A 113,031-nucleotide genomic window follows, 5' to 3' on the forward strand; every position below is an offset into this window, starting at 1 on the left:
GGCCTGCAAGACCGTATATTATCTGGTCAACCTCATTATCTCTCTCCAATCTCCTTTCCTTCCAGTCCCTTTCATTGTGCCACAGACAGAGAAGCCCTCTCTATGTTCTCTAAACATCCCCTGCTCATTCTCTTAGGATTTTAGCACTTGCTGTTTCCTGTGGCTAGAATTTATTCCCCCATCTTCCCATGACTATCTTATTTCTTTTTTAGGTCCTCTCTAATATTACTTCCTGACATTATGTGTACATTCCAGACCATGTAGACTCACTTTTCTTCTTTATGGGTTTGCTGAAAGCAAGAGTAATAATCACAAATGTAACTCTAGAAAACATATTATGTTTTTCAATTTATTTTGTTTTAGAGGGGGAGAGAGCAAGCAAGCACATGCCAGAGAGGATAGAGGGAGGGACAGAGGGAAAGAGAGAATCTTCTGACTCAGGTCTAGATCTCATGACTCTGAGATCATGACCTGAGCCAAAATAAAGAATTGGACGCTTAGCTGACTGAACCACTCAGGCACCCCTAGAAGATACGTTATTTTCATAGAACCATTGTTATTAATAGGAATTTTAGATGCCTCAAGCAAAAATGGGTTCCAGCTGCAGAGCTCTCTTGGAAGACTGCCAGGACCTTGCTGGGAATCCCTCATTGTGATATGCAAAGCTACAGTATTCAGAGACTGTTACTCAGACAATAAAGTGACACAAAGATCATAATTGCTTACTCAAGTGAGTCCTACTACTTTTAGTGTTTAGATCAGTTTCCTGGCTTCTATAGAAATGTAGAGTTGCTCTCAAAATCACTCCATGAACTTCATTTATTGATCAACCCTTACTTGTGCTATGTGTGCCCCTTCCATTTGGTAGTATCCCATCATTTGTTAATAGACTGGGAAGGGAGAGTGAAATTGGATTGGCTGTCCTTCAGCCTGCAGAGAAGTTTGGGATCGGTTTCTACATTTGCAGGACTGGTGAATATAACAGCTAGAGACAAACATCAAGGCATCACACAGACCAGTAGGAATACAAAGCAGTACCTCCTTGTACTATTTTCACTTTTGCGCCCTTTCCACATAATATACAATCTTTTTAATTCTCTGCTGTAGCAGAGAGTTGGTCTCCCTCTTTGACCTCCATGACTTTTCTCCTTTTTCTGGTGACACTTTTAGGCTCAGCACAGTGTAGAGTGTGCAACTTAGATGGGAATAACCACAACAGGTTCTCATCTGATTTCTTCTAAGTCCCAATTCTGAACTGAAAAAACTTACAGGGTCTTTCACGTTGTTTTGCTTAAACGAGACATTTCTTTCTTTTTTAAAAAAAGATTTTATTTATTTATTCATGAGAGACACACAGAGAGGCAGAAGGAGGCCCCATGCAGGAAGCCTGATGTGGGGACTCGGTCTCAGGACTCTAGGATCATGCCCTGAGCCAAAGGCAGATGCTCAACCACTGAACCACCCAGGCGTTCCTAAACGGGATAATTCCAAGAGTTATTTTATTCATTCAATCAAAAAATATAGAAGTCAAAACCTACTGGTCGTGTTTTTAAAACCTGAAAAGTCCAGAACAGCTTAGAGAATCTTCAATCAGGAAACACTTATCTAAAGGAACAAAATATCCCAGCTCAGAATTTCTTACTGATATATCACCTCATGTCTTTTTTTGCAGTTTTTTTACTTAAAGAGACCAACTTATTAGGGCAAGGGCAGGGTGGGCAAGTCATTCTAGAAGTTTAAAATACTAGATGTTATTAAAGCAGAATTTATGGATTTCTATAGCAACCCAAAATATATTGATATCCAGAGCTTGTCATGGGCTTTAAAGAAAGAGTGAATGATACTTCATTTAAAATGTCAGGTAGCAACTGCATGTATGTCCAAGTTGCCACCAAAACCAACATTTACTTCCATTTTCCTAACGTCATGTATGGCCACAAGAGGACATTCACATGGGCCTTTTGATTTATTTACCCCAATGCCTTCACTGAAGCCCAGCCAGGCCAGTGTTATCCTATCCTTCCCTTTGGCAGCTCCCATCCCTGCCCACTCTTGGCCTTGGGATTCCTTCTCCCACAGGGCTACTCCTAAAATCGATCTGCAGGTACTCTGAATTTTGAATAATTTTGCTCCTAACTAAAGTTAGGAAAACGAGACAAACAGGTAGTAACCATAAATAACAAAATGTGTAAATTTGAAAGGTTATAGATTCTCACAAAGTTCTCAGAATAGTCCTGTGGGCTAGAGGTCCCAATTTCTTTAAAGAAAGTACATTTCTCCTTATACCCAACTCACACACAAACACACATTTCCAACCCTACCTTTTCACCCAATAAAGCAGAGCTCCTGGAATAAATGCCTCCTTTGTTCAAAGGGACAATTTACATTTCTGGTGACTCCCAGACTGGATTTTGCCTGGCTTACTCAGTTTCTCTCTTATTCAAGACTGGCCCTTTCTGGAATTTCCTTATATGGAATGACTCCTAGCTTGAAAGAATTGGTAGAAAAACAAATAAATAAAGAAAAAAGAAAAAAAAAAAGAAAGAATTGGTAGCATCCTCTACTGAGCTAGGTCAACTGAAATTGTATGAAAACTGTTTCCTAAATAATCACAGAGCTCTCAGATTCAAACATGGTAAGTACATATTCCCTTTTTCCCACACTGGCAGACATATATAAATGTGTTATACCTAGTATAAATATATCTATTTCATGAGTTAACATTATTTTTCTATGAACTATGAATTAACAGAATTTTCTATGAACTATTTGTATTAGTTTTTCAGGAAGATATACCTGTTAAACACATAAACTTACAATTACTGGCTTTGTACTGCTTTTGTCACAAGAGTCTAATTCTATACCTTTTCAGAAAGAGTTATGCTAGGCAATAATTTTATGGTAAAAACTAGGTTGTTGACAAAATATTTTAAGTGACCATTTTCTTATTTCTGGGCCAGACAAGTCCTAGTCAAGGTAAAATATAAACAGGATAAATGATTTTTTTTAATCCCATTATACAAAATCATTAGAGACTTTCCATTTGTTACATATTTCTTAACCCAAACAGACACTTCACACTAAAACAGTGGCTCACAAAGGTGACCACACATCAGATATGCCTAGGGGGCTTGTTAAGACACTTTGCTGTGCCTCCACTTTCCAATTTAGGAAGTCTACAGTAGAATCAAAGAAACTGCATTTCCAACAAATGCCTAGGCAATTTAATGCTACTGATCTCCAGACCAAACTTTGAGAACCATTCAGGAAACTATTTGGCTTCATGAATCTGAATCTTATTACAACCAAAAATTATTTACAGTGGTTCTAAGTTTCCATATGTATAATGTATTGCCAATCACAATACCGATCATTTTGACATTAAAATAAATCAATCCAGGCACCTGGGTGGCTTAGTGATTGAGCATCTGCCTTCAGCTCAGGTCGTGATCCCCCGGGTTCTGGGATCAAGTCCCACATCAGGCTACCCACAGGGAGCCTGCTTCTCCCTCTGCCTGTGTCTCTGCCTCTCTGTGTCTCTCATGAATAAATAAATAAAATTTTTAAAAAAATAGGAGCACCCGATAATTCTTTGCTACTACTACATACAAGCCAAGGTGCTGAGTGAAGTGAGTAAGTGTGAAACACAGATTTCTCCTTAGCTGGGGACATAAGGTACGTACTCAGCTGAAGCCAAAGGGAAATCCCATATAATGGCGCTTCAGAATTCCTTCCTGGTGGAGTTATGTTGGGAAAACCACCTCTTCACTCAGGTTCAGACTAAGGGAATTTGGACCTGTTCTATAATATTAATGATATATTTAACAGAGGAAACTTCTTCCCCCTCCTTTCCTTCTTTCTTTCTTTCTTTCTTTCTTTCTTTCTTTCTTTCTTTCTTTTCTTTCTTTTCTTTCTCCCCCCTTTCCCCTCTTTTTAATAAATACTTATTGGGATAAGACAGATGGCAAAGCCCTGAGTAAAGTCAGGGCAAACAGCCTGAAACAAAGCCAAACAGCTGAACAAGTTACTTTTTTAAAAAAATTTTTATTTATTTATGATAGTCACACAGAGAGAGAGAGAGAGAGAGAGGCAGAGACACAGGCAGAGGGAGAAGCAGGCTCCATGCACCAGGAGCCCGACGTGGGATTCGATTCCGGGTCTCCAGGATCACGCCCTGGGCCAAAGGCAGGTGCTAAACCGCTGCGCCACCCAGGGATCCCTGAACAAGTTACTTTTACCTAATCAACCCAATTTCTTCAACTGCAGCACTGTTATTGTAAGCCTCATATAAGATAACACACATAAGTTTTAGTGAAGGGCCTGTCACATGGTGAGAAAGTGTTATATCCTTGTATCTCCCCAGAGTACACAGTGTTATGTAGTGCTAGAAATTTGAGTAATTTGGGATCCCTGGGTGGCACAGTGGTTTAGTGCCTGCCTTTGGCCCAGGGCGCGATCCTGGAGACCCGGGATCGAATCCCACATTGGGCTCCCGGTGCATGGAGCCTGCTTCTCCCTCTGCCTGTATCTCTGCCTCTCTCTCTCTCTCTCTCTCTCTCTCTCTCTGTGTGACTATCATAAATAAAAAATTTAAAAAAAAAGAAATTTGAGTAATTTGAAAATGAACAATGGCCAGAAATATGGGCCTTGGAGATTAGAGTAGAGAATGAAGGAGAGATGAAAATGGTTGTGAACACTAATGGAGGGAACATAGACCAAGTAGGGAAAAAAGGAAAACGATTCACTATTCGTGGATTAGGAAGTAGAATAGCATGGAGATTAAGAGTTTGTGCTCTTGCAGACAGACTATCTGGATTTGAACCCTGGCTTTACAATTTACTATTGTCTTGTGTGATCCTGGACAAATTACTTAACTATTCTGACTCAGTTTCCTCATGTATTAAATGGAAATAATGATAGCTCTAGCCTTTTATTCTCAAGATTAAATGAACTAGGGATGCCTAGGTGCCTCAGTGATTGAGTGTCTGCCTTCTGCTCAGGGTGTGATCCCAGAGTCTGGGGATCCAGTACCCCATCCGGCTCCCTGCAAGAAGACTGCTTTTCCCTATGCCTATGTCTCTGCTCCCCTCTCTCTCTCTGTCTCTCATGAATAAATAAAATCTTTAAAAAAAGATTAAATGAACTAAAACCTATTAAGGGTAAGACATGCTTGGCACATTATAAAAGCTTCATAAGTGAAAGCCGCTATTACTATTAATTTTCAACCTAATTCCCTGGATCACCCCAGGAAAGCTCTTGTTCTTGGGAATACTAAATAGCACAGAGAAGCTGGCAGTGTTTCTAGTCGGAGCTGCATCAAGTGGATCTCTGAAATTGCTTCCTTGAGGACTCCTGCTTTTCTCCTATAAAGTTGATAACATACTGAGATCAGGTTCACATTCCTTTCTTAAAACTGAGCAGGAGATTTAAGGCTGCGGTTCCCAAATTTCACCACACATTAGAATCCCCACACTACATCCCTTATCAGTGAAATTAGAATGTTAGGAGACAGGGCCTATGAGTCTGTATTTTTTAGGGATTCCAATTTGAAACAAAGTTGGGAACCTCTGGCTTAACGGACTGGTTTTACTTCTGAGTTTAGGGTGCTAAATAAATTGATGCTTTTATCTGGGACCTTGTTTCATTGTTCTAAGCAAGGTGTGTGAAAACTATGACAACCATAACAGGGCTGTTCATGTGGTAAACGAAATTGCTCATCAGACAGTCAATAATGCCCTCTGGTGGTGCGTTTAGAGCCTAACATAATCTACTTTTCTTGGGATAAGAGTGCTTTTAACACAGGGAAAGGCGGGCAGTGAAGACTATTCCACCATACCTCTGTGCCCCTCTACCACATACACGTATATCTAGAAAGGCAAATGTAGGGATCCCTGGGTGGCGCAGCGGTTTGGCGCCTGCCTTTGGCCCAGGGCGCGATCCTGGAGACCCGGGATCGAATCCCACATCAGGCTCCCGGTGCATGGAGCCTGCTTCTCCCTCTGCCTATGTCTCTGCCTCTCTCTCTCTCTCTGTGACTATCATAAATAAAAATAAAAAATAAAAAAAAAAAAAAAATAGAAAGGCAAATGTAGATCTAGAGAATAAGCTAACCAAGAGCACGCAAGAATCATTAATAGCTGTGGAATTGAAATGTAATTGGTTCTCCAAGTTTCCCTTCCTCTCAAGGGCATCCTCCCCAAGTGGCCTCATCTTCATAGCTTCCCAGCGTGAACACCACCAGTATGCATCAATAGCTTCTGGATCCTATTTCTAGCTCCTAAGCATGATCTTGATCCCTTCAACTGCCAACCACAGTCACATAACTGATCGGAGCCAGAAGTACCTGGAGAGGAGTAATTATCTCTTTCCTCCATGGCTTAGGGTTTTATTTCTTCTGTAGGGTAGAAGGCAAAGATTGCACTGCTGACTAGGAAAGTCTGACTTACTGGGCCTTCTGATTAAGGGTAATAACTGTCACCACTTTACAAATGAGAATAAGGCCTAAAGAAAGGTATTGCCATCATCAGTAGGAAATGAGTCATTTTTTTAAAAGGTTTTATTTATGCATTTGACACAGAGAGAGTGAACACAAGCAGGGGGAGTGGCAGGCAGAGGCAGAGGGAGAAGCAGACTCCCTTAGGAGCAGGGAGCCCAATGTAGAGCTGGATCCCAGAACCCTAAGATAATGACCTGAGCCAAAAGCAGACGCTTAGCCGACGGAGCCACCCAGGCACCCCAGAGATGATTCATCTTAATATGCCTCTTCTCTCTGTTCTGAATCCAAGGGGCTTCATATATCAAGTGGGGAAACTGAAGCCCAAGTACAGAATTGTTCTCTCTAGGCACACATCCGAAAGCCCTTGGCTAACCTAGAGCCTCAGCCTAATGGAGCACTAGAGATGTGATATGCTCAATAGGAGATAGCAATGAAGGATGCCACAATATCAGCAAAAAGAATATGGGACTGTAGGGTCTGAAAGAAAATAGGATATCAGTGTTAGAGAGTAGAGGCTGAAAATTTAGGGACTGGGGGGGGGCGGCGGAGAGAAGGGGTAGGGGGATCCTTGAGCACAGAATGACAGAGTTGAGTCTCTGAAGCAGAAATGGAGTGGAACTGAGGATCAGGAGCAAGGATGGAGGGAGGTCTGGGGTCTCGGTTAGGCAGTTTCCCTGGAGACTGAGGCTGAGAACAGCCAGCGGCTCCTGCCCCCAGCAAGCCTTCTGCAGCAGACGCCTGGTGCACCGCAGCGTGACTCCCAGGACGCGGGGTTTCTGGGAACCAAGACACCATCCTGGCCAGCGTGACGGGATAAGACCCATGGGGGCCTCAGCCACCTGCAGTTGCTCGATACAACGCGGGCTCCGGCGCAGCGGTCTCCCCGCCCCTTCCACTCCTTCCAAAATCTCGATTTCTTGGAACTTCTGGCCTAACAAACTGTGACAAGTCTCAAGGAGGCTTCGCTGACGCCATCCCGGGGAAGCTAGGGATTGCCTAGGCTCCCGCGGCAGCAGGAAACGTGCCGGTTAATCTCGCCTTTTGCATTCTGATGCAAGCAAAGCTTCCAGCACTGACGGAAACCTTGCAGGAGGTCTCCAGGACCTTGAGCCCTGGATAACGAGGATGCATTTCCAGGAGGATTCTGGGATTCGTAGTTTTTTGAGGGGGTCTCCAACCGCGCAGGCCCAACTCCGCATGCGCCTCGCGCCCCGGAGCCCGGCGCTTGTTCTCGCGCGAGGTTGGCACGTGCAGGTGGCACCTGGGGCTTAGATTGGAGCAGCTCGAAGGCGGGCAGGTGCGGCTGCCGCACGTGCCTCTGCTTCTTCATCGAGCTTCTAGCTCACCTTTCTACTGGGTAGGATTTATTCATCGCGGAGCTCTCAATCTGGAAGGGGCTAACAAGCAAACTGACGAGTGGCAGGAGTAGAAGGGCAGGTGTTTTCATTGCCGTGCGGAGCAGAAAGAAGCGAGTAGGGGAGAAAGGTTTCCCAGAGCGACTAAAGTTGGAGCTGAAACGCGAGGGACTGAGTCCCAGGAGGAGCTGGCCGAGAGGTATGGTCAGGGCCAAGGCTTCCAGTAGAGTCCCAGGTGACTGGGGAGCCTGGGTGGCTCAGTCGGTTAAGCATCAGCCTTGGGCTCAGGTTATGACCCCAGGACCCTCCCTCACTGGGCTTCCTGCTCCCTGGAGCGCCTTCTCCCTCTCCTCCCTACCTGTACTCTTTTGCTCTCTCTGTCTCTCTCTCTCTCAAATAAATAAAGGAAATCTTAAACAAAACAAAACAAAAAAACAAGTATAACGTGGTTTTAGTTTTCTGCTCCCACCTGAAATTTTTACTTTTTAAAATAAACTTAATTTCTCAAGTACTTCCTAAAATGCCCAGTTTTAGTAAAACAAGTAAACTTTTGTGTTTTTACCCAAGTTTAGGCTGTTAGTGTGATGCCACCTATAGCTGTTTTGTGCACTTTTTTTTTTACCATTTATTTTTGTGTGACTTTTATTGTTTTGGTGTATGTTAGCTTAAGTTGTTGCTAGCTTAAGTTGTTAGCTTAAGTTGTATGATATGAGGGAGAACATGACACTAATCTTGGAATCAGGAAATGAGCATTTAGACTACAAGCCTTTGGGATAATTAATCCTCAATAATGAAGAACGATATGTTATTTATTGTGCTTCTTTTGGGACTTTGAACTATCTCAAGGATAGAAATCTAAAGCAATAATATTTGTAATGATTCCCTAGCTCTATAAATAAGAATATTTTATAGTGATGCCTGGGTGGCTCAGCGGTTGAGCGTCTGCCTTTGGCTCAGGGAATGATCCCTGGTCTGGGGGGATAAATAAATAAAATCTTTTAAAAAAAGAGAATATTTTATAAATATGTTGAAGGAGGAAATGGATAACAACATCTGGTTTTACACTAATAGTACGGTAGGATTTTTAGGTTGATGTGGGCTTTTACTGTTTGGGTAGTGGTTTTTTTTGGGGGGGTAGTGTTTAATGTGGATGGGGTAAGAATAAATCTTTTGGGGTACAGATCAATTATGAAGGGTTAAAGAGACCTGTGATGGTCTCTTAGTTTTGTTTTTTGAAAGATTTTATTTATTTACTTATTCATGACACACACACACACACACACAGAGGCAGAGACATGGGCAGAGGGAGAAGAAGGCTCCATGCAGGGAGCCTGACACGGGACTCGATTCCAGGACTCCTGGGCCGAAGGCAGGAGCCAAACCACTGAGCCACCCAGGGATCTCCTGGTCTCTTAGTTTTGTTTTGGATTTGTGTTTGTTTTGCTTTCTATTGTTTTCATTTTACAGACAATCCCTGACTTAACAATAGTTTGACTTAATTTTTTCTCTTTACTGTGGTGCAAACGCAGTATACATTCAGTAGAAACTGCCCTCAAATTTTGGATTTGGATCTTTTTCTGGGCTACTGATAGGCAGTATGATACTCTTTCATGATACTGGGCAGCAGCAGAGTGGCAGTGAGCTGCAGCTCCCAATCAGCCAGGAGGCCACAACGATAATCAACTGATAAATTTACAACCATTGTGTTTTTCACTTTCAGTACAGTATTCAATAAGTTACACGAGATGATCCACACTTCAGGGTAAAATAGGCTTTGTGTTAGATGATCCTGTCCCCCTGTAGGTTAACAAATCTGAGCATGTTTAAGGTAGACTAGGCTAAGTGATGACATTCTGTGGATTAAGTGTATTTTATTTTTAAGATTTTATTTATTCATTCATAAGAGACACAGAGAGAGAAGCAGAGACACAGGCAGAGGGAGAAGCAGGCTCCATCCCTGGGACTCCGGGATCAATGCCCTGAGCCAAAGGCAGACACTCAACCGCTGAGCCACCCAGGCATTCCAGATTAAGTGTATTAAATGCATTTTCAATTTAAGATACTTTCAACGTAGGATGAGTTTATCAGGACATAATTCCATAATAAGTTAAGGAAGATCTGTAGTTTGTTTTGGGCAGAGACAACATCCACTAAGGAAGATTCTTGCAAAGTGTGGCATTGATGGCAAGAAACTCCTGAGGTGGGTGGTGGATAGCAGGACAATCTCTTGACTAATTAACACCAACAAAAACCATGTCAAATCTTAGTGTTTAGGAAGATATTTACTACCTTAGTATTTTGGTAGTCCACCTCAAATTCTATGTTAAATTGGTATTGAGAAATACAGAACTGCATTCTTTTGGGATTTACTTGGATAAGATTTTCATTTCTCTGTTTTATACAATCTCATTAGACATTCTTTTTTTTTTTAAGATTTTATTTATTTATTCATGAGAGACACACACAGAGAGAGAGAGAGAGAGGCAGAGACACAGCAGAGGGAGAAGCAGGCTCCATGCAGGGAGCCCGATGTGGGACTCCATCCCGGGTCTCCAGGATCATGCCCTGGGCTGAAGGTGGCGCTAAACCACTGAGCCACCCAGGGATCCCCTCATTAGACATTCTTTTACCCAAAACAAGCACTTCATCATATTTTAAATGGGCTGCTTCTCTGACTTGGTAGGTTTTTTTTCTCCAGCTATAAAGACTCCTCTGCAACACACTCATTGAGATTGTCATTCCCCAGGGCACCTGGATGGCTCTGTTGGTTAAACATCTAGCTCAAGTCATGATCTGAGGGTCCTGGGGTTGAGCCCTGTGTTGGGCTCTGTGGGCTCAGTGGTTGGCCTGAGGATTCTCTCTCTCTCCCTCTGCTCCTCCCCCCACCCTTACTCTTGTGCATGTGCTCTCATTAAAATAAATCTTTTTTAAAAATTACCATTTTTGTTATTTTTCTCTAGCTTAGCTTCTTCCTAGTTCATGAAGCCTATGAACACCCTTTCCTAGTTCCCAATATTTTTTATCACTATTATCCACTTTGTTAATCTCCCTTGTAGTTTAGTGATTTGTATCTCATTTTGTGTACTTTGCTGCTTTATAAACTCATGCAAGACATGCAGTATTTTTTGCGTTTATTTAGAGACCATATATTATCTTTTATTTTATTTTATTTTTTTTAAGTAGATTGCACACCCAGTGTGGAGCCCAATGCAGGGCTTGAACTCATGACCCTGAGATCAAGACCTGTGCTGAGATCAAGTCAGATGCTTAACCAATTTGAGCCATCCCTGTCTTTTATTCCTTTTTTTTTTTTAATATATATTTATTTAAGAGAGAGAGAGAGAGAGAGAGCACAAGCGGGGGTGGGGGGTGGGGGGGGGAGCAGCAGAGGGAGAGGAAGAAGGAAGCTCCCAGACAAGCAGGGAGCCTAAAGGGGGGCTAGATCCCAGGACTCCAGGATCATGACCTGAGACAAAGGCAGATGGTTAAGTGACTGAGCCACTCTGGCGCCCTTCCCTCCCCCGCCACCGTCTTTTATTTTTAATAGTCATGTACTATTCATTTTTATATGTGTATATACAAATGTCTAACGCATAAGTCTCTGTAATTCCCAGCCTGAGGCCAGGAACCGCTGGCAAATTATCCACCTATTTTTGATATTAAAAAAAAAGTGTAAACATATCTCCTCAAATAAAAAAGTGTAGATTTGAAAAAGCTTTTAAAAATTATTTTTACTCAAAATATATAATTTCAAGTTTGTTAAAAGCTAATTATAAACTCTTGATTAAAAACCTGAATAAAGTTTAAGCCATTCTTTCAATAACAAAGGGATTCTTGGGAATCCCTTGATTAAAAACCTGAATAAGGTTTTAGGCAATCTTTCAATAACAAAAGGATTCTTGGGAAAAGCTTGAGAACTATTCTACTTAGTACTTAGTTAAAAAAAAAAAAAAAAAAAAATTTAAGAGGAACCCAAAAGGGATTTTGGGAGAAAGCCTCTTTCCAATCTGGTAGCAGCCATTTAGCTCAAAGGTCAGCCAAAGAGGGTGCTTACAAGTACGTCCTGGGGCTGTGGAGGAAGAAGCAGTCTGATGTAATGGGGTTTATTCTCAGAGTACACTGCTGGCCTGTCTGCTCCCCAGGATACCCTGCCCAATCTAGCCTGATAAAGTGCACAGATTGGGTTAGAAGGCCAGGCAAATTTATGTCATATATCAGATTCATGTGCACTGCGGCAACTGCAAATGCCCAATTCCTAAGGATATTATATATGGCAAGATTGTTCATCATGGTGTTAACCAGCTAAAGTTGACCCCAAGCCTTCAGTCTTGCCTAGGAGGGAGCTGGATTCTACTGTGGGCCTCTGAAAGTCCTGAATTCTTACTGGGTTAGTGAAGATTCCACATACAAATTCTTTGAGGTTATCCTCATTGATCCATTACACAAGGCTATCAGAAAAAAATCCTGATACCCAGTGGATCACCAAACCAGCCCATAAGCACAGGAAGATTTGAGAACTGAAATCTACAGGCCCCAAGAGGCTTGGCCCTGGAAAAGGTCGTTAAGTTCCACACCAAGCAGCTTGGAGAAGACGCAGTACTCTCCAGCTCCATGTTACTGCTAATATAAGTAATGTTTGCAAAATTCTTGCTAATAGACAATTTACAACAGTCAAAAAAAATTTTTTTTAGTATATGTGTGAGTTTGCCCCTTCTTTCCAAAATTCAAATATTCTCTTAGGAGGGAAACTGAATGGGGAAAAATTAGAGAGGAAGACAAATCATGAGACTCTGGACTCTGGGAAACAAAGGGTTGCAGAAGGGGAGGTGGTAGGATGGGGTAACTGGGTGACGGGCATTAAGGAAGGCACATGATGAGAAGAGCACTGGGTATTGTACTCTATGTTGGCAAATTGAATTTAAATAAAATATATTTTAAAAAACAAATTTAAAAAATTTCTTTTAAGTAAATAATTTTAAACAAGGTTTTAGTGATTTATCTCTTACCAAAAGTATCTTGAAAAAGCATACCTTAGAACACCAGGCTAGCTTTGTTTCTCTTCCTTTTAAAAATTCTATATTCATGTTATGGGTTAAAATGTGTGTATGGTCCTTTTAATTATCTTTTTCAAAAATTTATGTAGACAACTATTGATGCTTATTGATAAGTTCAATTTTCTGAATATTAACTGCCATCTGTGTTGACTTCAGTGTGCTAACCTAGGTCATCAATGCTTTAATGTTCACCTGGGGGTGCATCAGACTTTATTCTTTTTTGACCCCAACACGTTATCTAAAAGTATTTGAGAAATGGAAATTTTATTTATAAATACTACAAAATTAGCAATTCAAACAGGATGTTAATATATTATGACCCTAAAATTTCATCTGTTTATGAACTTGAGTCTTCTGAATTTCTATTAGGTCAGGAGATTAAATTCCTCTAAAAATCTATTCAAATACTCTTTTTTTCTTTAAATTTGAGAAATGTGTTTGACATTTTGCAGGTTTTTTTTTTTTTTTTTAACTTTCCAAAGGACTTAATTCTTAAATCTATAATTCTTAAATCTTAATTCTTGGTTAGCAAAGCATAATCCCATAGGCCGTAAGATGCAATGGTTAGGCTGTAAGATGCAATGGTTTGGTGAATTATGATGATGACTGATGATATGAACTGATTTGCTAATGCAATATAGTTTCCCACATTAAAGAAATGTTTTCAATAATGTCTAAAGTGTATTTAGAGTTGAAGTTTTAGTTTTCTTCTTTAGCCATAAAGGAGACAGAAAAACGCTCATCAATCCTTGCAGTATTCATTAAATTAAGAGCTTCACCACGGCCATAACAAGAAACCTAAATAATTCCATGGCTCAGAGCTGTGCTTTCCTGAAGTTAGGAAAAGGATCCTGTGCAGGACACAAAGGAAGGGACAGATCCGAGGCAGGCCTGATTCTTCAGCAATTCTGGTCTTCTGCCAAGTAAGAGAACTTAATGAGTCAAGGCCTGAAGGAGGAGGAAACTCCTATCTCCTGGGAAAGGCCTCTGTAATCTGGAACACCACAGATTTCTCCGAATGGGAGTTCGGATCAGAGTGTCTCCTGATTCTTGATGGAAACAATTCAGTGTGATCAAGGCCACACACCTGGTAAAATGACTGGCTTCTGGAAACAGTGTTATTCTGGTATTTAGGAATAACCCAGATGCTGAGCACCAGGAAATAAGCTTTAATCAACTATATTTCTTGTTAAGCGCTAGAGGACTCATTAGATAATAATTCTGTTAAAATAACAGTAATGACAATAAGCATTTATTGTTTACTTCAAGGCAGGCACTTGATATTCATTATATTTTTAAGGCTTGGCATTCTTTTTATATTACTTCCTTTGCCCTACCAGCTGTTATACCCAGAAATCTGCCCCAGAAACTGTTGGGGTCCTGATTAAGTCTGAGAAAATTCTGTTGTAAATAAGTCACAAAACATTTTATCTTTTATCATTTCCTGTCTTCTCTATTAAAAAAAGAGTTCAGAAATAGTTTTGTATCATTGTTAATTTCTTGACTTAGATAATTGTACTATGATTATGTATGTTAAAATAAATGGGGTAAGAGATATGAGGGAACTTTTTGTGGTAATTTTGCAACTTTTCTGTAAATCTAACATTAATTAAAAGTGAAGTTGAAAAACTTCATAATTTCTTTACTACAATTTAGTTTATATTTTTTATTATTTTTCTTGTGGCAGAACAGCAATACATATTCAATACAGGGAACACTTTACATGCTTGTAAGAAAAAAGGTGAAAATGAAAATCCCCTAATTCAACCAGTTAGAGGTATCTGCCATAAATACCAGTTGTAAATTCACTAAGAGGTCTGTGTATATGGATGTATAGTATGAATGTGTTAATTTTGCAATGACTGACTCCATTTGCAAAGGTAAAACTTTGATTTTTTTTTTTTTTTTTATTGAACTTAATTTATCTTATACCTTCAGTTTGCCTAGTGGGAGGTAACTTACTTTAGTCACTTCCAGATAGTTCAGGCATTTTAAGATTTAAAGTCAACTAAATATAGGTTTCATCAGATTCAGTCTCCTTTCTCTTACCCTGTAGGCTGTTTGGGCTCCATTCACCTCCAGCAGGCACCAACTACTGAGCCTTCACAGCGTTGGAGGCTCCCTGGGGACTATGATTAAGATTTTGAAAGGCTGCCCTTGAGCTCCTTAACAGAGCCACCTTATTAGCTTTTACTCGTTTATTGCCCTGGCACATTTCTGATCTCTTAAGATCTACAGAACCTTGAGGCTACACTCTGGAAAATGAAGCATAGCTTCCTTTTTTAATGGGATCTCCAGAAATTATTGGGCTATTATCCCTCCCTTTGTGGTGCTTGGCCTAGGGTGATGGCATTTGGGGGGCCCTTTCCCTGAGATCTACTTAAGAGATTTACTCTGGGAACTCTCATATGTAATTCCTGAAAATTCTCTTTCATTGAACTTTGTCTCTATCCCCTTATGGGTGAATAAAGCAAGCAAACACAAACATCATACATTCTTTGAGCCTATTTGTTATGATTTAAACTTGAAAGTTTTTCCAGAGTTTTGGGAATTCAGATTCTTAAAGTTATTTTCTTTGCCAAGGGCTTCAAAATTCTATTTTGTTGACAAACTTTAAAAGACCAGTTTTTTTTTTGAGACAATAGTGAAAATATGATTATGTTATTACAAGTTATTAGAAGACACCAACAATTGATTTATTACTAATTTTGCTGGGCGTTGAGAATGGCCTTGTGATTCTGTATGAAAATATTCATGATTTTTAGAGTAGTTAGTGAAAGCCATTATAGGCAGACTGGGTTGGGAAGTGATAGGAGTGGGAGGCACAGAACAGAGCCATACCTGCTATTCTTTGATTTCGTGCTCACAGCATCAAACGGGAGAGTGATATGATTAATTTGCATAAAGGAGGGTGAGAAAGTGTGTTTGTGACTGGGAGGTATTTTTTATTCCTGGAAGAATTTTTTATTCCTTTTCCTTGCTCAGCATCCATACCCAAATCCATCAGCACACCCTGTTCGTTCTCGCAGCTTCAGCATCTCTTAGCTGGACACAATTGTTTCCTAGTTATCAACTAAACAGTCTACTTCTGTTCTTTTCCCCTACAATCTCCACAGAGTTGACAGAATGAATTTTTTAAAGCCTAACTCACATTGTTATTTTCTTGCTTAAACAATTAGGAGTCTACCGCATTTAAAATAAAATACAAACTCTGCCATAGACTATAAATTTCTATCTGGTTCTCATCTTCCTCACCATCCTCTTTGTGTCATGACTAAGTGAAAGAGTATTCAAGTTCAACTGCTAGATCTGAGATGTTAAATAGTGACAAAATGGGCAAAAATGTTGACTTTAGCCAATTTTTTTTTTTTTTACCTTAATCTGCCTTCTTTAACAATGGGGCAGTCATTACTCACAGATCTTACGGAGTCAGGTTTACCTGTATATTCATATTTGCAATTTTACCTTTCAGTCTAATGAGCACACATCAGTGTAAGAAGCCGGTGGTGGCTTTGAACCTCACTTAGGGCCCCGTGTGACTGTGTGACTGTCAAAGATCAAAGAGTAGATGTACTTGTGAAGAGGTCAGTATTGACCCTTGCCCTTCGTAGAGTGGTCCATTTTACACTTCCTTCGGCACAGTATGAAGAGTAGTCAATAAGACAGCTTTTCAAGAGGCATTTGTTCATTGCCTTAAGCTATCCTCTGTGAGCATGAACCAGTAATGGAAAGAGAGATCGAATTTGCAGGGATTTATTTCATTTCAGTAAACAGAAGGAAGATGATGAGGAAGACGAAAATGGTAGCTTTTTTTTTTTTTTTTTTTAAGATTTTATGTATTTATTCATGAGAGACACAGAGAAAGAGAGAAGCAGAGACACAGGCAGGAGGAGAAGCAGGCCCCATGCGGGGAGCCTGACGTGGGACTCGATCCCAGGTCTCTAGGTCACACCCTGGGCCAAAGGCAGGCGCCTAACAGCTGAGGCACCCGGGGACCCCCAACAGTGGCGTTTCTGATGAATTTATTTGCACCCAAAGTCCGGTTCTCCTCGGGCTCTCCTTAGGCTCCCGAGCCATCGGTGGAGCTCAGGGACTTCCTCTCACCTGCCCACCTGGGCCGCCAGGTGCTGCAGGCGAAGCTGGTTCCGCCCACCACGCCCGGGGGTCACCGGTCGCCGCCAGCCAGTCCCCCCGCCACCCATTTTAGGTCTGTCCTCTAACTCAGGAAATGAACATATTTCCCTTAGAAGAAGAAGATGAAGAGGCAACTCCGGGGGGGGGGGGGGGAAGGGGGGGGAGTGTCAAAATTCATTTTAAAACAATATATTTTTACTTAACCTAAGGGGTCAACATTCCAGCCTCGAGTTCTCACAATTCGCTGCCGTGTCCCCTCAGATTTCGCTACCGACGCTCAAAACGAGTGGCTCGAGGGCAAGCGCCCGAGGTTCACCGCGGGAAACCGAGGGAAGTAACCCGGGAGCTCCGGGGCTCGGGAACCCGGGCGGCACGGGCCGCGTCAGATGAGAACGTAAGAGGTCGGCCGAGGTGACGCCTCAAGCCCGGGGCCGAGGCTTGGGCCCGGGGCAAAGCGCGGGCAGCGGGGCCGCCTCCCAGGGCTTGAGGCTGGGTATCGGGCAGGAGGCGCGGGCGCCCCGGGCACGCCTCTCCGACTCCCGGGGCCGCGTGGCTTTCCCGCGCGCCCGCCTCGGGGGCGGGGAAGAACCCGGATGGAACCGCCCCTGCGGCCGGGACCCCCTACTGCCTTTGAATCCCTGCGTGGGGCGGAGTTGCCCTCCCTCCCGCGCTCTGATTGGTTCGTCTCCTTAGGCCCCTCCTCGCGATTGGGCGATCCCAGTGTCAGTCAGCGGGCGTCGCTGGTCTCTCAGCTTGTTGCTAGAAGGCGACGGCGTCGACGTCTGACTAGACTCGGCGGCGTCTCACTCCCGCCGGAGCGCTTCTCCTCCGGCGCTCGGCATCCGCCCGGTGCTCCTTGGCGGTGGGGCCTGCAGGGAGGAGTACTGAGGCGGCTCGAGGGCTCGCTGGGGCGCCCAAGCCTTCGGTCCGTCAGCGGCTCAGCGCCATGTCCTGGATGTTCAAGAGGTGAAGGGGGCGGGGGCGGGGCGCAGGGGGTAACGGCCTGTCGGCGTCCCCAGATGAACCTGACCTTCCCCGCGCTCCCGCCGCAGCTCGTGGGCGTCCTGCCGGCGGCTCCCCTCGCCGCGGGAGAAGTGAATGCCCAGTGCTGGCTGGCGAGGGGGGCTCCCCGGGCGGGCCGCAAGCCAGGGCCTGGGGGGGGGGGTCTCTCGCCCGAGGGCCGTGGAGGGGGGGGCGGGGCTCGGGGCGCCGCTCCTCGGCCGAGATGCTGCCTGAGCTTCACTCAGGAAACACCCGTTAGATGCTCCCCGTGCGCTGTCGGCGGTTGCGCGGAATAAAGGGCCGATCCCGCCCGGCCGCATCCCCCGGCGGCTCCCAGGCCCGGTGCCTGCGCCGACATGGAGACGCCGTGTGTGCGGTGCGGCCGGAGCGGGGTGCGCGGCGCACGGGGAAAACGCGGGGAAACAGCTCCCCGGCGACCTCGGGAGCCCGGAAACTCGGAGGGAGCCCCTCAGCGCACTTCCCCTTATTTTTCATTCTCCACAGCGGTTTTCGGGCCTGTTGCAGAAAGTTACCCGTGAGGGGAGGGAGGAGGGTACCCTTGAGGCAAAGGGGAGCGAGCGACAGGCCCGAGGGAGGGTCACTCCCCCCACCCCCACCCCACGACCTGCCTGAAACCACGGGTTCTGTTTGGAGACAATTATTATTATTTATTTTTATTTATTTTTTTTTTTGTTTGGAGATAATTGAAATAGCGGATGCTGGATGCAGTCTCTGTCACCGTGTAAATGGCGTCACATGTAATAACAGCCCCACATTTGCAAGTTGTTTCTGGTTCGTTGGTTTTTTTTTTTTTTTTCCTTTTTTCTTTTTTTTAACCGGCGTTTGGTGTGTGGTTAAGAGTCAGACACCTCGTATATATTTCGGTTTCAATAGAAGATCATCACGAGGAAGTAGATCTGTTGAACCCTTGTTGGGAGTTTTCGTTTTGAAATACTGGGTGGGTAGAAGAGGCATCGCTGAACAGGTAGGGTTCCTGGCGGCCTTCCCTGCTCGCTCCAGTCCCTGCTTTACGCATAGTAACGCTCTCAATCTTTTTTTTTTTTTTTTTTTTTTAAGGATTTTATTTATTCATAAGAGGGAGAAGCAGGCTCCACGCAGAGAGCCCGATGTGGGACTCGATCCCGGGACCCCGGGTGACGCCTTGGGCCAAAGGCTGACGCTCCACCGCTGAGCCACCCCGGCGTCCCACACACTCAATCTTTTTTTTTTTTTTTCCACACTCAATCTTTATACAGCAGTTCCGACTAAAAATTTAACATGAGATAAAATGAGAAAAACAAGTGGCCTGCGACTATAATATGATCTTTGGTTAAATATTGAATCATTTTTCTATGCTTTCTCTTTCTTTCTTCTTTTTTTTTTTTTAATAGAGATCCTGTTTGGAAGTACTTGCAGACTGTCCAATATGGAGCCCATGGAAATTTTCCACGCCTCTCGTATCCAACTTTCTTTCCCCGTTTTGAGTTCCAAGATATTATACCTCCAGACGATTTCCTAACAAGTGATGAAGAGCTAGATTCAATTTTATTTGGAACTTTGAGAGGCCATGTAGTTGGACTACGCTATTACACAGGAGTAGTGAGTATGACTTAGATAATCAATTGAAATATATTTATAGTATTAACCCAGAAGATAAGAATGAGAAAGTGATGTGTACAATTAATACTTATTTTAAGGAATTAGAATGTATCTGGGTGGGAGGTAAATATTTATTAACTAGTGGGTTTGTGTGTGTGTGTGTGTGTATTCTGCTTGTAATGTAAAAAGCAATTTTTCCTGTATGGTTTCATTTGATAGCTATAATGACTCTAAAGTAGACAAGGACATCTATTATCCCTTTTCTATAACTGAAGAATTGAAGCTTGATAAGGTTAGATGATTGGCTCAAAAAGCAGATACTAGGGGTACATTTATAGAATGTTCTTTGCTTTTTCCTCTTCTGTCCCATAGCACATTTCTGTGTTTTAATATTTTTAATTGAGGAGGATTGATTCCTACCAGATAAGGGAATTGTCTATTTTTTAGTCTTTTTCCCCCTTTCTGTAGTAAGACTGTCTCCCAGTTTTTCTCCCTTTCTGTATCTTTATTTGCATTGTGTGTATGTGTGAGAAACGGAGACAGTATATGACTTTATATCTGATGAGAAGTTGTCTTTGTTACAGTTATGTAGTATGTTTCTATGTTATTTGGATCACATATCACTAGTTTTATTCTTTAACTTATGAAATATTTTATTCTTTTTAAGATTTTATTTATCTATTAATGAGAGACAGAGAGAGAGAGAGGCTGAGACATAGGCAGAAGGAGAAGCAGGCTCCGAGCTTGATGCAGGACTCGATCCCGGGTCTCCAGGATCAGGCAGGCCCTGGGCCGAAGGCAGTGCTAAACCACTGAGCCACCCGGGCTGCCCTATTAGGAAATATTTTAATACTGGGTGTTATTCTGTATGTTGGCAAATTGAACACCAATAAAAAATAAATTTATTGTTAAAAAAAAGGAAATATTTTAAGCATGCAAAAAAGTAGAATAATATAATAAACTCCCATATACCTATGATTCAGCATTTAAGAAATTTTTCATACATTTGTCCTTTAGTACAAAAGAATCTCTACTATATCAGTTTACATCCATAAAATTCAGTATGTATTTCTAAAAAAATTCAGACTTTGTCATACTTATCAAAATTAGTGATTCCTTATTATACCTAATAACTATCCATAATCATTTTTCTTGATTGTTTAAAAATGTGTTTTTATGGGATCCCTGGGTGGCTCAGTGGTTTAGCACCTGCCTTCTGCCCAGGGCATGATCCTGGAGTCCCAGGATCGAGTCCCACATTAGGCTCCCTGCATGGAGCCTGCTTCTCCCTCTGTCTGTGTCTCTGCCTCTCTCTTTCTCAGTGTCTTTCATGAATAAATAAATAAATAAATAAAATCTTTAAAAAAAAGTCACCTTAAAAAAAAGTGTTTTTATGATTTTTTTTTTTTTTTTTTTGAGAGCAAACCAGAGCATGAGGGGGGAGGGGCAGAAGGAGAGGAAGAGAGAATCTTAAGAAGGCTCCACTGTGGAGCCTAAACAAGGATCTGTATCTCAGGACCCTGAGATCATGACCTGAGCCTATATCAAGAGTTGAACACTTAACTGACTGAGCCACCCCACCCAGGCACCCCTCCTATATTTTCTTTTTTTTTTTCTATATTTTCTTAATATTATTTTGTATTTGTCTAGGAGATTTTTTAGGAAAGAACAAGATTTCCTGAGTTTCTTCATGCTTCTAATTGTGATATTTATATTAAAGGACAGTTGACCTGAATATAAAGTCCTTGACCCATATTTTCTCTTCATGATATTTATTTATTTATTTATTTTTTAAAAATTTTTATTTATTTATGATAGTCACACAGAGAGAGAGAGAGAGGCAGAGACACAGGCAGAGGGAGAAGCAGGCTCCATGCACCGGGAGCCCGATGTGGGATTCGATCCTGGGTCTCCAGGATCGCGCCCTGGGCCAAAGGCAGGCGCCAAACCGCTGCGCCACCCAGGGATCCCTCTTCATGATATTTAGATGTTGTATAAAATATTGGGGAAAATTCTGATGACAATATGATTTTCCTCCCGTATAAGTGAATTGGGAATTTTTGCCAACTAAATTTTTGCTAACTAAAGGGTAGTTTTTCTTATCTTGAAAGTCTAGTAGTTTATTAGTGTATGTCTTATGATTGCCCTGTAACTTCGTTTTCATCTATAGCATAAAATTTTTTTGTTAATGGTTTTGAATGCTTGTTTTATTTTTCAGGGACTTCATTCTACCATCAATGGTATTAGATCTTCTCTGCATAAATATATGCCTGTGTATATGCCTATTACTTTGTCTAAAATCCTTTTTATCATATTTTTTCACTTTTAATTTTTCATCATTTATTTCCTTTACCGTGTTTTCCACAAGGCCTGTGCACTCTTGTGTTCTTTCTACTTTAGTTTTTAATTCTGAAATAGTTTCTCATTTCTAATTTTTTCCTGAAATCTGTCAGTTCTTATCTCATATCCATTTCTTCTTTAGTTCTCTATCTCTGAGCTTTCCTATTTCTGATTTGTGCTATTTCTTCAAAACTTAGATTGTTTTATAAATTATTTTACACCAGTGTGAAATACTAAATCATGGTGTCTGATCTTAGAACATTACTATTTGTTGAGCTTAGAATAATTTCTATGACACTGGTAAGCTAATAATAAAAATATAGTGAACTGGTTAAAAGTAATCACTGCTTAATTTTCTTATATTTCAAAATATGTGTTATTTATTTTATAAGTAATACATATTCATTATTTTTAAATGGCTAAAAGAAAAAACATTAAATTTCCCTGCAGTTTACCACCTTTCACCCTTAGTCATTTTATTTTTTCACACTTTACGCTATGAACATATGCATGTAAATTGAAGTCATATTATGTATTAAAAAAATGAGATCATGTTATATCTGTTAATAGTGACCACCCTTTCTTTCTCCTAGTAAATTATTAGGAATATTTTTTCATGTCCATACAAATCTATATTGTACTTTTAGTTCCCATACTGATGAACATTTTGGGGTTGATCACTATTATGAAGGTATAAGAAAAATTGAAGTATTTATCTTTGCACACTTTTTTTTCTGTTTGACTGAGAAAGAAAGCACAAGCAGGGGGAGGGGTAGGAAGAGGGAGAAGCAGACTCCCCATGGTGCAGGGAGCCCCATATGGGGCTTGGTCTCAGGACCCTGGGATCATGACTCAAGCTGACTTGAGCCATCCAGGTGCCCCAGGCATTGCTAATTTTTAAGTTTTTTTTTTTTTTTTTTTAATTCATGAGAGACACACACAGAGAGGCAGAGACACAGGCAGAGGGAGAAGCAGGCTCCATGCAGAGAGCCCGATGTGGGACTCGATCCCAGATCCTGGGATCATGCCCTGAGCCAAAGGCTGATGCTCAACTGCTGAGCCACCCAGGCGTTCCTAATTTTTAAGTTTTTAATGTGTTTTTGATAAGCTTATGGTTAAATTTTTTATTTCTTGGCACAGTATTTTATAATAAAGTAGATTATTTCTTTCTTCTTCTAAAAATACAGTTATAATTAATTGTAATTCTTTCTTTGTTTTAATTTTTTTAAAAATCTGTCCTTTTTTGTCTTGATGCTTGGACCTTGTTTTCTTTGTCTTTTATGGTCTCCAGCATTTTCGCCTATATTCTATTTTAAATTCCACTATCATTAATTACTTTCTACTCTATCTATTATTTATAGTAATTAGCTATCAGTAGTGACAGTTATCTAATTTTAATAAATGATAATTTATTACAGTAAAGGAAAATTATCTAATTTTCTTGCTTAAGATGAAATGTTCAACAAATACCAGGTTTTTTTTTTTTTTTTTTTTGCCTTTTGAGGGGTTGTATATTTCCTGGGATTTGCATAATCTGGTTTAAAAAATCGTACTTATAGGCATTGACAGATTTGGGCTGGGAGAGAACAGGGCTAGAGAAGAATATCTGTCTGAATTTCTAATTGTTCAGACTATTGTCTCTTGAGAATCAGTAGATGGATGCTGGTCGTGGTTTGAAGCAGCATTCCTTTGTCGTTATCAGGCAATTAAAAAAGTGATAATTCACTGCCATAAAATTCACCATTTTAAAAGTGTACATACAATTGAGTGGTTTTTATTCACAAGGTTGTACAACCATCCCCACTGTCTAGTTCTGGAAAGAACCCTGTATGCATTAGAAATCACTCCCCATTCCACTCTCTCCTCAGTCCCTGCTATCTACTCACTTATTTGCTGTTGCTGTGGATCATACTTACTCTACACATTGCATATGAATGGATCTATGCAATACATGGCCCTTGGGTCTAGCCTTCATTATTGCCATCTTTTATGTTAATATATTTAGTGCATCATTTTAATTTCCTCGTTTCTTATTCTATATATTTTGAGTTGCTCTGGGGATTTACAATTAATATCTTTTTTTTTACAATTAATATCTTAATTCATAAGAATCTAGTTTGGATTCATGCCAACTTAATTTCAATAGTATACAAAAATTTTGCTTGTAGATAGCTCCATTTCCCTCTTCCATCCCTTTGTTAACATACAAATTAGATTTTTATGCACAATTTATGCTCATCAACACAGATATATAACTTTCATGCACTGTAAAATCAGGTAGGAGAAAAAAGTTAAACAACCAAAAAAAATTGTTTGTATTTACCTAATTACCTTTACCTGTAGTCTTTATTTCTTTGTGTAGATTCAAATTATTGTCTAGTCCTCTGATTTCAGCCTGTACGTCTTTCTTTAGTATTTCTTGTAGGACAGGTCTATTGGTGGTGATTTCTCAGTTTTTGTTTAACTAGAATGTCTTAATTTCTCCTATACTTTTGAAGAATAGTTTTATCAGATATAGAATTCTTGGCTTTAGTTTTTTTGAAGCACTTTGAAAAGTTATTCCACTATCTTCTGGCCTCTGCTTTCTAATGAGAAATCAGATGTTAATCTTCTTGAGGATCCTCCAATAAATAATGAATTGCTCCTCTTGCTGCTTTCAAGTTTTTTTTTCTACAGCTCGATTATAATGTGTCTGGGTTTAGATATCTTTAAGTTTAGTTTATTTAGAGTTTGTTGAGTTTCTAAGATAGGCAGATTAATGTTTTTCATCAAATTTGGGGAGTTTTCAGCAATTGAGACTGATGTATATGTTAGATATGGCTGCTGTTGTTCCATAGGCCTGTTCATGTTTCTTTATTTTTTTTCTTTCTATTCCTCAGACTCTAAAATTGTTCTCAGACTCATTTTCAACTTCATTGATTATTCTACCTCTACATATCTGCTCTTGAGCCTCTCTAGTGATTTTTTTTTTTTTTTTTTACTTTATTGTACTTCTTGACAGCAGACTTTGTGTGTGGTAAGACATAATTTTTGTGCTTTCCTTTAGTTTTTTAGATGTGGTTTGCTTTAGGTTTTTGAACATACTTAAAATTTAAATTTTTTCCTAGTAGGTAAAGCATCTGGGGACAGTTGATAGCTTTCCTGTGAGTGAACCATATCATACCTTCTCATTTCTTCACGTGTCTCTTTTTTGTTGTTGAAAAGTAGACTTTTTAAATAATGTGACAACTGTAAAAATTAGAGTCTTCTCTCTCTCCAGGGTTGGTTGTTGTTGCTGATTTTAGTATTTGTTGCTTATTTAGTGAGTTTTCTGAATTAACCCTGTAAAATCTACTGATGTCTATACTTGATTAGCTTCATGGTCAGCCTCTGGTATACCAGAACCGAACTCTATCGGTCTTTACTCAGGGGATCTGTATGCCCAAATGGGGCACTTCTTCAGTTGACAACTCTTCCTTAACCTTCATGTCCTGCTTATTCAGAGCCCTCAAGTTTAGCCAGAGGTGAGAGCTTAGAGTCTTCTTAGGTCTTTTCCTGATTGTATGCACATCCCAGGCATACGTACAGCCATCTGCTTGCATATGGCCTTCTGCATCCCCAGAAGTGCATTGGAACTTTTCAAAGTTCAGATGGACATTCTTAGTAGTGCCCAGCCTTTCTTTTAATCCTTTCGGTTATTGTATTGTTTGTTCTAGCTATTACCCACTCCCTATAAAATTGTTTCTGACAAACACCCAAGGGAGAAGGTTTTTTATGAGCTCAGAGATCAAATAGAAATCCTTTTGCAAGTGGGAATCTTCTGGAGAACCATCATACAGGTCAAATAATGACAATTCTTTGTAGTACCTACCAATAGAGTTGTGAATCTTTGAAAGATTATTATTATTCCATTCTCTTCCCTCTGGTGACTACTAGACTGCACCAAGAATTTTAACAGGTTACTTTTAAAGGCTATCATGCAGTTTGGGAGCTGGAGATGGCACTAGGGTACTACTTTGAGCTGTTTTTCTTGAATTAACACCTTCCAGGTTTCCGCAGTCCTTTGGTTAGTTTCCAGATGTCTGGAAAGGTTGATTCTGACAATTTCTGCCATTTTTTTTTTTGTATTGCCATTATGGAAGATGGAATTTTCAGAAGTCCTTTTCTGTTTTCAGTGATGTTGCCCAAAGGCAAATTTTAATCAGAATCAAAATGGCATGAGTGGAAGGCTGGATATATTTTCTCATCCAGTCCATTCTAACTTACATCTTTTTCTTCTTTTAGAGTCTGGAGAAATCGGACTTAGGAACCAGACTGCCTAGATTTAAATTCTAGCTCTGCTACTTACTAGCTTTATGACCTTGGGCAAGTTTCTTAACTTTTCTGTGGTCTAGTGTCTTCATCAGTAAAATGGGGGTAATAATAGTACCTACCAATAGAGTTGTGCGGATTTAAAAAGTCAAATCTATGTAATGTAGTTAGAACAATAGCATATAATAAGCACTCAATAAATATTACCTGTTTTCTGAAGTCATGATATTGAAAATTTTAGTGTGAATCTTTTATTTAGTTTTGATTGTATCTTTCAGATACCAAGGGTTTGTTAACTTCCCAGTGATTGTAAGTTAAAAATATTGTGAGAAATCATGATAAAATATATTTATTATATCACTACGCAAATATAAGTCTAAGAAAATATACATTTCCTGTATGGTGTTACTAAGTAAGCATTAAAAAATTAATGGAAAGCCCAGATAGAGTTTAATGAAGAAAGCTATTATTGTATGTTTATTATTTACATTATCTGTTTATTATTTTATTAGGTTAATAATAATGAAATGGTTGCATTACAACGAGAGCCTAATAACCCCTATGATAAGAACGCAATTAAAGTAAACAATGTGAATGGAAATCAGGTTGGCCATTTAAAGAAAGATCTTGCAGCTGCTTTGGCCTATATCATGGACAACAAATTGGCACAGATTGAAGGGTAATGTACTTTCACAGTTTAGTTTTAATAATTATAAGTTGTGATTTTTGAATTTGTTAAGAGGCTATATAGTTGCCCTGACAACTTTTATCACTATGCCTTTAATATGTGGTCAGTAAATGTGTTAATTCTTTTCCCATCTGCCTCTACTACCGCAGCCATGAAACAACTATTCTCTCACTTTCCTATTAAATTATTACCACGGAGAAAAAAGAGGCTTTTGTTCAAATATTAGGAAGTCCCCACCATCTGCCCAAGCCTTTTAGTGCATAGATTTGGGAGTTTGGACATGTTAATTTAAATCAGAGGTTGTATACTAGCAGCCTGTGATCATATGTAGGTGAGTTTCAATTTACCTATACAGTTTTTTATAATTTCTTGTTTATTTCCAATATTGAATTATGTGGATATTCTGCATTTTATACAGGTTAATTTTTTCCCTAATGTAAAATTTCTCTTGACAAATAGAAGATCTGACCTTCATGTTCACAGAACATCAGTTGATTGGAGCAGAATAGCAGCTGCTGTCTTAGGCAGGGTGTACACTCTCCCAGTTCTACCACCCCTTCCTTCTTTAAAACTCCCAGTCCTCCTTGGTTACCTTTTCTTGGTAACGTTTTAGGCATTTAGTCTGTGATCTCAATTTAGGTATGGAATGTTTGGGATACGAAAAGGTAAGTTGGATGATAAATGCTCGGTAATGTTTTCTTACTTGTTTTCTCCATTCTTAGTTCATTAAATTTTTTGAATATTGAGAAATTTTTAGTGAATCCTGGATCAAAAATACAATTAACCCTTGAACAACAGGGGTTTGACCTGCACAGGATCACTTAAATGCAGATTTTTAAAATAAATGTAGTACAGTACTGTGAATGTATTGTGTTCTTTATGATTTTGTTAATGTTTTCTTTAGCTTACTTTAAGAACACAGTCTTATCATGCATAGAACCTACAAAATATGTTAATTGACTATGTTAATGGTAAGGCTTCTGGTTAACAATAGGCTATTAGTAGTTAACTTTTTAGGGTGTCAGGAGTTATATGTGGATTTTTGATAGCACAGGAGGTCAGTGTCCCTAAACCCCATGTTCAAGGGTCAGATGTAGTTCTTGCAAGTCATTCTCTATCCTCCCAGAATGGGTTGCTACCCTCAGTCGTTCTGTTCGTGAAAGCTTTACCCTTTCAGTTAAACTTACTATAGTACCTATCTTATAATCTCAGTTATAAGCTATCCTGTTTTATTTCATTTTTTCAGTTTCTTCTGGCTTTCTATTTCAGAAACAGAGGAACAGAAACTTGGTAATCCTATTTCTTAAACTTTTTCTTTCTAGTTTGCCCTAATAGTTGCTTTTTATTTCACTTCCTTGCAGAATTTGAGTGAGATGCTTAAAATATTTAGTAGTCACATTCTTAATGGAAGTAAAAAATAAGTTCTAATTCTGTCTGTCTCTTCTTTTTTTCTCTTCTTAAATATAATAGAGTTGTTCCTTTTGGTGCAAACAATGCTTTTACCATGCCCCTCCATATGACTTTTTGGGGAAAAGAAGAAAATAGAAAAGCGGTTTTAGATCAGTTGAAGAAACATGGATTTAAATTGGGTCCTGCACCAAAAAGTAAGTTTAGGGTTTAAGCTCCTATTATTTTGATATTGTAAAACATTCCTTCTCTTGAGAAATAATTAGAGTTTGTTTGGCTAAACTAATTTGTGTTGAAGGCTATGAGTTGTGACTTTTCTTAGGAATCTTTTTAAGGAGATCCCTGAATTTTTTTTTCTCTATTTTGAAGTAATTATGGATTCATAGGAGGGAGGGGGTGTATGTGAGAGCATGCACATGCACACATATATACTAAGAGGTCCTATATTTTCCCCAATGATAATATTTGGAAATCCCAGATTTTAAACATCATCTTTGATAGATCATAGACAAAAAGAAACTCCCAATAGGAAATGAAGTATTTATTTGGCAAGAGTTTGTTCAAATAGTGTGGAATTATTTTAATGATTTTTAGTTTAAAAAAAAATCTTTTAAATATACTTAGAACACAAGTTTTAAAAGTTACTTACTAAAAGATAATTCACTTGGTGATTTTATTCTTTTCATTTTGTAAATTACAGCTTTAGGATTCAGTTTAGAAAGTAGTTGGGGCTCTGGAAGAGCTGGACCAAGCTATAGTATGCCACTTCATGCTGCAGTACAGATGACAACTGAACAGGTTGCTTCTTTTTTACTTTGTAATTTAAAAGTGAATTTTAAATGTTGAAGGTTGATGTTTAAAAAGAATACAGTAAATATGTATGTGCTAGTATTTGTGATCTTTAGATGTATTAATTATAAAACATGATATTGAATAAATAGAATACATATTAAAAACTTTTTTTTTTTTTGAGATTTTATTTGAAAGAGAGCAAGCGAGAAGAGCACGAGCAGGGAGCCGGGTCAGAGGGTGAGAGAGAAGCAGACTTTTCACTGAGCAGGAAACCTGACATAGGGCTCAATCCCAAAACCCTTGAGATCACGACCTGAGCGGAAGGCAGATGCTTAACTGACTGAGGCACCCAGGTGCCCTTATTTTAAAAACTTTTATGTGATAAGGAATACGTACACATTCATACATATATTAAAACACATGCATTGTTGTATGTGCATGGGAAGTTTTAGTATGTTATTGTATTATTTAAATTTTTTTAATGTCCAAATATTTTTAAAAAATTGAAACTTGAAACTCTTTGTTTCAGTAAAGTTGCAACTGGAATGCAAAAAAAAAAATTCCAAATTGTAGGTATTAGTGTAATTCTTACTTTGTCTTATTTATAATCTAAGATACTGTTAGGCTGAATTAATTTGGGAAAAAAAAGGATATAAAATAAATTAATGGAGATCAGTATATAAATTACATCAAAAATTTTTTTGTCTTTACCCATCTGTGTTAGCTTTTTTGTCTTCTAATGATAGTTAACCATATTTTACCTGCTTATTAGTACGGCTTGGGCCTAGTCTGGTGGGTAAACCCCAGGTTACCTCTATAACTTTTGATTTGGTCTGATTTCTTCTGGCTACTGCTTTGTATTTTTGTGCTGATTTATAAAAGTAATCATAATGCATAATACGTATTGTTATAAAATCACACTAAATCAGGTTTAAAGAACCAACTAAATTAATGTAAGATTAAAAGCATTTCTTGATATTTTGTATCACATAGCAGATTGCTTGCCATAAAAGAAGTGAAATGTCGTTGACATAATAAAAGTCCAGTGTACCTTGAGGGATCTGCCAGATTTTTTCTTTTTTAAAGATTTTATTTATTTGAGAAAGATTGAGCCAGAGAGAGAACACAAGCAGGGAGAACACAAGAGGGAGAGGGAGAGGCAGACTCCCTGCTGAGCAGGGAGCCCAACATGGGACTCAGTCTGGGGACTCCAGGATCATGACCTGAGCTGAAGGCAGACACTTAACCGAGACACCCAGGCACCCCGTGCAAAAATGTTTTGAATACAGCTAATAGAATCATAGAATTTCAGTGGCAGAAGGAACCTTAGAGCCACTCTAAATCTAAATTATTCCTTTTATTTTATAAAAATTAAGATATAGGTCTCTTGCCCAGTGTTTTATATAGGTTTATTTGTGACAGAGCTGTGACAAACCCCAGATTTATTTCTTCTGTATTCTTTTGATTGTAATACAGTTGCCTCTTAGAACTAAAGCGCTTATTCATTCTGCCTTCAATGAGCAGTGTAGCAACTCTCTAAGAATATGTTACGTACCTTTTGGTATTCAAATCTTTGAATTAAATGATTTGAAAACTCTGAATTAAGTGAAATTATTTTAATTGGTTTGTTTCATGATGTTTCTTATTGCAATTTGTTGTAGCTTAAAACAGAATTTGACAAATTGTTTGAAGATTTAAAAGAAGATGATAAAACTCATGAAATGGAACCAGCCGAGGTACTGAGCCAATATTTTCTATTTATTTAACTTTTAAAAAAAGAGCATGCACGTGTGTGAGTGGGGGGAAAGGACAGAGGGAGAGAGAGAATCTCAAGAAGACTGAGTGCTGAGCCTAATGCTGGGCTTGATCCCACAACTCTGAGATCATGACCTGAGCTGAAATCAAGAGTTAGACACTTAATTGGCTGAGCCAGCCAGGTGCCCCCAATATTTTCTATTTAAAACTATTTGGAATTTTAAAATATGCTGTTAATATGTATAGTTTTTAGCATAAGATCCAAGTGTTTTCCAGAATCTGCATGGAGAAAAAAGACTGGTTTTATTAAACTATTTAAGACATTTATTTTATTTTATAGGCTATTGAAACACCATTGCTTCCACATCAAAAACAAGCTCTAGCTTGGATGGTTTCACGGGAAAACAGTAAAGACCTTCCACCATTTTGGGAACAGCGAAATGATTTATACTATAACACGATAACAAATTTTTCTGAGAAGGACCGACCAGAAAATGTCCATGGAGGAATTTTAGCTGATGATATGGGTTTGGTAATTGTTTTTTTTTTTTTTCTTTTTTCTTGAGTTAATGAAATTTTATTTTGTAATTATGATTTTATAGAAAGTAATTTTGAAGTAGAGATAGAAATATATTGGTGCCAGTGTGGGACTAGATTTTACTTTAAGTATAGAACAGTTTTGTCTATGTCTTTCACTTAAAATGAGGCTTTGTTTTTTGTTCTGATTTGGTTAAGGTACCCTTAAATTAACTAGCAATAATGTATAAACAGGTGTTTCTCGATTTTCTTTTGAAATTCAAGGTGGTTTATCTTTCATGGATTTTCTTTTAAAAAAGAGGAAGATAACAGTGTTACATGAAATTGTTTATGTTCTATCACGGTATTGTGATATATAGTGTTAAAGACACATTTATGATTTTTACACCAGCAGTTTTTATTCTGTTTGTTCTCAGTAACCCTTATACTCTTAGAAATTTTTGATGATCCCAAAACATTTTTTGTGTTTGTGGGTTATATCAATATTTATGGTATTAGATGTTAAAAAATTTTAAGTCATTAATTTAAAAATAATAGTTAATAAACTCATTACTTGTTATACATGTTTTTAAATGAAAAGGGACTATTGAAAATAATTTTGATAAGAATGGCATTATTTTACATTCTTGCAAAGAATTTATTTTTTATTCATGAGAGAGAGATGAATAAATATTCATTTTATTTATTTATTTATTCATGAGAGAGAGAGGCAGAGACACAGGCAGAGGGAGAAGCAGGCTCCATGCAGGGAGCCCGATGTGGGACTCGATCCCGGGTCTCCAGGATCACGCCCTGGGCCGAAGGCAGGTTCTAAACTGCTGAGCCACCCAGGGATCCCCTGCAAATCTCTTTAATGTTTGGCCTCAGAGATGAATTCTGAGTTCTCATAACTGCTTTTTTTTTGAGTCTTGTGATATATGTACATAAAGATTAGACCTCACACAGGTATGTAGTTGGGAAATAGGAAGAATATTTTAATGGTCTTTTTAGATAACTATATTATAATTCTTTGATACAGCAACAGAATTAAGCATATATTAGTTTATTGAAGGCTAACAGTTATAATGTGGAGCTTAAAATGGTATCAGTGATCTTTCTGTACTCTTTTGGATTAAAACCCATTGGTATAACTTGCACATTGAGTGGATATTGTGCTAATGCACGATTTTATACAGACATTGCTTATTTGGAAAATATTGATTCATTGAGTTAATTACATAGATCTGCCAGATGTTGACACGTTTCACTATATAGTATCAAAAGTTCTTTTTTTTTTTTTTTGGTATTACTGTTGATCTTATTAGAAAGGCATTGACATTTTGGGAAACTGCTGTGCTCATGGTGTTAGATACAAGTTTTCCAGCATTTTAATTTTTGCTTGAAAGTTCAGATTTTATAATTTACAACCAATCTGTCAGTTATTTCTCCTTGAAGATAGCCATACTTTGTTCTGCCACTCAGTCATAAATAACTGATTGTTGGTCATTCTTTCAAGTAAAAATAGTGATGCATGAAACAATGATGATGCATGGTAATGTATGGTAGCTAGTTGAACTTGTAACCTCAGCCTCACAAGTACTTTTTCTCTAGATAATCCTCATATTTTGGTGTGCAATGAAAGTATGTGTGCTGCCCATCTTGTAGTACTGCTTCATCAAGAGTATTCTTTTAGAAAATTCTTAAAACTAGCTTTTTTTTTTTTTAAGCATGTGAGTATGTGGCAGCCAAAAAAATAATGAACACTAGTACCATGTAGTGCCAGATGCTTTGTTTCATGTTAAGGTACTGGCAGTTTTACCCACAATTCCCTTTTGTGGCATTACTACAGATAACAACACAAATAAGGTCTTAGCAGTATTGTGAAAATAAATTTGCATATACTCCTGAGAGGGTCCTGGGAAACTCTAGCACCTGTGGGCTACACTTAGAAACTGCTGCCTTGACTGTTTTAAAATTGCCAGAGAGTTATTCTGTGTTGCTGATTGTAAATTCAGCTATGGAAAGTAATGAAAAATTACGTTTCTATTTAAGAAAACTGCACAAGAAATATATCCTGTATGCTTTATTAAGTTATATCTAAGTCTTACAGTGATCTTTAAATGAAATTTAATAATAAGATGATTATCTCATGTGGATGCTGAATTACTAATCATTTTAAATTAGCTCTGATCTACATGGCAAGCAAATAGTTGTAGTTTCATAATGAAGTTATTAGTTCAGAGTTAAATCTTAATAACTGCGGTCTTTCAGGAGAATGACAATTCTCAGGGATGCTTATAGTATTTTATGGAGTAAATCATTTAATAATTTTTAGTAATAGTGTGGGAAAACATTAATATTTTTATTAATACATAGATTATTTAATAGTATGCTTCTGTGGCCTTGAATGCTCTATGATATTTGCTCACTTGATTTTAAAATTGGTTTTGAAATGTTCTCTGGTCAATTGGGTTTCAGAATCTGACCATTTGTCTTTTAAAATACTTTAAAGGGCAAAACTCTGACAGCCATTGCAGTAATTCTTACCAACTTCCATGATGGCAAACCTCTTCCTGTTGAAAGAATTAAAAAAAATCAAATGAAGAAGGTAAAGTATTAGTGTGTTTTCTCTGAAGTCTCTGGTTCATTATAAAACCTTTTAATTTTGTCATTAAAAAATAATTTGCCAAAATATTGATAGTATGCAATGTTTTCAGAGAATTGATGAATGGCCTCTCTTATGTGTTGCTAAGAGCAAAAGTGGGGTACTACATTATTGAGGGTAATAATTGGGTAATATATATCAAGAATCTTAAAAGCGTTTATAATCTGTGACTCAGTATTGCCATTTCAGAGAGACTGTCTAAAGAAGTTATGAGGGGGCACCTGGGTGGCTCAGTGGTTTAGCGTCTGACTCTTGATTTTAGCTTAGGTCTTGATCTCAGAGTTGTGAGTACAGGCCACCGCTGGGCTCCACACTGGGTAGGGAGCCTACTTGAAAAAAGATATTTGTTTAAAAAAACAAAAAGAAAAAAAAAGATACAGAGAGAAAACGAGACAGAAAGAAAGAGAGAAGTTATCAGAAATACGTTTTTTCCAGAGATAAAATTACAAACTTTTTCTCCACATTATTTAAAGGCAGAAAAGAAACTCCTCTCAATAAGGTAACAGTAATGAAGAAAAAAGGTAACAGTAATGTTATTATATAGCCTTAAAATTTAATATTTTGCAACTACAAAATCCTATTTTTGAAGAATATTTATTTTTATATTTTTTAGTTAAAAAAAAAAAAAGGCCAGGGATACATTTGTGAATGGAGTTGAGTCCTCATTTTGGAAAGGCATATTTATGTATGTCTGAGTCCGAATGTAGTCATACATGCATACATGGTGATAATTATGCCCTAGTAATGATGACATTATACCTAATTTGTATGTATTTTTACATATGGCATATAAACATAATATACTTGATTTCTAGGAATTAAAAGTGAATTCATTTTATGGGAAAAATAAATGGTATTAGAATGAAACAATTTTCATTTTCAGCTGAAAATTCAAAGAACTTAAAGTAGGAAATAACTGAACAAAAGGTATATGCAAAATACCTCTTTTTTTTGGACTTTTCTGTACTGCTGCTGTTCTCATTTTTTAGTTTTCAAAGACATTGCATATCAATTTACTGCCACTGCTTATTGAGAGTCTGTTTTATTAATTTTTGCATCTTAGTTGCATTTCCTTCTTTGTACTTTTTTTTAAGATTATTTATTTATTCATGAGACACACAGAAAGAGAGGCAAAGACCTAGGCAGAGGGAGAAGCAGGCTCCATGGGAGCCCGATGTGAGACCCGATCCCTGGACTCTGGAATCATGCCCTGAGCTGAAGGCAAATGCTCAACCACTGAGCCACCCAGGCATTCCTCCTTTGTACTTTTTATTGTGAGCTTAACTTATTAAATGTCTGAGATTCAGTTCCTAACCATGAGTAGTTTGATTCTTTTCATCCTGTTCTTCCTACATTTTTTTAAAAAGATTTTATTTATTTATTCATGGCAGAGAGAGAGGCAGAGACACAGGTAGAGGGAGAAGCAGGTTCCACGCAAAGAGCCCGATGTGGGACTCAGTCCTGGAACTCTGGGATCACACCCTGAGCCGAAGGCAGACCGCTCAACCACTGAGCCACTCCAGGCATCCCCTATATTTTGTTATTAAAATGGAAGAATATCACCTAAGACTACTTCTAGCTTCAGTAGCAACTATCAGTTTAAAGAATTATCTATTATCTGTAAGGCTTTCCCTCCCTCCCACCCCCCGCCCCAAAATCAGCAATGCTTTTAAGGTGTTACATAGTAGGAAGGTGCTAGTATATATCTAGTTTGTCACATTTTTGAAATTGAGGCTGAAAATGTGATTTCCAGCTAAGAACTTATTGCAACAAAAATATTACACTGTTTAGATTAGCTACTCTAAGCTTACAGAGTGAAATGTCATTGATTTAAGTTCCAGTAGCGTGTAATATGACTTGCTAGATTGGACTCTGTAGGTTTATTTTTGAACTCTGAAGAAAAAACTTGCTAAGCAAAGTTACTTAATACAAAAGAGTAATGTAATGGACATCCTTTATATGTGGATAAATAGATTTTATTTGCATGTTATTTAATATAAATGGTCGTACTAGGTATTGAAGAAGACTGGGTGGGTAGGACATTTGATGGAAAACATTTTGAATATCAGTTTCTTGTACTGAATATTGTGTATAAGTGATGAATCACTTAAATTCTATACCTGAAACTAATATTTATACTCTATGTTAATTAACTGAAAACTTGGGAAAAAAATAAAATCATTTGCCTAACTTGTAAAAAAAAAAAAAAAAAAAAAAAGGAAAGAAAGGTGTAATACTATGAAAAGATGGTAGCTTTGAACCATAATGTATCAAATATTTAATAATAGCTATGCAATCTTAATGTAAATACTTGTCAGTGACTAAAATAAAATATCCTGAGCTCTGAAAAAAAAATGCAAATAAAACTTAATTTTCTACAGTAACCCTTCTAGTTACATTTTCTAGATATGTTACATTTAAATTTTTCAACTTATTTAGACTCCTACCATTAGAAGGGGATGGATTGTTTCACCTATGTTTTTAGTAAAACTTAACTGGTAGGGTTTTGTAAGATGTTTCAAATTGTATTTTTTTAGTACTAAAATCAAATTGGCCTGTCCCAATCTCAGCAAAAATTGCTTTGTCCTCTTGTAGTATGACTAAATCACTTACCTTTCTTTTTTATTGGGAAGAATTAAATTCAACCCAATTGGCATTTGTTATTCCTATCTACAGAATCAAGTTAATTAAAGATTAGAGGAATCCTTCCCTATTAGACTCATTTAAAAATATTTTTACAAAAACGTAAAATTTTACTTTTATACAAATTTAGGTATTCATGTATACATTGATGCATTTTGAAACAAAGGGATATACATAAAGGGAAAAAAGAAAAAGTCAGGATTGGCAAGAAAATCCCCAATAGAGTATGATAAGTACCCTGGAACCTGTACTATTACCCTGAGAATTTTGGAGAACAAGGATGACAATGGCAGCCTCATTAAAGATAAGTTATTTACTGAAGTAGGGACTCTTGGTTTAAAAGTTTATGGTGAAGTAAATTCCATTTCATGTTCAGTGTTTCTTTCAGTAATGAATGTGCCATTTATAATTGAGTTTTGCTATTTGTATTCCTTTTGAACAGATAAAAGATCGACTAGTTTTCTCTTTTGAACTCCCTGTGAAAAAATTTTTTAATCTATTTTTTCCTCTTCACTTAATGCACCTTCCCCCATTGCTCCAGAATGGGGGTAGCAATCTAAGTAATCTTTTTTATGTAAAGTAAAGCAATATAAAGGATGCATTTTAAGTTTATTTAAAACTGACAACAGTGCTGTGTAAGAAATATGCCTTTTCATCCAGGAGTGTAATGTTAACGATCAATCTATGAAACTTGGAGGAAACAATGCCAGTGAAAAGGCAGATGGACTAATCAAAGGTAAAGTTTACTTTTCAACATGACCCCATATTTGATTTAAATTTTTCCAGTTTGATGATGTAATTCAAATTCTGGCTTTGTAATATATTTTAAGATCTCTCTTTTCTAAGGATCTCATAAGAACTGGTAGGAAAAATTTCATCAAGGAGGTCATGATGGAATTGGGTGGTTCTACACCAGTCAGAAAAGCTGAGGAAGAACATTTTTGGTTGAGAAAAAAAGTTTACAAAAGGAAAGTAAAAACAAAACAATAGCAACATAAAGGATATTTTGTTCTGGGACCTCAGAGTAGTTTATGGTAATTGTAATGTGCGTGGACAAAAGCAGATAAGGGTGGAAGGTAGGTTAGAGCCAAATTCTGAAGTTAGAGGAGAAATGAAAAGAGGTATCTGGATTTAGCGATTATATAGCTGATTTAGCAGTTAATGACCTTCACTAAATTAATTTTTGAGAATTAGAGCAGAGCAAAACTGAAAATATTTTAAGATAAGAATAGCAAGTCAAGAATTGGAAATAACAGTTGTGTGTTATTGTGTATTTTGCTAAGTGTGAGATAGAAATAGAAAAATAGGTGGAGATGAAGGCAGAGTTGAGGGGCTTTTTGCAGGGGGTGAGGAACATTAAGAAATCCATGGGTTGGAAGAGATTTTAGGTACAGTGGAGAGAACTTGTAGACCTTAGTGGGGGCAGTGAGATCAAGAGAAAAGATAGGTGAGTTAGCATCAGAAGCAAAGGAAGTAAGGTTAATGGAAAATATAAATAGTTGAAGGGTAAAAAAGGTAGGAAAAATGGGAGTTTATAGAAGATGCATTCAATTTTCTTTGTGAAGTGAAGTAGATCATCACCTGGGAGTCAGAGGAGTTAAGAATCTAGGCAAAGGATGAGTATAGTATAGACCTTTGTGGTAAGTGGGCAGAGGACCTGGCTAATTGAAAGAACAAGAATGAAGAGACTAAGAAAGTTGAACTATTAAGTTGGAAAACCAAGGTTTTAAGGAGGATATTACTAGTCAACATAATTTACTAATACTCTGTGTATTTGTCCTCTTTTTTTTTGAAATGAAAGGATCTAGATGTAGTGGAGAACCCAGTATTTCAGATGTCAAGGGAAAGAAAAAGTATACCAAATCAGAATTGTCTAGCTCCCGCCCCAAAAGGTAAACTCTGTTAAGATTGATTGTATGTAATGTTTGTTTAAACTCTCTCCATTTTCTCATATGTAGGAAAGAGATACGACCATTTTATTTCAGTTATAAAGTTCTTTCAAATTCTTTGTTATTTGAAACTGCCAAAGTCACTGAGTTAGGCAAGTAGATGTTCTTATTTTATAGTTGAAGAAAACTACCGTTAATCTATAAAAGAAGTGAATTAGTAGTGTTTAATAATCACTTACCTTTTTACCACTTTTTCTATTTCTCTCACATAGGAACTTATATCTAGCTCCCAAGTTTTTTGTTTTTGTTGATTTTTAGAAGAGTTTTCTTTATATTTTTGAGGAGATGAAAACTGACAACTGTTAAATGATTTGATAGAAGCACTCTTTGCCCATCTCAGTTCTTTTGTCATTTTACCTTTAGAAATAAGACGTGATGAAGTTATTTATGGAAAGTATTATATTGTATACTAGAGGGAGAATTTTTTTTTAATATTTATTTATTATTTATGATAGACAGAGAGAGAGAGGCAGAGACACAGGAGGAGGGAGAAGCAGGCTCCATGCCAGGAGCCTGACGTGGGACTCGATCCCCGGACTCCAGGATCACGCCCTGGGCCAAAGGCAGGCGCTAAACCACTGAGCCACCCAGGGATCCCCTAGAGGGAGAATTTGAATAAAATATATAATGCTCCTCTGATCTTAACTTGAATCTGTAACCTTATAAATTTCATTTACCTGCAGAAGAAGGTCTAAATACTTGATTTTTTTGTTGTATTGTCTACCATAATATATGCAGATGTGATCTCAAATCTGAGTCTCTGTTAGCTAGTCCAATAAAGATCTCAAAAGTAAGACTTTGCTAATTGTTCTCTATTATTAATACCTATCTAAACTGAGCATAAAACCAGGACTCTTCAGTTTCTCATCTAGATCTCCAATCTTACAACTGAAGTAACCATGAATTGAGAAATAGCACTGTTAGGTTGACCAGATAAGACTTAAAGGATGTGGAAAAAATAATGAGATGTGGGAAAAACTAATAACCAACACACATATGATAGTTAATTACATGTATGTTTACTGTGCAACAGGCATTATTTTAGGGGCTTTGAATGTAGTAACTTATTTTATCCTGTGAAGTGAATTATATTTTTATTTTTATTCCTGTTTTCCAAATGAGGAAACTGAAGCAGAGAAGAATATTAAATGAGTTGCCTGAAGCCACATAGCAAATAAGTAGTGGAATGGGAATTTGAATCTATGTAGCCTGACGAGGCAGTCCATTATTTTTAGGTGCTTCACCACTGAAATGTACTGTTCCTACACAAAATACATAAGATTTTTCATTGTGAGCGAATTATATTTTTTCTCTTAGCTGCTCATTTCATTATACTAAAAGTATTTTCTTTGATAAGAGTGGTTTCTTTTTAGTTCAGTTTTATATAGGTGTTTTGTTTGAATGGCCAAATATTAAACACCGTATTAAAATGATTATTAAGATGGCTAACTTTTTCAAATTTAATAAATAGTGGTACTGTATTTTGTATAGTAAATGCATCTGCTTATAAAGCAGAATTTATTTAGCTAATTTTACTTTCATTTGGCAAATTTTTCTTTAATTTTTTTTTTTCAAAAAACAGGCAACACAAACATTTGTGCTACATGTATTAAACCTATATTTTCATATCCCATTTTGTTTCATTTTGATAAAAAATTTTTGTATACTTTATTTTAGAAGAAAAACTGCTGTCCAGTACAATGAAAGCAGTGATTCAGAGGAAAATGAAACAAGTGAATTGCCACAGAAAATGAAAGGTAATGTGAAATGAATTTGATTTGATAATGTGTCTTATATTCATATTTCCTAGTGTGACCATGTTTGTACTTGGTTTTGTTGTAGGCAAACTAAAAAATGTACAGTCTGAGACTAAAAGAGTAAAAGGTATGTATATAAATCTAGTATCCATAATCTACACTTAAAGATTATTACAATAAAACCCCATAGTTTTTTTATATCTCTCTAGCTTAGAATTTTTAAGTAATAGGTCTTAAACTTGTCTGCTGTCTACATTTGAACTACATGTGGAGCTAATCAAGGGTCGTAAATGAATGAGGCAAATTGAAAGATTAGTTTCAAAAGAAATATTTAAACTAAACAAAGTAATTTTTACTACTTTATAAAATGACTTCAGTAAAACCTTATTCGCATATGTATAAATTAAAATTTTACAAAAGTTGGGTAGGAGTGCCTTCTTGGTAATATTGTTTGCATTACCATACAGATGTAAAAACAACCAGTGAGGATCATTACTTTTTCCTTTATCTTTAAATTATAACCCTTTATTTTTTTTCTTGTAAATTGGATCATATTGTATTTTTAATTATTTGAGAAATTGTATTCCATTTGAAAAATAACTCATTATCACCAGCTTACCTAAATATTTGTCAGACTCCTCATTAGAAGTCAAATACCTGTTTCCTCGAAAATATTCTTCTGTAGGAAAGCTGAGTCCCCTTGCATATATGGCTGCTCCTACTGTCACATCTCTTCCTCAAGAGAAGTAATACTTTATGACAAGTGACTACATTCCTTCTTTGAGCTGGAATATGCTTATTAGTGTCAGGCAGATATTGGTCACTAGATATTTTGTTTTTATTTAATAATCTAAGCTCTTTAAAATCTAGAGTATGGAAGTATTTTTATTTCCTATCTTCAGGTGGTACCTGCATTTAATAAGCACAAGAGAAAATTAGTTTTCAAAGATCTTAATGATTCTGTGGTTTTTACTTCAGCAGGATCTTCTAAAGTTAAAGAAGATTCAGAGTTTGCATGTGCACTTATTTCATCTACCCCTGCAACAAAAAGGAGAATGTTGAAAAAGGGTCAGTAAATCTTCATGGTTTTTTTTTTTTTTTTTTTTTTTAAGCTGTTGTTTTTCAATGTAAAAATGTAAAAAATTTTTAGTGACAAAAGTTACGAGAACATGGTACAAGAAGTTCAGAAGGTAGAAGAAAGAAAAAGATAAAACCCATTTTCCTTGGAAGTGTATGTTGATGTGTTCTTCTAGAACCTTTTCTTATTCTATTTATTTTAATTAGGTCAAAAATATGATGGAAAGAGGTCCTTTACTCATCCGAGTAGCAGAAATGTTTTTTTTCTAGTGAAGGCTTAGAATAATCGATGGCTCTTTAAAACCTAATTTCAATTTAGTTTATTTAAATTATAATAAAGATTCAGTTCTTGGTATGAGTAGAATTTGTTTTTCACTTATGAATGTTAGTGAGCTTTATTATAATTTTATATTTTGTAGTTAATAGGAAAACATTGCATGACAGTCTAAATATGTGAGAAGGGAAGAGGTTGAATTCTAGGGTTACGGAGGTCTGGGATAGGTTATTGTATCTTTGTACCTTAGTCTCCTATATTTTACATGTTGGGGATAATAACAGACAAAAGTTTGTTTTCATGGAGCTTATGTCTAATGATGGGGAAACCTAAACAAATGAACACATAATTTTAAACATTAAGCATTGTGAATAAAATAAAGGAGGATAATGAAATCAAAATTGTTGAAAGGGACCTGTTTAAGGAGGTGATATTTGACCCAACACAGAATGATGAAAAAGAGCCAACTTGTGGCCTAAGAATCAGACAATTAATAGAATTTTAGTATATGTGCTGCCGAAGCAAGCACTAGTAGAATTGAAAATATAGGCATTTTAAATAGAATACTCGACCCAAATTTTAGAAATTTTAAGAAATGTGGAATTTTCTGTTGAGATAGAATTAGAATTTGGATAGAATTAAGTTCACACACAGAAAGTTGTTCTTGCAGGCACATAGCCATTATAGAAGAAACTTTAAAAAAAATCATAGCTGTGAAAAAAAATAAGCACATTTCTGGAAGAAAAGAGAATAGAAACAAAAATCAGTGAATGGAGACAGAACTGATAGTGCTCTCTTAAGTAAGACAAAAGTCAGAAGGAAAAGATTGATGAAATTCTACTACATTTTAAATTACTGTGCATCAAAGTGTACTGTAAATAATGTGAAAAATGTTAAGACTGAAGAAGGTATTTCTGGTAAGTGTAACTTACAAAGGATCAGTGTTTAGAATGAGTAAAAGAAATCTCTACAAATCTATTGACAAAAGACAAACTAGTAGGAGAGTGGCCACTAAGAATACAAATGTGCATTCTAAAGAAAGAAAACAAATAACCAATAAACATAGGGAAAGATGTGCAGATTCAGTCATTGAGGAAATAAAGGAACAGAGAGATACCATTTTACCTGTTATATTTATAAACATTTAAAAATCTCATAGTGGGCAGCCCTGGGTGGCTCAGCGATTTAGTGCCTGCTTTCAGCCCAGGGCGTGATCTGGAGACCCGGGATTGAGTCCCACATCGGGCTCCCTGAATGGCGCCTGCTGCTTCTCCCTCTGCCTCTCTCTCTGTGTCTCTCATGAATAAATAAAATCTTTAAAAATAAAAATAAAAATCTCATAGTGCCACATATAGGCAAAGTCGTAAAATAACAGGAACTCTGATGTGGTATGGATGGGAATATAAATTACCGTAGTGAGTAACTGAGCCAAATATAATGAAGATAGATATATCATTGAGATATGTAGAAGGACCCATGAAAAAATAGTTTTCACTGCTGTGTTATTTTAGAAAAATATTGGAAATAACGTAAATACTGTCCAGCAGGGTAATGGAAAATAAAATTGTAGTGTGTCCTTTTACAGGCTACTTGAGTCTCCTTGTAGCATGGCAGTTGGCTTCCTTCAAAGGGAGTAATCAGAGATAGAGTAGGAGAGAGTACCTAAGACAGAAACTGCATCTTTTCTAACTTAATCTCTGGGGTGATATACCCCCACTTTAGCCATATACTATTTGTCACCCTGTTAGTGTGGGAGGAGACTGTATGAGGTTGTGACTCTCAGAAAGTGGGTATCATTGGGGGCCATCTTGGAGTCTGGTTACAACAGTAACTATAGTACAGATTCCAAAAACTGCATAAAACAAATGTTACCTTGATGAATAACTGAAGAACTTAAGTACATATCAGGAGATATTCCATACTTTTTCTCTCAGTCACAATTGTCTATCTCCCCCCATAAGTAATCACTGGATTTTTATTTGTTTAAAGTGACAAGGTAAAGTCTACTTCCTGTTAACTTCATCATGGCTGGAAACAAATTTGCTTCATTTTAATTCTTTCTAATTTCTCTTCATAGAGGCACATTTTGTCATCTCTTTATTGACTTCATATATATGAGAAGAAAACTTAAAGATGTTTCAACTGATTGTTTCTTTCAGGAGCATCTGCAGTGGAGGGTTCAAAGAAAACTGATATTGAAGACAGACCAAGGACAACACTGATCATCTGTCCACTTTCTGTGTTAAGCAACTGGATTGTAAGTCTTCACAGCCTTTTAAAAATGTTACATAATTTATGTTTTACTCTTGTATGATTAAAAAGTATTATGTTAGAGTCATTCATTGGGAAAGATGTGCTAGGTCAGCCCTTTATGTCTAAGTTAAAATAATTGTTAGGTGAATTGGGGTTTTATTTGCTGAATTGAAGTAATTCTTCTTTGGAGATTTATAGTAGAGAAAGAAACCTAATATAACCTTTATAACCTTAAATGTTATAAGATGAGGTTTGTACTTCTTCCTCTGTCATTTCTCTCCCACAAGGTAGGAGAGGTATATAATTTAAGACTATTTATGAACTATTGGAGACTCTTTTCTAGGAACTACCCTAACTTCTGTTTTATATAACAACTTGTAGCATTTAGTGAGCTCCTGTGTGTTCAGTTTTTCCCTAAGCTCTTTCCATAGATTTCTTCATTTAGCCCTCACAAATACTATTCTCACTTTTCTGATGATCAGTTTGAAACACACAGAAATTAAATAACTGAGTAGATTGTTCAGCTAATAAATGATGGAGCTAGGATACAGTCTCCCAACATTCTGATTCTTGAGCCTGTGCTTTTAATTTTAAGGCTACCCACCAGAAAATTTTGTCTTTTTTTTTCTTCCAGATTGCTTTTCTATTCTAAAACATTATACTGGAATGGAACCTCTTTATATGTTATTTGTAAGGAGCAGCTTTGGTTATGTTTCTTTGCCAGTTTGAGCTTCAGGCTGCATGTTATAATGAAATAATGACTCTATTGGAAGCATTGTGAACATAAAAGCCACTGGATGTGAACTCTATTCTTGCCATGTCCAAGGTTATTTGCATCTCTCCTGACCTTTCCTCCTCTAATCTGACCTTTCCTTCTCTAATCTCAGAGGTGGAAGAGGTCCTAGTTTTTGTAAGACCATTACCTTAGTCTGTACATTGGATTCCATTTCTTCCCATCTCTGCATTTTATCTGTTATTTTTCTCTTTGCCTGGTTATTTAGTCTCTTCCTACTGGCTTTTTCATGAAACATACTCAGACTTTTTTTTTTTTTTTTTTTTTTTTTAAGATTTTATTTATTTATTAGAGAAACAGAGAGATTGAGAGAGAGAGAGGCAGAAACACAGGCAGAGGGAGGAGCAGGCTCCATGCAGGGAGTCTGACATTGGACTCTATCCCAGGTCTCCAGGATCACACCCCGGGCCAAAGGCAGGCGCTAAACCACTGAGCCACCAGGGCTGCCCATACTCAGACCTTTTTTATTTTTTAAATACTTCCTCTTGATTTTGTCTTTAAGTTGTTATTCTTATCCTCTCCTTCACTGTTATACTCCTGGGGTTTAATTTCCACTGTGTGCTTTTATTTACTAATTCCTTAACTTGTAATCTGGCTTCTGCCACTTACTATCTAAATTACTTTGGAAAAGAGTAGTTATTGTGTAATTGTCAAATTCTGTGCCTCTTTACTTCTTGATTTTTATGTACTCTTGCCTTTATTGATTCTTCTCTTTTTAAGTTTTTGGTATATATGTTTTTTTAAAAATTAAACCCTCTTCTGATATTTTCTTCTTAGGACCAAAGGAGGTTTAGTTCTATATTAATGCTAAATATTAATGCTCTTTTTTTTATTCCAACAAAAGTATTCTGTTTTGAGATGCAGTGCATTTTGGGAAGGCCAATACATGGGTACTAGAAGGACTGTTTCGGAGTGAGGTTTACAAGTATTATCGGGGGTATAAATAGAACTGTGATTCTTTAAGAGTTTGGTTGGGGATATATATTTTAAAAATGGGTGATCAGCATTTCATTATAATTTTGTATTTGGAAAACAACAAAATTTTTGATAATAGAAACTTCGTTAGAGCAAGCCCTGGCAGTCTTGCCTAATGAGATTATGGGAAAAATTGATTTTTAAAGGAATGAGGGATGGTTGAGCATATATGGATTCCTGGTCAAGAATTAGAATTTTGTGGGGTGCCTCGTGGCTCAGTTGGTTAAGCTTCTGGGTTGAGGTCAGGTCATGATCCTGGAGTTCTGGATTGAGCCCAGTTAAGTCAGATACTTCTGACTGAGCCACCGACGCGCCCCATTTCTTTCTCATTTTATACCCACTTTTCCCTTCTTTTTTTAAAACTCCCCCCCCCCCTTTTTTTTTAAAACTTCCTTGTGTCTTTAACACAGTTCTTCTTAGGCACTCACTTTAAGTATCAGAAGCTTGTCTACTCCCTTTTTTTTCATATCCCATATTTAATTAGTCCTCAAGTCCCATCAGTCCCCTTTTCTTGGTATCTTTCTTTCATACCTGTCCTTCCCATTCTGATCTTCTGATACTTTAGGGCTTTATCATCTCTCACCTAAGAGATTCTCAGCTTTGTCTTTCTGGTATCCTTTGTTTTTATTTTATTTTTTTTAAAAGATTTTATTTATTTATTCATGAGACACAGAGAGAAGCAGAGACACAGGCAGAGGGAGAAGCAGGCTCCATGCAGGGAGTCCAATGTGGGACTCGATCCTGGGACTCCAGGACCACATCCTGGGCTGAAGGCAGGTGCTAAATCGCCGAGCCACCCAGGGAGCCCCTATCCTTTGTTTTTAAAATAAAGATTTTATTTATTTATTTGAGAGAGAGCAAGCGCAGAAGCAGGGTGTGTGGGGGAGAGGGCCAGAAAGGGACGGAGGGACAGAGGAAGAAGGAGAAGCAGACTCTGAGCAGGGAGCCAATGCAGGGCTTGATCCCAGGACCCCAGGATCATGAACTGAGCCTGAAGGCAGACACTTAACTCACTGAGCCACTCAGGTGCTCCTCTCTAGTATCTTTTTTTTTTTTTCCAATCTACTCATGATTTGTTTTTTCCTGTTCAATATCTCTCAGATCTGTTGTTTTCGTGATTAAAAAAAAAAACAAACCACAATGTCAAGTGTTTTAAACAGATTGTGTCTTCAGAGAGGACTGGGACCAGGGTTTTTTTGTTTGTTTGTTTGTTTTTTAGCTTTACTACTCTTCTGGTTGATAAAACCTGGCAAATAGTAGGCTTGTGATAAATGAATGAAAGTGGATACTATGCTTGAATCTCTGCCTACATTCTTGAAAATATTGGTTGCTCTTTTACAGTTTAATTTTTATATTATGAAGTTTATTAACTGGAAACATTATCCTGTTAAAATATTAACATTTTTAAAAATTAATTATAATTTTCAAGGAATTTGGTTGTTTTCCTCCTAAAAATGAAGTGGCTGCTCATTGATAGGGCCAGGGAAAATTTATATAATGTATTATTATTACATATTTGTCCATTTTCCTGACAATAAAATAATAATTAGTATTGTTACTGTTGTTATTTTAGTTTAGATTGTAGGAAACTTGATTTTCTGTAATTTTATTGGTTTGACAGTACTTTTTTATATCAAACGTGACACTAAATCCATTTATTATTTTAAATATTTCTAGTGTAGTTTTAGTAGTATGACAGTACTTTTTTAATATGAAACATGATACTAATCTGTTTATTTTTTTTAATATTTCTAATTTTCTTCCAGGACCAGTTTGGACAACATATAAAATCAGATGTACACTTGAATTTTTATGTTTATTATGGTCCTGATCGTATAAGAGACCCAGCTTTGCTTTCAAAACAGGATATTGTTTTGACTACATACAACATTTTAACTCATGACTATGGAGTAAGTATGCTGAGACTTATATTTCAGAAGTTGAATTTGAGAAATAGGTTTCAGATTTCTAATGTGTTCTAAAATTCAGACTTCATATTCTTTCTGTCTTCCTAAATATTTCTTTCATCACAGTGTTAATCTGAAGCAGAATTAGCTCAGTGTATTGAACCAAAGTCTGAGTAGAGAGCTAGACTATGTATGTTTAAAAGCTAGCCCTGTTTATTTCCTAGCTGTGGTACTTTGAACAACATACTTCACAGCCTTGATCCTTCAGTTTTCTCATCTGCAAAATAGGAGTAAATAATAATACTTTATAAATTTTCGATTATTCAACAACTTAATGTATATAATGATTAAAGCAGTATCTACCACGTAGTAAGTCTTGATATTAAAAATTAATAACTTATATTTACAAAATTACATGAAGTACTATTTTAATTCCCTGTGTTTTAATTCACATGAAACATTTATTTCAGACTAAAGGTGATAGTCCATTACATAGCATAAGGTGGCTCAGAGTGATCCTGGATGAAGGACATGCCATTCGAAATCCAAATGCTCAGCAGACAAAAGCTGTACTTGATTTAGAAGCAGAAAGAAGATGGGTATTAACAGGTAAAAGGGTTATACTTACTAAGTAAGTTTAGGTGAGGTAACTTTGTAAACTTCATGTGGGTATAAAGTTTGTTCCATATTTAATCATAGAAGTCATTGAATAAAATATTTCGATTTGTTTTTCATAGTTGCCCATGCTGTGGCAACATTTGAATTCTAGTCTGTTTATGGAACAATCACTAGACTTTTTTTTAAACTTTGGAGATTCATTAGACTTTTTTTTTTTTTTTTTAAAGATTTTAAAAATTTATTTGCTTGAAGGATAGAGTGCACAGAGGGAAAGGGAGAAGCAGTTCCCCACTGAGCAAGGAAACCTGATGCAAGGCTCAAAGCAGAGCCTGATCCCAGGACTCTTGGATCATAACCTGAGCAGAAGACAGACGCTTAACTAACTGAGCCACCTAGGTGTCCCTTGTTAGACACTTTAATTTTCCAACGAGAATCTTGATTTCTGTTTCTCGTCTTGAAGCCAAACCTGTTTCCTAATTGTGATACTTCTAGAATATGAGGAAAAGGATTTAATTTTTTCCTTTTCCTTCTTACTAATACTGCCGATTTATTTATAGATTTTATTTATTTGAGAGAGAGTGTGTGGGTGAGAAGGAGAGCATGAGCAGGGGCCAGAGGTCGATGGACAAGCAGACTCGGGGCTCGATCCCAGGACCCCAGAATCATGACCTGAGCCAAAGGCAGATGCTTAATTGAGCCACCCAGGCGCTTCATAATACTGCTGATTTAAAATCAAGCTAATGGGGTAGCCTCGGTGGCTCAGTGGTTTAGCGCCGCCTTTGGCCCAGGGTATGATCCTGGAGACCCAGGATTGAGTCCCACATCCGGCTCCCTGCATGGAACCTGCTTCTCCCTCTGCCTGTGTCTCTGCCTCGCTCTTTCTTTCCCATGAATAAATAAGTAAAACCTTTAAAAAATAAAATAAAAGCAAGCTAATGTTCTTGGATAAGGAAAAGGTTGAATTTACTGGACCTGTGGTCTTTTGCTTTGTTAGTATGGCAAGTGACAGCTAAAAATTAGAGCAAAACTGTATTTTGAGATTGCACATGTGTTTAACAAAGGACTGTAGTTACACCTTGATAAATAGTGGGTGTGCCTAGTTCAGAATGCCCATTTTCAACTGTTGTTTCCTCTGATGGGGTCAGATGGATTTTCTGAATGAATACACTATAGGGTTACAACAGTGTTCTGTTATTTTTAGGTACTCCGATTCAGAATTCTTTAAAGGACTTGTGGTCTCTTCTTTCCTTTTTAAAACTTAAACCATTTCTTGATAGAGAATGGTGGCATAGAACAATACAGCGTCCTGTCACAATGGGAGATGAAGGAGGACTTAGGTAAGCAATTTCGTGAAAACTGATTAATATTAGCAACTAATAACTATAAACAGCTTGAACCAGTTGCCCACTTCAGTTACTATATTTTAACTTCAATGTTGGCTTTCTTCTCCCAAAAGTGTTTATAGCTTTAATGCTTTTGACTCTCAAATTCTAGTGATTCTTGTTTGGGGAGACAAGGATTTCTAACTACCACTAAAACATAATAAGCCTTCCCTTTCTTTGATTTTAGTCAAACTGAAAGGAAAGGGAGAGCTTTATGGTCTCTGTTGCTCTTGCCCCTGAAATCACCATTAATTGATGAAACAATGACAGAAAAAAAACTGTATGCTCTGAGGATACAAATATGCATTAAATTTTCACAACTTACCTTATATCACTTTATATAGTGGTAATTGAATAGTATGACATACACTGCTATCAGCAAGAGTTAAAGAAAATGGTTTCTCATGAAGACCGATAAAATTCATCTTGGTCATAGCCATTTCACAAGGTACTAGGCTAATATGTGATTTAACGTTTTTGCCTAGAACAGTGGTTTTTGGAGTTTGGTACCCATTAGCAGGTTGTGAAATCATAATAAAGATGGTAGGTAGCATTACAAAAGGAAATGAAATAGTAGATTTGAGAAAATAGAGTGCATCACACATAGTATTGTTTTGTGAAAGGTTTCTGTTACACGTCTATGTGTTTACGTGTATATGTATATTTTATATATATATATATATATATATATATATTTATTTGTTGGATGGAGTAAAATGTGTTTCTTACTGTGGTTATAGTGGAGGAGGTTCAACAGCCACCAGCCTCATCTGCAAAACTGCTTGATTCTCAGAACCAATTATGTAACTTCTAATTTAAGAAATTGTATTTATATTTCAGTGTTGGGATAAACCTTAATTGATGTGCCTTGCCTTTTTTTTTTAATACTGAGAAGGGAGTGTAAAGGTTGTAGAACCTAGAAGGTATTTCTCCCTCTTTTGAGTTGTTACATCATGTTTTAATCTTTTTGCCATTGTTACTTTGTAAAAATTAACTGATTTTTGTACCTTGATTTTCATATTACTGAAAAACCTTTTCGAAGGTAAAATCTTTCCTCATAGTTTTATGATTTTTAGTATAATGCCTTCTACTTTGTGTTGGTACTTAAGAGTGTGAATGTTGAATATTGGATGATGTCGTTGACAGAATTAAGAAGTAAAGGTAGTGACTAGAAGAACAAAAATGGGGAGAAGTAAGAAAAATAAAGACAGGATAAAAGAAGATTAAACTGTGACAGGTATTGAATTGAAGTCAAGGAATTCATTATTGTAACTATTGGTAGAATTTATGTCTGATTATCAGTTTGGGTAAGACTCAAAAGATTTTTTTTAAAAAAACCTTTACTTAGGTTCTTAAATAGTAATATATTAAAATATTCTTTTTTGTCTTTGTTGAATCAACTTCTATAGAAGTAAAAAGTTACGTAATTATTTGTTTTATTTTGACTTAGGCGTTTGCAATCCCTGATTAAAAATATTACTCTTAGAAGAACAAAGACAAGCAAAATTAAAGGCAAACCTGTTTTGGAGTTACCAGAACGTAAAGTATTTATTCAGCACATTACACTTTCAGATGAAGAGAGAAAAATTTATCAGTCTGTGAAAAATGAAGGCAGAGCTACTATTGGAAGGTATGGAAAAAAGAAAGCCATTTTAGAAAATAATTTTTATTTTCTTTCCTATTTAACTGAATAATATTTCTTAGAAATGTTAGTAAAGTCTGAAGTATAAAGTTAATTTGCTTCTTTATTTAAATTCCTTTTTTACAAATTCGTAGTTGAAGTAAATGAAATAGTATTATAATTTACCAAGTAAGTCCTTAAGTTAGGAAGAAAATGAAAAGTATATGTGAAATGTCAAGTTCTGAGTACTAGTCAGAAGACTTTGCTCACTTCTATTCCTGGCTCTCTGTCATGGAAATTGATAAAAACATTGAGAGAAGTATACATATAAAGAGATAATAAACCTATTTAAGGACCAAAACCTTGGGAATGTTCACATTTAAGAAATAGGAAAGAGAAATTATTGTAGAAGATTCTGTCAAGGGCAGAATTACGAAAAAAAGTAAAAAAAAACTGTTGGAGAATCCCATGGAAGACCGCATAATCAAGAAAGAGGGTAATGGTCAGTAGTGTCATATAATGCAGACTTAGAAAAGCTGTTTAATTTGGTGATTCAGAAGTTACCGGTGTAAACTCTTAACATAGTTTCACCAGGATAGTGAAGCATGTACCAAATTGTAGGAATAAGGGAATTATAAGGAAGTAGTAGCAGTAGGTAGGGTTAGGCCATTTTTCATGAAGTTTGTAAGAGGAAGATGGAAGTAAGACTGGTACATAGGATTGATAGTTGGTTGCTCTGTCAAATTTTTGCATTTTATTTGGGTTAACTGCCTTGAGAAGAGAACATGGAGGAGACTATAGGTAGAGAAGAAAATAAAGCAAATTGATGAAGAAAAATGAAGCCTAGTAAGGGATAAAGAGTATAATCAGTGAAATAAGAGACAAGAGTATCTGCAGAGAAAGGTGGTGGGAAGTTGAGGAAGATAGCAGGATTTACAGCCATTATAATAAGTTGTAAGTTCTTAGAGTGGTAGATAGGCTTCACGTAGTATTGGATATATATAGAAGTCAATATGACTTACCAAACAACATGTATAATCTGGGAATAGGAACTGATAAAGTAGGGTTATAAAGGGAGCGGGGTTGGTAGAAAGTGAGAAATTCTAGTTCAGCAAGGACATGTTTGATGTGAGTGCCCATGGAACCAGAATGAGTAGGAAACAAGTGAAAGCAGAAGAGGGTTGAGAAAATAAATTCAAGTTCAAATTTAAGAACTTCCATTGAATTTCAAAGCAGGTTTAACAGCAATTAGAGAGATTGAAAAAGATTTTTCTAACTAAGCAAGTTATTTCAGAGTTCAGAATCTTACAGTGGTGATTGAAAGTTCCTTTATTTATTCTTTCAACCAAAATTTAGTATGTGCCTGTGTAACACATACTGAGATACAGTATAATAGACAAAAATCTCCACCCTCTAGGAGTTTACACTTTAAGGCAGGGAAGAGACAATTTTTAAAAATTAAATTTTATGGAAAAATTTAAAGCAGAGAAAGGGGATAGGGAGTGCTGACACAATTTTTAATAGGGTATTCACTGAAGACCTTTCTGAGAAGGTTTCTGTGGGAAAAGATCTAAAAGGTAAAAGACATTGGAGTTGGGAGACATTTCAGGCAGAGGGAACAGCAAGCATAAAGGCTCGGAGTTGAGAGTATATTTGGTGAGTTTGAAGAGCAACAAAGAGGTAAGTGTGTCTGGATAATATGAGCAAGATGTCATGATGATGTCAGAGATTGGAGTGGGAGTACACAATGGTTTCATAAGACAGTCCACATATTTCAAGGACTTTTGGGCTTTTACATTCTATTAGATTAGAAAACCTTGAAGGGTTTTGACCTAGGAAAGTGATGTAATCTTAATGTTTTAAAAGGATCACTGGCTGCTGTGTTAATAAGATTTAGAGTCTAGGAGTAAGGGCATAAATAAAGAGAACAGTGGGCAGTGATCAAACTAAGAGATGATGGTGGTTTTACTACTGTAGTAGTAGTGATGAAGGATGTAAAAAATGGCTGGATTCTGTTATAGTTTGAAGGCAAAGCCAGAAGAGCTTGCTAATTGATATGGTATATGAGGAGTGATAGGAGTCAAAGATAACACCAGGTTTTTCTTTATTATTTTTCTTAAGATTTTATTTATTTATTCATGAGAGACACGGAGAGAGGCAGAGACCCAGGCAGAGGGAGAAGCAGGCTCTGTGCAGGGAGCCCGATGCATGACTCAGTTCTGGGACTCTGGGATCATGCTCTGAGCTGAAGGCGGCTCTAAACCGCTGAGCCACCCAGGGCTCCCCAGCACCAGGTTTTTCACATGAGTATGACTAGAAGGTTGGAATTACCATTTGTAGAAATAGGACTAAGAAAGGAACAGTTTTTTCAGTGAAGAACAGAAGCTCGGTTTTGGGCCCATTGATTGTATGATGCCTCTGAGATTTCTAAGTGAAGATGTCTTGTAGTCAGATATGAGATTAGAGTTTATGGGAATGTTCTTGATGTATATTTGAAAGTCACCTACGTGTAGATGGCAGTTAAAGCACAAGACTAGATGAGATCACCAAGAGTGAGTGATGTTAGAGAAGAGGTCTAGTGAGACCTCTAGAGACTGGCTAGTGAGGTTGGAGGAGGCTTCTACTCTAATTGTCTGGTACTCAAAAGAGATTTGTTAAACGGAAATGCTGACTTCTAGTGTAGTAAGTGACCATGTCAGGGAATAGACTGTGAAGGTTAATCTGTTTGAAAAGATTAAAGGAATAACTTTATTGAATCCTTAGAAAATATATAGGTTATTTTTAAAGTATTCTTTTTAATATATAATACATTTAGCAACATTTATTGAGCACTTACTAGGTGTTTTGCATTCATCTAAGTGCTTTATATGTTTTTGGTTTTTTTCTTTTTTTAAGATTTTATTTAGTTAGTGAAACATGGAGCTGGATCTCGACCCTGAGGTGATGACCTGAGCCTAAGCCAAGAGTTGCACGCTTGACTAAGCTACCCATACTAAGCTAACCTAACTGCTTTATATGTATTAATTAACAGTAATCTAACTTAGTATAATAATTACTACCAACATTTTTTAGGTGAAGAATCTGAGGCACAGAACAGTTAAGTAACTTATACTATGTCACACAGCAAGTGAATGACAGAGCTGGTATTTAAATTCAGGCAGTTTGGTTCTAGAGCTTGTAAGTTCAACTTCATATTGTCTCTTCTTTGTATTGTTGAATATTTATGTATTTAGATTTTTAATAAAATTTATTTATTCATGAGAGACACAGAGAGAGAGGCAGAGACACAGGCAGAGGGAGAAGCAGGCTCCCTGCAGGGAGCCCAATGCAGGACTCGATACTGGGACTCCAGAATCACGCCCTTGGCCGAAGGCAGGCGCTAAACCACTGAGCCCCCCAGGGATCCCCATATTGTTGAATATTTAGAAGTAATTGTTGACATAGTACTACAATTACTAATAGCAGATATATATACATCTAGATAGATATAAATATTACTTACCATAGCCCAGGCACTATTCTAAATGTTTTCCATGTATTTTTTCTTTTTTTAAGATTTTACTTATTCATTCATAGAGACACAGAGAGAGAGAGAGAGAGGCAGAGACACAGGCAGAGGGAGAAGCAGGCTCCATGCAGAGAGCCCAATGTGGGACTCGATCCAGGGTCTCCAGGATCACGCCCTGGGCTGCAGGCGGCGCCAAACCGCTGCGCCACTGGGGCTGCCCTGTTTTCCATGTGTTAACTTTTTTTTTTTTTTTTAATTTTTATTTATGATAGTCACACAGAGAGAGAGAGAGAGGCAGAGACATAGGCAGAGGGAGAAGCAGGCCCCATGCACCGGGAGCCCGACGTGGGATTCGATCCCGGGTCTCCAGGATCGTGCCCTGGGCCAAAGGCAGGCGCCAAACCGCTGCGCCACCCAGGGATCCCAACTTTTTTTTAATATGACAGTCCTGTGAGGTATATGTTACTACCATGCCACTGTTAAAGCTGAAGAAGTTGAGTATGCGAGTTAGGAAACCTACCCAAAGTTTCACAGTTAAATTGGCAAAGCCAGGTTTTGAACTCAGTCTAGCTCTAGAGTCTGTGCTCCTAATCATTAAGCTGTACTTTTTCTTTTGCCTTAATGTACTAAATAATGTGATAGATGTATATGATTTTTGGATCACCCATTCTTCCTTCAGAAGCCTGTATTGTCATTGTTTTGCTGTACTTTCTATTGAATATTTCTATTGAAAACATGATTTTGTTTTATGTTTTTCTTTAAAGTCTAGCAATTTGACCAATACCTCTCTCTGTTGATTTCTTTCTGGAACATTGTGGTACCATTTAAATCTGTGCTTTTTTTTTTTTTCTCTCTCTCTCGTAAAGTTTTTTTTTTTTTTTTTCTTGTAAAGTTTTTTTAAATGTTTTCTCTTCCATTATTTTATTTTATTTATTTATTTATTTATTTTTTATTTTTTTTAAAACTTTTTTTTTATTTTATTTTTATTTATGATAGTCATACAGAGAGAGAGAGAGAGAGAGAGAGGCAGAGACATAGGCAGAGGGAGAAGCAGGCTCCATGCACCGGGAGCCTGACGTGGGATTCGATCCTGGGTCTCCAGGATCGCGCCCTGGGCCAAAGGCAGGCGCCAAACCGCTGCGCCACCCAGGGATCCCCTCTTCCATTATTTTATCTTTATGTGTTGGATGTTCTTTGTTTTCCATGGGTATCATTTTATGCTAATTTTTTACATATTTTTGTTTTACTTTTTATTTCTTCTGTTTCCCACATTCTTTCCTATGTTTTTCCACAGTGGTTTGTCTCTTTTATGCTGATTTCAGTGTCACTTTGATTTCTCTAATGGTTCACTCTTCTTCACACTCCTGAGCTGTAGCTCCTCATTTTTCATCTGTTATTTTGCCATGATAGTAAATCATGGCATTATCCTTGCTCAGAATTTTTATTTGTTTTATGGCAATATTTTTTTTGGTGAGTTTTCTTTCATTGCCATTTTTTCCTTCTTTGATCTTTGCTGATTATTATATTTGAATGTCTTGAGTTCTTTCTGGCCTAGCTATTTGCAAAAAGTTAATATGAAGGGGGAAGAGGAGGCATAGCTGTGTCCCAGACTAATAGGAAATATCCTTTTTAATTATGACTCAGGGTTATATCTGAGTTTTTTTAGGTATTATTTGTGTTTATACAACAAAGGTCAGAAGCTGTAGGGTTCCTTATAATGTGGAATCGTGTGCCCATAATCTTTACTGAAAACATAGTAGGTCTGTTGTGTTTTCTTAGCTTGCCTTCTCTTCTTGGTGTAAAACTTATCCTTGCAAGTTCAGACCACAGCCGGGCACTCTGTTTTTGTCAAATTTTACACATGAAAGATGATGATTTTCCCCTCAGGGCATGCCATCTATTTTGAAGAATTGTGCTCTAGCAGGTTTGTTTGAGATCTGCAGTCCTCTCTCTCAGCATCTCCCTATCTGACTTCTATTGCAATTGGTAACCATTTCTCATATATTTTGCTTTATTGTTGCAAATCTCTTGTGGTTCCATTAAAGGTAGTTGGGCTTTTCTGTTTTCCATTGTTTTGAAGTCATTTCCAGAGAAGAACAATGCCATTTTTATTCCACTGTTTTAGAATAGGGAATAATATTGTTTAGAGGCCTTCATAATATTTAACATTTTTTTTACTTCTAGGTATTTTAATGAAGGGACTGTCCTTGCACACTATGCGGATGTCCTGGGGCTTTTGCTTAGACTGCGGCAGATTTGTTGTCATACTCACCTTCTTACAAATGCAGGGTCTTCCAGTGGTCCCTCAGGTAAGTAGATATGGCTTACATATCTACTGTTACATTTGTTAGGGATTTTTAAATCAGAATGAGAAATTTTTCTTATGCCCTAAATATAGTGTCTTATTTGTTAAATGGACGTTGTTTTTGGAATAGGACACAACTGGAACATACCCACAAATTCTTACCAATGAAATGGAATAATAATGATGTCTTCCAGGATTTCCAGTGATAGATACTCTTACATTGCCATTTTGAATTGGATCTGCCTTTTATTCTGTGGTAGTATGTGCAGATTCTAATAATGCTTTTGTGTAAGGTATATTATATGGGTTAGCTACTATTTTAGCTTCTGAATTTTAAATTTAAACTATTTTTTTTCCTGAGATAGTAAAAGCCTAAATAAAGACTATAAACTATAAAACCTTTTTCCTGTATAAGGAAGATTAGCTTGTCTAGTCATATTACAAATAGTGCTGTGAAATTAATTTTTCAGCCTTTTCTCTAGGAAATGATACACCTGAAGAACTACGAAAGAAGTTAATAAGGAAGATGAAGTTAATTCTGAGCTCAGGTTCTGATGAAGAATGTGCAATTTGCTTGGATTCTTTAACGGTTCCTGTCATAACACATTGTGCACATGTCTTTTGTAAACCCTGTATTTGCCAAGTCATTCAGAATGAGCAGGTTAGTTTTATCCTAGGTACAGATTCAGTGTTTGGGTACACTGGTCAGTCTTGAGTGTAATGAAAACCTAAGTCCAACAGACTATAAGGAGTTTTGCACTTGGATTCAATTTATGGTTAATTATGTCAGTGATATATTTCTTTTAATTAAGTCCTTTTAAACATAAAAAGACGGGATGCCTGGGTGGCTGAGCAATTGAGCATCTGCCTTCAGCTCAGGGAATGGTCCTGTAGTTCTGGGATCGAGTCCCACATCAGGCTGCCCTCCAGGAGCCTATTTCTTCCTGCTTATGTCTCTTGTCTCTCTTTGTGTCCCTCATGAAAAAATAAATCTTTAAAAAAAAACAAAACCATAAAAGACAACTATACTTTTGGAGGCATGTTCATAGGCAATATCCTAGTTCTATTATTAAGATCATTGCTGTCCAATAAATAGATCAGTAATGTGAGACACAAAGGTAATTTTAAATTTTCTAGTAGACAGGTGCCTGGGTGGCTCTGGTTGAACACGTCTGCCTTTGGCTCAGGGCCTAATCCCGGGGTTCAGGATCGAGTCCTGCAGTAGGCTCCCCACAGGGAGCCTGCTTCTCCTCCCTGTGCCTGTGTCTCTGCCTCTCTCTCTGTTCCTCTCATGAATAAATAAATAAAATCTTAAATTTTCTAGCAGAAACAGATGAAGTTAATATTTTTATTTATCCAAAATATCTAAAATATAAAAATTTGAGATACTTAACATGATTTTTTAACTTAAGTGTTTAGAGTCTGGTGGTATTATATACATTTCTAGCATGTCTCAGTGTGGCTTTGGATAAGGTAGGTCTGGATTCTAATTTATGGTAGAGTTTTTTGGAATGGAATAATGTTTAAGCAGTTTTTCAGCTGAGGGTAGAGTTTTTAAAAACATTTTCATTGGTATACATATAGAAAAAAAACACATCATGATTGTACAGTTGATTATGAAGTAAACATATCCATGTAACTACTACTTTTGTCTCCTTGTGTCCCTGTCCAGTCAGTTACCTTATCCCTAAAGGTGACCTTACTATATTGACTTTTAACAGCTTCAGTTTCAGAATTTTTTTTTTGTTACAATGTTATTTGGTGTATAGTTATTTAGGAGATATTTTATTAGTATGTCTTGGTACAAATGGACACAACAAATACTGCTTTGAATGAGCCTGATAGGATTTAACAGGTCTAGACCAGCTTTATAAGCTATTAAGAAGGACATTTTTCCCTTCTAAAGACAGTTCCAAGTAGTGTGCTGTGTTGTAGTTAGGTTTAAGATACTGTTATTCATGGTTTCTTGACTGGTCTGCAAATAGTACAGTTCACCCTGAACAATGCAGGGAGGGGTTAGGGATGCTGACTGCCTGTGTAGTTGAAATCTGTGTATCACTTTTAACTTCTAAAACTTTACTAATACTAATCACCTACTGTGGACTGGAAGCTTTACTGATAACATAAACAGTTAACACATATTTTTATGTTATATATGTGGTATTCTTTTTAAAGTTTTTATTTATTTAAGTAATCTCTACATGCAATGTGGGGCTTACATTCCGTGACCTTGAGATCAAGAACTGCATGTCCTCCAACTAAGCCAGCCTGCGATCCCTATATGTGGTATTCTTACAATAAAGTAAACTGGAGAAAATACTAAAATCATAAGAGAAAATCCATTTATTTTACTGTGCTGTATTTATTGAAAAAAATTTTCATATAAGTGGACCTCTGTAGTTCAAACCCATGTTTAAGGGTTAATTATTTTATAATACTTGTTTTGGATTCCTACTGTTTGTCAAGATGACATACCATAAGCTATGCTCCCTTTTTTACCCAGTCCCACTTAACACATAAGAATATTACATCTGCTTGGAGTTCAGTGTGTACAGATTTATTTCAAATGAATGAATCTAATAAAAAAGTCTAATGTTAGCTATTAAGGATATAGAATTTACCATACTTTTAAAAAATTGTAGGGAAGTTTATATTTGTTTCTTGGATAAACTTATATCTTATTTTTTCTTATATAGCCACATGCTAAATGTCCTTTATGCAGAAATGATATACATGGAGACAATTTATTAGAATGTCCTCCGGAAGAACTGGCATGTGACACTGAGAAAAAGTCTAATACAGAATGGACATCCAGTTCGAAGGTAATACACATGGACGATATTTGGAGTATTTATTTTATATAAGGATACCACATCTTAAAATAATTCTGCTTATAATCCTATCATTTGAATATAATACTCGGTTGGTGTTAACATTTTTATTGATAGTGGTGGATTTAAGAGGCAAGGAACTTCAGTTTGAGTGTATTCTTTCCGTCTTAATTTCTAAAAACATTAGTTGTCTTCTACTTTGCATTTTAGGGAAATAATGGGGCAGGACCATTCTTTTCTAATAAAAAAAAGTTATATGTATTTTGCCCATTCAAAATGGAATCTAATGGGTGTCCTGATGTTTTTTTTCAGATTAATGCTCTAATGCATGCACTGATTGACTTAAGAAAGAAGAACCCCAACATAAAAAGTTTAGTTGTTTCTCAGTTTACAACATTCCTGTCTTTAATAGAAACACCGCTCAGGTAAATTCAGTATTGATTCTCAATGTGAGTAAAAAGATTTTATGTAAGTGTTTTGATTTGGAGAGCAAAAAATAATGTTCTACCAGTTCTATTCATTTCATCTGTCTAAAATGGTAGTCACAATAAAGAATATTTCCTGGGAGCCTAGAATTTTAAAGATTAAGTCCTGTATTAGAAAAAAAAACTGACTTCAGAACGTGACATGGTAGTAGATGGTTAGCAAATATTTGAATAAATATTCAATAATGAGTTGAATAAATGAGTGGAAGGATTAGTTTGAATGAAGAAATTTGTAATTACTTAACATTTTAAAAATTGTATGTAAAGTGTTACTTGTCTCTTTTGTCCCTCCATTAGAGCCTCTGGATTTGTGTTTACTCGTTTGGATGGTTCCATGGCTCAGAAGAAAAGAGTTGAATCAATTCAGTGTTTTCAAAACACTGAAGCAGGATCTCCAACTATAATGCTTCTGTCCTTAAAAGCAGGTGGAGTTGGTTTGAATCTTTCTGCAGCTTCTCGAGTGTTTTTAATGGATCCAGTAAGTAATTCTGTAGACTTTTCAGTATGTTATTAAGCTTTTTTTTTTTTTAAATAAATTTGGTAATACCTTCATTGTTGTAACTGAAAATTCTTAGACAAACTTTAGAAATAGATAATAACAAATGTTTATTGAGGACTTTCTTTTAAGCACTTGACATATATCAACTGAAATTCTCACAGTATCTCTATAATATTCCTGTGAGAGATCCCTGTGAGGTCTTATTGTCCTTATTTTACAGGTGAGGAAACTGAAGCAGAGAGAAGTAAAATAACTTGCCCAATATCATACAGTAAAATGCAAACCAGGATCAGGGTCTATGTTCTTAATTTCTGTCTGTGATTTTCTACCTCTGTATATAGAATTAGTTTCTATTAACTGTAATGCTTTGGTGTAGTGGTTTCATTCATTTGGCTAACAAATAATACAATCCTGCGTTGTGTCAGGGAGTCTTAGAGACACCAGGAATCTGGCTATAAATAAGGTAGACAAAGTAGCTACCATCATGATGCTAATGATCTAAAGTTTTAATGTGCAAAGAATTAGGTAAAATGTAATTTCTGACCTCTGTCCTCAGAGATTAAGGAGTTCTTGGATGAGGCCCAGGAAGCAGCATTTTTTTTTTTTTTTTAAGATTTTATTCATTCATTCATGAGAGAGAGAGAGAGAGAGGCAGAGACACAGGCAGAGGGAGAAGCAGGCTCCATGCAGGGAGCCTGACTGGGACTCGATCCCAGGTCCCCAGGATCATGCCCTGGGCTGAAGGCGGCGCTAAGCCGCTGAGCCACCTGGGCTGTCCAGAAGCAGCATTTTTATATAGGTAATAGGTGATTCAGATACAGGTGGTCCAGCATCACAGTTTTAGAAACTAGTACCATTAATGGAATATTTTGGATAAATTTTAGCATCTAATACAGTATTGTCACTTGTGGTTGTACACTATAGGCCTAGCTGTAGAACTTTACTCACCAAACTGTGACCTAAGAGAAGCACCACAGAGGAGCAGTACCTTTTTCTTTCTTTTTTTTTTTTTTTTAAAGATTTTATTTATTTATTCATAGAGACACAGAGAGAGAGAGAGAGAGAGAGAGAGAGGCAGAGACACAGGCAGAGGGAGAAGCAGGCTCCATGCAACAAGCCTGATGTGGGACTCGATCCCCGGTCTCCAGGATCACCCCTGGGCTGCAGGCGGCGCTAAACTGCTGCGCCACCAGGGCTGCCCCTTTTTTCTTTTTTTAATAAAGATTTATTTATTTATTTGTTCATGATAGAGAGAGGCAGCGACACAGGCAGAGGGGAGAAGCAGGCTCCATGCCGGGAGCCCGACACGGGACTCGATCCCGGGACTCCAGGATTGCGCCCTGGGCCAAAGGCAGGTGCCAAACCGCTGAGCCACCCAGGGATCCCTGCAGTACCTTTTTCTAATAGCACAGATTGCTGTAGGCACTCTGGACTACTAATTCAGTGAATGAAGTTTTAAATCTTTGCTAGAGTTTTAATATTTTATTGTTAGATTTTAAAAAAATCATTGTAGCCATGTATTTGTTATATTAACTAACCTGAGGGTAATCTTAGACGATGATTTTTGGACAGATACGCAAGTTATTTGCTTCTTGATAAGGAAGAAAGTGAAAGAAAAAGACCAGCAAAAGGGGAGAAAACCTTTTTCTGCAAATTATATAATTTGCAAATTACAGATCTTTTCTGATATAAATTAAATCATTTAAGAGGATGTATAACCCCCCCCCCCCCCCCCCCCCCCCCCCGTTAAGCAGACAGATCAATTTTAAAATGGAAAGAAAAGATACTATGTGATTACAGAACAAGCACTCATGCTGTGTGCTTTCTGTATATCAGGCACTGGATTAGATACTGGAAGCAGTGGAGTGAAATGATGGGGGAGGGGGATAGCTGTGGCTGTCACAGTTGGGGGGGGAGGTGTATTTTTTTTCTCAGAGCAGTTATGTCAGTATCTGAATTTGGTCAGAAAAATTTGAGTCTGTAAAAGGTAAATGAGTAGTACTGAAATCAAAGGATTTGTGCAGAACACTCACAGATCAGGGTGGTAATAAAGTAATTCATATTCTTGTTAGGCCTGGAATCCGGCTGCTGAAGATCAGTGCTTTGACAGATGCCATAGACTTGGCCAGAAGCAAGAAGTTATCATCACAAAAGTGAGTTTTTAAGCCCTCTACTATTTTAAAATTAGGTTGATAAGGTTTTTAAGATTATATAAATAATGCATGAATATGTTACAAGATTGCAAAATAATTATGCAGAACAAAATAGGAAGGTCAGCTTTAATCTCCTTTAGAGGAGACCACCATCAGCAGTTTTACATGTTATTCAAAGTCCCTTTCTCTCTGTTTACATAGATTCATTTGTATGTATACATCTCTCCTTTAAAAAATTTATTTTAAGGTAAGTGGGATCATACTTTATTATATTCTGCAACATATTTTGCCCCCTTAATAGTATATACTGGCGACTACCATATAAACATATAAAACCTATTCTTTTCCCAGTGGTAAAGCATACATAACAGTATAATTTTGGCTATTTTTAAGTGTACAGTTAAGTGGCATTATGTACCTTTCACACTGTTGTGCAATTACATCCACAAATAGATACGTCATAATTTATTTAGCAGGTCTAATACTTTGCTAATAAGAACAGTGCCATAATGAGCATTATATTATATGCAAGTACTTCTTCAGAACTGGTTAAGAAAACTAGAATTCTGGGGATGCCTGGGTGGCTCAGTTGGTTAAGCATCTGCCTTTGGCTCAGGTCATGATCCTGGAATCGAGCGTGTGTTGGGCTCCCTGCTCATTGGGGAATCTGCTTCTCCCTCTCACTCAGTCCCCCTCCCCTGCTTATGAGCACTCTCTCTCAAATAAAACCTTAAAAAAAGAAAAGAAAACTAGAATTCTGGATTTAGAATTCTTTTAACTTGAAGTTGCTTTCAAAATAGGTTTAAGGATGTATGTGAATGATGTAAATATTTGCTTATAAAATATTTTGTGTCTTGTTTAGGATTCATGATATGGTTCTTTTTTCAAATGAAAAGCCATTTTATTTTTAAGTATATCCTTTTTTCCTACTGATTTGAAATTTCACTTTTACCATAAACTAATTCATATATATCAGTGTTCCTTCCTGGACTTTATTCCTATTTTATTGATTTCCCAGGACAGTATTACTCTCAGAATTACAATGGTTTTTTAAAAGTATGCTTTGATACCTAGCAGGGCAGAGTGCTCTCATTACCTACCCTTCTTTTTGGAAATTCCCTATTTACTCTTTAACTTTCTGGATTTAGGTTACCAGACCCCTTTAAGAAATCTTGTCTGGGATTTATTGAATTTATGATTAATTTAAGAATGGTCTTTATTATAAATAAGGAGTGTTCCCATACAAGAATTTAGTATTTCTCTCATTTAGGTCTTTTTTGTGTTTCATTAAAGTTGTATGTAATACATACATCTTGTTTAATTATCACAGTAACTGGACCTGTATACGATGTTGTATTAGCAGTGATAGTAATCATTTTTGAACTGTTCCTTTTGTTTTACATTGAGTATACTGTTCTTAGTAAATTTCTAGTGGATACACTTAAGATTGAGAAACATGTATTTTATAGGTTAATGAAATTTTTTTTATCAAGGTTTTTATCAGAATTACTTAATAAGCTAAGCATCTGTTGAGAGGATGTCTCTTTACCTTTTCCACATTATAAGTTAAACCAGATAAACGCACATTCTTCCATTTCTGGGAAAATCTCATTTTAAATAAATCCTGAATTTGTTTTGCTAGTATTGCAGTTAGTGTTGCCTATAAAGTTTGCTGGGTTTGGTGCTATTCTTTTTTTTTTTTTTTTTTTTTTAAGATTTTATTTATTTATTCATGAGAGACACAGGCAGAGGGAGAAGCAGGTTCCATGCAGGGAGCCCGATGTGGGACTCGATCCCAGGATCTGGGATCTCGCCCTGAGCCAAAGGCAGACGCTCAACCACTGAGCCACCCAGGCGTCCCGGTTTTGGTGCTATTCTTAAGATGTAACAAAAAGCCTTATAGCCATACTTTTTTTATATAAGACAACTATATTGCGAGATGAGGGAAAGCAATGTTCAGCTCTGGTTATTCTGGCATTTCTAAATATGCTCATTGTATATGGAGAGAAAAAGGAGAGATAAACAGTTTCTAATAGATTACTGACCAATTTTGAAACTATGTAATGCTATAAGAAATCATTTCGTTTTTTTTTTTTTCATTTCGTTTTTTACATTGAAGATTTTAAATATTGTGACCTAAAAAGTACTTTTTGTTTTTTCTTTTTAAAGTTCATTGTAAAGGATTCTGTTGAAGAAAATATGCTGAAAATACAAAACACAAAAAGAGAACTTGCTGCTGGAGCCTTTGGAACTAAAAAGACAAATGCTAATGAAATGAAACAAGCTAAAATTAATGAAATCAGAACTTTAATTGATTTATAATATGTGGGATTTTGGTAAGGTCAGTTTGATTAGATATATACAGAAATTTTGGAAATCACAATACAGAGTTTTAGAAATGAGATCTAGAGAGTATGTCTTCTAAAAGGAGCATATCGTTTTATATTAGTATTACTGATACATAATCTCTTCTATATATAAACCTATTTTTAATGATATTTCAAATAGCAATAAGTTCTGTTATATACTGTGGCCTAAAATAATTTTTTTAGAAAGTTACTTTGTTATTCAGGTTTTCACAGTGTCTTTGCTGAGTATTTTCATATATCTTTCAAATACTCAGCTTTTTCATATTTCGAATAAGGTCAGACCTTTTATACTTTTGACCAAATAGAGTTATTTTCTGTGTTGGGCACATTTGGTTAATCACTAGAGCTTCCCATTTGTGATGCGATGGATTCATAGTCCTTGTAAACGATTAATACATAGACTATCTACAAGAGATTTTATTATTTTGAAAAACCGTATTTACATTCCAGAATCAAACCTTAAATGAGACCATTGTCCAGATTAGCAAGTTACTTTTTTTTTTTTTTTTTTTTTACAGTTCAATATACAATTCACTTATGTGATTTACAGTTTTAGGTTTATGAAAATATTAGGGACTGTGTTAGAACACTTTTTCTCCATTTCAGTCAAGTAGTACTATTATTTAAACGTAATTTGATGTGTTAGTGTGTAAATACAGTCTGTAGGGGTGAGAAGGAACCAGTTCTACCCAGTTTAATTTGAATATTTAAATTATGGGATTGCTGAATAGGTATTTCTATATATAGAGATAATTTTTATTTATGTAGCTTTTCTTTAAAAAAATAACTTTATAAATTTTTATAATTCAGAAGACTACTATATGTGAGAGGCGTGATATCTGGATGGAAGTTGGGCTGGATGACCTCCAAAAATCGTTTCAACTCTTAAAGACATCTTAATCCTGAATGGAAAGATTTGTTACTGTGTTTAGAATCAGACATTGATTTTGGAACTTCAGTAATTCATCCTTACATTTATCTATAAAATTAGTCCTCTTTTTCTATTTTGTTAATAATCAGACTCTCATCAGTAGTTGCTATGGCATTCTAGATGACTAAGTCACATTTAAAATAAGCTCTACATTTGGCAATCACGATAGATATTGGTGTTTTTCCTTAAGGGAAACTTTAATCCAAAGAAAGATTACTGTAACAGGAGAAGCTTCCTGTTTGACCATGCAGAAGTACGAACACCTTGTATTTTACTTATAGTGTTAAGAAGTAACTTGACTTAAAGAGGAGGTTGGAGGCAGTGTTGTGTTCTGGGCATACGGCTAGATATGTGCTAAGTCTATCAATAGCTAAATTCCCCCCTCCCTGTGCGGGGTGGTCTCTTGCTCCAAGGAACAGTGGATTAGACAGCAAGAGTCTTCCCAGCAACTTTTCTCTTTGGCAGCAGGTAAGGGCAGAGTCCTGGTTAAAAGGATCAACAGACATTTCGACAAGAATGGATTAGTAACTTGGGGTTGGTCTACTAGCATTAGGAGCAGTAGGGAATTTCTTTACCTTATAGAACTAGCATTACACAAAATCAGGTTGATGAAAATCTCATGAAATATGGTATGTGGGTATCTGTGTACCAATACTCCCATGAGATTAAGTACAAAAAGAATTTCCAGCAAAAAAGAAACTCTTCTTGCTTAGAAAGACAAAGCCTTGCAAACTCATTGTAAAAGTGAAGACTTTGCTTGCTTCTTTACCCATTTATAGACTTGTTTTTAAACATTCATAATGATAAATTTGGCAAGTCATTTAAAAAATACCTGTTTTTGTACAGTCCTCTTAAATGGTGTTAAACAAATTTAATTCATCCTAAGAAAATAATATAAACCACCAGAATGAAAAGTTCGTATTATGCTATGCTGTTAATTCTGTTTCATCATTATGTAGAATAATAGCTTTAGAGATATCTTGAAGACATTGTATTCCCACTTGTGGTTCCAACAGAATTTTGTGGTTCAACTGGACTTTGTTTTAAAATCAATAAAAGTTTCAAAAATTAGCTTCTGTGCCATAATTTTTGTGACTTTTTCTTTGAAGAAAATTTTTATGAAATCTCATACCTGTATTACACAGTTGCTTTCTACGGGTAGTACATAAAATACTAAGAATACAAGTTTACTCATTCTTAACACTTTTTATTTTGTTCAGTTTGACCAAATTGTTTAGAAATCAGTGTATACATTTTAAAGTTAAATGCCTTTTATCTTCTAAAACATTAGTTCCAATTATTTTTCCCTCATCTGTCAGAAAAAAAAAGGAGGTGCAATACTTAACGTAGAGTGGTATTACTAGATAGCACTCTGCATTGGAAATTTTGCCCTAATCTAGGATTGGAATAGTAAATCAAGAAAATACCTTGTGTTTATTACTAGTGAATGCCAATAAAACTAGCGTCTTCAGGCAGTGTAGGTTTTCTATTGGGGGAAGTCAAGGGCACTGATGTACCTTTTTTCCATTATTTATAGAACCTGCCAAAATTCTGTTCATTAGGATTTGGAAGATATGTTAAACATGAGGACAAATTTTATATTTGGCTTAATAAGAAAGATGTTTAACCTTTTTGACTATATTAATGTTAAAATATTTGTAAAAAGTGTAATAGTTTCCTTCATTTATTAAGAAGTATGTAGTAACCTTTCTTCAGTTCTACATTCTGAAATTTGTACCTGAGCTGAAGGCAGACACATAACCAATTGAACCACCCAGGTGCCCCAACATTGTAGTTTTTTAAAGAAGACTTGACCTGGTATCAATATGTTGGTAAAGAAAAGATAAATATTTCATGAGAAATGTTATAGTGAAGGAGATTTAATTGCTTCTTGCAAAGACCAGTAGGAGTAAGGAGATTTAAGATGAACATTCATTTTAGGCATGAATTACAGACCTTGATCAAGCATGGAGCTAATCTCTGAAGGTACAGATCTGACCTCTGTGTAGGCATATTTGTCTTCTAGCGAAAGCCTATTCCACCTGCCACTGTTCACAAGATAAAAAAAATAAATATGTTGATCCTCTATCAAATGTTTTATAATCTGAGTTGTATCGTTGCCATTTTATGTGTCTTCCTAGTTGACCCTTGGTATTTTAGGCTCCTTGGAGAAGATTTTGAAGTGTAATTGTGCAGCTTTGCTTGGAAAAGTCAGTACTTCACCTTGAAAGATCAAGGAAAGAAATGTTAGCTAGTTCAGTGACTTCTTAGCCTCTTAACTGGATACTTTCATGCACATTATATGCTATTTTCTATGATCTACTTGTCCTCTTTTCTGATGCTGTCATCCTTTCTGATTTCTGAAGCTAATAGCCTTCAATAAATATTTAAAACAAGAATTATGTAAGCTTTTTCACTTTTATGCAATGTAAAAAAAAAGGGGGGGGGGGAGGACAAGAAGTATTAAGACAAAAACACCAAGTGAGATGTTTGTCCCACACTCACCAAATGTGATGCTTTGATACCTTTTCTCAGCTATCAAAAGAAAAGGCTTTGAATGTTGTGATCTCTTCCAACACAGAGACTTTCAAAATACACTTAAAATTTGGATTACCTATTGTTGCATGCCAGTATTGGTTGCCTGAAGACTGGATTTCTGTTAATCTCAACCAGGGACTCAGGCTTTGATCACCTAAAATAACAGCTTTTGGTAAATCCATATACAGTTGGCCCTTGAGCAACATGGGGGTTAGGGGTGCTGACCCTGCGTGTGCTGTTGAAAATCCACATACAACTTTTGATTCTCCCAAAACTTACCTACTAATAGCGCCTACTGTTAACCAGAGCCTTACTGATAACACTCAGCACATACTTTGTGTATATATTATATACTGTATTCCTATAATGAATCTAGAGAAAATTAAAATTCGAACAAGAAAATACAGTAATGTACTGCGTGTGTGTATATGTTACTGTGTGTACACACCTATATAAAAATCCATGTGTAATTGTACCTTCACAGTTCAACCCGTGTTCAAGGTCAACTGGAGTTGACTCCGTGGAAAAGGACTAGCATTCAGAGGTCCTTTCTGAACATTTGACTCTTTTCCTATTTTTATTCTAGGCAAAAACAGTAGTGAGAAATGATAGTTTGACAGGATCTCAAAAAACAGGTGAATACAGAATAAGTAGATCACAAGAAACTGCTTAGTGCAAGACGTAAGGAGCCTTTGCCCAGGGAGCTATGTATGGTGACCTGAATCCATCACAATGTCACAGCAGAGTCCTGAAACTGCCTCTTCCAGGCCAATAACACCGCTGAAAACAGGGTAACGGGGCTTCTTGTAAGATGCGTGTGTAAGTTTAGAGGCTAAGTCCCGCCCAAAACTCACAACAAATTCTATTCTGGGATTTTATCCATTTATTTTTACATTATAGTTTCAGCAGCCAGTTTAACGAAAGCCTTTGCTAAAGGTATCTCCCAAGTCCTATTTCAAACACGGTCCTGATCTTCACACCAGAACGAAAGCTCTTCTATTACTACACTGTGTTACTCCCCAGGTTTCTGGCATTTGTATTTCTGGTTATATAGAGAAGTTTCTTTGATTTCATTGTCTGTTTTGACCATACTTTTTTTTTTTTTTTTTAATACAGAGCATAATCTGGTATTGGGAGTAGAAAAATTTGAAGTCTGCAAAGTCTGCAAATTATTTACCTTTCTTATTCTCTGATTATCTGCAAAATGTGTATACTATGTATAGATATGTATAGATATACTATGTATAGATAGAGGACAACAGAGATGTAAATGCCCAGTCAACTTTCTTTCCTCTTTTTCCTTTGTTACATAGTTTTATTTTGAGGTTGAATTTCAGCATCTGAAACCCAGAGAAATAACCAAATAACTCAACCCGAGTATAAAAAGACAGTAATAAAAAAAAAAAAAAAAGACAGTAATCCGTTTGTGCGTTTGTAGTAATAAGCAAAAAAGCAAACCATGGCAGACTTATTTTAAGGACATGCCAAATCTTACTTAGCTTAATGCTCCAAGTCTCAGTGACATTAAAAAGGTAAACGCTACACAAATATACGTACAGATGTTATTTATGGTGATGTTTCTGTATCAAAGAGCTGAGACTGTCTTTTGGAAAGGCTTTAATTAGAAATTGAGCCCCCTCCCCCAACAATCTTACCTCTTCACACATCTATCCCTAAAAACCTCATTCCCTGTTGTATCTGGTATAAATACCTCAATGTATCAAGTGGTTCTCAAATGTCATTTGGGTCAGAGGCTTTTGGATCGCCTGGTGGTTACTTGGCGCAGAGATGCTGTGGCCTCAACCAAGACCTACTGAGTCAGATTTTGTAAGTGAGGAGGCGTAAGAAACTGTACTTACTATTAAGTCTCCAGTGTTTTAGGGAGCAGCAAGGTTGGAGACTCACTCAGTTGCTCGAGCCCCTCATCTTCAATTACTTTTTCCTCAGTCTTCAGATCCAATCCATCAGCAACTTCACTGCCTTCATCCTGGTGAAAGGTAGGCTAGATTACCGCCGTCTCCCCGGGACCAGAGTAAACTAACTGTCCTTCCCTTCAGCTCTTTTGTCCTCAGTTCAAGCTAGTTTCCAGCAGCTGCAAAAGCAGCGGCCTTAAATGTAAATTGTAAAGACAACCAGATCATCTTTAAGAATGCCAGGGGATTGAAACCAACTACATTAGAATTCAATAATTCATAATGATGCTTAGGAACACAATCCCCCCCCCTCCCCCGTCACCTTGGTTACCTTTAGAGGAGGCCAGGAAACCGGTTCCCTATTTGTTACACACATCTCTCTGAGTTTATGATGGGGTGACATCCTGATAACCGCTCCCCACCCCCCAACGCAGAGATCCTTGGATTTAGGAGTATCTGGAGGGGAGGTACCATGGCACCTGTCATGGAGGCACTTAAATCTCAAGCGGTGCTTTGTGTACCTGAAGATGATAGCAACTCCTCCACCAGTCCTAAAGACTGTAGTTTATTTTCAGAAATCACTTAATATTTTACAATTTTACGTAAATCCTCAGGTTCTCGAGCTCTTCCGTAGCCAGCCTCCAAGGAGGCCCTTGGCCATTCTTGCCTCCAGGATTCCGCATCCTCCTGTGTTCATTCACGCCCATGCTGAACAGGGCTGACTTGTGTAACCAGTAGGATATCGTGGGAATAAAGAGCGGCAACCCTGAATGTTGTCGGGGTCGTAAGAGTCACTGCAACTTGTGCCTGCTTAACCGTCTCAAGTTTCTTTTGTCATGGTTTCCTCTACTGTTTTGCTTTTGTTTTGTTCCCAATAGAATGATCTCTGATTACTCAAAATGGTTTTAAAAGGTCACTTTGAATCCTGCCCATCCCTGGCTTGCCGTCCTTGCAACCTAGATTCACCTGTACGGTTAATAAATACCCTTCTATACTTCCATCATTTTGATTCATGGATAAAAACACTAGAAGTCACTGGTTCCAGTACTGATTCTAACAGTCCTGAAAGGCCATCAAATGTGTCCCGAGACGGACAATGAACCTCTGATAATTTGAACGTTATAATATGTTCTAAAATCTGAATACTCCCTTGATACCGAGATATATTGTGAGTTGACAGACAAATTCGAGCTCACTCTCCTCCATCGATCGCATCCGTCACCGTCACTGGAGAACACCAGACTGTCTACATATCCAGACACCGGTTTCGGTGTCAAGTTTTACACTGGTTTTTAAAACACTGACAACTTACGAAAAACCACCTAATACATTTTTTTTCCCAAGGGGAGTGGGAATCCCTTAATTAGACAACCAAGATATGGCAACAAGTCTTTATTTTCATACAAGGTGCCCCGGCAGGTGACCATCAGAGAACACACTGCTGTTTACAGATACACAGAACCGAACAAGAGCGTGTTAGCATGCGGCCTTACTGTACACATGGGACACTGGTGAACGGTTTCAGACACTGCAATTAGGAAACAGAATGGGCCAACGCCACCTGTCGAGAGGTTCACGGATCACTCAGCAGTGCCGCGGGCGGTCTTTACCTGAAAGCAGAATCACGATCACTCTGGCAGTCTCTGAGCAACTCTAAAACGCAAGTCTAGTGAGAGGTACGACAAGCAAGCAAGCGAGAGATACCCTGTCCCATCAGAGGGAGGCTGATTCAGGGCCTGCACTGGCACGTTTCTCGGCGGCAATGTAGCCGTTTTAATAGCCTGGGTTCCCTTACCACATTTGTTGGCCATCAGCAAAAGTAAGAATTTCCGACATATGAGCTGAATAAGCCTAGGATTAAAAAGCAGAACACGGTCCACGTAACAGAGCTGCTGCTACTTTGCGACTTCTGCCTGGTTCTCACCTGTTGTCCTGCAAAATCCCCTCATCTGATGAATTTTAGCAAAGCTTCTAGCAACTGTAACAGACCTTTCCTAACCCAGCTCTAGATGCTAAGTATCAGAAACAAGTGCCCAGTGAAGTGGATGTGTCCATGGGAGAATGGCAGTGTTTCTACTGGAGGTAAGTGTCAAGTTTCCTCTTGATGTTGTCAAAGGAATCTGCTCCCATGTAATCAGCCTGGCCCTGTTCCCACCGCTCCTTCCGTTCTTCTGAGGACACAAAAGGCTGTGCCGCAGCCGGGGTCTCCCCAACGGACAGATGCGATATGGCTCCCGAGACGCCTTCCTAAAAAGGAGAGCATAATCAGAGACTCGTTGAGCGCTGACAATCAGACTGTTTTTAAAGAATGCAATAAGTTGAAGGTGAGAAAAGCCAGGATGAATCATCATGCAAAGTAGCAAAAACTGAAAAGTAACACATGAAACAAACAAACGAAAGACACAGAAAATACAAGGGTCGCATGATTTTTTTTTTTTTTTTTCCTAACGAAATGAGGACTTCTTGACTCGGTGAAAACATTGGGAGAACAAAGTAATTAGGGTTAATGTTTAAGTTCTGCATACCTTTCTACAGAAGCCACAAGAGAAAGCCAGTGTATAGACCAAGTCTGAAAGCTGCAAACAGTTCATTAGAAAGTGTAAGATGGACGGACAAGCGAACACGGTCTCACGATAAATTCTCGATCTGTGTGGGCTCTGAAAGGTTGAGAACTTAAACAAAATGATACCTCAGAGGCTAAGCTTCACAAGGCACCTACCCAGAGAGCCACACCACGTACATAGGTTGTCACGTTAGAGAAGACCAGAAAACCAGAGCTTAACGGTTTTGAGACTATGCCCCGAACTCATCTGCCTGTTGAAGCTTATCAAGGAGCGTCTATTCTTGTAGCTTGTGTTAATTTGCTTAGTTTTCAACAACTGTGTCAATTCCCATCACCCTTTTCCTTGGTCCTTGGGTTGTGGAAGGGAGAAGGTAAATGTGCAGGAAATGAGCAAACCTACCTACCCTACGCTAAATTAGAATCTAATTACTCGTAGAAAGGCAACTAACTTCAATTGTGCCAAAACAAGTGTCAGAGCTAGTCTTCAAAAAGGGGAGGTGAGAAGGTACTGGAACAGCAGAGAAAAAGGAAGGTGAATGGATACCAAGAGGTCCTGCTTTTAACAGAGAAAATGGGAGAACAGAATTTTTGATTACCAGTTTTTGTTGCACTATATGAATGTGTGTGTTTATGTAGGTGTTTAAATACACTGGAACTCCAAGGTATTTGGGCAGATTCCATGGGGCTGTTTCGTAGCTGAAGCCACGTAATTCCTTAGCCTGGATTAGCCCTGCCTTGCTTCCACCTGCAACAGGAATGACATAGGGAGGCTCTTCCAGAATCCTTTGTTTCATGATGTTGTTCAGAAGGTAGCAGTCTTGCAAGTCTAGACTTGAGTCCCAGTTCTGCTTTTGATGAGTGTTTTATATGTAAGAGAAGTTATTTAACTTCTTTAAGCCTCACTTAATTTTCATATATAAAAAGAAACTTAACACTAATACTTGACTAGAGTAGTTGTAAGGATTACATGCTAATATCCACCTTTCCTTATGCGCTTACTGTGCTCCAGGCAATATTCCGAGGGCTGTGCAAGTATTATTTCATGGTCCATATAAAGAACTAAAGAAGATTATGTTATTTTTCCCTTTCTCCATTTTATATATTGGTACAAGTGCTACTATGTGAATCAGGCTAAAAAATCTCTACCGTGGCAAAGAAAAGGATGTCTTACAACCTTCTAGCCTCTTATAATTATAGCAAAGTAAGTAACTGGTCAGTTAGAATTGATTGTAATTCGCCCATTCAATATCTTAATATGTAGCACAGAAGTGTAACTTCTCATCCTCTTTCAATTCTTCCAAAATAACCACCCCAGAGGAAGACCTTCAAAGTCAGGCAAGAGGCTAAGCAAGTTGTTGCTGTAAATGTTAATGTCATCTTCCTCTGACAAGGAGGCTTCTTTTTCAAGATTCTACGTAACTGCAAGAGCACAAATATGGCAAACCAAAATAATCCTAGAAAGTATTTATTTTCGCATGTTCATGTTATTGTAACGTTCACTGAAAATGCATTCTTCTAAGCAGATGGCAAAAACAAAAAATATGTATATTTAAATGTTTTCAGTTTCTAAAACATGAAATAAGGCAACCTCTTTATGCTTTAGGAATAATCTCAGAATTTTAGGATAATGGGCTAAGTGTTCTACAGACACTAGATATGGATACGTGTGTGTGTGTATATAGACACACACTCTCAAATGTACACACACATACATATAAAACCTATAAAGTCCTTTCTTATGCTCTCAGATCTAATGAAATCTGCCACAAAATCTACTGTTTTAGTCTTTGCTGGCAGTATTTATTCCCTGTAAGATGAACAGTTTTTTTCAACAAATCTTATCTCTGTTTAAAATACCACTAAACACTCTACGTCTACCAGAATACCAAGTTTTAAGAACAAATACAGCATTAAATTACCTGAAAGAAAAAAACAGAACCTACCACATTTAAGTATGAGTGGGTGTCTTTGACGAGGCCAAATTGTTGAAGCAGAGGTAAAATGTTGGTGGTGAAGATGTCCCACCACAGGTTGAGAAACTCTGGATGAGTCATGGTGGGATCATGAGACTCACTTTTGACACTTTTTGTTTTAGGATCATACGTATAATTCCATGGCTTGATTCGTCCCAGGAAATGCACAACTTTGGCATTTGCACCAAATCTGCCAAGAGGACACAGGTTGAAACCATTAGTGGATTCTGAGGACTAACAAAAAGAGAAGCAGCACTTTGTTCTGTAGCCTTAGCGATGCACCTTTTGCTGGAAATAGTGGTTGGAAAAGAACATGAGGGACGCCTGGGGGGCTCAGTGGCTAAGCATTGCCTTCAGCTCAGGGCGTGATCCCGGGGTCCCAGGACTGAGTCCCACATCGGGCTCCCTGCATGGAGCCTGCTTCTCCCTCTGCCTGTGTCTCTGCCTCTCTCTCTCTCTCTCATGAATGAATGAATAAATAAAATCTTAAAAAAAAAAGAACTTGAGCTCACTAAAAAATTTTTAGACATACTTTTAAAATTATTCCATCGTATATTAAATATATGCAAAAATCCAAAAGTAGCAATGGATCAGTGCAACAACCAAAACACCAACCCACTGTGGTGGGAAAGGCACAACCACTTGGAGAACCATTTGGTATTACTGAGCGACACTGAAGACGCTCACGCCTCCGGCCTGGAAGCTCGGCTCAGCTCCCAGGCATTTATCCTAAAGGAGCTCTTACACACGAGCAACAGGAGATAGGATCACAGTGTTCACAGCACAGCAGTGCCGTCTGAAACACTCCTAACTACACACAACCTAAATGACCACATCCTAGTAGGTTAAGATTGTTCAGCAAACCCTGGCTCCTTTCCCCAGTCTCCACAGGGGGAGAACCTCCCGCCTCGCTGGTAACGGGGCGTGCTCGCAGAACCCGCCTTTGCCAGTGGAATGTGGGAGGAAGGGACGGTGTGTTTTGAACAGAGAGCCCGCCCTGTTTCTGGTCCTCTCTCTGAGGGACCTCTGCCAGCAGAAGAATGGAGGAGCCCCATGGGGCAGATGTGGAGCCAACCTGTTGGCCCGGCCCCAAACCCTGCCGAGACCACCTGAGCCGCTCCAGCCGATCCACCAACATCTGGGCAAGACACACATACTTACTGTTGAAGGTCACTGGGATTTTTATGGTTACTTGTCCACTTGATCATTTTTATTTTTTTTTATTTATTTATTTTTAATTTTATTTATGATAGGCACACAGTGAGAGAGAGAGAGAGAGGCAGAGACACAGGCAGAGGGAGAAGCAGGCTCCATGCACCGGGAGCCTGACGTGGGATTTGATCCTGGGTCTCCAGGATCGTGCCCTGGGCCAAAGGCAGGCGCTAAACCGCTGCGCCACCCAGGGATCCCTCACTTGATCATTTTTAAAGGACAACTCCTGGGGTAGTCAGATCATGGGCTACGGTGCAGCAGTGAAAATAAATGAACTACAGCTACACGCATCACGTAGCAAATGGATGAATTTTTTAAATGTGCTGAAAAAATTCAAATTCAACTAAATTCTTATCTAAGAAGCCAATTACATAGGGCAAAACCAAACCAAAGTACTGTTTAAAGCATAGGAAGCTAATCAATGGGTCATGATGTTATCTCTGGGGGAAAAAGGAAGCAGTGATGGAAAGGGACGGATGGCGGCCTCTAAGGTACAGGTTGTGTTCCATTCCTTAACTTGAAATTAAAAAAAAATTTTTTTATATAGCCTTTTGTGTATGTATTTTACAATAATTTCTTAAAAAGAGTGAGAGTTAAGAGCGGTCCTGCTGTGGCCGGGAGGGACTCTAGGTACATAAAGCCAAATAATAACGAGGAACACGGCAAGGCCAAGAGGAGGGTGGGGACGGCGGGCGCCCAGGGCCGCAGGCGGGCGCTCACCGAGGCGGGCAGGGCGCAGCTTGCACCGCAGGCCGGGCTGGCGACCTCACAGACACTTCAGCAGCGACACTCCACCGAGGGGACGCCCCGGGGCCAGAGGCGACGCCGGCAGGGAAGGGCAAGCGGGCGACCCGGGCTCCGGGAGGGGCCCCCAGCACCCGCATCCTGCAGGCCAGTGGCGCAGCGGGGCTCCCCTCGGGCCCCCCAAGCTGTTAAAGGCTCGTGGGCTGGTTGGTTCTGAACGCCAGGGACCTACCGTCGGCTATCGTTCTCGGACAGTGGCCTATGTTCGGGCCCAAACTTTTTTTTTTTTTTTTAAAGATTTTATTTTTTTATTCATAGACACAGAGAGAGAGAGGGGCAGAGACACAGACAGAGGGAGAAGCAGGCTCCATGCAGGGAGCCCGATGTGGGACTCGATCCCGGGACTCCAGGATCACACCCCAGGTGCAGGCGGCGCCAAACCGCTGCGCCACCGGGGCTGCCCTTTTTTTTTTAAAAAAAGATTTTATTTACTTATTCAGGAGAGACACAGGGAGAGGCAGAGACTCAGGCAGAAGGGGAAGCAGCCCCCCGCAGGGAGCCCGACGCAGGACTCGATCCCCGAATCCCGGGGTCACGCCCGGAGCCGAAGGCAGACGCTCAGCCGCTGGGCCCCCCGGGCTGCCCTGGGGCCCACACTTGTTTAAGGACACGACTGGGGGAGACAACAATCCCACGGCCGATCCCGCTAACGCACTAGGGGCGCCCGCCGAGGCCCCGAGGCACAGGCACAGCCGGGCCCCCCAGCCCGGGCCCCACGCGCCGCTCCACGGCCGCGCCAGACGCAGCCCCCCGAAAATTCGCTCCTGGAGTGAGCGCTGTGTACCACGTGGCCTTTCTTCTGAACATAAACAAGATTCCTGGTGTCCGTCCCCAAGCTTGCTCTTCATTTTACATTTTACACGTAGGCACGTGCGCGCACAGGTGTGCAAGGCCCCCGTTTTATTCTTACAAGGACAGAGATCACAACGCGCAGAATTTGTGCAGACACGGCTACCAATGACATCAGCAACTGTCGGGACGTCTGTGCCCAGCGGTTGAGCATCTGCCTGCGGCCCAGGGCGCGATCCTGGGTCTGGGGATCGAGTCCCGCGTCGGGCTCCCTGCGTGGAGCCTGCTCCTCCCTCTGCCTGTGTCTCTGCCTCTCTCTCTCTCTCTCTCTCTTGCTCGCTCATGTTTCTCACGAATAAATAAAGTCTTTACAAAATACACAAATAAATAAGCAACCGTTAAATGTTCAGCGCACGACCCCAAAAGATTTTCACCCACACGGGGAAAGGAGTCCTCGAACACGAAAAGAAGAATCAACAGTGCACACGAGGCAAAGGTCGGGGCTCCCAGGGCCGTGGGGGTTTCGGAAGAGGCAGGAGGCGGCCTTCGGCAAGGCTCCGGCGGGGACCAGCGCTCTGTGGTGACGGCCCCAGCCCGGACGCCCGAGCCTGCTGTGCGCTACGGGCGGCAGCGCTGCCTCGCCGCGGCCTCCACGACAGACCAGACGCCTGAGGCCAGAGCGGGCACCCGGGGAAGAGCAGGTGCGGCCTCCTCCTCCTCCTCCTCCTCCTCCTTCCCCGACGCCCCCGCCCCGCCCCTGCCCGAGCCGGCTCCTCCCGGAGGACACTGGAGGACACTGGCGGGGAGTTTGAGCCCGCGGCCCCGCCTAGACCCACCAACGTCATGTCGTCAGGACCGGACGGAACCGCACCGAGGAGACGGAGCCGTGAATACGGCAGCAGCTCTCCGGCGTCCTCACCGCTCTCCCCACCGCGCACACGAGGACACGGAGCTCCGGGGCAGCAGACAGAAGCGGGTCCTACGTGTACCGGACGCTTAACCAGCGTTGGCGCGGCTGCACGGGGCACCTCAGGTAATGTCCGGAACGACTGCGTGAGGAGGCCAAGGTGTGAAGCGGTTCACGGAACGTGTCTAGGACCACGCGGCTGGGGAGCGCCGGGGCGGCCGGGGCCGGGCCTCCACGTGGCCGCCGGTTCCACAGCCGGAGTCTTAACCACAACCGGGCTGTTACTCACAGGCACCCCCAGAAGTAGAAGGACGTCATCTGGGAGTGACATCTGTTACTTCGGAGGTCACCCTGAGAAGTGGGAAGATGTGCCCGTCGGGCCCCGGAAACATCCCCAATACGCTCCAGGAGGGAGCAAGAAAGTAACCACTGGGGACGAAAGCTCGCGAACAAGCCCTGTTCTCAGCAGGGTCCAGCTCGCAGAGGCCACTGCAGCGCTGCGGACCCCTCACGGCGGGCGCTTCTGCCTCTAGACGTCTCTGTGCCCCAAGGGGCTCAGGGGCCGCAAGGCGGTCGGATACCCCTTCCCGTTCCCCTGCACGTCAACAGCGGCACCCGGGGACACGCCACGGCCTGCATCGCGCTGTGGCTCAGGCCTGGGCTCCCCCTTGGTGGAGCCGGGACCCCTGAGGGCCTTCTTTAATCTGAATCATCGACGCCCTGTGTGGCCGGAGGATGTGGACGTGGATGTGGATGTGGACGTGGACGTGGACGTGGATGGGACGGCCCTTTGTGTCCAAAGTCGAGGAATTCCTGGGTGCCAGTAGGATGGGGGTGACGGCAAGAGGCGAGCGGGAGGGTGGGGATGTGATGTGACCGCCCAACGGCTACCCAAATCTCCGCAAAAATAAGTCAAGAAACGCTTCACGCGCCCAGGTTTCTCTTGCGGCTGGGGGTACGGAGGCCAGACGGCGACGGCGAGCCTTCGCGGGTATCCAGGAGTGCGACGCAGGGGGATGCAGGACGGAGGAAGGAAGGGGGCGCCGGGGCATAACGCAGTCCTGCGAGGCTGAGGGGTCCCGGGTCCTGGCCACGGTCAGTCCTGCTTCTGTCCAGTGAACACTGGGAGCTCTTTTTAGTTTTTTAATTAGGTATCGGGGTGTTCCTTTAGCCGAACGGCCCCACACACCGGACTGGTCTGTGCAAAGGAGCAGGGGCAGGAGCAACACACGTTTCAGAGCAAGGACTCCGGACGGGAAGCACAGGCCTGGCAGCCCACAGGCCCCCGACGGGAGGACGACGTGGGCGGGGGCCGAGCGAGGCGGCTGCTAATGGGAGACACGGGGCTCCGACACGAGGGTGGGAGGGAAGAGGAGACGGACTCGCCGTGGTGGTGAGGTGGTCACACACGGCCACGTTCCTGGCAATCCCCGAGGGCTGCCTGGGCTTGACAGAGGGGGCACCGTCCGGCCTCACCCTGGCCGCCACCTGGGAGGGCTCGTGCGTTACAGGGGAAGGCTGTACACCTGTGCTCCACCCGTACAAACAGAACAGTACGCACTTACACGCAAAGCAGCCGGAAGGCCTTGCTCTATTAGCTTTCCCAACAAAACGGTTTGCAAAAAAGGTGAGCAAGAGGTCTCAAACACCATTTTGGGGTTTTTTTTTTTTTTTTTTTTTTTTGGTATCTGGAGTTTTAATTAATCTAGATAGGAATTTCATGTAATTATTTTTAGGTCTCAATCCTGCTCCCTGAGGAAGGTTTTTAAAAATCATTTTGTGTCATTTTAATCAATTGAGCGCTTCAAAATTTTTTTCTTAAATTTGTTTTTTCTTTTTTTAATCAAGTAGGTTTCGCGCCCAGCATGGAGCCCAATGTGGGGCTTGAACTCAAGACCCCGAGACTGAGACCTGAGCAGAGATAGAGAGTCGGACGCTTAACCGACTGAGCCACACACCTGGGTGTCCCAACTACTCTTCAATTGTGTATGAAAATCCAAAAAGACCATATCAAAATGAGATAAGAAAACAGGTCATAAGTGAAATGGGAAATTGGTTTTTGCTTAAAAGAATATTTCAGCCTAAATGCAAATGTGGGGCTATTCGCGTCTTATAGAAGGGTAAGCTCGGGACGTCTTTCTAGTTCTGGCTCTTTCACCAAAGGCAACAAAGGGGCAGCGGTCAGAACTTACGTTGCCTGGCTGAAAGCAAAATAGTTAGCTGACTAACAAGAAGGGGGAACTACTGATGTCAAAAGATAAAAGTTCGATTGACCTCGACCCAGAACAAGGAAACCAGAGGGTTCACTGACTCACTGCCTGACTTACCTACCAAGTTACCAGCCAGGAATAAAAAAACAAAAACAAAAACAACACTGGGTACATATTACAATGGTCTCTAAATTACTAAGAGTCATTCATTCTGACCCAGTAACGGGGATTTGTCTCAGCTTGCATACATCTCTTAAAATAAATGTTCTAATTTTAACTTGATAGAATCTCAAAAGAGACGTCCAGATCACAAGACAGAGTCTGAACGTGAGCCAGCAATAATACTGCTTATGTTAGCCGTTAAAGTAATCCCTGTGACCTGATGTCACCAAAGGTCAGATAGAATTTTCATGACTAGTTCAGCAGCTGGTAACGTGTGGGTGAGCCCAGAGGAGCGTCAGGATGGAAAGGGAGCCACCTCCTGGCCGTGCACCCGGGGCCGGCTGACTTCTCACACAGCGCTTTATCTGTGATGTTGCACGAGGCGCCGAGCAGAAGAACACGGCCCCGCGTGGGAGACCTTCCTCTGGGAAATGTGGCAGCAGCATGGGCCACCCATCCTCTACCCACCGCAGCGACTCCCGCTGTCCGGCATGTGGCCACCTCTTCCCCCAACCCCCAACATGCCTCCTCTTACCACCCCCCACCCTCCAGTCTAAACCAGGGGTCATGAGCACAAACGTCCGAGGGCCGTCCAGGCAGGGGGGGAGCAGAGCTGGTGGGGGTCGGGACCATGGAGCACAGCTGGGTACACATCCCGTCACCAAAGGACAGCTGCTACCCAACGGCAAACAACTGTGGCCACCAGGGACCCTCCTGATTTGTCCCCACCTTTCATCCCAATCATGCCCTGGAAATCAGAACATCAGTCCTCCAAGGTGGACTTAATCACCTATACTAAGACCTCGTCAACTACTTCACCTACCAGGGTGGCCTGTCCTCACAGAGTAGGCCAAGGGAAGCCCCTCGACTGCAGGCCACCATGAGACTTTCCTGGGGACAGCATGTTGGTCTCTGTGCCCTCCTGGCTGGCTGCCTGCTCCCTCATTCATTCAACCAATATACCCACCCGCCTTCATCTGTATGTACTCACTCTGCCCTCCTTCTTGGTTCTTACCTGATACCCTCCTCCCCCCTATGCACCAGGACACACGGCCTTTTAGCTACTCAAGGACATGACTCCAGCAAGTCTAGTTTTCTGCATTAGTGTGCTCACTCTTGCCCTTCTTGATCATTCCCATCAATCTACCCATAGGCTGTGACTTGTCCCATCTTCAAAAAAACCACCTCCACTGCCTACCCTCTGGATCCTAAAGCCCTATGCAGCTACCAACCCATTTCTCTGCTCCCTCTTAAAGAAAATGCTTCAGAAGACTTGTCTATGTTCACCGTTTCCGATTCTCCATTCTCTCGGACCCACTTCAATCAGGCTTCCTCCCACCACTCCAGCAGAGCACTCTTGTCAGTCCCCCAGTGACCTCCTCATTTCTAGGTCGGTGCCAATTCTCAACTGTCCTCTCACCTAATTGCAGCATCAGACACAGGTGGGACCCTCCTGCCCCCAGGAACATTTTCTTTGGTCGACTTGTGCAGCACATCACTTTCCTGGGGTCTCCTCTTGCCTTACTGTTCTCCATCCCGGGTCCCTGCTCCTCCACATTTTCCTGTTTTGGGGCTCAGTCTTCAGGACCCTTCTATCAGTCACTCTCTGGGTTACATTGTCCTGTCTCATAACAATGAACAGCACTTCTAGGCCGACGCTCCCATGTGTATGTCTCACCAGGACTTCTCTCCGCAACTCCCCACTCTTACATCTACTTACTTAGGGTGTTTCATAGGCACCTCACACTTAATACATCCCAAACTGGATATATTTAATACATCTTTGGTCAATCCCTGTCCCCTAAAAACCTGTCTCCAACCCCCCCCATCTTAGAAAATGGCAACTCCTTTACTTTCATTGCTTATGGCCTCAAATCTGTAAGTCACTAGACATCTTTCTTCCACATCCCACCAAATATCAGATTTTTTTTTTCAAAAAAAAAATAAAAAAAAAAAAAAGGAAACCATGTAAGGAAGACAAAACATAACTGTGGGACAAATCCAGTCTGCAGCCCACCAGTCCAAGACCTGGAGGGTACGTCTTCCACTCCACCCACACGCTCTTCCCCTCCTCCCTCGTGGTGTCTCCTACTGCAGGCATTTCTTACTCAGGAGGTACCACTCCTTGTACCCTCGTAGCCTAAAGCTCCCTCGTTTTGCAGCCCTCAGCAAGCAGGGTGTGTGGCACCCTCTACGTGCTGCAGGCCCGCCAACCAGACGAACGGGTGAGGGGACAGACAGACAGCTGAAAAAATAAGATCCAAACTCCAAGGCCTTGGGGTTTAGGGGCAGATGTAAGTGTGCGAAAGTAATGAACACAGAAAGGCTCTGGCTTCAGAGACAAGAGTCATGGATGGGGGGCTGGAGCCAAAGGTGTCTCAGGGGGCAAGAAAAAAAAAAATCAATCAAATCAGAAACACACAAGAACATCAGAATTCAGGACCCCAAAGGTTCATTTCATTTTTGGGAAAATACTTATTTTCAAGAGAAGGTCTTATAGGCCACATTCCTGAAAAAAATAACAGTGTATACAAACATCCTCAGAAGAATTTAAAGCAGTAAGCAAATGGAGAGAAATCTTTTAGGTTTCTAGATCCACTTTCTAAGACTAGACTAGCCAGGTCTCAGATCATATCTGAACTTGAGTTAAAAAAAAAAAAAAAAAAAAAAAAAAGTTAAAATACTTGGAAATTATTTGGTAAAACAAGCTCTGTAGTCAATCAATATGACTAATTAATTTGTATGGCAATTTGAAGCAATACCAGAGAACTCTCTTTGCTCCGGGCCCACTTTATATGGCACAAAATGCCATAAGTAGCTTTTAGTCTCTAGTTAGGATAGAAAGCTAAAATAGAGCTAAATGACTGATTTTTTTTTTTAAAGGCTGAGGAGATTTTTGCCTAGCATTATGCACAAGCCAGATTCTAAACTACACGAATAAAACAGGCCCCCTAGATGAAGAAAACTGAAAAGAAACTAGTATCGATTATAAGCCTACTATTTCCTAAACACGCTAGGCACTTTCAGGAATATTATTTAAGAAATGCACTTGTTTCTCAATTCATCTATTACAAATCACCTTATAAGTTATTGGACTAAGCATTTTGGCTCTCAAATTATACTGTGTTAAAGAGGATCTTCTATTACAGAAAACACACTAATTATGTTTTTCGGAAGCTATGTTTGAGTATTCATCACTCAAAGTGATAGAACTATTAAGTGTGTTTCCTTTCTGTTTTGTACTATCCAGACAGTATACAGAGAAAGGCATTAGAAATGCTACCTCCGTGGCTCAAATTCATGTCAAATAGGATTCATATTAGGCCATCCTTTAGCAAAAAAAAAAAAAAATACCATAAAATAGCAAGGCTACACTGTTCTAAGTGTAGCATGTGTTTTAACATATCCAAGGCTCTAAGATTCTAAGATTCCGGGGCATCTAAATACTGCCTCAGTGACCTCATGGCACATGGCTGTTTGGAGCTGGTAAGACAAATTCTTACTTCCTCTGTGAAGCCCAAGTTGCTCCAAACCACTCCACAGTTTTTCACTCTACCCACCACCACCCGTACACTGTCCCTGGGGAAGGCTGGCACACCACAGGGCCACTAAGTCCCGGAGACCCCCACCCCCACCCCCAAGGTTATTTGGAGCCCCTCACACTCATGTTGAGCTCCCAGAGGTGCACAGGGCAATCTGTGGAAGAGCTATGACAGCCCAAATGTTGTTCGTGATCATCTACCTCGGCTTAGCAGAACAGGGTCACAATTTTACATTAACACAAAACAAAAAAGAATAGAACTATCTGTTCTTTCAGCCCTTCCCATTTGTACGAAAAACGTCTCTGGAGATGGATCTCTGCAAGAAACAAAGGCGTTTTCTGGCAGAGGGAAGGGAAAAAGGAGTTCTGTGATGTGGTTTCAACATTCCTAAATGGGCAGCAATGGGGTGAGACAAAGCCTCACTCTGGAAGGTCTTATCCAGAAGTGTGGGGTGGACACCCCCAAGGGCGGGCCGCACCGAGGCGGCGGGGGCTGCTGTCGGGCCACAGGCCAGCTGACAGCCAGCACACGGATGCAGTTGTTCCCCACTTCCCCAGTGCGTCACATACTCTACAGTTATGGCAATAAACCAAGGAGATTTCCAAAATTAGCACTAATTTGTTGAGCTGGGAAAAAGAAACCATCCTAACCATTCTGGTCATTGAGATCTCAAGCTGCTTTTCTGGGAAATTCATTCAGAGGATATAAAAACAAGTGGGTTCCTCTGAGGGAGGGGCAAATAAGTCCATCTTCCCCGACCCCTCTCCCCCAAAACCTAACTCTGCTCTACTTGCTTCTTGTTCTTGTCAGAACAAAATAAAGGCGAGCAGTGTCTGCGCAAAGCAGGCTACCGCTGAAAGGTGCAGCGTGCTCAATTTTGGCGTTAAGGTAAAAATCAGATGGAGTCCAAATGAACCATAGGGGAGATAGTTGCTAGGCACCGGGGGCCACGTTACACGGAAAACACAAACCTTTAACCACTAGGTTGACTCTGTTTGGGACTGAGACCAACTGGAAGGAGATCAGATTCGCGTCTCCCCCACCGTCATCCCAGGACTCATGCTCACGGTGCAGAATTAAGTGGGATGGTGGGTAGAGTTGCTCACACTACTAATGATTCTTTCCCCTTCATCCTCTCATCTTTTTGCTTGCTCAGCTGAGTCTAGTCAATTACGTTAACCAACTGCCTTTTTTTTTTTAAGATTTTATTTATTTATTCATGGGGGGCGGGGTGGAGAGGGAGAAGCAGAGACACAGGCAGAAGGAGAAGCAGGCTCCATGCAGGGAGCCCGATATGGGACTCATTTGCGGGACCCCAGGATCACACCCTGGCTCGAAGGCAGGCGCCCAACCACTGAGCCACCGGGGCGTCCCCCCAACGCCCTCTTATAACAAATTCAGTTCTCGGGGATCGAGCTATCACGAGCTAGCCTGCAGGAGCATGGCTCAGAGTTGCAGGGTAGGTTGTAAGGCAATAAGGATGAAAAGAATCAGGCCCACATTTCTAAGCAAGACAAGGCCAAGGACAGAGAGGCCAAAACACAAAACAAACAAACAAACAACTTTCTCTAAATCCACCCCTTGCTAGCGAATCCTGTTCTATTTGTGTTACTTGGGCTGCAGCTGGCATGTTTGAGAGTTTGCCTGTTTCATTCTAGAGAGGGAAGACAATCAAGAGGCTATAATATGTCAGAGACGTATGCCAAGAGAACAGTTAGGGAGGAAAGAACACAAGACACTTGTAATCCTTATCTGGGGGAATGTTGACAGAGTTTGCCCAGGAAAAGAACAGAAAAGGAAACACTTCTGCCACAAAAAGCCAGACGTGCTCATTATTGTGGTAGGAGACTTAGAGAGGGGACTTTGGATAATGAAATCCGAGGAGTGAAAGGCCCTTTGTTTTCCTCGCTCAGGAATGCCCAAGCAGGACAGACTGCAGAGCCGAGCCCAGCTCACCCAAGACCTCTGCCGCTCAGGGCTGTGTCTCAGGATCAACCGGACAGCTCAGCTTGGCCTCTGTTCAAGAAGCCTGAATCATCTTCCTCGTTCAACACACATGAGTCAGAGGCTAAAGAGCAGGGCCCGGGCCCTCACAGTGAGACAAGCTCTGCAACGGGGCTGCATTAACTGCAGAAGGAGACCACACGAAGGGGAGTGCCAAACAAGTAAGGCTGCCAAAAACAAGAGGTCCACTGAGCACGTTATGTCTATGCGAACTCATGCCGTCCCCATGACAACTCGAGGAGGTAGGGCTTATTTTCCTTGTCATTTTGTGTATGGATAAACTGAGGCACAGAGGCTAAGCCATATAGCTGGTAAATGGTACAGTGAGAACACACACCCTGCCTTTCTGGCGTCAGAGATTACGGTTACTGCTAGGCCTCCTCTCAAATAAAAATGACTAACAGTCTGACATTTACTGAGTGCTAAAGGGAGGCCAGGCCTCCTCCTACCCACTTCATACAATTACCTCCCTTAACGATCACAATCGGCTTTGGAGGACATCGAGGCAGAGAAGTTCGGTGACTAGACTAACTCATCCTGAGCTAGAAGTTGAGTAACTAGGAACCAACCAGGAGGAAACTACTCCAGAATGTGAACTGAGGTAGTTCGGCTCCACCCCCTCTGGACCGGGACCCCACCCTGTTGCCAGCATCTTGCTTAAGCTCCATAATAACCGGAGAAAGCGGTTAATGTCCTCATTTTAAAGGAACGGGAACTGAAGCTTAGCAGCCACTACGAAGCAGAAGTTAGGGTTGTGCCCAGTATGGGTTCTGGACCATGACACAGGGATGATTTAATAGAGGGTGTGGCACCCCAGGAGCAAATGGGAGCCTTCTCCCATAAGGTGGCTAAGTGCCCTCGGGGTTACTCCAAAGTAACTGATAACATCAAGACCTTTCCCCACTATAGCCATGTTTCTCATAAGATAAAGACTTCCCTCAAAGTTCCCACCTATTCTGAGGTGACTGACCTCAGAATAACCATGAGGAGCCCCACCAAATTTTAAATCCCACTCCCCTGCCCTGACCACCCCCAACAACAGTTAAACCTGTGCACTTACGCTTTAAATGCTGGGAGGTAGGAGTATATAGAAATGCTGCTTAGGTTATAAATAAATGGCAGGTGTTTTCTGATATCTGTTGTTGCCCAGCTGCTAAAAAATGTGTTCAGTAAACCCTGGTCCCCACCTGAAAGACAAAAAAAAAAAAAAAGAAAAAAAAAAAAGAATCACAGTCATAAACTTCAAAGACCGGTCAGTAATTTTATCAGAACACATAACTGGATCTTCAAAAAATAGGTACAAATTCCATTATTAAAATAAGAAATTCTGTGTTAAACGTACCAAGGACATTTTAGGAGATGGCCATTTTCTCAAGTTAATTCATTCATTCAACAAATATTTACTGAGCAGCTGGTACATGCCAGACACAGCACCAGGCACTGAAGAGTCAACAGAGAAATGGTCATTATCCTCATGGGGAGCAGGGCAAGGAGAGGATACATGGGTACCGGCAAATTAAGAGTCAATCAACATCACAAATGGGGAGGAAAAGCAGCAAAGTACTGGGTGCTAAGAGGCACATGGAAGTGGCTCAGGAACATGTGAGGAGCTGGGGAAGGCTTCCACCAAGAAGCTGTTTTGAAGCCAAGATTGGGGGGTACATAGGAGGCCTTGACAAACGTAGGGAGAGAGCAGGAGGGCAGATGGTGTTTCAGGAAGAACAAATAGCATGTTCCAAAGATATGAGGTGGGCAGGAACGTGAGGCTGTGCAAGCAGACCTCGGGGTGGGAGGAAGGGCTGCGTGGCACCGGGTGAGTCTCAGAGAGGGAGGCACGGACCACGACACGCAGGCTCAGACTACAGACTTTATCCCCAGTTAAGGACTTTTGACTTTATGTTAAAAAAATAGGGGCAGGAGGAGTCAAAAAGCAACAGAGAGCAAACTAGGATAACTGAATGGTTTTCCAGAGCCCCAGAAAGATGCATCACCCGGGTGCACTCTCCTGACACCGAGCAAGCCTCTGGACAGGTCCAGGTCAGTCATCCCCGGGACCAGCGTCAGCCGCGACCACACAGCACGACGCCTGCTTAGACCCCGGGGCTCCTGATTTTTAGGCCTTCCTTGGAAAGGCACAAACGTGGCCACTCATTCAAAAGAAATAGCAGTGGAAAGCCAAGCTGCTAAGTGTCTGACCTAAATCATAAACACACAAGTAACCAAACAGGTCACTAAGCCACCTCTGCCACACAGCTCACGTCCTCTGTTTTAGGTTCATGAGATTTCAGGAAACATGCACAGAACCAGTCTTTCATACAGCAAAACAGCAGCTTGGGTGGGGTGTGCGTGCATGCGTGTGTGTATGCACACAAGTGTGCACGCGCAGGCATGCAGTGTTAAGGGCGGGTTGGCAGGCAGGGAGAAGAGCAGGCTCTTCTGAAGTGCAAGGCTAATACACTGAGCAGCTACTTCCCTCCTTAGTCTGCTTTGCCCCCAAGCACACATATACAGCAGCCCCAACTGGCTAGCATTATTATTTGGTTTCCATTGGTTTTGAGAGACTTTAAAAATCTGGAGATTATTTAATATTTGGAACTAAGTAGTAAGATCAAAGCATTAGGGTTGAAGTCCAAGTGTCCCTTATGCAGCCTCTGTGTATCTTATCCTTTCTAAATACCCTCAATCAACTCTATGGATCAAAGGCATTCGTTGAACAAATGTCTACGGAGCAACTTCTCGATATAAGGAGGTTCCGATGGGTCCTCATTCCTCCACGGACAAACAGCTCAACAGAAAAATCAAGATTTTATCCTCTTAAGTTCTCAAGGACAATAAAGACAGTGGCAGGATGTGCTTCACCGGTTACATGAACAAAAGGAGATTAGCTATGTTGGAAACATATTTTGAGACACAAAATATTAAAGCCAAAACACAATACCATTCATCGGAGGCATACTTTGGATTCTACAAGGACACCCCAAATGTAGACACTGGTGGCTGAGGTCCAGAGGTCTGATGTCTTACTGATTTCCTTTCACATATAATCATTAAAAAAAGGGGTTAGGAAATCATAGCTTTATTCATAATAGCACAAAACCGGAAACAGTCCAAATATCCTTCAACAGGTGTATGAATGCGATACCTCCATACAACGGAGCATTACTCAACAATATAAAGGAAAAAAACCTACTCATACCCACAGCAATTTGGATGGATCAAGAGAATTATGGTGTGTGAAAAAGTCCAGTCTTAGACAGTTACATACTATATTGTGCCGTTTATATAACATCCTTTATGTTACAAAATTATAGAGAACAGATTTATGGTTGCCAGGGGCTAAGGAGGGGGAAAGGGTGGGGGAGAAGAGATCATGGCTATAAAAGAATAGCATGTGATGGAACTGTTTTACCTCGACTGTGGTGGTGGTCACACCAAAATACACACCTAATAAAACTGCACAAAAACACACAAACATACCTAACACAAACATGTAACACGTAAAACTGTTAAAACTGTTGAAATCTGACTGAAGCTGATGGATTCCATCAGTGTCGATTCCTGTTTATGGAATTATGTGAGATTTTTCCATTAGGGAACTGGGTGAAAGGTACATGGGAACTTTCTGTATTTTCTTACAACTGCATGTGTATCTACTATTCTCTCAGAATTTTTTTTGAAAGTCTGGGGATTAATTATGCTTTAGATGCAATATACAATAAGGAATGGTTAGCCATTAGACTCTAAACTGCACAAGGACACAGACTAGGACGTTTTGCTGACTGCGTTCTAAGCACACAGAATGCCTTACAGATAACGTGAATGACTTGTGGAATGAATGCAAGAAACCTGACGATGTTCTGTGACAGCAGAAAAGTTGAGATGACTTGAACATTCCACCAAAGAGGAATGGTTAGTACGTTAGGCTACTGACCACCTGTGGATTATTATTCTGCCGTTAAGACTAAGGGCTAGAAAGACCAGGAATCCATCATGCAATATAAAGATACACAGAGACACACATCTTTATCATAACTAACAACATTCATATTGGAAGGAAATAAATGAGACAACAATAATTGTAGGAGGGGACTGGTGTTCCAGGTAAGCTCTCCCTGACTTTTCCTTAGCACAGGTGCATTATTTTTAGACATTTAAAATAACAATAGGATGCGGGGCATGAACAAGATTGTGCCAAGATCTTTTCTAAACATTCTTTACCTGTTATTTTCATTGTGAAATATACTATCAAAAGAAAAATACACGTGTAGTTTATAAAGCATATTAATTATATAACTCTACCCAATACCCAATTTAAGAACTCTAATGTTACCGCTGCTGTTTAAATTCTACGTGGGCTCCCTATTCCAATTCTACTGCCCCTGCCCCAGAAGTAACTAAAGGAATTTTATTTGTAATGGTCTTGATTTCCTAGGTTTTACCACGTGTATACATATCCCCAGACAACATATGTAGTTTCACTTGTTTCTGAACTCTGGAAAATTGGGCATCATGCTATATATATTTTTCTACCAGCTTTTTTTTCAGTGCCACATTGTAAGACCTTTGTAAAGTTAAGCAATTCCACTAAAAATGGACTACTGACTACATGCAGTACAAGGAAGGCATCTAAGTCCATGAAGGTCAGAAGAGTAGTTGTAAAGCAGAACTTCCCAATCGGACAGGATGATCCCGGGAAACAGGAGTCAGAGCGGTTGATCCCTTAGAGCCCCTGGTCAGCTGCCTCTGGCCACAAAAGGCTGTTTCCGTTTACCCTCTTTACCCTCAGGTAGCCCACAAACATCATCAGCCCCGCAGCCATGCGCCACCCCGAGGCCAAGCAGCACCGGTGGGATAGGAAACAAGCATCAAGTGTAACGGGCAGGGAAGACCTGTGCGTCAGCGGTGCACATTCAACTGGCAAATCCTTACAAGAGCCAGCAGAGATCTTGCTCCCGGAGCAGACAGGACAGAGCACAGAAGGTCCATGGCCACCGACCTCATTCTGTGATCTCAAAGGGTCAACTTTTAGCCCAAAATTGTGGATTGAAAATAGAATTAAACATCACCTTGGGAGTCTGTAGCTTCTTACAGGATTTTTAAGTTTAGCACTTCAAACATCTTTTTCCAAATGCACAATTTCAAATTTCAAGGTCAGGCAAATTTTTAACTTCATCCGAAAAAAATGTATGTAGGGTTATCAATCCTGTCTTTTTATTTTTTTAAAGATCTTATTTATTTACTCATGAGAAACACACAGAGAGAGGCAGAGACACAGGCAGAGGGAGAAGCAGGCTCCCTGCAGGGAGCCCGATGGGGGACTCGATCCCAGAATCCCAGGACCACGCCCTGAGCCAAAGGCAGGTGCTCAACCACTGAGCCACCCAGGTGTGCCCCTAATCCCGCGTTTTTAGAAGTCCCTAAGTTAGGGGATCCCTGGGTAGCTCAGCAGTTTAGCATGTGCCTTCGGCCCAGGGCATGATCCTGGAGTCCCGGGATCAAGTCCTGCATCGGGCTCCCTGGAGGGAACCTGCTTCTCCCTCTGCCTGTGTCTCTGCCTCTCTCTCACTCTGTCTCTTGAATAAATGAATAAAATCTTAAAAAAAAAAAAAGTCCTTAAGCTAGAGCACAATTCAAAACAGAATGCCAACCTAAGCATGTCTGTGCTACAAAACCTAAGGAATGCTCTGAAGGCTGCTGACTTCTCACTACAAAACCCCCAGGACTTTTTAGTCCAGTACATTTCAGTCAGACTTCTAGATGCAGCTTTAATTTATTCTGACAGGTTAAGACACTTCTAATCTCAATCATCTCTGAACCGACAAACATGATTAGGAGACATCCCGGCCGGCAGCTGTGATCCATCAGGCCAGGGCGTGGCAACGCAGGTGAGAGAAACAAGGAAATGGGACTAGAGACACTGACACCTGTTTTGCAAACAAAAGCAAATATCAGATCCTGCATCATCCTTCCACCTGGCTGCCCGAGTATAATAACCGCCTTACAATCCCTCAGTATTTTCCAGGTCTTTTGAGCAGAGTCATGAACCTGGCAACCATAAACACATCACAGCATTTATCAGAAACTCGGTCTATTTTATAAGACAGAAATGGAGTTGAGTGCTGCCTTTCAAATTTGTGCAATTGTTTCTGTACTCTTCCATAGTCTGTTGGCAGCTGGCCTGCCTACTGTGGATAGCAGGGAGGGTGGGTCATTTCTGGTTTAAACGTGACCCCTAGTAGCTCAGCCACAGGAACATTCCCTTTAGAATCCTCCTACTCAAAGTGTTCCAGGTTTCAGTACCACAGGCATTGCCTGGGAACCTGACAGAAATGCAGAATGATAAGCCCCAACCCAGACCTGCAGAATCAGAATCCACCTTTTAATCCTTTAATCCAGGTGATTTCTTTGCATATTAGAATATGCGAAGCACTGGTTTAGAGTCTTTTAGGGGAAGGACTCCTCCTTTACCAGAGGATGCAACTCGCAGTTTCATTTCTGTAGAAAACGGCTGACGTATCATAAATTAGGCATAGGTATTATGAACAGGATGATTAATAAGATAGGTTTCAGCTCTCCAATGGTTCTCAATCTAATAAAGGGGCAGAGGAGCGGGTATCAAGCATATAGAGTAAAACATGCTTAGTACTATAGAGAGATACAGGCAAGTGCCAAAGTGAAAAGGTGACTCGCCTGTTAACACTGATTTCCACGATATACTAGTGTCATCGCTTCTGCCTAGAGCAAGCATGCTAAGGATTACAGTTTATGAATGATCTTGGTGATATTTCTAAGAGGTTTACCAAGGACCAGCGGATGAGCCCTAGGCAGCTCATGGAAATCCAGGCACTTGCAGCTTGGGACTATCACTGCATCTCACTGGCCTCAACCCACTTAAGCCAAGAACAATTGATTTACTTTACCACTTCATGTTAAATAGCTCTTTTTAACTAATTTTCTTTAATTTAAATTCAATTTGCCAACATATAGAATACCCAGTGCTCATCTCATCAAGCGCCCTCCTCAGTGCCCATCACCCACTTACCCCATCTCCCCACCCACCTCCCCTTCCACAATGCTTTATTTCCCAGAGTTAGAGGGGCCTCTCATGGTAATAACTTTTATCACTTTTTTTTTTTTTTAAAGAAAGAGATTCTTGGGGTGTCTGGGTTGCTCAGTAGGTTAAGCATCTGCCTTTGGCTCTAGGTCATCATCCTAGAGTCCTGGGATTCAGCCCCAGGTTGGGCTCCTCGCTCAGCAGGGAGCCTGCTTCTCCTTCTCCCTCTGCCCCCAACAGCCCACCCCCACTGCCGTGCCCTTGTGCCCTCTTACATGCCTGCTCTCTAATAAACAGATAGTACCTTAAAAAAAGAAAGATTCTTAATAATCAAGAGGGTATTTAAATAATGTATAAATGCAAGGGAACATTTATTCTAGGCCTATTACATTTCTGTAAGGTCTTGTAAGCTTTATAGAGGCAGGGATAAAAAAAAATCAATTATTTACTAGTCCACTGCTGGCCATTAAACTTAGCATCTTGCCCATATTAGTACCTAGAGTTATTTATGATTCTTTTTTTAAAGATTTTAGTCACTGAGAGAAAGAGAATGAGCAGAGGGAGGAAAAGACGGAGAGGGTGAAGCAGACTCCCCACTGAGCAGGGAGCCAGAAGTATATAGCTCAATCCCAGGACCCTGGGATCATGACCTGAGCTGAAGGCAGACACTTAACCAACCGAGCCTCCCAGGTGCCCCAGTACCTACCATGATTTAAATGCCAAATGGACTACTCTCTAAATGTAGAGAGTATTATTTCCAAAAATACTTCTGGACTCACAAAACAATGTAAGACTATAAACTGTGCAGCCGATTTAGAAAAAGACAAGGTACTTTAGATATTGTGGTTTGGGGGAAAAGAGCAATCAGCTGTAGAGACAGTAGACAAGAGCCTCCGTTGATCTGTACGACGAGGAATGTAGCAGCTGTTCTCTATGCAGAGAAATGAATTTTAAGTACTTAATCTGTAATAAGGCCCATGTCACAGAGATTCTCCTCCATCCTGTGTCACTATCAAGATACGTTTTCATGAATGCTGCAGTAGGGACTAATTAGGAGGGAAGGAAAAAAAAAAAAAAAACCCACACACACAACCCAGCCATGGAGTGAAGAAACGCTGTCTGGCTCAGCTCTGGCTCTGCCACCGACTAAGGAGCGCTGGGCAAGCTGCTGTCCTGACGCTACGCCAGGGGCTTCCTCATCCTGGTTACAGAGCAGGCCCTTGAGAAAGACCTGCTGCTACGTGAATATGTGAACCGGAGGGTGACTGACGACCTCATGGGACCACTGGGAAAGGTGTGGAGGAGGAGGGCCAGTGTGAGAGCCTGTACACACGTAACACGTTGGTCCTTTCCCCCTTCTCGATTTCTCACGGGGCTCATGATCCCTGCTGGTTACAAGGCTAGAGACAAACAGATGGCTAATTTAAAAAGAAATACTCATGGGTCCAAGGAGGTAAAAATAGCTCTTGAGAAAAAAACCTGGGTGCTCATTTGTCTTGCTATTACATGTCAGGACTTTTGCTTTTCGTTTTTACTTATTCGGGATGCTGACTACTCAAACTATCAATTAAATGATATAAGTGCAAAAGCGCAGAGTAATTTTCAAAGCGACCTAAGAAGAACCCTCCAGGCCACAGGCAGCCTTGTGTCTGGGCAGCCGGCAAGGGAGAAGCCCTCGAGTCAGCGGACCCAGTGAGGCACACTGGAACTTGAGCTGATTTGGGTTGGACAAGACAAGTGTTATCTGGAAATACCTCTCACCTTCATTCCTTTTTTGGGCAGGTTCAATTTGAAGCCTAACCTACCACGAAGATTAAAAGAGGTAGCAGTGCAGTCAATTTTACACTTTAGAAGAATTTAACGTCAACTCTTTTCTGTTAAAAATCATTTTTAAAAACTTAGCATACCCTCCTGGTTTACTGCATCTGCTAGCACAGAAAAAAAAAAAATCTTTCAGTTTAAGGGGCTCCGTGACCACTTGGAATCTGAATATGGAACATGTAAGTATAAGGAGCTCATGGCCGGTCTTGGGATTCTGCTTAAGATGAAATCATACCTAATATTCAATCGCCAATTGTCTATTCTTTCTGAAAATTCAACTGTAGACCAAAGTTTCATTACTCCAGTAAACAGCACAGGGTATTTATGTTAAAGTCAATCCCCATTTTCTTTTTTTTTTTTTTTTTTAAAGAACACTCCAAATGGGGAAAATATGAATTCTTCTTTTTGATTTAGGTTTTTGAAACAAATACAAAGAGATAAAATTAAACATTCAGCAATCCTCAAGCACTAAACTTCCAACTGTATAGGCGTCCTTAATTTAGGATACTTTAGAGTAATGAGGGGAAAGAAAATAAACCTCAACTTGCATTCAGATTGATTTCTTCAAGAGCCGAGGGCATCACCTTTGTTGCACATGAGTATGCAGAGACAAAACCGATGATGAGTATCTGGTATGACCTCTCTCTTCCTCTCGCTGCTAACAAACCCCGACTTAACCTGACCTGTCACAATCTATAAAATGCTAGCGTGTATGTATTTCACAACAGCTATTGTTCAACTTTCAGGAAACCTGTACCTTCAGTTATGAAGTAAGCACCAAGACAGTTTGCAAACACGAACAGTATAGGAACTTAGACACTGCACTCCGGAAAATTAGGATTCAGCCATGAATGAGGTGCACAGCCACTAGCTCTAAATTCTAATACTCCATATATTTGGAAGGAAGAGAGAAGTCAAGGTATCTAGCGTGATTTGCCATGTTAGGGTTATTCTCTTGGCTAGAGGCATGGCGGGGGTGTAGTAATTAGAGGGCTGGTGATTAGAGGCATGCCAGCCACATTCCTCTGCAGCACAAGAACTGTAAAACCAGTCACAAACACTCAGGCACCAGGGGCCTGTGAGGCTTGTCAATGGACACCAGGCCCCATAGTTTTTGTTGAACGTATGCAAGAGATTAAGCAGGACTTGCAAGACATTCAGACTGAAATACAATCACCTATAAATGGGTTTTCTTTAGTACCAATCTAAAGAGGCTGTGACCTAAGCCCCCTGTTCAGTAAAACTGTGGGATGAAGAGAGATGGCATATACCTATGGATATTAGAAAATGTGAAAGGAAACACTGAAAATGTTCATATCTCGGTGCCTATGACATGACATTTATACAAAATGGTGCACTGCGCTGAAAACGTGAAGCAAAGCGAGGTTCCTACCGCCATTAGAAAAAAAGATGCAGTTCACGACAAGATGTTAAGGGTCAGTCCAGTAAGTCTTTATGTCATACTGGTATTAATTCAACAGGACAGTAAACTTTTCCAGTGCAGAAGAGGCTCCCACGGTATGTTGGGAGCTTTCTTCGGGAAGTAAAGCTCATCAACACAAAGGGAAAACTACCTTTCATGTAAGAGCTGCTGATCTATTCTTCTGTGGAATTTAGACAACATATTGAGAATAACTATAGGTTTCCATCTGCATAACTGAATTTTCAACTCTTTAAATTAAGCATTTCTATTAACAGAGAAAATTCAATCCCTTGCCACCGACAAGCCAGTAAATGGAACACCTTACAGAAAGACCAGCTCCTGGAAACCCTGCTGAATAATGAAATGTGCTACTAGGCACAGAGAGACTCCCTCAGTGGTTTCAGATTCTGGCTGAAAAAGCAGCAAGTGCTTTCTAGTTGGGCACATTTCACACATCCTGGCTTCTTAACAACGAATCCATCAACTCTTCTAGTACCTCCTTCATTCCCAGACAAGGTAGACAATTCAGATCGGGTTCTAATCAATGAGTTTTACATTCTAAAATTGTAACCTGGATAATTTGCCACGGCATCCTACTGTTTGGTATCCAAGCTCTTTGTTCTCAACCACAAAACCTAGTACTTGTCTAGATTAAAAAACTGGATTGATTCTCTTTACGCTATTACGAATCATTTGGATTTCAGGTTGCTGGAGCTACTTTAGAATGTGAATTGTTTACTGGAGTTGAGAATTTATACTGAATTTCTGGCAGATTTCACTACTTCCTCCAAATTTGATCAGAGGAGATGAAGAAAGCTCTTCACCTGACGGGAAGGCTTAGACAAAGAGTGGACTTCTGCTAAAAATACTCTCACCTTCCTTTTATGCAAAGTAGAAGAAATAAGGAGTATGTGTTTTGAACTCAAGTACTAATAGGTCTTTCATTTTTTAGCAGCTCCATAGAAGAAATAAGCCAGTGAAATGAAGAAGTTGTATTTGGCCCTGACCACAGTGATCACTCAACACATTTCTTACTTAAGGGTGCTTAAACTAAGACTGCACCTCTTATCAGATGTCACCATTCATTTTGGTGAAGATATCCCTGCTCACTGTTTTAGAGCATATAGTGTCTTGGCACAGAGCAAAGTTTCTCCACCTTGGCACTACTGACAACTGGGGCCTGCTAATCCTTTGCTGTGAGGCCTGTCCCGTGCACCACAGGATGTTCAGTGGCATCCTGGCCTCTATTCACTAGATCCCAGTGGCACCCTTCTTCTCAGTTGTGACAATCCCACAGGTCTCCAGATGTTTCCAAATGTCCCCTAGGAAGCCAAATCAGCCCCACGCTGAGAGGGCTTGATGAAGAGTATAAACTAGCCAAATAGGGACTCAAGATGGAAACTTAAACTTTCTTATTCTTTTTAATGACATTTCAGTAGCTGCATATCACATGTTCTCTGTCAAGGGACCAAACAATTTGTTTTCCTGTGAATAGCAACAACAAAAATCCCAATTTCAGATTTAGGTAGAACTTGTTTTAACTTCAACAATTTGATAAGCTTTTAATCTTTTAGTTTAAAACGTTTAAATGTGAGATTTTGATTTTTAACTTTATAACTAGTTAATGGAAATGAATCTTCATATCTATACTGAAGGCCAAACCTTATTTTATCTGAGGAAAGTCATTTATGCTAATTTCAAAAGATCTACTCCCTGCAATCTCAGATTTGCTCTTGGGGGGGCGGGGGAGGGAGAGGATTCCTGGTGCCAAGCAGCTGCTTCCAAGCTCAGAGCTCTCTGCCACAACGTCAAGTATCTGCTAGTTAAGACACTGGCTGCTTCTTAGAGCGGATCCTTCTCTGATATAATTGGCTTTCTTCTTTATTCAAAAGATCCACCAGAATTTTAGAAAGAGCTGCTTTTGCACATTAACTAGTAGTTTTGTCTTGGGATAGTTTGTTGTTGTTTAAAAAAATGGGTTATTTATTATTTCAGAGACTGGCCTGAAACAGAAACATACCTCCTATTTCATCTGATCAAATTTCTCCAAAGGATGTGGGTCCCTAAATCCACAAATAGTTAGAAACTTTCTATAAATACATGTAGCTACAGATGCACTTATAAGTTATAGAAAATGGATGCTGACTTTGCCAACGTCCTACTCTTTGGCCTTGCAAATGCCACTCTGATGTGCGGCCTTATAGGGAATGAGAATTTGGAGACAGAGATTAATCATTTAACTTCCTGTCTTGCTTTTTAAATGCTTCCCAGGAGAATTAGAGCCAAATTATCAGGTTTATTCCTCCAATTTCTATGGGGAAAATGGTTGGTCCTCCTGTTAGCTGTTGCGGTTAAGTTTACTTTAGTTTAAAGACAGATGTTAACATTTTTGATCTGTTTAATGTCTTTCAATTCTTGAATAGTCACAGTTCGTTTATCATACTCTAATTTAGACACAAGAAAGCCAGCTAAAGGCAGGTGTGTAAAACTGCCTCTCTGAGCTTAGGTTAATCTTATGCACTTATAAAAGAAAAATGCATATGCACACACAGACACACAACAGTCTTTTCAACAAGAGCACAAATGAAAATGTGTGCTACATCTCATGCATTGCTGTCTTCCAGGCACAAGGAATCAAAGCAACTAGATCCCTGAGAAGAGCAACCCCTAGAAGTTACTAACGGCTTATCGCATACAAAGAGAACAGATACCTACCATCAAAACTGCCTTGCTCAGAAGCAAGGTGCAATAGCTGATTGTACGTTTCAACTGAAGGCTGATAAACAAAGACTCCAGAATTGAAGCAGTCAGGCCACCCTGGGTCTGGTGCCGCCGACAATTCTTCTCTCTCAAAAAGATCATCAATATTTGCTAGGACCTAATTCAAAGGGGGGAGGGGTGGGAGGGAAAGCATTACAGGAATGTTCTGCCCCATAAATATAAGTTCTCCCTACATTATCCAACACAAAAGATGCAATCTGCTGCTTTTCTTAACCATTCAAGTGACAGCTGTAAGGTAGCCTGGGTTTACTCTCCCTCATCACCTGATGCTTTTAATGACTGGTTTTATCTGAACTTCACTGTCAAGCCTTGAGAGCATTCCTCAAATGCCTAACTGGTCTCAGTTACTATATACATCCTGTCAGTCATCAAAGCCACACTCACCAGAGTATCTGCATCCATGAACACACATTTTGAATACTGCGTAAGTGACCAGCAATGCAGTTTAGTCAACGTGACGCCCAACTCAGGCCTCTTCATTAAGGTTAGATGAGCAGAATCGCCACTGTCCAAGACGTCTACTGTGATGACTTCATCAAAGACTGTCTCTAAAACTTTTCTGACAAAATAAAACCCAGAAAACAGCACTTAGTATCTTTTCAGATAAGTAACAAGTAACCCATCTAATGTAAAATTGAACTACTAGCCTACCCATCAATTACTAAAGCAATCTGTTATTTTGATATAGCACAATCTCTTAAATAGGTGGTCTTAATTTACTTCAGGCCAAACTGTAGTAATTTGCATGTGCAGCTAACTTCACTACAATAATAAAAATTGCTCTGGTGAAGATGAAGTACTTGTCTTAAACATTATTATAGCAAAAGGTTCCTAATTCTTATTGGATCACTGAATACAATGCGAATTATAGAAACTGCCTGTCGAGATATGACTCCCATTTGGAAAGAGCACATCTTTACAACAGCCTACGTATTTAACAGTGATATCTCATTAGAACGGATTCTTGCGGGCCACTGCATGTTTTTACAAATGATGCTTAAGTGCATATCATACCTGCAATGAAGCCTAAAACTAGCCATTTTTGCTAAAGCAGTTGACAGAGAACACTGCATCCCAAAAGGAGTTAAAGGACTCAGTTATTTGGGTGCCAATTTTTAGAACAGAATATAACCAACACTTACTTACAGTATGCTTAGCACTTTGACATAATAAGGGACTCACTTTGGTTTGTGAGGTACAACACTTTTCTGGGCCCCAAATTAACTCAAGATTTATTTTAGGAAGCAATCTTGAGGTGGGTTAAGTGGGGGAAGACTTAGGTAAAACCGTAAGTTCAGCACAGGGGAACAGAAATGATTAACAGGTCATCGCTGAAAGTTTATAACAGTCTGAGACATGTAGAACAAAACTCGTAATGTACTGTCTCCAAGCTGTGGAAAAATACGTTCCAATTCACGCAGTAAACTTGATATTTTTGAAAATAAATGGTCAGCGGTGCCATTTACCACAGTAAAGGGGGATCGAAGACTTACATCTGTCTTCTTACACGCATCCTCACTAAAGAGACTACAAATTAGGATGTACACATTAGGAAGCATTAGCATTTTCCCAAATGGCCCTTTAGAAATAAGGTTATTAGTGTGTGAAAAACATCTATCTCTCATTATATAAAGCAACCTTTTCAGAGGTCCTTGGCATGTGGTATAGTTCTTGTCAAAAGTCACAAAAAGGGGGATCCCTGGGTGGCGCAGCGGTTTAGCGCCTGCCTTTGGCCCAGGGCGCGATCCTGGAGACCCGGGATCGAATCCCACATCAGGCTGCTGGTGCATGGAGCCTGCTTCTCCCTCTGCCTATGTCTCTGCCTCTCTCTCTCTCTCTCTCTGTGTGACTATCATTAAAAAAAAAAAAAAAAAAAAAAAGTCACAAAAAGGGTATTTTCAATTTCTAAAAGGGCTAGGAAAACAAAAATAGACACCATACAGAGCTGCTAGTGTGCCCACATGTTTTTGTAGTATTAGGATCTAGGTAGTTCAGTCCAATACTTCAAAGTTTCATACCAACAAATCAAAGTGAACTAACCCAATCAACAAGCAGTTTGTGTCCTCCAATTCCCACCCCTGGGGTGCTCTCCTAGCACAATCCCTAGTTCAGAAAGCCCTGGCAAACATTCTAGTCTATTAAATGATAGACAAACATCTTTGGGTTACAAATGCCTATGGACACTAGAGAAAACTGCTTTTTTTTTTTTTTTTTCCCCAGTCACCTGAGCTTTCCCTGGGTGAAAACAGGAAACAAAGCAGCCCCTGTGGCATTCTGGGAAAGGAATGCAAGTGAAGTGTGACCACCTAAAAGGAATGCCTGGACTAAAACATTCACTCAGGTCATCCTAGAGGACTTGCTTACAGAAGAGTCCTTCTCCCACCGGAACCAGTAAGAGTATGGGTCAGAACAGCAGCTCCCAGGAAGGAGCTCAGCAATTCTGATCTTTCTCCACCTAGTGTTCAACCTCTGGAAAGGCTATGGCCTCAGTGCCCAGGGATGCCAGAAATGGGAGGCGGAGGGCAGAGTCGCACCCACAGACCAGCAGTGAGATCCTCACCTCATGGAGTCTGAGACCTGCGGGGTGGCAAGCACGGCCAGCTTCCTGGTGGTCCTGTGCTGTTTCAGAGACGAGCCCAGGACCAAGGCTCCTTTGGCGTAGGCATCGTTTGTGGTCAGTGTCACAAAGGCCTGATCTTAATACAAAGACAAAGAGAAAAACCACACTGATTATAATATCCTACCTGGGAAAAGCTACCCCAGGACCCTTTGCAACCACTAATTTGGCAAAATCAGCCTCTCTGAGATCAACTTGCTCTGTTAATTAAGGAGCAGCCTCTTTGGAAGTGGGGGGGAAGAACCCAAGCGCCCACTTTAAAAATGATTCACGACCATTCTTTAGCAGAAACATCCTTGGCAATCTCCGACAGACTGATTAAGCTATAAAAATGAAATCCAATTTAGAGCCCAAACACGCAAAATTCTCAGACTAAATAGTAGCTTAACACCAGAAGGTGAACCTTGGGCAATTAACAGGTGGTAATGAAGAAATCAAGAGGTCCATTTTCTGTTTCCTACAAGTATTTTCAGCCAACCACAAATCTCACTAATGACCTCAAATGAGAGCATCTGAAAGCAGAGGCCACAGTCTTCATTCTGATGCTTAAGCTTCTGCCAAGCCTCAGGCTTTATATAGTGTTTCCTCAACCTGGAGTAAAGCCCCCCGACCCCCAACCGCCGCGGCCGCCGCCATACCAACAGTCACTGCTCAAACATCACCTCGACAGAGGCCTTCCCTCCTTAGTGCTTTTATCTAAACAGCAGCTAGAGTTAATTGCATTTAGGGACCACCTCAAAAGCACTAACAAATCTGCCTTTTTCTTGGAGAGGCACACAGCACGCCCCACCCTGTACCATGGGATCCCCCAACACACACACACACACACACACACAAAACCACTCAGTTGCCAGAAGGGAAGGCAAACACATGAACTGTTCTTCCTACTGAACAAGACTCACCCTCCCAAGACCACCAACCCGGCCTTTGGGATTTCTCCAGGTCTTCCCTGGAAGGAGTCTGAGGTACGCTCTATCTCTGGGGGGATTTTAACAAGTTAGTGGGCATCCAAATGTACAGGATACTTAGGATCAAACACTGGCAGGGGTCACTTGGGGGCACTGTTGCCCAACCAAGGAGTTGGGACATTTTGTCATAAAGTAATGCTCTCCATTATTTTCCAGCTGTGAAAGCTGGAGACAGAATAAATTCCTCTGATAAGCCAGAGAAAGTTGCAGGCTGTCAAGGGGGCTAACACGGGGCCCAGACTCAGACCAGAGGGCATCTTCACCCCCCGCCCCCGACTCTCTTCCTGTAAAGGCTCGCTATTGAGCGTTGAAACAGTGCTGTTCCCCACTCCTCAAGGGCCACTGGCTTCCCAGCTAGTCACATTGTAGGGTAGCTCAAAACAGTGACATCTGTCACTTGACATGCCCATCAACGTCTGCCTTGACTTGTTCCTTCAACCCACCATGAGAAGATGGCAACATTTCAGCCAGTCTGCCCCAGGAGCCTTTAATCTGGGGGGATAACATGCCTAATGTGTCACTTGACCAACAGTGGTCCAGATTCCAGGGCAACCTGGAGAGAAGTTGAACAAGGGATTTAAACAGGACTCGGTGATTTCAGGAAGCAAGGATGGGGATGCTGTGCACGGTGAGGCAGGGCGCAGGCTTAGGGCCACAGGCTGCAAGCCCCGGCGCACCTTACAAGCCAGGGAAAGACCTGGGGCCGCTGGCAAAGGGAACCGCGCCGGCCCCGCAGTGTCTAGTCGCGCTCTCAGCCCCTCCACAGCGGAGGGACCGCCCGGGGCCGCGGCTGCAGCGCCCCCCGCAACGAGTGAGCGGCCGCGCGCCCACCGCGGGAGCCGCTCCGGGGCGCTCGCCGGGCTCCAGCTGGCCGCAGCCCCGCCCCGGGGCCTAAAAATAGGCTCCGCGCGGCCGCCAGCGAGCGCCCCGGCGGGCGGCCCCGGGGCCCGGCCTGCGCCCCTCCAGGTGCCCCCGCCCGCGCCCCTCCGGGTGCCCCTGCGCCCCCCACCAGGTGCCCCCGCGCCGCGCTCCGGGGCCCGGGCCCGGCACCCCAGGGAACCGGCTCCCCGTACCCCCTCGCCTGCGCGCCCCTCCAGGGGTCCCTGCGTCCCCCCAGGTGCCCGCGCCCCTCCAGGTGCCCCTGCGCCCCCCCCAGGTGCCCGCGCCCCTCCAGGGGTCCCTGCGCCCCCCCCAGGTGCCCGCGCCCCTCCAGGGGTCCCTGCGCCCCCCCCAGGTGCCCGCGCCCCTCCAGGTGCCCCTGCGCCCCCCCCCAGGTGCCTGCGCCCCTCCAGGGGTCCCTGCGCCCCCCCAGGTGCCCGCGCCCCTCCAGGTGCCCCTGCGCCCCCCCCAGGTGCTCCCGCGCCGCGCTCCGGGGCCCGGGCCGGGCGCCCCCGGGAACCGGCTCCCCGCACCCCCTCGCCCGCGCGCCCCTCCAGGTGCCCCCGCGCCGCGCTCCAGGGCCCGGGCCGGGCGCCCCCGGGAACCTGCTCCCCGCCGCTCCCCCCCGCCCCCCGGCCGCGCCGCCGCTGCTCCGCCCGCCCCCCCGCCCTTCCCGGCGGCGGAGACGGAAGCGGGCGCGGGGCCCCGGCAGGCGGCCCAGGCCCCGCCAGCTGCCCGCCCGGCCCCGGCTGTCGCAGGGCGCCCACGCCCGACCGCAGCCAGCCTGCAACTTCGCGGCGGTCCCCGGCCGGCCGGGAACTCCGGGGGTGCGCGGCGCGGCGGGGCGGGGCGGGGCGGGGCGGGGGCCCGGGCAAGGTCCCGGGGGCTGCGGGGCGGGGGCCCCGGGGAGGGATCCCCGCGCGTACCTGTCATGGTGCCGCCGGGGCCGCCGCAGCCGCAGTCGGGGCCGGGAGGAGCGCGGCGGGGGGAGCGCGGCGGGAGGAGCGCGGAGGGAGCAGCGCGGCGGGAGCCCAGCGCCGGCCCCGAGCGCTCTTATAGCGGCCGTCACGTGGCCGCGCACGCTCCCGGCGCCCGCCCGCACCCTCCCCGCCCCCAGCCCGCGCCCGGCTCGCGTCCCGCCCCCGGGGGCACCTGCCGGGACCTCGCGCCTCCGCATCCTCCCTCCCGGGGGGACCGCGGCAGCAGCTGGACAAACTCCCGAAGGAGCCGCGGGGTCGAGGACCCGGAAAGCAAAACCCACCAGACCCCACTCCGCGGAGCTTTCGCTTGAACTGTTTGGAACAAAGTGTACATTTCACTCATTTCGCATCAGCCTCTGGAAACCTCTTATTTATTATTATACTTTTTTTATATCCACAGTGGTCTCGTGGCTTACCAAAAAAATGCAAAGACTCTTCGCTATGTAATTTCGATCCTTGCAGCCCTCTGCGTCCATTGGTGTCCCATCCACTCCTTCCACCAACTCGGTGAAGTGGGTGCTATATCCTCTTCCTTTCACAGATAAACTGAATTACAGAAGGGTTGAATGACTTGCCTAGGGTCCTGTCATGAAGTGGAGAAGGGAGGCATTTCGGTTTAGGGAACTGATCTTCCTACCAGGAAGGCCATGACATCTCTGGGACCTCGGTGCCCTAATACGGTTAGCAAATTATGGTAACTGTGGTTGGGTAATGTAGCTGTTTAGGTTAATCCGTTTCACAAATCATGAAAAGGTGAATTTGTCGTTTTGCTAGGAAGTTGAGAAATAGCTCTTTATTGTGCTCACACCCTCCTCCTCTCCCCATCCCCTCCACCCAGCCCAAATATACCAGGAAAGGAACAGGTAATACAATTCTCTGCCAACAACAGCTGCTCAGTGAATGCTGAATGGAAGCCAAATAGGAAATTGACAACATCAGCTCAAAAAGTGAAATAGATGCATAAGAATAGGTGTTTTATGGCAAAGGCCTATTGCTTTATTCTTAAACCAATTATCACAGTTTCCTCAACTGTAGGCCTGAACTTCCTACATTATAATTGCTTAGGGCACTTATTACAATGTTAATTTTTGGTCCGAAGTCCAGACCTCCTGCACCAAAATCTTAAGGGTCCAACCCAAGAATCAGCATCTTAATTATCATCCTCCAGGAAACTCTCTTCATTCCTTCCCTTTCTCCCTACCCCACCATGGCTTGGAGACCACTGATTGGCTTGGAAAGAGCTCCTGGTTACTTGCTTTTATAAACACTTCCTTTGTAGCAGGTGGAAATGTGGTGGCAAGGGTACGGTGGAGGAGTTTTCACATATTTGAACCCTGTGGGTTTAGAAGAGTTGACTTTTTTTTTTTTTTTTTTTTTAGATTTTATTTATTTATTCATGAGAGACACAGAGACATATGCAGAGGGACAAGCAGGTTCCCCCCGGGGAGCTTGATGTGGGACTTGACCCCAGGACCCTGAGATCATGCCCTGAGCCAAAGGCAGATGCTCAACCACTGAGCCACCCAGGCGCCCCAAAAGTTGACACTCTTTCAGAAATATGTAGGCTGGGCAGCCCCGGTGGCCCAGCGATTTAGTGCGGCCTTCAGCCCGGGGTGTGATCCAGGAGACCCAGGATCGAGTCCCACGTCAGGCTCTCTGCCTGGAGCCTGCTTCTCTCTCTGCCTGTGTCTCTGCCTCTCTCTCTCTCTCTCTCTCTCTCCCTGTCATGAATAAATAAATAAATAAATAAATAAATAAATAAATAAATAAATCTATCTTAAAAAAAAAAAAAAAAAAGAAATATGTAGGCTGTGCTTGATTTGTACCTACCTGAAAAAAGGAAAACAGTGGTGCTCCAGGTCTAAATGGCTTCTTTCCATACTGGTAAGTGGACCTGAAAGAGTCAAGTATCCATCTTTCACTCAGAAACCCTCCTGCCTTTGGTGATCCTTTACCACCTGCTGCTTGACGGCAAAGTTCCCCGGGCTGGGCTTTCACAAAAGGGCAAATCCAGGAGGAAGATCTGGGAACAACTAGAACAGTAGGGAAAATTTCCTTAGGACCAAGTGCCTCTCTGCTCCATCCTCCAAAATGTCTAAGTAAGAGCGGTCACCACAGCCTTCTTTCCTGTGTTTTGTGCACATTTACAGTAAGAGAATGTTTATAGCTTTCACCGCCTTAAATCAAAGAGGGGCATTTTGAGGTTGCTATAATGTCTCAATCGAGATTACTAATAGTGAACCACTGCCCAGTTTTCCCGGAACTGTTTTACACTGAGTTTCGGTTAGGTATGAGAGCAAGTCCTCTCAAACTTTAATGGGTGCACAAATTGTCTGGAGATCTTGTTAAAATGCAGGTTCTGACTCAGTAGTTTGGAGTGTATCACCCTGGTGATGTCTGGGTTGTGGACCAATTTTGCATAGCAAGGTGTTTGAACATTCTGGATTGTAAGGATTTAGAGGCAGTGGGTAACCTTACAATGTTGTGGGACAGACATTTGAGAATTTAATTTGTTAACTTTTTTCCCACTGAAATTTCTGTAGCTGAATATCTAAATCCTAAGAGAAAGATTTAAATAAGTCTAAAAAGAAAAGCTACATGGGTACTACTAACTATTAGCATAACTATTAACCATTTAAACCTATGCTAAATGTGTATATTTAGCATGGTTGGTCCAAAATTCATTTTTAGTTGGCTTTGGAATGCATTATGTAATTTTTTTGGCAGGATACTTACTTTCTTAATTATGTTTTGTTTAAGATAATGCTGAAATCAGTTTGCGTTCCCTTGAGCACACACACTAATTGATGGTGAGAGCAACTGACCTAGAAATATATTCCAGAGCAGAGGGCAACCTGCTGACCTAAGATACAAACGGTTCCCATGGACAGTCCATGAAATAGATATACCACATCTGGCCAGACATAACTACTTAGTGTTTTGCCCTTAATTGGTAACACACAAAGTCTGTACCTGGAATTGCTGCCAGTGATCACATCCCTGTCCAATTCCAAATGAAAGCTTATTCAGGAAATATTATCCTAGGAGGCCCCAAGTTGTTCATTCTTCACTTGAAAGCTGGAGTCTCAAACGCCACAAGTAGCAAGGGCCTGTTGACTGGTTACAATGCCTTAAAAAAAAAAAAACAAAACAAAAAACAATTTTTTATTAAGATATAATTCACATACCATAAAACTCAGCCATTTAAAGCATATAATTAGGTTATTTTTAGTATATTCACAGAATTGTGCAAAGATCATCACAATTTAACTTTAGAACATTTTCATCGCTCAAAAAGAAAACCATACCCATAAGTGGTCACTCCTCATTCTCTCTTTCCCTCAGCCCTCAGCAACTACTAATCTTTCTGTCTCTATAGCTTTGTTTAGAAAGATTTGCCTGTACGTGGTCTTTCATAACTGGCTTCTTTCACTTACTACCATAATATTTTCATGGTTCTTCCATGTTGGGGCATGTGTCGGTGTTTTGCTCCCTTTTATTGCCAAATTATATTTTATTATATGGATATATGACATTTTTTTTGTCGGATATATGACATTTTAATTATCCATTTCATGAATAAACATGTTGATGAACATTTGGGTAGTTTCCACTTTTTAGCTATTGTGGGTAATGCTGCTAAGAATATTTGTGTCCAAGTTTTTGCTTTGCTTGACACACATATATATGTTTTAAAACATATTTTATATAATCCCCTCCTGGATACATACCAACTGTAGGATTGCTGGATCATATGGTAACACTATGTTTAACACTTTAAGACGGCCAGACTGTTTTCCAAAGTGTCTGCATCATTTTGCATTCCCACTAGTATGAGAATTTCTTAGCCAATATTGTCTTTTATTATAGCCATCCTAATGGGCTTAGTGTAGCATCTCATTGTGGATTTGATTTGCATTTCCTTAATGACTTGTAATGTTGAGCATTTTTTCATGTGCTTATTGTCCATTTGCATATCTTCTTTGGATAAAGTCTATTAAAAAACTTTACCCATTTTTAGATTGAATTGATTTTTTGTTATTGAGTTATAAGTTCTTTATATATTCTGGATACAAGCCCTTATTAGATTTATATTGTATGGTTTCTGATTTTTATTTTTTTATTAAAAAATTATTTATTTACTTGACAGAGAAAGCACAAGTAGATGGGGTGGCAGGCAGAGGAAGTGGGAGAAGCAGATTCCCCTCTGAGCAGGGAGCCCACGTTGGGGTTGGATCCCAGGACCCTGAGATCATCGTCTGAGCTGAAGGCAGACACTTAACTGATTGAGCCATGCAGGCATCCCTGATTTTGGCTTTTTACTTTCTTGATAGTATTTTTTGTAGCATAAAAGTTTAAAATTTCTACATAGTCCAGTTTATTTATTTATTTTTTTTTTTTAATTTTTATTTATTTATGATAGTCACAGAGAGAGAGAGAGAGAGGCAGAGGGAGAAGCAGGCTCCATGCACCGGGAGCCCGATGTGGGATTCGATCCCGGGTCTCCAGGATCGCGCCCTGGGCCAAAGGCAGGCGCCAAACCGCTGCGCCACCCAGGGATCCCCAGTTTATTTATTTTTCTTTTTTGCTTGTGCTTTTGGTATCATGTCTAGGAAACCCGCCCGATGAGGGACTCGATCCCAGAACTCCAGGATCACGCCTGGAGTTAAAGGCAGAAGCTCAACCACTGAGCCATCCAGGCGTCCCCCAGCACCATTTATTGAAAAGACTATTGTTTCTCCATTAAAATGTCTTGGATACTTAGCTTTTTCTTTATCTTGTAGGCATTTTGAATCTTTTATCAGTACATGCTTCCCCCTTTTTTGGTGCACTTAGAAACTTATGGCAAAATTTGTAGCTGCTTCTGGTCATTATTTAGCCTATCCATCTTGCATTTACTTGTGCTTTAATTTTTTTCCTCACTATTACGCTTGCTTTATTTATGAAGTTGCATGAGATCCTTTGGAAGTGGAGGAGGCATGTGGAATTAATTAGTAAATAATTAAATGATCAGAGGTTTCTAGAGGGAGTAGAGCACAGAAAAGGAAATTTCAGCTCAATTTGGGTGGCTCTGGAGGCTTTTGTAGTGGTTTGTCAGTAAAATGAAGATCCCATAAATTAGAGAGTCAGGGTTATGGATTCAGACATGGGAATAACCTTCTGTAATTAGTTTAAGATTAGTTAAAAAGACAAGTAATTGCTTTATCTTTCAATCTTACTTTTATTATTTATTCTACCAGTAACACGGTAACAACATGATAGTGGTCAAAAACCAGAAATAAGGTTGTCTAGGATCTCTAACCCTGAACATTTCGAACATGTATTACTTTTCAAACTTTAGTTATTATATTTGTTATCTTTTAGTTTGTGGGTTAAGTCATTTAAATTAGTGAGTTATAAGACTAAAAATTAAGAGAATCTCTTTGGCAATTATCTTTTCTTTAATCTCAGACAATATAGTAAAGTTTATATACGATGAAATTTACCTTTAAAAGCAAAGAATTCAATGAACTTTGACATAATATATACTATCATATAACCATCAACACAATTACCCCCTTCAAATTTCCCTCAAGTGCCTTGCAGTTAATCCCATCCCCCCACCCTGGTCCCTGGCAAACACAGCTCTGATTTCTGTCTATATAGATTTGCTTTTTGTAGAATTTCATACGAGTGCAATCATATAGTATGCAGTCTTTTGTATCTGGCTTCTTTTAGCATAAGGCTTTTGAAGTTCATTCACATCGTTGAGTATCAGTGGTTTATTCCTTTTTATTACTGAGTAGAATTTTTTTTGCATGCATATACTAACATGTATATATCCATCCACCAGCAGATGGACATTTGAGTTGCTTCTACTTTGGGTTTTATGAATAAAGCTGCCATGAATATTCAAGCGCTAGGAGCAGCATTACTGGATCGTGTAGTATGCTATGTTTACGTTTATTAGAGTGGCAGTTGACTTTCAAAGTTCATTGCGAAAACTGGATGAGATCACTAAGAATGGAAGTTATTGTTTTTATTTAAAATTGATTACGTCCTAAGACGATCCGATGTCCATTCGTAGTTTGCTGAGAGAGAAGGGGACATAAGTTCCCACATATTACTGGAGATTGACTTTCCTTTAGCATGCCAATGCCATCTGCTTCTCTTTTTTTAATTATTTATTTATTTATTCATGAGAGAGAGAGAGAGAGAGAGAGAGAGGGCAGAGACACAGGAGGAGGGAGAAGCAGGCTCCATGCCGTGAGCCCGACGTGGGACTCGATCCCAGGACTCCAGGATTGCGCCCAGGGCCAAAGGCAGGCGCCAAACCGCCGAGCCACCCAGGGATGCCCTGCCATCTGCTTCTAACCATCCAGCATGTGTACACTCAGGGTCTCATTTGAGAAAGTTTAGAAAAGATCCCAAGATTCATTACAATTCAGAGTCTTAGTGACCTGTGGATTGCAGGCTTTTGCTTGAAGAGAGAACATCACTCTCATGAAACCTCTGGTCACAATATATATTATAGAAAGTTCTCTCTCTCACTCTCTCTTTTTTAGAGATTTCATTTATTTACTCATGAGAGACACACAGAAAGAGGCAGAGACATAGGCAGAAGGAGAAGCAGGCTCCCTCTGGGGAGCTGAGCCAAAGGCAGACGCTCAACCACTGAGCCACCCAGGCATCTCAGTACTCTCTTGTGGATTGTATCATTTGGTCCTCAAGACAGCCTATCAGGTCATCTAGCTGGATACATGATATTTTCACAAAGCCTCTGGGACTCTAGCAATAATTTTATTTTATTTTATTTTATTTTAAACATTCAACTTCCAGCTTAAACAGCAAAAAAACTAAATGCTGTCACAGATGTCCCTGCATAGCTCTGAGCCCTCTTACATTACCAAACTATCCTCACTCCCTCAGGATCACCACATTTTTTAGCTCAATCCCAGCCTTGAACCTCCAAAGTGAGTGTGAGGTTGAGGGATGGCTGTTGAACACAATGCTTGGAAACAAAAGTGTTTTTCTTTTTCTTTTTTTAAAAAGTTTTTATTTATTCATGAGAGACACAGAGAGGCAGAGACACAGGCAGAGGGAGAAGCAGGCTCCATGAGGGGAGCCCGATGTGGGACTCGATCCCGTACCCTGGGATCATGCCTTGAGAGGAAGGCAGATGCTCAACTGCTGAGCCACTTAGGTGACCCTTATTTTTCTTTTCCACCAGGTGCAAATGGCTTTCTTTGGTTCATGCAGAATTACTATCCCTGTATTAGAGATGATATAACCCAAACTCAGAGAAGTTAGAAAATTGCTCAAGGCCATTTGACTAGGGTGGCACGTCTGGGTCTTCTTCTCCTCCTCCTTCTTCTTCTGAATTAATTTATTTGACAGAGAGAGCACAAGCATGGGGAGCAGGAGAGGGAGAAGCAGGCTGTCCACTGAGCAGGGAGCCTGATGCGGGGCTCCATCCCAGGACCCTGGG

General features: G+C 40.3%; 2 protein-coding genes, 1 long non-coding RNA gene and 1 pseudogene across 13 annotated transcripts; 3 read left to right on the forward strand and 1 right to left on the reverse strand.

Moving 5' to 3' along the window:
* Positions 1-9,596: 9,596 nt before the first annotated feature.
* LOC144293605 (large ribosomal subunit protein eL15 pseudogene) lies at positions 9,597-13,309 on the forward strand (annotated as a pseudogene).
* Positions 13,310-17,789: 4,480 nt separating this feature from the next.
* HLTF (helicase like transcription factor) lies at positions 17,790-67,494 on the forward strand. 6 transcript variants are annotated; one of them, XM_077864750.1, is made up of 26 exons: positions 17,791-18,005; positions 19,433-19,640; positions 26,783-26,949; positions 28,429-28,562; positions 29,066-29,163; positions 30,819-30,893; positions 31,253-31,444; positions 33,941-34,036; positions 37,397-37,472; positions 38,538-38,628; positions 40,363-40,442; positions 40,528-40,569; positions 41,421-41,510; positions 43,953-44,050; positions 47,581-47,724; positions 48,192-48,330; positions 49,541-49,676; positions 51,172-51,351; positions 57,035-57,159; positions 57,626-57,816; positions 59,852-59,977; positions 60,299-60,411; positions 60,769-60,949; positions 63,043-63,123; positions 65,293-65,464; positions 66,303-67,494. In XM_077864750.1, the coding sequence occupies exons 1-25, from the start codon at positions 17,986-17,988 to the stop codon at positions 65,443-65,445; spliced, it is 3,036 nt and encodes a 1,011-aa protein (XP_077720876.1). In that variant the 5' UTR covers positions 17,791-17,985; the 3' UTR covers positions 65,446-65,464; positions 66,303-67,494. The 6 variants fall into 6 exon arrangements, with proteins under 6 accessions (XP_077720878.1, XP_077720876.1, XP_077720877.1 ...); XM_077864751.1 differs by having other exon boundaries at positions 65,293-65,459; XM_077864752.1 differs by having other exon boundaries at positions 17,790-18,005; positions 41,424-41,510; positions 65,293-67,494.
* A 4,757-nt stretch (positions 67,495-72,251) lies between these two features.
* On the reverse strand, positions 72,252-106,054 carry GYG1 (glycogenin 1). 6 transcript variants are annotated; one of them, XM_077864756.1, is made up of 8 exons: positions 105,980-106,054; positions 102,680-102,810; positions 100,504-100,678; positions 100,054-100,216; positions 88,101-88,227; positions 75,381-75,600; positions 73,400-73,450; positions 72,252-73,121 (listed from the first exon to the last, which is right to left on the reverse strand). In XM_077864756.1, the coding sequence occupies exons 1-8, from the start codon at positions 106,037-106,039 to the stop codon at positions 72,948-72,950; spliced, it is 1,101 nt and encodes a 366-aa protein (XP_077720882.1). In that variant the 5' UTR covers positions 106,040-106,054; the 3' UTR covers positions 72,252-72,947. The 6 variants fall into 6 exon arrangements, with proteins under 6 accessions (XP_077720882.1, XP_077720884.1, XP_077720886.1 ...); XM_077864758.1 differs by lacking the exon at positions 105,980-106,054 and adding an exon at positions 105,510-105,651 and having other exon boundaries at positions 102,680-102,815; XM_077864760.1 differs by lacking the exon at positions 105,980-106,054 and adding an exon at positions 105,510-105,621.
* On the forward strand, positions 86,715-100,179 carry LOC144293741 (uncharacterized). The gene is made up of 2 exons (XR_013360978.1): positions 86,715-87,282; positions 99,963-100,179. It is a non-coding gene; the product is annotated as an uncharacterized LOC144293741 (long non-coding RNA).
* Positions 106,055-113,031: the final 6,977 nt, after the last annotated feature.

Source organism: Canis aureus, chromosome 22, assembly GCF_053574225.1.
Source record: "Canis aureus isolate CA01 chromosome 22, VMU_Caureus_v.1.0, whole genome shotgun sequence".
Lineage (NCBI taxonomy): Eukaryota > Metazoa > Chordata > Mammalia > Carnivora > Canidae > Canis > Canis aureus.

Bases quoted from the DNA above. Each gene is read 5' to 3' on its own strand.
- HLTF (XM_077864749.1), top strand. From the start codon at position 17,986: ATGTCCTGGATGTTCAAGAG. The intron at 19,641-26,782 runs GTGAGTATGACT...TTATTTTATTAG, and splicing joins TACGCTATTACACAGGAGTA to GTTAATAATAATGAAATGGT. The intron at 63,124-65,292 runs GTGAGTTTTTAA...TTCTTTTTAAAG, and splicing joins AAGAAGTTATCATCACAAAA to TTCATTGTAAAGGATTCTGT.
- GYG1 (XM_077864756.1), bottom strand. From the start codon at position 106,039: ATGGACGCAGAGGGCTGCAAGGATCGAAATTACATAGCGAAGAGTCTT. The intron at 102,811-105,979 runs GTAAGCCACGAG...TATTAAGATCAG, and splicing joins AGAGTCTTTGCATTTTTTTG to GCCTTTGTGACACTGACCAC. The intron at 73,122-73,399 runs GTATGCAGAACT...TCTCCTTTTTAG, and splicing joins CTTGTGGCTTCTGTAGAAAG to GAAGGCGTCTCGGGAGCCAT.